Below are 121,896 nucleotides of genomic sequence, written 5' to 3'. Positions count from 1 at the left end.
TTACATGTTCGATGCCAGGGTTTACATGCTCCATGCCAGGGGGTTACATGCCCCTTCACATGGGGGGGGGGGTTGCATGCTCATTGCCATAGGAACTACATGCCTGTTGCCCAAGGGGCAAGGGGATATATGCTCATTGTCTGGGGGGGATTACATGCTCGTTACCCACATATAATGCCCCCCTTAGAATACATTATGCCCCGCATAGTGCCACATGCATAATGCCCCTGTAGTGCCACACACAATGCCCCAATAGTGCCACATACATACTGCCCCCATAGTGCCACACATATAATGGCCCTGTAGTGCCACATACTTAATGCCCCCTGTAGTTACATACACATATAATGCCCCATTGTGCTAGAGTATATATGCAGTGTCATGTATAAATGACAGAGCAGCCTGGAGCCTGTGGAGGAAGGCGAGAGCTAGCTGCCACTGCAGCAGTGTGTGGGCCGGGGACAAAGCTGCTGCTGCCAGGCAGATGAGGGGAGGGGGCGCCGGGGGAAGGAACTTGGCTGATGAGGAGGGAGCGTTGCTGCAGCCTGCAGGTGACCCCCGTGTCAGATGGTGCTCCTGGTTAGTAAGCGGGGAGGAGGACTCGTAGTGAGGAGCGCTGCCGCAGGTGACCCCCGTCTCCCTGCTTAAGGAGCCGCTGGCTGTGGGGCCGGAGCGCATAGATGCAGGTCCTGGCGCCGGAAACTGCTTCCGGCGACAGGCAGCCGCCGGGCAGCTCCACACTGCTGCTGGCAGGGGAGGACAGTGCTGCGTTCGTGCGGGGGGGGTGCCGGTCATTAGGAGGTGCCTGTGCACCCCTGGCACCCCCCGTGCGCACGCCTATGATTGTGTCCCTCCTGGAGAGGGTCCTGTTTGAATGTTCGTATTAACCCTCTTTCACTTTGCAAAATTGCCAGATTGTAAAAACTACTGTACATTGAGGACCGGGAACATGCATTGCATAAAACATCTCAGCAACCAATACTTTGGACAGATTGACATTTTAAGATTTGTAAGTAAAGCAAAAAAGCAAGTTACTTTGTGCCAGGAACAAACCATGTTGCCATGCAAAGGCTGCAAATACATACTGTATATATTTTTTCGGTGTAGGGTAAATATGTAGGCCACAAATCTTTATTTTTCCACTGCAAGTTGGATTTCAGTTTAAACACCCCACACCCAAATGTAGTTCTATGTGCCATCAGAGAACTTGCGCCGGAACATGAAAAGGATCAAGATGCCGATGCCGGAATACTGACAGCCGACATCCCGATCAGTAAGTATGCAGAGCGGGTTATGGTCAGGTTGAGATTAGCATTAGCCACTACGGGGGGGATTTAAGTTAACGCTAAAGGGGAGTTTACAGTAGGTTAGTTTAGGCAGCTGGGGGGGGGGGGGTGGTTAGGATAATGCATCAGCAAGGAGGGTTATGGGCAGGCTGAGGGGGGGGAGGTTGGGTTAGGGTGCTGGAAGAAAGGGCTGTGGGGATGGTGGGGGGTAAGTATACTTACCTAACCCCTATTCAGATTCCCTCCTTCGGGGTGCCGCTGTTGGTATTCTGGTCGCCTGCACCCTGACTGCTGGTCTTCCATATGTATTCCAGTAGTGCAGCATGAATTTGCCCAGGTGCTTCCTTTTTTGCTTTCCTGGCCAATCAGAATCAGTCCATTTATGCACAAGATAAATGGGGCATACACATCAGAACATATATAGCAATGCATTTAAAATGTAAATATCTTTACAAAATAATACTTTTTTCTAAAAGTACAGTCCTCAAGTGCAAATTCTGTTTTGATATTATTTGCAGTTATATCATGAACTAATGCTTATATTGCTTCTCAGTTGAAGGCAGCAGTGGAAATGACCCCAACCCATGGTTGGATTAGGCCTATGGGGGGCATAGAGCACGTAAGACAGAGGCCCACCTGTCTGGGCCTCCTCCCCAGGATGCTGGCGTTCAGTATACAGGGGGGGGGGGGGGGGGGATGGTGCTCACCCGATCCGGTTGGGGTAATGCGGCCGCCGCTATGCTCCATTGGCGGGGGGTTTGGTGGAGGGAGATGCGGCTGCATCTGTCTCCAGGCGGGGGTGCAATTACAGATGCGGCAATGGCCGCAGCTCCAGGGGGGTCAGTGCGGGCTCCAGGGGCAGGGGTAGCTTTCCTCCTGCTCTCCTCGGCGCCAGCGAAGTCGGGACTCTTCCTGCTGCTGCTGCTCCTCCAGGCAGCTCATTACTGCCCTCCAGTGGCCGGCGCCCTAGGCAAATGCCTAGAGCTGCCTAGTGGTGGCGCCGGCCCTGCGGAGATCTCAGCAACACCAAAAGACCTGGAAGACCACGGAAAACATCTGTGGTGTATGACAGAAGAATTACTTCCCTGGTGTAGAAAAACCCCTTCACAGTTGGCCAGATCAAGAACAGGAGGTAGGTGTATATATTTTAATCAACAATCAAGAGAAGACTTCACAAGAGTGAAAATGGAGGGTTCACCACCTCAACCATTGGTGAGCCTCAAAAACAGGAAGACCAGATTCGAGTTTGCCAAACAATATCTAAAAAAGCCTTTACAGTTCTGGAACAACATCCTATGGACAGATGAGCCAAAGATCAACTTGTACCAGAGTGATGGGAAGTGAAGATCATGGAGCAGGAAAGGAACTGCTCATGATACAAAACATACCACCTCATCAGTGAACCATGGTGGCGGTAGTGTCATGGCATGGGCATGTACTGTAAAACTGAAGGGGAGATGCCCCAAGAACAAGCAAGAACTGAAAATATGTGTAGTAGAGACCTGGCAGAGCATCAACAGGGATGAAACCCAGCGTCTGGTGATGTCTATGCGTTCCAGGCTTCAGGCTGTAATTGACTACAAAGGATTTGCAACAAAGTATTAAAAAGTGAAAGATTGATTATGATTGTTTAGTTTGTCCCTTAAAAAGTGTGAGGCACATATAGAAACAGTTATAATTCCTACACCATTGACCTGATTTGGATGTAAATACCCTCAAATTAAAGCTGAAAGTCTGCAATTAAAGCGCATCTTGTTTGGTTCATTTCAAACCCATTGTGGTGGTGTATAGAGCCCAAAATTGTGTCCCAATATTTATGGACTTGACTGTATATCCCCAATATTCCAATACACGCTATATATTTTTAGAACATAAACAGATACTGAGAGGCAGCCCAACCACTGTGTTCCCCAGAGGTATAGTGTTATGGCATAAAATTCAGGTATAAGGGGTTTGACCGCAGATCGCCAGATGCGATTCAATGTCCCAATTCGCGATTGGCGAAAAGGGGGGCATGTCCGCATAAACGCCCATGGATTGTTGATATTCGGCTGCGTTTGCGACAATTCATGTCCGAAATCGACAAAACGGGCCCGACCGCTTTTAAAGTCGGGCCCATTCTGTTGATCTCCCTCTTCAATGCTGTCGGGAAAGACAGCATTGAATAGGCGGTTGCCGCTTTTTGCCCCATCGCAAATTTTGGCCGGGATTGAATACCCCCTTAATGTTCAAACTCCGGTGAAGTAGAGAAAACGTGTTCATCCAAAAAATGTATTTGATCGTTCAGTAGGTTGATATAGGATATACAGCAGATGGTACTTGTGTATTATCACGGCGCCCACTACGGCATAGTGGGCTATTCAGGGTAGTGAAATCTGATCGCAATTCGCAACGCATTCCATTATTGTATGACATGCGATGTGATTTTCCTATGTAATGTATTCACTGCTCTCTGTCAGTGAATACATTACAAAAATCGGGTCCATGTATGGCATGCGATGCGATCAGATATCGGTACCGATTTCACATATAAAAATGGCATTTAATGTGCTACACAATTAAATGCCATATAATGTCATTTATTTAGGCCCCCCCCCTCCACTATCCACATCATCCCGAAGTGTGGCGAGCACAGCTGAACGCGTCCGCCCGACCTTTTCATACCCCCACTATCCACGTCGGCGTGGAGTTGATTTTATATGGTGTGTCGAGCGCAGCGAGCCACCGAGCCCGAAGCGTGGTGAGCGGAGCGAGTCCCGCGAGGGAACGCGTAATACATGTAACATAATACGCATCCCCTTTCGGGGCTCTCTGCGCTCACCACGCACCACACTATATAAGCTCAACTCCACGCTGACATGGATAGTGGGGGTATGAAAAGGTCGGCCGAACGCGTTCCGCCATCGCTCGCCACGCTTCGGGATGACGTGGATACTGGGGGGGGGTGCGTAAAAAAATTACATTACATGTCATTTAATGGTATAGTACATTAAATGTTATTATAAGAGGTGAAATAATGGCATGCGATGCGATTTCACTACGTTTCTGTACATTCTGTACGTAGTACAGAACATAAAAAAACAACGCATTTCATCTATACAGACTTCATCAGGGGTTTAATAATATATCTACAAATGTAGACATTGTATCAGTACAGAATATAAAATAACATTTCACATACTTCACAGTAGAACAAATTACAAAAGAAATAAAAGAAAATAAGACTAGGAGGGAAGCAGAAAAAGGAAAGATGGTGGTGAGCTGATCGTGAACAATGTGATGTAGCCTCTATCACTCCCGAAAGAGCTGCGAATGCGGGTATGTGACCGGTAAAGGGAGGGGGTGCGGGGCATGATACGGGGGCCCCACTAAATGTGAAAGACTTAGCTTCCCTTCTGGGGGCTGGGAGGGGGACCCAATTTTTTTTTTAAAGTATGAGTAAAACCATTTCTGCTTTCAGCTCACCAAACACGCCACCACTGCAATGTCTCAGCAACCTCCAACTCTATGCATTAGCAGGCTTCTTTAGTGTCCTGCTCACCTACCATACATGGGGCATATAGTCCCACAGTAGGATTGGCATAGCAACTATCAGTCTCTACCTATGACACATTGTTGCATGCAGGCTATCACAATTATAATAATCTTGCTTGCATAGTAATTGAATGTTAAACATTGCATGCCTGTAGTACAGGACAGGGTAAATGTAAGTCTTTATTTGCAGAAATATTCTAATTATAATTCTAAAGCTCAGGTATATCTCGCAGTGTTTTGAAGTAAGGTTGCATGTTGCTTAGATTATTGGTCACCAGAATATAAAAGGCATTATAGTGAAGGGAGTAATCAGTGTAACTAAAGGTCATATAAGCACACCCAAGCTCGTGTTCAAAAAAAGGCTTGTGTTGACACTCTCATATACCTTTCATATCTTTAAAGTTTAACTGGCATTGCAGTTTAAAGTTCATACAGTGAATAACACAGCGCACAACCAGGAAGCAGGATACAGCCCATTCCATCCTGACTTCACAACTACCATGGTGGTACCACACAAGAGCCTCAGTCTGTGGCAGAAGATATTGCTGGGAATCCTCTGCTTTCCACTTCTCCCAGTCTACCTGTGTGTGTACTATCTGTGTGAGTACTCCGTCCTCCCTCTGTTACATAACCCAGCTTGACAGTAGAAATGTTTTGTCTGTTTGGAAAAACAACTAGGACCCCACACAGTTCACGGTTTCAGGTCACCCAGCAGGTGCACAGGTGCATTTATTACCCATTGACTCATTTTAAAAGATCCACAGGTGGAGCTAATTATTTCATTTGCAATTCTGTGAGGAGACCTGCAAAACACGCACTGTGTGGGGTCCTGAGGACAGAGTTTGAGAACCTGTGATCTAGAGAAAAGCGTGTGGTTGTTACCTTCTTATTTTTGTTTTGGGAGAAGATTAAACTTTGGGGGTTATTCTAGTTCATTCTTTCTGACAAAATCCTTCTTAGATGGACAAAACCATGTGCACTGCGGGTGGGGCAGATGTAACTTGTGCAGAGAGAATTCGTTTTGGGTGGGGTTTTTCTTCAAAGTGAGATCTATATTGCAGTGTAAAATAAAGCAGTCAGTATTTTCCCTGCACAGAAACAAAATAACTCACCCAAATCTAATTCTATCTGCACATGTTACATCTGCCCCCCTGCAGTGCACATGGTTTTGTCCATCTAAGAAGGATTTTGTCAGAAAGAATGAACTAGAATAAACCCCTAAATTCTATTCTGTGCTAAAGGAATCTTTCCCCAGAAATCCATCATACACATCTGAATGCCCTTGACTGTTCAGGGACATTAGTGTAAAAGTGGGACGGCAGTGTACACCTGTAGTAATCCGTGCATGACTGATGTAATGGGGTTTGCTTATGTTCACTATATTGATAAACAGCTCCCCACAAGGTGATTTAACCCCTTCCCGACATTTGACGTACATTTACGTCATGGCCGGGATGTACTTCCCGACACATGGCATAAATGTACGTCATGACTTTAAACTGTCACTGCGTCTAGAGACGCAGTGACAGAGGGACGATGTCTGCTGTCCCTGACAGCAGACATGTCCCTGCATGCCCAGGGGGGGCTGCGATGCCGCCCCCCCGTCGGCGATCGCTGTGATTGGCTGTTCAGTGTGAACAGCCATTCACAGCGTTTTCCTGTGTTACCAGCGAATCAGACGCTCGGTAACACAGGTGTCAATCACCGCCGGGCGTCAGGGGGCATGAGGGGGTCATCGGTGACGACGACACCTCACCCCACCTGCCCCCAAGGCTGTGATTGGTCCGTGGGACCCACGGACCAATCACAGCCAAGGCGCGACATTTAAACTAACGGTGACTGCGCTGCAGACGCCATTCCGGTCTGGAATTGCGTGCAGAGCGGTCACCGTGCCTATCTGCCGTGATACTGACCTGATCCTTGCAAATACTTACCTGATCCTTGCAAATACCTTACCTGATCACCTGATCACTGCTTGTAGCGTGCTGGATGCTTCATGGATCTGACTTCTTGTGACTTCCTGCTGCTGCTGCAGTGTGATAGAGAGATAGAGAGTGATAGATAGTGATAGATAGTGAGAGATAGAGAGATAGAGAGATAGTGATAGAGAGTGCTATATTTTGTGTCTGCTACCCCCCCTTTTTGGGGCTGCAGGTTTTTTTTTTATATATATATAACTGTCAGTGCTGCTGCTGCAGTGTCATAGAGTGATAGATAGTGATAGATAGTGAGAGATAGAGAGATAGAGAGATAGTGATAGAGAGTGCTATATTTTGTGTCTGCTACCCCCCCTTTTTGGGGCTGCAGGTTTTTTTTTATATATATATATAACTGTCAGTGCTGCTGCTGCAGTGTCATAGAGTGATAGATAGTGATAGATAGTGAGAGATAGAGAGATAGAGAGATAGTGATAGAGAGTGCTATATTTTGTGTCTGCTACCCCCCCTTTTTGGGGTTGCAGGGTTTTTTTTTATATATATAACTGTCAGTGCTGCTGCTGCAGTGTCATAGAGTGATAGATAGTGATAGATAGTGAGAGATAGAGAGATAGAGAGATAGTGATAGAGAGTGCTATATTTTGTGTCTGCTACCCCCCCTTTTTGGGGCTGCAGGTTTTTTTTTTATATATATAACTGTCAGTGCTGCTGCTGCAGTGTCATAGAGTGATAGATAGTGAGAGATAGAGAGATAGTGATAGAGAGTGCTATATTTTGTGTCTGCTACCCCCCCTTTTTGGGGCTGCAGGGTTTTTTTTTTTATATATACCTGCCAGTTGCACTGTCAGTTGCACCAAAGGTTGTGCACCTGCTGCCCCTCACTGGTAATCAGTGTCGCATCACTGATCACCTTTTTTTTTTTTTTTGAGGGTGCTGTGGGGTCTTTTTTTAATTTTTTTTGATCAAATTTTTTTGATCAAATTCCTGTTGCCTTTGAGCGCTGTTCAGTGACGGACGTTACTGACCAACATCTGTGCTCAATTTTTGGCGCAGGACCTTTTTTTTTTTTTTTTTTTTCTGCACTACATACACACTACACACTACATACTACATTGAAATAAAGTTTGTACCCCCCCTACACTATACACGTGTTGAAACATTTCACTACCAGAAACACAAAAATAAAAATGGCATTCCAAATGTCATCCCAAATGTCATCCCAAATGTCATCCCAGTCATCCAGAAGAATGTATTCAGCGGAGGAGGCATATGCCATGCTTGCCTCTGACTCTGACACAGCCAGTGAGGCAAGCGGGGAATTTGAAGGATTCATCTTAAGCTCCTCTTCCTCCTCTAGTGATGAGGGACCCCCTCAAAGACGCCCCCGTAGAGCAGCTGAGACCCCCCCCCAATAATTGATCTCGTATGGACCCCACCACCAGACAATTTTGAGCCCCAGGTTCCTGAGTTTTTGGCCATCCCAGGAATCCAATTTGATTCCACAGGTCTCAGAGAAATTGACTTTTTCAAATTATTTTTCTCTGATGATTTTATAAATTTAATGGTGGACCAAACTAATTTATATGCCCAGCAGTTTATTGCTCAAAACCCCACGTCATCATTTGCTAGGTGGACCCCTGTAGATGCAGTAGAGATGATGACGTTTTGGGGTCTGGTGTTTCATATGGGCATAGTAAAAAAGCCAGAAATTAGGCAATATTGGAGTACAGATGTTCTGTACAGCACCCCACTTTACCGTATGGCCATGACCCGGAATCGTTTTGAGTTAATCCTTAAATTTTTGCATTACAACGATAATGCACAGTGCCCACCCAGAGATGATCCCACCTTTGACCGGCTATTCAAAGTCAGGCCGGTCATTGATCACTTCAGTGCCAAATTTGAAGAGATGTACATCCCAGATAAATTCATTTGCATAGACGAGTCCCTTATACATTTTAAAGGAAGGGTTAAATTCCGCCAGTACCTTCCCAGTAAGAGGGCAAGGTATGGCATAAAAATGTATAAGATGTGTGAAAGCACCTCAGGGTACACCCACAGGTTTAGGGTATATGAAGGGAAGGATTCAAGAATTGAACCGCCAGAATGCCCCCCCTCCCTCGTAGGTGTTAGTGGAAAAATTGTCTGGGATTTAGTGCACCCCTTCCTGGATAAAGGTTATCACCTCTATGTGGATAACTTTTACACCAGCATCCCCCTGTTTAAGGCCCTTGGTTCAAGAGGTACAGCAGCTTGCGGTACTGTGCGCAAGAACCAAAGAGGCCTCCCAAAAACGCACATTGCCCAAGTAATGAGAAGGGGTGAAAGCAGGGGAATATGCACCGAAAATATGTTGTTGGTCAAATATAAGGACAAGAGGGATGTCCTTATACTGACAACAATTCACGGAGACAGTACCACCTCCGTCCCTGTACGAGGTACCAGTACCCACACCTCAAAACCTAATTGTATCCTGGATTACAATAGGTACATGGGCGGAGTGGATCTTTCAGATCAGGTACTGAAGCCGTACAGTGCCCTGCGGAAAACAAAAATCTGGTACAAGAAGCTGGCCGTGTATATCATCCAGATGGCACTGTATAACGCTTACGTGCTATTCCGTTCTACCGGCCAGAGGGGGACATTTATGCACTTTCAAGAGGAAGTCATAAAGGGCCTAATATTTGGGAACCAGCAGGCAGAGGGCCCCAGTACTTCTAGTACTGGCCCCCGTATTGTACCAGGGCAGCATTTTCCTGATGAAATCCCCTCCACTGGAAAAAAGGGCAGGACACAAAAAAGGTGCAAAGTTTGCTATAAAAAGGGAATAAGAAAGCAAACTATTTTCCAGTGTGACACTTGCCCCGACAAACCCGGCCTATGTATAAAGGAGTGTTTTAAAATATACCACACATCTATGGATTTTTAGGTTCATCATTTCACCGTGCTTCGGGGGTCTTGCTAATGCCACATAGCACCCACCATTCATTCCACCAGAATCTGAGCCGCAAAATCCAAAAATCACTCCTTCCCTTCTGAGTCCTGCCATGCACCCAACTGGTATTTTTTGGTCACATGTGAGGCATTGCCGTACTCGGGAGAAATTGGGGCACAGATTTTGGGGTGCTTTTTCTCCTTCATACCTTATGAAAATGAAAAATTTTGAGCCAGAACTGCATTTTTGTGTAAAAAAATGTAATTTTTCATTTTCACTGCCCAGTTGTATCAAAATTGGTGAAACCCCTGGGGGTTTGAAATGTACACTATACCCCTAGATGAATTCCCTGAGGGGTGTAGTTTGCAAAATGGGGTCACTTGTGGGGGGGGTTCCACTGTATTGGTGCTTCGGGGGTCTTGCTAATGCAACATAGCACCCACCAAAATTCCACCAGAATCTGAGCTGCAAAATCCAAATATCACTCCTTTCCTTCTGAGTCCTGCCATTTTTTGGTCACACATGAAGCATTGCCGTACTCGGGAGAAATTGGGGCACAGATTTTGGGGTGCTTTTTCTCCTTCATACCTTCTGAAAATGAAAAATTTTGAGCCAGAACTGCATTTTTGTGTAAAAAATTAAATTTTTCATTTTCACTGCCCAGTTGTATCAAAATTGGTGAAACCCCTGGGGGTTTGAAATGTACATTATACCCCTATATGAATTCCCAGAGGGGTGTAGTTTGCAAAATAGGGTCACTTGTGGGGGGCTTCCACTGTATTGGTGCTTCGGGGGTCTTGCTAATGCGACATAGCACCCACCAACATTCCACCAGAATCTGAGCTGCAAAATCCAAAAATCACTCCTTCCCTTCTGAGTCCTGCCATGCACCCAACTGGTATTTTTTGGTCACATGTGAGGCATTGCCGTACTCGGGAGAAATTGGGGCACAGATTTTGGGGTGCTTTGTCTCCTTCATTCCTTGTGAAAATGACAAATTTGGAGCCAGAACTGCATTTTTGTGTAAAAAAAATAATTTTTCATTTTCACTGCCCAGTTGTACCACAATTGGTGAAACCCCTGGGGGTTTGAAATGTACACTATACCCCTAGATGAATTCCCTGAGGGGTGTAGTTTGCAAAATGGGGTCACTTGTGGGGGGGTTCCACTGTATTGGTGCTTTGGGGGTCTTGCTAATGCGACATAGCACCCACCAACATTCCACCACCAAAAATCACTCCTTCCCTTCTGAGTCCTGCCATGCACCCAACTGGTATTTTTTGGTCACATATGAGGCATTGCCATACTCGGGAGAAATTGGGGCACAGATTTTGGGGTGCTTTTTCTCCTTCATACCTTATGAAAATGAAAAATTTTGAGCCAGAACTGCATTTTTGTGTAAAAAAATGTAATTTTTCATTTTCACTGCCCAGTTGTATCAAAATTGGTGAAACCCCTGGGGGTTTGAAATGTACACTATACCCCTAGATGAATTCCCTGAGGGGTGTAGTTTGCAAAATGGGGTCACTTGTGGGGGGGTTCCACTGTATTGGTGCTTTGGGGGTCTTGCTAATGCGACATAGCACCCACCAACATTCCACCAGAATCTGAGCTGCAAAATCCAAAAATCACTCCTTCCCTTCTGAGTCCTGCCATGCACCCAACTGGTATTTTTGGTCACATGTGAGGCATTGCCATACTCGGGAGAAATTGGGGCACAGATTTTGGGGTGCTTTGTCTCCTTCATTCCTTGTGAAAATGAAAAATTTTGAGCCAGAACTGCATTTTTGTGTAAAAAATGTAATTTTTCAGTTGCACAGCCCAGTTGTATCAAAATTGGTGAAACCCCTGGGGGTTTGAAATGTACATTATACCCCTAGATGAATTCCCAGAGGGGTGTAGTTTGCAAAATGGGGTCACTTGTGGGGGGCTTCCACTGTATTGGTGCTTCGGGGGTCTTGCTAATGCGACATAGCACCCACCAACATTCCACCAGAATCTGAGCTGCAAAATCCAAAAATCACTCCTTCCCTTCTGAGTCCTGCCATGCACCCAACTGGTATTTTTTGGTCACATGTGAGGCATTGCCGTACTCGGGAGAAATTGGGGCACAGATTTTGGGGTGCTTTGTCTCCTTCATTCCTTGTTATAATGACAAATTTGGAGCCAGAACTGCATTTTTGTGTAAAAAAATGTAATTTTTCATTTTCACTGCCCAGTTGTATCAAAATTGGTGAAACCCCTGGGGGTTTGAAATGTACACTATACCCCTAGATGAATTCCCTAAGGGGTGTAGTTTGCAAAATGGGGTCACTTGTGGGGGGGTTCCACTGTATTGGTGCTTTGGGGGTCTTGCTAATGCGACATAGCACCCACCAACATTCCACCACCAAAAATCACTCCTTCCCTTCTGAGTCCTGCCATGCACCCAACTGGTATTTTTTGGTCACATATGAGGCATTGCCATACTCGGGAGAAATTGGGGCACAGATTTTGGGGTGCTTTTTCTCCTTCATACCTTATGAAAATGAAAAATTTTGAGCCAGAACTGCATTTTTGTGTAAAAAAATGTAATTTTTCATTTTCACTGCCCAGTTGTATCAAAATTGGTGAAACCCCTGGGGGTTTGAAATGTACACTATACCCCTAGATGAATTCCCTGAGGGGTGTAGTTTGCAAAATGGGGTCACTTGTGGGGGGGTTCCACTGTATTGGTGCTTTGGGGGTCTTGCTAATGCGACATAGCACCCACCAACATTCCACCAGAATCTGTGCTGCAAAATCCAAATATCACTCCTTCCCTTCTGAGTCCTGCCATGCACCCAACTGGTATTTTTTGGTCACATGTGAGGCATTGCCATACTCGGGAGAAATTGGGGCACAGATTTTGGGGTGCTATGTCACCTTCATTCCTTGTGAAAATGAAAAATTTTGAGCCAGAACTGCATTTTTGTGTAAAAAATTTAATTTTTCATTTGCACAGCCCAGTTGTATCAAAATTGGTGAAACCCCTGGGGGTTTGAAATGTACACTATACCCCTAGATGAATTCCCTGAGGGGTGTAGTTTGCAAAATGGGGTCACTTGTGGGGGGTTTCCACTGTATTGGTGCTTCGGGGGTCTTGCTAATGCGACATAGCACCCACCAACATTCCACCAGAATCTGAGCTGCAAAATCCAAAAATCACTCCTTCCCTTCTGAGTCCTGCCATGCACCCAACTGGTATTTTTTGGTCACATGTGAGGCATTGCCGTACTCGGGAGAAATTGGGGCACAGATTTTGGGGTGCTTTGTCTCCTTCATTCCTTGTTATAATGACAAATTTGGAGCCAGAACTGCATTTTTGTGTAAAAAAATTTAATTTTTCATTTTCACTGCCCAGTTGTATCAAAATTGGTGAAACCCCTGGGGGTTTGAAATGTACACTATACCCCTAGATGAATTCCCTAAGGGGTGTAGTTTGCAAAATGGGGTCACTTGTGGGGGGGTTCCACTGTATTGGTGCTTTGGGGGTCTTGCTAATGCGACATAGCACCCACCAACATTCCACCACCAAAAATCACTCCTTCCCTTCTGAGTCCTGCCATGCACCCAACTGGTATTTTTTGGTCACATATGAGGCATTGCCATACTCGGGAGAAATTGGGGCACAGATTTTGGGGTGCTTTTTCTCCTTCATACCTTATGAAAATGAAAAATTTTGAGCCAGAACTGCATTTTTGTGTAAAAAAATGTAATTTTTCATTTTCACTGCCCAGTTGTATCAAAATTGGTGAAACCCCTGGGGGTTTGAAATGTACACTATACCCCTAGATGAATTCCCTGAGGGGTGTAGTTTGCAAAATGGGGTCACTTGTGGGGGGGTTCCACTGTATTGGTGCTTTGGGGGTCTTGCTAATGCGACATAGCACCCACCAACATTCCACCAGAATCTGTGCTGCAAAATCCAAATATCACTCCTTCCCTTCTGAGTCCTGCCATGCACCCAACTGGTATTTTTTGGTCACATGTGAGGCATTGCCATACTCGGGAGAAATTGGGGCACAGATTTTGGGGTGCTATGTCACCTTCATTCCTTGTGAAAATGAAAAATTTTGAGCCAGAACTGCATTTTTGTGTAAAAAATGTAATTTTTCATTTGCACAGCCCAGTTGTATCAAAATTGGTGAAACCCCTGGGGGTTTGAAATGTACACTATACCCCTAGATGAATTCCCTGAGGGGTGTAGTTTGCAAAATGGGGTCACTTGTGGGGGGTTTCCACTGTATTGGTGCTTCGGGGGTCTTGCTAATGCGACATAGCACCCACCAACATTCCACCAGAATCTGAGCTGCAAAATCCAAAAATCACTCCTTCCCTTCTGAGTCCTGCCATGCACCCAACTGGTATTTTTTGGTCACATGTGAGGCATTGCCGTACTCGGGAGAAATTGGGGCACAGATTTTGGGGTGCTTTGTCTCCTTCATTCCTTGTGAAAATGACAAATTTGGAGCCAGAACTGCATTTTTGTGTAAAAAAATTAATTTTTCATTTTCACTGCCCAGTTGTACCACAATTGGTGAAACCCCTGGGGGTTTGAAATGTACACTATACCCCTAGATGAATTCCCTGAGGGGTGTAGTTTGCAAAATGGGGTCACTTGTGGGGGGGTTCCTAACTTTTAGCATCTTATGGTGCCTAGAAACCTACATGGTGCCTAAAAAATAATCTCATAAAAAGGAGGCTCCAAAATCAAGTAGGTGCTCCTTCTATTATGAAGCCTGTGGTTTGGTCAACGTGCAGACTAGGGCCACATATAGGATATTTATGAAAACAAAAGAATTGGGGGAATCAATTTTTAGTCACATTTCTCTAGTAAAATGTACTGTGTTCCTTAGAAAAATGTATTAAAATTGCAAATCTGCAAAAAAAATGAAATTTTGAAATTTCACCTACACTTTGTTTTAATTCCTGTGAAACACCTAAAGGGTTAACAAACTTCCAAAATGCTGTTTTGAATACTGTGAGGGGTGCAGTTTTTGAAATGGCATCATTTATGGGGGTGTCTCACATACAAGTCCCTCAAAGTCACATCAGAACTGAACTGGTCCCTAAAAAAATCAGTGTTTGAAATTTTCTTGAAAATTTGAAAATTTGCTATTCATATTGTAAGCCTCCTAGTGTCCAAAAAAATTAAAAGGAAGTTGAAATAATGATGGAAACATAAAGTAGACATATGGTCTATGTTAGTTATTAACTATTTTGAGTGGTATGATTATTTGTCTCACAAGCAGAAAATTTAACATTTTGCAAATTGCTAAATTTTCCATTTTTTTCCGACATTTTGGTATTTTTCACAAAAAAACACAGACTGTATCGATGAAAATTTACCACTAACTTGAAGTACAATGTGTCACGAAAAAACAATCTCAAAATCACTGGGATAAGTAAAAGCAAAAAAAAGTTATCCCCACTTAAGTGATACATGTCAGATTTGAAAAAAAGGGCTCTGTCAGGAAGGCAAAAACATGCTGTGTCAGGAAGGGGTTAAGTGCACGTCTGTAAAGTCATACATGTACTTCAGTAGAGTATGTACGTATTTGCAGACCAAAACAAATATGATGGTGTAAGTGTATGTTGTTGGACTCTGCTTTGGCACTGCTAATTACTACCTATTTATGTAATACTAGTTAAAAGCCCGTCAAAATGACAGCTCAGTCCCTATCTGCTCCTCCCTCCAATCCCTGTTTTCACAGCTCCCTCTCTCCATATCCAGCCAGTTTGAAACAGATAATTTTTCTTTCACTTTCTGTTACGGAGTAATTTGTTCCATCGATAGGCCTCTAGTGGTCACTGGCGGTATTTCGCCTCAAAAAGGTGAGGAGTAGTTAGGCTTTTATATATGTAAATTTGCTCCCTCCATTAACGGAGCCTTCTCTTTGTATAAAAAGGCACTCTGCCTGCGTCCTTAAGGTGCATACACACTGGGAACTTGTATGGACAGAGATGATGATGAAAATCTCTTGGCTGAATATTGCTCAGTGCATACACTGAGCAATTACACAGCAGGACGCTATAGAAAGCCATCCACTCGCCTGGTAATACCAGCAGATGGACAGCGATGATGCATACAGCTGAAAGCAGCTCATGACACCAAAAGTGAGCTGTTTTCAGCTCAAAATTGCCCAGTGTGTATGGGCCTTTCGACTTAGGGCTGTTTTATCACCATCTGCAATGGTAACATTGCCACAATCCGCAATGCAATAACTGATTAGATCACATGGACACAGCTGGCCCTAACCAATTTTATGCCCTAGGCAAGATTTTGGCTGGTGCTTCCTTGTACCCAGTGGCGGAAGTCCCGGATGCAATGGAGTCATTTGCCACTCCAGCCCCTGCGTACCAGCAAGAATACTTTATGATGAGAGCAGTGCTGCAGTGATTAGCAGCGCTGCTCCAGGAGCTCAGTGAGAGGAGGAGACGGGACTTCCCGTCACATGCAGAGCCCCTGTCTCCTCCTGACAGCCCTGCAGCCCGTCCAGCTCTCCACTTCCTACGATCTTCTGGCTAATGAAATAGATAGATGCCTCTTTAAGAGGTGAGAGGGGGCAGTTGTAGTGTGTGTTTATCTATATAGGGCTGTGTTTATATACATGTGTTGCTTTGTGTGCATGTTAGGGCTGATTGTGCATATGTGGCTGTGTTTACAGAGGTGTGTGTATATATACATGTGGATGTATGTGCATATGTAGTTGTGTGTATACATATGTGTATGTTGCTGTGTGTATACATGTGGGTGTATGTGCATGCATATGTAGCTGTGTTTATACATGTGTGTGTTGTTGTGTGTGTATACATATGTGTATGATGCTGTGTGTAATGTGTATACATGTGGGTGTATGTGCATATGTAGCTGTGTGTATACATGTGTTTGTGTGTGTATAATTGTGGGTGTATGTGCATATGTAGCTACTGTATGTGCATACATGTGTGTATGTGGCAGTGTGTATACATGTGGGTGTATGTGCATATGTAGCTGTGTGTATACATGTTTTTGTGTGTGCAAGTGGCAGTTTATAATTGTGGGTGTATGTGCATATGTAGCTACTGTTATGTGTATACATGTGATGTATGTGGCAGTGTGTATACATGTGGCTTTATGTGTGTGTGTGTGTGTGGCTGTGTGTGTGTGCCTATGTGGCATAGTCTTATAGTCTTAAGAAATACTGGGTTTTTCGTGTGTGTGTGTGTGTGTGGGGGGGGGGGGGGAGGCAACATCACACTTTCGCCTCCGGGCCTCTGTTATAAACTTACGCCACTGCTTGTACCACTGATTGTTCCGCCTCTGAGCCATCACCCAGCAGTACAAATCAGCAGCAGCCAGCAAATCCGCTCAACCATAACAATCCACACTTTGGTGCCCTATGTCAGCGAGAGCATTGGTGCCCCTACCCAAAATAGGGATTCTGTGTGCCGAAGGCACGTGGGCCGAGAAGGGGCTTGCTTTTGCTGGGAAGGGGCAGGGCCGGCGCCACCACTAGGCAAATCTAGGCATTTGCCTAGGGCGCCGGCCACTGGAGGGCGGCATTTCGCCCCCCCCTTCCCCTTCTGTGCCGTGGGGGTACCTGTCCTGCGGCTGTGTATATAAAGCTTGCGGCGGCAGCGGGGGGGTCCCTGCAGTCAAGAAATAAGCGTGCGCCGTGTGCAGTGTTTTCACAACAGAAGCGCTTCCGCGTAGCCAGGCGGATAGCGCTCGTTATTTCTTGACTGCAGGGACCCCCCGCTTCCGCCGCAAGCTTTATATACACAGCCGCAGGACAGGTACACCCCCCCCCCCCGGCACCGGGGCGCCCCCACCCCGACTCGCCTGGGGTGCTCCGGTGCCTTGCACCGGCCCTGGGAAGGGGTGTGGCCACACAATAGTACCCACAATTCAAATTACACCACACACTAATGTAACGTTCTTCACATTATATCACACGTCAGTGTCCGTCATTCATGTTATGTCACACTGTATTGCTCCTTGGTAACATTATATGCCTCAGTAGTGCCCTTTATACACGGTATGCCACACTATAATAATGCCCTTACACATAACACACATTAATGGCCCTTATATATGTAGCCCATATTAGTAATACCCTCATACACATAATGCGGTACTTGTTTAGTTTCACGGCGGCAGATGCGATATCGCATGCGGTGCAATTTGGTACCTGTCCATAACCCCACTATCCACTACGCATGGAGTTGATTTTATATAGTGTGGCCAGCCCCGCGAGGGGCCGCGGATTCCTTTACATGTATTCCGTATCCCCTTGCGGGGCTCGCTGCGCTCGCCGCGGAATACATGTAAAGTAATCCACGTCCGCTCGCCAAGCTTCGGGCTCGGTGGCTCGCTGCGCTCACCACACTATATAAAATCAACTCGTGTGTAGTGCGTAGTGCGTACTGGGGTTATGGACAGGTACCAAATCGCATCGAATCGCATGCAATTGCATGCAACATCTGCCGCCGTGAAACTAAACAATTACCCATAATACCACACAATAATACACAATACACATATGCCCCACATTAGTAATGCCCCCACACATAATAACACACAATAGTAGTGCCTCTATCAGTATCACCTTCTTCTGTGTACCCTTTTTTGACTCTGTGCCACATTCTGCCTCTTTCTGTACCCAGCTGCTTCTCTGTGCCTCAACATTTCTGCCATTTTTACCTTTCTATTATTATTACATTTTATTTATAGGGTGGTACAAGTGGTTCGCAGTGCTGTACATAGTGGTTTGCAGCGCTGAAATATGCTCTTAATAATTTCACTACCTCTGTTTTCTCTCCCAGCCATCGTTTCATATTCCGGTGTTCTCTCCCAGGGCGGGATGTATTAATATACATCGCCGCCCTTCGCATGGCAGCCGCCGCGATGCTGCCGCATATGTACTAACATATGTGGCCAGCATCGGGTTGCGGTGACGGAGACCCCCGCGATACCTGTGATGTGGGCTGCGAGGGTCTCCGTCACCTCCCGGCGGCTGCCAGCATCCCCCTACGTCTCCTCCTCCCCCCTGAAGCCGGATGTCCTCCCGGCTGTGACACCAGGAGGAGATCAAGGAGGACGGAAGGGGGGAGGGCGCGCGCGGACGGCGGGCGGCGAAAGAAGCCCATAGGCTTCTATAGGGTATCGCCACCCAGAGGGTGGCGATACCCTGCCTTGCGAAAACGGGGCGGACAGGTATTGATACATAGGAAAATGCGGTAAAACGGGGGTTTTACCGCATTTTCCCTTTAGTACATCTCGCCCCCAGTCACTGTGTCACCCCCCCTACCCATGTTCTCTCCCAGTTACTGTGCTGCCGCCCCCTCCCAGTCACTGTGTCATACCCTCATGTTCTCTCACAGCCATCTGTGCTGAGTCATGGATATTCGTAAAACCTGGAACGCTAGGGTGCCTTGAGGACAGAGTTTGGATACATGCTCGCTGGGCTCCGAGCACTAGCAGCCCAGAAAGCAGGTATGAATTGGGGGCCTATGTCCCCATCTGTATAAGTAAAAAACCAAATCGATGTTGGGTTTCGGGGGCTAAAACACACATTTTATAAATGGTAAAAATTTATATTAAAAAACAAATCATGTTTTAGTAATCGTGCCCCTGACAGCCAACATGGATTTAGATACATTTTCATCAATTTGAAATAGATAAAAATCAATAGCAATAGACCTTTAGTAAACAAAACACCTGATGTAAAATGTGGACTGATGAAGAGGCTGATCAGCGACTTGTTCTATAGGGCTGATTGCATCTTAATCCTTTCAATGTAAGCTAAAACTACAGTACAGTTATGTGATTTCAGCCATTAGTATTATTACAGTGATATTTGCTATCGGTCCTTAACCCTTTGAGTGCCAAGTGAATTTGTCAAAATAGGTGTCAAAATTGGCAAGCAAAAATTTGTATTCGTCATAATGACCTGTAATGTTTACCTTATATAGGAAATATGATCTTTTTTACACAACATTTTTTTTTTAATTTATATAACAAATGTGAGGGACACCAGCATTTGTAGCGGTATTTTGAACACACAGAGGTGATGGCATTGAAAGGGTTAATAAAAAAGCGGACGTCCATTTGATGCTTTTAAAGAGGAAGGTGTGTATGCTGATTTCGAAATTAGTGTTTTCATTTTTGTTTAAAGTATGTGTCTAACAACCAGAGATGTATGCAGTCCCAGAGGCATCCCTTACCCCTGTAATTACACTATGGCCCTTATTCACATTGGCGCGTACGCATGCGAATTCGCACGTGCATGTGCAATCTAATAAAAAAGTACTCGCAAGCAAACTTTCGCGTAGATTTCTCCGTGCGAACGAGTGCATAGGTAGTAGGCGTGCAGTGGGCGTTAGCATGGGCGCGACCATTATAATGAGCAAAACTGGGCGTACACATGGGCGTACACATGGGCGTTCACTATAAGTGGTGGGTGTGCTTTCGCATGAGTGCAAGAGGGATTGTTCCCCTCAAACGCAAAACTTTTCGCAAGCTCAAAGCAGGTTTTTAGTTTCGCACACCTTGCTTCTTGTAATGTGCTCATTCGTACGGAGCAAACACACGCACGAAATGGATAAATCAATGGGTAAATCAATGGCACCTGCACACTATTGACACCAATACATGGTTGATTTCATGAGACAATTAACTCAGCACAACTTCTGATTGCATACCACCAGCAATCAAGTGTTAGCAGATACAAACTTCTTCTGTTGCTAAAGTTATTTTGACCAAACCAATGCGCCACAACCAAACAAATCCCACCGTTAGCAGACTGAGGTGAGTGTGCGTACGAAAATGTGTGGGTACGAGCGACCAGTTACACGTACGCGCAATGATAGTCCACCCCCCTTTTAAGTATGGTTGCGTGCGAATGATTTTGCAAGCACTATAGGCGTGCCTTCGCCCGATGCGTGCGTGTGGGTTTTTTTGTAAGAGTGCTTGCGAATGTGCATGCGAGCGCATGAACCTGAATGAGGCCCAATGTGCGGTTATGAGTGATGTATACATGAACCAAATGCGTGTGCTAAGAATAAGGGGCGTGGCTTCGTGGGAGGCAATGTGGATTTGTGGGAAGGGGCGTGGCCTTGTGGTATTAACCCCTGTTTTCAGAATCCTGGGGGCTTGGTAGATGTTGTCTGTCATTGGAGTGCTTTGGCTACAATGCTGGCTCCTGTCACTGAGCAGGAGCTGGCATTATGGTGCCACCTCTCAGCAAGGGTCACACCCTCAATGGGTCACACCTGAGTGTGGATTGCACCCCCCTGTTATGCCACTCTCTTGTTTTGCACACATACCTAAATGAAGTCCTTCATGCAGAGCTCCACAGAGAATAAATATGTTTAACATTTGCCTTAACCCACACTAGACGATAAATCAAACAATAATATTTAGAAGGGTCTTTCGAGCGATATCTTTTAAGAAAACGTTGAGTGTGTGCACTCAATATCATTAACAATGCACACTGCTGGTAAACGATATTGTTAAGTGACATCACCGGAACTCGTTAAACATTCAGGTCAACTAATAAGTCAATGACCCGCATGTTCAGCGGGTCCCGGTGATGTCACTAAACAATATTGTTTACTGATTCTGTTCAGTGTGTACACTCAATTTCTTTTGACCAGCAGCACTTCCAATATCAGCTAACTATATCGCCAGTCATCTAGTGCGGTGGTTCCCAACCCTGGTCCTCAAGTACCCCCAACAGTGCATGTTTTGCAGGTCTCCACACAGAATCACAAGTGCTGTAATTAGCTCCACTTGTGGATCTTTTCAAATGTGCCTGAATAATGAGTGCACCTGCCGGGTTACCTGGATAACGTGCACTGTTGGGGGTACTTGAGGACCAGGGTTGGGAACCACTGAGCTAGTGTGTACAGTATGGGGCTTTAGATTCCAAAACACAGGTCTTGCTCCAGACATTAATCCAATCTAAACAACGAATGTCTTTGAAATGAAAATTGGATGCACTTGCAGCGGTTTTATCATTATATTCCCCACTGTAAATCTCTGCCTCATAACAGCGGGCTATGCAAACGAGTTATTTATTGCACCCTTAAAAGAGTTAGGTGTAAATCATGAGAGATAAAGAGTTATTTATAACCACTGTTAGACATCACAGGTCACGGGCTGAGGCAGCACTGTGCCCATAGGGAAGTGCTCTACTCCAGTGTGTAAATAAGGTGACTTTAATACAAATAAGCATTGTTTGCACATGGGACAGATATGTGTTCCTGTTCAGTTGTTACAATCTTAGTTCGCTCAATTCACAGTACAGAATAACATCATCATTTTTTTATAATTTAGGCCATACTTGCCTACTTTTAATTTCACCTCTCCGGGAGAAGCCCGGAGAGGCAACACGTCAGGGGTTGCGGGAGCAAGTCTGACATCATTTGGCCACGCCCCCCATGCCAGAAATCACCATGATTCACGGGCCGCGGAGAGGGGGTGGGGCTTAAATGACGCAAAATTACGCGATTACATCATTTTAGCCCCGCCCCCCTTCGCGGACATGCGATTTCAGGTAATTAAACCAGCGGGCAAGGGGGGAACGGGGGCAATTAGCAGAATGCGGGAGATTTGCCCACCTTCCCAGGGGGCCGGGGTAAGGACCCGATTTCCGGGAGGGTCCCGGCCATTCCGGGAGGGTAGGCAAGCCTGATTTAGGCTATTTATAATATTTAACTACTTTTAGTCTCTGGGAGATATAGAATATGGCGCATCATTGGCCCCAACCCCATTGTAAAATGCTGCATTTTGTGTCAACAGCAAAAAGGGCCTTGATGATAGTACTTACTGCACATGAACTTTCGTTTGCCACTAAACTACTGAGAGGAGGGGGTACAATCAGAGCCTGCACACGGGCCACCTCCTCTCTTAAAGCAACTCTGGACACAATAGTGTCCTTTATCCATGTTACGTCACACAGTAGTGTCCGTTATTTACATTACACCACATTATATTGCCCCTTTTTAGACTATACCAGCACCAAGTCTGTCTCTTTATATGCTCACAAAGGTTCCCATACATGGTGCAATGAACTCCGTGCTTTTAGTACTAGATTGCATAGCATCTAGTACGAAAGCATACAATGTGCTACAGCACCATGCTTTTTGTACTAGATATGATGCAATCTAGTACTAAGAGCACGGGCTGCGCAGACTTTATGTGCTATGGGAATATGTACGGGAGCGCGCATCCATCGCACTGCCCTGTTGCACCGTGTATGGGCACTTTTACACAGGCAGTTCAGGCACTATAATGGAATAACAGATAAGTTTTATATACTGCACGTGTTTCATAACTACCAACATTTAGGGGTAGCACAATATATACCCAGAGGATTCTCATTTGGATAAAATAAATCAACATTATCCACAGTCACAATCTCATAAAGTTCCTACAATCCTATAAATAGATCTAACTAAATGTAACAAGGGCCAAATCATTTTGAAAGGGGTTTTCTAGGAAATACAAAGTATCCAAAAACTTCTGAAATGGATAATTTCATTGAGACCTAATGGTTGCGCAGTTTACAATTATCTCTTTCAAAAGTTTTTTTTCATCCCCATGAGAATCCTGTTTGTCAAAATTTGTGACATAAATTCACCACGATTTTCACTATTGATACTATTTGGTTTTCTTGGGGAGGAACGGAAGTGACCTTGTATGGCAATCGCTTCCTGTTGTGTGATTTAATTGAGAGGGGTATTTAATCTGGCCCGGTGAGGTTCTAGTTCATTCCTGATTTGATCACCATCCTGATGTATTTTAATTGAGCTGTTCCGTCCTGATGATCGTCCCTTGTGGATCGAAACGTCGACCTATATGGATGTATATTGTTAATTAAAAATACCCTCTCTGGCTTTTATTGCAAAATTTCGGTGAGTGGCCATTCATTTCTTCATTGGATTTTTGGATGTACCCAATCTTTAGTGGCGCACCACACAGGGCATGCGTGTGTGTAGATCAACAACAGTTGGAGGGCCAAAGGTTTGTCATCCCTGAAGTAGAGGCACAATTTACTCAAGTAGAGGCACAGTTCGTACAAGGTTTTGGTCCCCATATGGACTTTTGCAGCTTGCATTCCACAATGGGGTGAATGATCTTTTAGATGCTCCTGATATGGACACTACAGATTGGCCACTCTTATCTGAGCAACTTCCATTATGTCATCTACCAGTCCACCACCCTCCGCCTCATTCTTGGCAATGGACGCGCAATAGTGTGAGACACCTGCAGATGGTGCACCGGTGGCCAAAATAAGTGTGTATATACTGCTACTTTAATTATGGGTGCACCCATGGGTGGCACCCACAGACCACTTAGCACAGTGGCGTAACTACAAATGTTGTTGCCAAGGATTTCTTGCTCATTGCCAGGGATTACATGTTCTATGCCAGGGGTTACATGTTCATTGCCACGAGTTACATGCTCTTTGTTAGCGGTTACATGCCAGGTGCCAGTGTTCCAGTGCACTCCTCTGACAGATGCTAGAGGTCCAGTAGTGGCATCGTTAGGTCACTGACTTGGTGTATAAGTAAGTGACAGGGGTCATTCTCTACTTATATTAAAAAAGTTACATGGGGTGTCTGAAATGTCCATTGAACTACAGTAATTATGCCTTTACTTGATTAAACCTTCATATTTTGTGCTCAAATCTAGTGAGTATATATATATATATATATATATATAATATATATATATATATATATATTCAGTCACACACACTTGTGTAAATACATGTAACAATCCTGCATTTGTCCTTATGGGGTCTACATACGGGGTGATTTCAGGGCATTTTCTAAGTGATCTGACTTACAGTAATTTGACTAGATCGCTTAGAAATTGCCCCGACATCACTCTGTGTGTAGGGGCCATAGCCTGCAATAAACATCTAGCATGCAGGATAAATCTAGTTAGATCGATGGTCAGGGCCAGTGTTCTCAGCGGAGAACACTGGACCTGGCAGATCGCTCAGAACACAGTGCTGGCACATCGTTGTGCGCAGAGCTGGCCCTTGCCTAAATGATGCCCTAGGCAAGATTTTGGCTGGTGCCACCTAGCACCGCCACTGGTTCTGCCTCTGACTCTGCTCCCCTTTCCCAGCACCATCAACCCTCATCATAGCAGTCATCATTTTGGTGCTCCTACCTGCAATATTTTAAATAGAAACAGTGCACACATTCGGTGCGCAGCCCAAACAGGGGTGTGTTCTTGCTGGGAAGGGGCATGGCCACACAATAGTACCCCCAATTCACATTATGCCACACAATAGTGCAACTTTAGTCACATTATATCACGCGATGGTGTCCCTTATTTACGTTACATCACACAGTAGTTCCACTTTACCTTATATACATAACTCCTTACATTATTCACATTATTATACCATACCTCCCAACTGTCACGATTACAGCGGGACAGTCCCGATTTTCGGGTCCTGTCCCGCTGTCCCACCCGCGGCAGGCATTGTCCCGCTGCGGGGGGTGGCAGTTGGGAGACCCCCCAATCTAATAGAATAGACGCTGTGCGCATGCACACAGCGTCTATTCTCGTATGAAAATGAGGTTGCGGCTAATTAGCATAAGCCGAGCCCTCATTTGCATACATTCCGCCCCCTTTTTCGGGCGCTCGCGAAAGTTGGGAGGTGTGTTATACCCTTAGAAAAAAATCCTGAGAAAATATTGTATTTTAAGCACCTCCATGGCCACACTGCAACCCAGCACAAAGCAGTGTGTGCTGGGCAGAGGAGAAGAGCTGCAGCTGCTGCTGTCACTTAATACAACTTACCGTATTTGCCGGCGTATAAGACGACTGGGCGTATAAGACGACCCCCCAACATTTCCACTCAAAATATAGAGTTTGTTATATAAGTGCACCCGGCGTATAAGACGACCCTCCCACTTGGAGGCATGTTTTTCAGGGGAAAAAAGTAGTCTTATACGCCAGCAAATACAGTACTTTTTATAAATTGCTTCTGGCACTTTGCTGTGTGTGCCTTTGGTCCACCCCTGCACTTGCTACTGCTTTGTAGTGGAGGTAGGAGGGTGGTGGCTTGCAGACTACCAGGAGTCAGACTACTCTGTGAAGGCCAATGGAAGGTGTAGCTGCTGCTGCTGGGCATAAGCAGCAGCCCTCCTCCTGGACCAATGGCCATATTTGTTAGTCCCAGGCCAGGCAGTCTCTCCTATTCCAGCAGTGCCATAACCAAACTTCTGACTGCTGCCGGGTACGCCCAGTTGTGCAAGTGCAAAGACACCATTGGGTGCCCTACAAACCACCACATTTAAATCTTGGCTGGCCCTTAGTCATTGCAAATGTCCAAGGCAATTGCATAGTTTGCCTATGCCTAGGGCCAGCTCTGCACATAGAAATATGGGGTGAGATTTAATAGGATGAGAGATTCAGAAAGTGAGAAATTTGGGAAGAAATCTCCAGGTTTTTTTTTAAAGCGGCAATCATTTACACTGCAAAACCAGTTTGATTTTGCAGTGTAAATGATTGCCGCTTTAAAAAAACTGTAGATTTTTTCCCAAATCTCTTACTTTCTGAAGTTCTCATCCTATTAAATTTCACCCGTGCTTTCCTATGCCAGACACGTTTGGGATGAAAGCTGTCAATGTATTGGATGGATCGCTACTACAGGTTGAGTATCCCGTATCCCAATATCCGTTATCCGAATTATTCCGAAAACCATACATTCCAGAAAGTGGAAAAAAAATATTTATTTTTGCTAAAAACTCACTGGGGATATTTGTAACAGCACTACTGAGGACATGTTATGTAACTGGCACTACTAGGGATATTTGTAACAGCACTACTGAGGACATGATATGTAACTGGCACTATTGGGGACATCTGTAACAGCACTGCTGAGGACATGATATGTAACTGGCACTACTGGGGACATCTGTAACAGCACTACTGAGGACATGATATGTAACTGGCACTACTGGGGACATCTGTAACAGCACTACTGAGGACATGATATGTAACTGGCACTACTGGGGACATCTGTAACAGCACTACTGAGGACATGATATGTAACTGGCACTACTGGGGACATCTGTAACAGCACTACTGAGGACATGATATGTAACAGCACTACTGAGGACATGATATGTAACTGGCACTACTGGGGACATCTGTAACAGCACTACTGAGGACATGATATGTAACAGCACTACTGAGGACATGATATGTAACTGGCACTACTGGGGACATCTGTAACAGCACTACTGAGGACATGATATGTAACTGGCACTACTGGGGACATGTAACAGCACTACTGAGGACATGATATGTAACAGCACTACTGAGGACATTATATGTAACTGGCACTACTGGGGACATCTGTAACAGCACTACTGAGGACATGATATGTAACTGGCACTATGGGCGAAATGTAATAGGGTGCGATTTTTTAGACTAAAAAAAAATCGCACCAAATCGCACCTTTAAAAATCGAATTTTTTGCCGCGAATTCGCATATGTAATGAGATGCGAATTTGCGGCAAAAAATGCGATTTGCAGCGATTTCGGGCGATTTTTAGTCATGAAAATGTGCGCATTTTCAGTCATGAAAATGTGCGCATTTTCATAAATGCGATTTTGTGCAAAAAAAAAAAAAGTTTGAAAAAAAACGGCGTGGGGTCCCCCCTCCTAAGCATAACCAGCCCCGGGCTCATTGAGCCGGACCTGGTTCCAAAAATACGGGGGGACAAAAAGCATAGGGGTCCCCCGTATTTCTGAAACCAGCCCCGGACTCTTGGACCGGTCCTGGTTCCAAAAATACGGGGGACAAAAAATCTGGGGGTCCCCCGTATTTTGAAACCAGCACCGGGCTCCAACAGCCCGCGGTGTCATGCCACAGCCGGGGGACACTTTTTATACAAGGTCTCACCGGCCAAAACATGAGCACCGTGGCTGGTCAGCCTTGGACGGGGTACCTGGAGGAGTGGGGACCCCCCCCCCCATTACTTTATACCGGAGAACTACAAGTGCCAGCAGACCTCCCCAGCATGCTGGGACTTGGAGAACCACAAGTCCCAGCATGCGGGGCATTAATGGGCCCGCTGGGACTTGTAGTCCACCTGTAAAAAGAATGTTTATAAAAAACACACACACAGAGAAGTAAAAGTTTATTACACACACACCTCACTTTTACACCAGCGTTACTTACCATTCCTGGATCCAGCGCTGGTCTGGCTGCTTCACAGCCGGCTCCCCCCGCACTGACAGGCAGCGGGGAGAACCGGCTTTCTCCGTTGCCTCTAACAGCTTCTGTAGCGCTGTCCCAGTGCTACAGAGGCTGAGAGCGCGATTGGCTGAGCTATGCGTCTCCATGGAGACGCATAGCTCAGCCAATCAGGACTGAGCTATGCGTCTCCATGGAGACGTATCGGCCAATCGCCCTCTCAGCCTCTGTAGCGCTGGAACAGCGCTACAGAAGCTGTTAGAGGCAACGGAGAAAGCCGGTTCTCCCCGCTGCCTGTCAGTGCGGGGGGAGCCGGCTGTGAAGCAGCCAGACCAGCGCTGGATCCAGGAATGGTAAGTAACGCTGGTGTAAAAGTGAGGTGTGTGTGTGTAATAAACTTTTACTTCTCTGTGTGTGTGTTTTTTATAAACATTCTTTTTACAGGTGGACTACAAGTCCCAGCGGGCCCATTAATGCCCTGCATGCTGGGACTTGTGGTTCTCCAAGTCCCAGCATGCGGGGGAGGTCTGCTGGCACTTGTAGTTCTCCGGTATAAAGCAATGTAACGTATGATCGATTTAACCCTATCAGGCCGGCGTCCACTGGCCACGGATGCCGGTGACAGCCCCGGGCTTCAGCCCTGGACGGGTGAAGCCTGGGGGGGACCCCTTTATTGGGGGGGTCCCCACTCCTCCAGGTACCCCGTCCAAGGCTGACCAGCCACGGTGCTCATGTTTTGGCCGGGGGACCTTGTATAAAAAGTGTCCCCCCGGCTGTGGCATGACACCGCGGGCTGTTGGAGCCCGGTGCTGGTTTCAAAATACGGGGGACCCCCAGATTTTTTGTCCCCCGTATTTTTGGAACCAGGACCGGTCCAAGAGTCCGGGGCTGGTTTCAGAAATACGGGGGACCCTATGCTTTTTGTCCCCCCGTATTTTTGGAACCAGGTCCGGCTCAATGAGCCCGGGGCTGGTTATGCTTAGGAGGGGGGGATCCCACAACGTTTTTTTTTTTATAAAAACACTTTTACACATTTTTATTAACAGGACCACTTCTAAAAGTGCGATTTTGCGGTAAAAAGTGCAATTTTTTACCGCGATTTTCAACCTATTAAATGTGCGATTTTCGGAAAATGTGCGATTTCGGTCGTTTTTGACCAAAAATCGGACATGTCTAAAAATCGCACCCTATTACATTTCGCCCTATATATGTACAAGACAATGATTGCTTGGCATTCAAATTCAATATCTGAGATAGTACACAAATTTTGTTTCATGTTTTGAAACCTTGTTTTTTGAACAAATAAAATATATGTGTGTACATTTCATGTGTTTGATGTGTTTATACAGCATAAATGCAAGATAATTCAAAATACATCATTGAAATATTAAAATATTCCGAAATATGGAATAATCCGTTATCCAAAAATCTCCTGGTCCCGAGCATTTTGGATACGGGATACTCAACCTGCACCAGCTCCTCTAGATCAACTAGTCAGGGCCAGATGTACTAAGCTTGAAAAGTGATAAAATGAAGATAGATGAACCACCAGCCCTACCTGCCACATTACAAGCTGTGTTTGAAAATTGACAGGAAGGAGCTGATTGGCTGGTGGTTTATCACTCTCCATTTTATCACTTATCAAGCTTAGTACATCTGGCCCTGAATATGGAATAATATATCTTCCTCCCCCAGTACAGAATTCCAATAACATGTTATCCGACTCCCCAGTACTATGCAACAAATATTTCTCATCATAAGGAATATATTAAATAAGGCAATAATTTAGGTGTTCTTACTTCTTATGAGACTATAATACAGACATGTGCACCTCTGTTTGCCGTTACTATTTGGTCTGTATCACGTCATCAATATTTTGTGTCAACTATTTCCAGGTCTTAAAAATGCTAAAGAAGAAAAAGAAACAGAGAGAAATAATGAAGACGTAGGTAAGGCAGCTTTTCTCATATGTACTGTACAAGATGTGGCCATCCAAATCACTGGACACATTTACTGCAGGTACACACCACGCGCACAACGATGACCTGCAATCAGGGCCAGCTGTACCATTAGGCTGCTGTCTAGAGGCTCCGGAATCTAGAGGGAAAACAGGGGCAAAAGGTCGACATGGGAAAAGGTCCACATGATCAACATGATCAAAGAGTAGACATATGAAAAGGTCGACATATATTTTTGAAACATTTTTGTGTCAATGTCGATACCTTTCAACATGGACCCCCAATTAGAGTAACGCGTACCCATGCTTCAGGCCTGGTGCCTCGCTTCGCTCGGCACACTTTACCATTCTCAATTGTAGTCCACGTGGTTCTTGTCAACCTTTTGATGTTGAACTATTGATTCTCTCATCTAGACACTGTAGATTAGTGGTAGCCAACTCCAGTCCTCGAGAGCTACCAACAGTTCACATTTTCCAGACAACCTAGCTGCTGCACATTTTCAAAGATCCACAGGCGAAGCTAATTACTTCACTTGTGATTCTGTGAGGAGATCTGGAAAACATGCACTGTTGGTAGCCCTCGAGGACTGGAGTTGGCTACCCCAGCTGTAGATCTATCGAAACCATTCCTGTGACATGCCCTCTCTGAACATAAGTATGCCAAATTAACACCCAGTTACTCCTCTTTGTGTACAGCTCAGCACCCCCTTACTTGGGTACACTTGGATTCAGAGTATGGGCAGGATACGTCTGCACCACTGACTTGTGTCCCGCACTGCATCAGCCCCTCAGTTACTATATAGGACCTTATCATACTTACTGAAAATAGGTGAAGCCTGTATTGAAGATCACATTGCTACATCATGTTCAGGGTATACTGGTAAAAATAGCTCAACATTCCAGTCATTCCACTGCTGACAAGTTGTAAAGGTTAAGAAGAAGAGGGTGTGTGTCAATAACATTTACTAAGTAAAAATGTTTCTAGATTAATTACTACAACCTTGTGTACACTCCAGTGGGAGGTACGTAAAGAACAAAGAAGTGATATCCAGTGTACTTCTGTAGGGATGCGGTCAATTTACCTACAATCAAAATCCTGTCGGTCAAAATACCGACAACCAGTGACCGACGGTCAAAATACAGACATGGTAAAAATACAGACAAGGTCAAAATACCGACTTGTACATACTTTACCATCCCAGTGGACATGGAGGGGGAATATAATAGTGTGCCGAGCACAGCACGGGGTTCATGTCGACCTATGTCAACATACAGACCCCAAAAAATATGAAAAACATGTGTCTCATTTTTGACCTATATTTTAAATGTAGGTATTTTGACCATGTCGGTATTTTGACCATGTCAGTATTTTGACCGTCGGTCAATTGCTGTCGGTATTTTGACCGTCAGGATTTTTATTGTAGGTAATTCATATCGAACCCCTTCTGTACATATAGGACCTTATTCAGGTCCGTTCGCAAAGGGCGTTCGTTGGCACGGGTACCGATGTTTTGTTACTGCGCATGTGCATACACAGGGTGCGTGCACCCATTGAAAATAGTCGGATCGAACCCAAGACAGCAGGCGGGGGGGGGGGGGGGGCAGAGAGGGGCATGGGGTGGCGTGCGGCCCTATTAGCATATGTGAGCACCCAGCATTATATGGGCGTACCCTTGGGTAGGTTAGCCAGATATCAGCTGCCCGCCCACTTCCTTCTGAACGTGCACACACATACCTCCCAACTTTACCCTATCAAGAATAGGGGGCATGGCTTATGTAAATGAGGGTGTGGCATATGCAAATGAGGGCAATGCCCCCGTTTTCAGATTGAGGGGGACTCCCAACTGCAAAATCCCCCCCACCCAGTGGGACACCGCCGGCCGTGGGAGGGATGCGGGCACTTCCCCTAAAACCAGGACATTCCCACGTTTAACGGGACAGTTGGGAGGTATGCACGCATATGTAAGGGTTCCACAGAGCACCCCTACATATGTGTGCACATTCCACATCATTGGATGGTCGCAGCGGCAACATGGTCGTCGTTAACAAGGACCTCTCTCATCTGTACAGGACAAGGGAGGGGGCCTTTAACGATGCGTGGGAGAGCGCATCAATGAACGATATTGCATGTACACACTATGGGCTAGATATATGAAGAAGTGATAAGGGAGGAAAAGTGAGCCAGAGGAGAAGTGGCCCATAGCAACCGATCAGCTGCTCTGTATAATTTACATTATGCAAATTAGGTGTTACTTCAATGCCGATTGGTTGCCATGGGGCGCTTCTCCCCTCTGGCTCACTTCTCCTCCCTTATCACTGCTTTGTAGATCTACCCCTAGATGAGATAGTAAGTGATATCGCTCAGGAGGGCCCTTCTGAGCGATTTTACTATCTCATCTAGTGTGTATAGGGCTCAACACTTGCTCAGCTAGCGTGTTACCTTAGGGTGGTTTGGCTGTTTTTTTTTGGGGGGGGGGGGGGGTGTGGCCCACTACCTAGACTTGAACCGTAAGAATGCTAGGGACTTACCCGATGTGGTTTCCTGGATTTGGTGGCTAACCCTATAACCCTGGCCAAGATTATGCAAAAAATACTTATTGCAAGAACTATTACAATTCTAATTAGTAATGTTTAATTAGTGCACCTGCATCTTTTTCTCTTTATATAGGGTGCACAGTCAAAAGCGTCTCCCTATATACATGTTGCACAGTCAAAAGCGTCTCCCTACATACATGTTACACTGCATTTGAATAATGATAGTTAGTAGCTGGTTGGTTGGTTGTCTCCTCTATATTGTATCACTCTTCACGGCTTAGTACATCTGGCCCAGTTTCACTTAGGGATATTCTTATCATTTCGGCAGTTGGGCCCTGAAAATTGTAACTAGCAATGACCAACATGGTGATAATGATAAATAGCCTCCCCAAGGGCCAGATGTATCAAGCTTCAAAAAGTGATAAAACAGAGAGTGATAAACAGCCAGCCAATCAGCTCCTACCTATTATGTTACAGTCTGGGTTTAAAAAATAACAGGTAGGAGCTGATTGACTGGTTGTTTATCACTTTCCATTTTATCACTTTTGAAGCTTGATACATCTGTAATTTGTTAACACTTTGCTGTTGATTATGACACTGCTTTCTTGTTACACATTACACCAGAGCTCTATCAAAATATAGGAAAATATGACATTACTTTTATCAATGTCATTCATTTGGGAAATTGCTTTTGGTATTAATTGTGCATGATGATTCTGTTCTTTTTCCAGTTAATATAGAGGATGAAATGTCCCCTGCCAACCCAGAGAGACAGAAGATACAGGATAATGCAGCCTTGGACATCAGTAAGAGATTTACTTGCGCTACTCTTAGCACCTGGCAGGGCCGGATTAGGGATTGGGGGGGGGGGGGGGGGGGGGGTACATAAGGTATAGGGGGGTGTGGGGAAAGGAGGGTATATTAGGTTGTGAGCAGCGTAACTCCCAACATGGCCAATTCCAGTAGTGATAAATGCTCTCCACTTCTCTCTATGATTGTGTTGAACTATTTAATTGATAATAAAGAAGTTTAGCTGATTGCAATCATACATTAAGAGGGAAGTCCTGGAATAGGTCATGTTGGGAGTATATTAGATTGTCCCATGAAAACATTAGCAGCAGACTCTGTATTTACACTGGGATAGGAATTAGGAGAGCTAGGGGTAAAATGTACAAAGATTGGAGTTCCACTGAAAATGGGATGTTGCCCATAGCAACCAATCAGATCTTATCTGTTATCTTCTAGGAGGTGCTAAATAAAGAAGTAGTAGTATCTGATTGGTTGCTGTGGAAAACATCCCATGTTACTTGTTTCTTAGCACTGCGCCAGCGATTTAAATTGTAGGCATCGGGTCGGAAAAATCGGGTCGATCGCACCGCATGCAACCAAATCGCATGCGATGAGATCGACCCGACCGACCCGATTTTTTACATTGGAACCAATGTTAAATGGTCCCTGAGACCCGATTTTACATTGGCCCGAATGTTAAATGCCCCCCAGACCCCAATTTTCACTGTATACCCACCCTGATGGACCCAATTTTACATAGGAATTTAACATTGAATACAATGCTTACAATGTAAAATCGGGCCGGTCGCGTCGGTCGCATCGCATGCCATTATAATGGCATGCGATGGACCCGATTTTACATTTGTCGGGAAAGCTTGAAAAAAGCCCGAAATCGGGTCGGTCGGGTCCCATCGCATACCTTAAGTTAAGGTATGCGATGGGACCCGATGGGCGCCGTGCTAGGAAACAAGTACCCATCCCATCTTCACTAGAACTTCCATCTTAGTAAATGTGCCCCCTAGCATCACTGTGCTGCTCTGGCCAGGGGGCCCCCTGACAGAGGTGGGGCTGGGGTACAGTATCCCCTGTGTCCACAACATAATCTGGCTGTGGCACCTGGTCTCTTTGCACTCGATGACCTGTTGTCATCAGTAAGGGCCAACGTTTATTGGCTTGCTAAGGAGCGGACGACTGCTGCTTAGCGAGCCTTGCTGAATCCGGAACCAGATGCAATGTGATCTAGTACAAAACGTACTGCCTGCACACACTTTTTGACTTGTGATATGAAATACGTGGGAGCAGGGCAGACGACAGGGGGGGGGGGGGGGTCAAGGGGGACAAGTGGGGTGGGCCCCAGCGATATTAAGGGCCCCTGGGCTTCCATGTCCTAGCAGGCCTGTCAGTGACCCTCGTGGGCCGGCCGTCTACTGTGCACCATCTGTGTGTGGCTGAATCTGACTGTGCCACTGCTGCCTACTGTGTGTGCACTCTGCCTCTTGGTGCTCAGAGCTATCTACTCTGTGTGTGTGCATGGCCTGGGGCTGCAGGCGCACAGCCATATCTGCCGCTGGCGCTGTGGCCTTAGGGGATTATTCTGATTCACTCGGAAAGGCACAATCACTCTCTAATGGACAAAACCATGTGCACTGCAGGTGGGGCTGATGTAACATGTGCAGAGAGAGTTAGATTTGGGTGTTACATTGTTTCTGTGCAGGATAAATACTGGCTGCTTTATTTTTACACTGCAATATAGATTTCAGTGTGAAGTACAAACCCCACCCAAATCTAACTCTCTCTGCACAAGTTACATTAGAGAGTGATTGTGCCTTTCCGAGTGAATCAGAATAACCCCCTTGGTCTGTGGCTCTTGTACTTTTACTGCGCATGCGTGGGCCGTCTGTTCTGCGATCTGCGCTCTTTTGTAAAAGTGACAGGCCAGCAGCAGCCGGGAAGCAGCAGCTAGGAGCCAGGCCAGCTGAAAGAGAGAAGTCCACACCTGATGGATTTAAGATTAGGTGGGGGGCCTCAGAAATATCATTGTACAGGGCCCCAAGATTTCTGTTGCAAGCCAAAATAAACACGGTGTAGTATGATCTAAATGCAATGCATATTCAACTAAAAAGTTCCAAACGCATCTGAGTATCTCAGAACAACCAACCCCCCCCGCCGCCGCAGAAGCCAGGAGGGGAGCCGGCTGTGGGTCCATGGGACTGAAGGACAGTGGAAAGTAAGGCACGGGGGCATGGGCGGCGGGAGGGGGGGGGGTGTTTGTTTGGCATTACGATAGCCCCGCAGACCCCGGCGCACGCACTTACACAGCGCCCCCCCCCCCCCCGTGACTGCGGGGTCTGTGGAGCTATTGTTACGCCACTGTCTGAGCCTCTCAGGCCCTCAGAAGGTTGGGACTGTCACTGGGGCCTGGCTGGGTTGTGGCCTGACAGTCAATATCCCGACATCGGGATCCCGATTGGTCAGACCCAGACAGCATGGTGAGCGCAACTAAGCCCCTTGCGGGCACGGTGCCACCTATTCTATTCACCCTCTATGGGGGTCGTGCACCCCCACGAGGGAAAATAGCAGGTGGCCGCCGGGAACCCGGCTGTCGGTGTTTTGACAGTCGGAATCCCGACGTCGGGTGAATGCCTGTCGGGATCCCGACTGTAGGGACCCCGTCCGGCACCCACTCAGAATTAGGCCATTACTGTATACATTATAGGTTTTTAGTTCATATATTAATGAAAAGCTTAATAAATTGTTTATAAAGAAAACTTCCCCTTATGCCTGTAACCATTCCTCAGCTTCTCATTTTGTTACATTTATGCCACTTTTTCTTTAATAGGAAAGGAAAGTCTTCATAGGGATAAGGAGAAAAAGACAAGTAATTCCAGCCTTGGTAAGTAATCCTGAAAATAAACCACCTCCAGCTAATCAAACTGTTTCTGTTGTCTGAGCATCCACTAGAGATTTCAGTATAAGAGAAAAGATTAAAAAGTTGCAGGCATTACACATCATATTATAGGTAATTTACATAGAACACTGCAAAACACCCAAGTCATGCCTGAAAAAGAAGCAGAGCCTCTATGGAGGGGCGTGGTCCAGCTGCACCCCCATTTGTATCGCTCTGTGGGCTTGTTTCCCCCAATGCGCCCCCCTTAGAGTGAGAATGGCAGACAGTCCTAGGAAAACAGGACTGTCTGGCACAAAGGTTTACAGTCGGGAGGTATAGAGTTGGTAAGTACATCTTTAAATCTTTTACCTAAAAATGTGATACCTCAATCACCTCAAAGCATAGGGGCGAAGCGTATATATTAGGCCTGGCAAAGTGATAAGGTGATAATGCACCAGCCAATCCACTCCTAACTGTCCTTTTTAAAACTCAGCTGATTGACTACTCCGGAGGTTGGACAGTACATAATTCATATAGGGGAGAAACACCAACTGCCAGTGAGTCACTTTCGAATGGCAGTTGGTGGTGCTCATAGTCAGGGGTTTCATGATCATAACAGGTTTTTTATTTATTGCCAGTGGTTTTTTGCTGGTTTCCAGTGGGTTATATGCTCATTGCCAGGGGGGTACATGCCCAATACCAGGGGGTTACATGTACCCAGGGGGCCTGTACAATGTCGCTTCCTGCTATGTATCTGGCTACAGACATTCGGCCACTCATTTACAGCTTTGCCTCACTGGGTCAAACCTAGCTACAGAATCAGCTTTACCTCACTGGGTCCAGCCCAATGCCTGAACCCACTTGTTCTTACACGGAGTTAAGTCCAGTTACCACCAGGCCTAGTTGTGCCACAGTACCATATTGGTCTTGCTTTACAACATCATCATCAGCTGCCATTACTGATGCACGAGGAAGACTTACATTAGACCGACACCACCGTGAGACATCTCCTCTGCAGCAAGCTCAGAAGATCCTTCTGTGAAAATTGGCTGGGGCAATATATATATATATATATATATATATATATATATAACAGTGAGTAATGCCTATAGCTGTGCAACTCTCTTGCACAGTTAATGGATAGAAGTGGGCGTTTCATGACTGGATTCCTGGTTAGAATCCTATGTCTATGTCTAGGTAGACAGTGAATAGGTCAACACCAAATGGTCGACATGCACAAAGTCAACATAAACAATATATTATAAAGGAATCATACAAATGCCAGTATACCATTAAATAAACATTTTAAACACCAATATTCTGTCTGTATTTGTGCAGATGTCTTACAGAAGAATGAGAATGTTCAGCCAATGGAACAGCGAGAAGCCAAACTTGCCTCAACATTTGGTGAGTGTTAGAATAGTCCCACAGTCCAGTGGTTAATAGTCCCACAGTCCAGTGGTTAATAGTCCCACAGTCCGGTGGTGAATAGCCCCACAGCCCAGTGGTGAATAGTCCCACAGTCCAGTGGTGAATAGTCGAACAGTCCAGTGGTGAATGGCCCCACAGTCCAGTGGTGAATAGTCGAACAGTCCAGTGGTGAATAGTCCCACAGTCCAGTGGTGAATAGTCCCACAGTCCAGTGGTGAATAGTCCCACAGTCCAGTGGTGAATAGTCCCACAGTCCAGTGGTGAATAGTCTCACAGTTCAGTGGTGAATAGCCCCACAGCCCAGTGGTGAATAGTCAAACAGTCCAGTGGTTAATAGTCCCACAGTCCAGTGATTAATAGTCCTACAGTCCAGTGGTTAATAGTCCCACAGTCCAGTGGTTAATAGTCCCACAGTCCAGTGGTGAATAGTCCCACAGTCCAGTGGTGAATAGTCCCACAGTCCAGTGGTGCATAGTCCCACAGTCCAATGGTGAATAGTCCCATAGTCCAGTGTTGAATAGTCCCACAGTCCAGTAGTGAATAGCCCCACAGTCCAATGGTGAATAGTCACCTTAGATGTAGCAATACACACCCGCACTTATAGATGTTACTTTCACAATGTCTTTGAAAGGCTTTTTTAGAAGTAGGCAAGTATGTGCTGACCATCCTATCTTACACTATAGCTTACCCCTGGGACAGAAGGAACCTAAAATCTCTGAAAATAAACGTGAACTCATTTCAGAACTTGGATCTCCATGCAGCAAAGGTATAAATTCTTCTTTACCAAGAATATTCTGTTTTAATTTTAATAATAAACTGATGTCAAGCCTGATATTTATGTTGTGAAATACTACTATTCTAAGTTAGGCCCAAAATGAAAATTGTTTCATGAAATTTTCGGATATTTGCGAAATATTGATATTTGCAAAATATTCGTACAATTGTGCGTTTCAAAGAATTCTGTAATCCAATTAAAAATGTCCACTTGTGGTATTTGCAGCGGAGGATTGTGAATTGTCAGCCATGTTTGATGTTAAGTCCATGAAAAAGTGTTAGTTGTCAAAAGGAAAACACTGCACCACCATTCACGCTTATGAAAAGGTGTCCAATGGCTGAATTGTACATTTTTGTGAAAAAAATTATCAAAAGCAAACTGTTTTCATTTACTTTCATATGAAAAAATGGTCGCTCCCCATCGATTGATTTCTCCTGCCTTCCTTAAGGAAAGTCAACCTTGACTGGCATTTCTAGCACCCGCTGTCCTCCAAATTCGGTGCTGGCCATCAGCTCCAAGCAGTCATTGTCTATTAAATTTGTTGTGCATAAAGCAATGAAAAAGTTGATTTTGGGGGTAATTTAAGGCCTTTTTTTTTTTTTTTTTTAATCCCCAAACAAAGCCATGTAATTATAGGACTAATCCAACTAATAAGAAACTTTCAATTAATTAAGTAGTCATTGTTTTTTTGTTTTGTTTTTTGATTAGTGCAGTCTCCATGTCCCAGCGGTCAGAACTGGTACGGTCAATGTTTCTCCAGGACATGTTATAGTCTTTTGTATGGACTATTACTTGAGTAACTCGGAAAGTTATTGTTTTGTGCATCCAAGTAACTCTTGGCTCTGTAAGACACGGGGAAACAATAAATAATTCAAACTGCAAGCAGCGCATCTCGGGCTGTAATTCATTCTGAATAGCTAAAAAAATGGGCATAAGATGATAAATAAAATAATTTCAAATAAACAAAGCCTAAGGGAGTTAATTAGATTCAGAAGACGGCCTTCACAGCTGTTTTAATTAGAGGCAATTCTTCCTTTCTTGCTTCTCTTCTCCACACAAGCTGAATACCAATGACACCTTGGAGCAGCTAGTAAAAGATCTTGTGCGGGATGCTAAGACTAGCCTGGAGAAAATCAGAGCGATCTGGATATGGATCTGTTATCACATAGGTATGTGCATTTAAAATGTCTCCAATTATCTTAGGGAACAATTGCTACCGCAGTGCAACGCGTTCTGTGATTCCATGCACAGAGGTTTATGTCCGTTGTAGTGGAAGCTCATGGGTGTATTTTGGAGTCAGGGGTATCTTTGGACAGGAGAGAGGAAGGCAGATTGTACCTGTGCTTTACATTGCACCCATTCCTCCAATGAAAGAAGCCAGTTTCAATCATAAGAATATACTGTACAGTACTCCTCCAAAAACTCAGTTTCAACTAATTGCCCATTTACGTTATTGGAACTTTTTGCAACAGGCCGGTGGGGCCAATATATTTTATGTACAGTATTTATTTTAGTTTTTCTTTTTAAATTACTATTACCCATTTATTTATTTACATTGGATGGCAGACTGGACTGATTGGTGCCAGCCCTGGCTTATTAGTGACTAGTCTTGACATTGGTCTGTTTTATCTTGTGGCTAGGTTGATCCATTCCTCCAAATCGTGCCATCAGTGTTGTGTACTGTATGTTTGCTATGTATGTTTTCTATATAATATGCACTGTATGCTGTACAGGGAGCACACAGGTGCTCTCTGTATGGTATGTAACGGTATCCTGTTCTTGCTTATCTTAGAATATGACACAACACTTCTACGGACCAAAAATATGGTATCATCTGATCCAGATACTGTATTGCGTACAAGGAAAGGTGTGTCGTCTGGATACTGCTCACTGTTTGATCGAATGTGCAGGTGAATGTCTACTGATAGTATGCACCAATCATCTGTCAAAGACAAACCATGTTCACACTTTCCCCACGATTACCTGGACACAGTAAACTCTACCAGCACAGTTGTCCGTGATGAAAAACTCAGACAAATATTAGGGGTCTATAGGTTGGATCTATTTTCTGGACCTTGGAGAGAGATAAAGTGGATGGAGATACTCAGCATCTGTCATTTTTCAAAAACAGCCTGTAGAAAGGTAGTTATGGGCTGTTTGGCTGGTACTTTATCTCCATCTACTTTATCTCTCTCCAGGCTTAGTACATTGACCCCATAGTTTCCTCCTTTGGATGAAAGGAATATCAAAGAGATTTGGAGAACAGATTGTGAAGTTTTCCACCTTGGCTTTTTCATTCCACACCGCATTTCCATATGTGAATTGCATTGATATTGTAGTCCATGTTCTAGTCTCGGACAGAACTGGGACAACAATTTTCAATTCATTCCGCTGAGTAGTTTGATTGAGGTGGCATTGGCAAAAGCAAACCATAAGCAAAACATTAGCTTCTAAAATCAAATGTCAGCCTCCTCCCTTTGCTAGACACTGGCATCGGCAGGTAACGTTCTTTTAAGCTGGTTTATAGTAACGTTCTGTACTTGTCTTCTTAAATACTAGTTAGGCTTATTGCATGCTTACACCAGATCTGTATGACAGAAGCAACAACAAATGTGGTGATTTTAGTTGATCTTTGGACTTAAGATAAGCTTGTGAATCATCTAAATTAACTATTGATAACAAAAAAGAAAGTGAACAATTGTAATCAGTCTAAGATAAAAAATGTAATTGTGAAAATAATTATAATAAATATTTAAATATATGTTTCTACAGATGGAACAGCTCTCATTAGAGCTGCTCCGGTCGGTTCTGACGGAGCCCGCCGCCTCCCTCCACCGCCTCTCCCTTCAGCTGCCCGCAACCCCCCCTCCCTGACCCTGCCCGTCTCCCTGAAGCGGAGATGTGCAGGGATTCCGCTCCCCACCGCCGCCGCTCGTGCATCCCCGTCAGATGTATCGCCTCTCTGCCAGCGTTCGCCAGCTCAGAGAATCTGGCGATTCCCTTAGCTGGTTGAGAGGCCCTCCATCTGTATCTGTACTAAGCAAACACCTATGGTATATAGTATATAGTATGCGATATCTGTTTAAACAATAAAAGGATTGCACTAACTTCTACTAGAAAGGGCAGAATGTATCAAGCATCGTATTTTGAATAAGATACATCCTGCCACTTGCTGCACGTGTGATCTTCAGAGGACACTATTGGATCCGCACTGGGATCAATATGGAATGAACCCCATAAGATTTTATTAAGCATTGCTTGTTGCCTGTTGGGTACAAGAATTCCAGAGCTTGATACTTATGGAGAATGAGGTCAAACCACCAAAACTCTTATTGCTGCATAGCATGACAGTAAGGATACCGTATTACTTCTAATGCATTCATAAAAATCACTGATACATTGGCTCTGATAACATGCCTTCCTTGATGATTAGGGTAAGTAAAATGATTACATATGCAATCATTCTCTTTTGGGTTCAGACACAGACGAGATTCTGCAAGTGTGTTGTTTTCCATTTATACCCCTTTTGCACTGAAACTCCGGGTTGCACCTGGGTTTTTGGCCTTAGCTTCAACCCGGGTGTGGCCTGTTGTTTGTTGCCTTTTATACTGGCCGTTACCCCGGAAAACTTCCCCAGTGCCCCCCCTCCCCCCCCCTGAGAGGAGGAGTTTCCTAAAATGCCGCTTGAAGATGACATAATCTCAGAGCGCTGGGAAATCCACCAGCCGGAACCCTTGCAACGTCATCGTCGCGCTGGGGGCAAGCCCAGCCCCATGGTAAGCTGCTGGGCTGCCCCCAGTCTCCCTGCACCCCCTAGCCCCCCAAAGGTGAATGGATGCCACACACAGGTATCCATTCACCTCCTCCGTGCCTCCGCCCAACCTCCATACTGTTGGGCTTCCCCCATTGATGTAAACGGGAGCTGGGTCGGATGACCCGGCGTACCCGTTTACACTGCCCTCTACCCAGGTCCTGCCCGTGTTCTACCCTGGTCAGGACCTGGGTAGAAGCCCCATGTAAAGGGACACGGCTTAACCCTTTTACACTGCCGCTGACCCGGGTCTACAAGGGAAATACCCGGGTTTTTTGCAGCGGTGTAAAAGGGGTATTAGAAAGATGCCCAATACACAATGGGATCACCTCTAGTCCACTTTGCAGATCTTGTTAAGCTTCGTCACCATAGGGGAAATGACTGCAGCAAAGGCTGGCAGGCAGAAAGCATTCTGCCAACAGAAACAGCAGTAAGTCCATATTTGGGGGCAAAATGAATACACATGAAAAAATAGAAATTCATTTTATTTGATATAAAACTAGTTAAAAGCCCATAAAAATGACAGTTTATCTGCTGCTACCTTCAATCCCTGACTTCACAGCTCCTTCTCCCCATATCCAGCAAGTTTCAAACGGGTCATATTGCTTTCACTTTCTGTTAAGGAGTAATTTGGTCACTGGCGGTACTTCACCTCAGATGTGAGGAGTATTTAGCCTTTTATATATAGAGATATTACTTTAAAAGTGTGTATATTTCTTCCACAGCTTTTCTGGCATTCAGTGCCAGTCAGTCAGTGGTTACTGTAAGGGACCAGCTTACAAGCCCGGACAGCCAATATCAGAGGACATGGAACATACATGGAACATGGTATATTTGGAAGGAGGTTGGCACTTGCTGGACTGCACATGGGGAGCTGGACATGTTGAAGAAAACATAAGCAAATTTACCTCCCAGTGAGTAATGAATTAATGAACTGCAACACCCCCCCCCCCCCCCCCTAGAAAAAAAACAATGAATTTTTTTTGTATATCATTATTATTTTATAACATAAGCATTTTGCATACTGTTTATTGACAATTTTTCTCTGAACCTATTTAAAATCAATACTCAATATCCAATGAGACAAAACCGTTATGGCATAAGGGCCTCTATCACCTCTTTATTGTGTTCCAATGTTATGTCTCCTCCTGCCTCTTCAAGGTACAATGAATTCTATTTCCTGACCCATCCTGCACTCTTCATTGGAGATCACTACCCGCAGCAAGCCGATTGTCAGTTACTGGAGACGAGAGTGTCTCCAACGCAATTTGAACAAAACGTTCACCACAGAAGCCACTTTTACAATCTAGGACTGATTGCGTCTCATCCAGATACAGCTATTGTTGTAACAGGTAAAGAGAAAAATATTACTTATCATTTTAATGATGTTCTAGGTAGGTATCCTTACTAAAGGGTGGTTTTGCTGGAGATAGGACATCTCACTGTCTTCCAAAGCTCCTGATGGAGGCCATAGTCAGATGTCCACAGCAATAGTGTTCCTCATGTATCTGATGAAGACATACTGTAGGGCCTGATTCAGAGGCGGACAGGGTTTCATTCACAACTGAGCTTTCACAAGCAGCGGATCTGCAAATATTAGCAGCTGCCGTTATTCATACATAACCACTTACCGGCAACGTCCCTGAACCGCTACTTGTGCACAAAGATGCACCATCAGATGCACATTGGGTGCACTATCAGACTTCTGTGCAACCCTATGGTTTCTCAGAAAAAGCTTTATTGAAATAAAAAAATCACCAAGAGTCCTCCACTCCGAGTTTAGCTATACTTTTTTAGTGTACTTAAACTTTGCCAATTTACCTTGACATTTGTAATTTAGATTAGATTGAAAAAAAAAAAAAACAACAACAACACTGGTTGCATATTTTTGAAACTAAGGGGGGGGGGGGGTTATGCTGGTTGATTATCAAGGATGCAAATTTACAGCCTGGCAAGTCCACCAAATCCCGCCTGGTGGATGTGGGCCGCCCCCCCCCTTCCAGCGTGTGTTCCCACGCGCAGGCTCCGAATGGATGTTTAAATAAACATCCATTCACATGCTGCAGGGAACACTCACATCGAAAGATTTGAAAGGTGCACACATATTAAAGTGACTTTCAAGTCACTTACATATGCGTGCACGCTGGGACAGAAATGGGCGGGCAGCTGACATCCGGTGATGTCAGCTGCCCACCCCCCGCACCCGCGTCATGACCTCATTACCATGAGAATATTCAGCGTTCTCATGGTAACGCCCATGAAACGCTGGGCATTCCCATATGGTGATGGCGCTGCCCGGTGCTCCTCCCCCCACCCGCTATGTCGGGTGCATGCACCCGGAAAACAGAATGTTCACCGTGGGTACACGCACCCTGCGTATGCACATGTGCAGAAATGCACACACGCAGAACAAAAACTTCAGCCCCCATGCGAAGGCAGACTAGCTGGGAATGGACCTGTATATTTTTATACATATTCAGTACTGTATGAAATAATTATAGCTTGTTATTATAAGTCCATCCGCACATTAATAACTTTATATTTTATGTTCTACCTAGAAACGGGAAACCTCTCCATTACCATCGAGAGCGAGCACAACATGCTATTCATCTTTAGCCTAAATGAAACGGAAGATACAGGTCTGTTAATGCTGACTGAGCATAAAGCCAAGCTTGATATATATCCCACAAAGATTGGGCAACAGATTTTACAGATTTATGCAAAAAGACACAGTGGGATAGACGCCTACCAGATGGTGGTGAATTACAAAATAGATTGCAAAGCTGTTGACAGAACAATGAAAGTTCCAAAGTGTCTTAGTAACCCTGTTGGTCCAAGCTGGCTATCAGAGAGGTCCGGGCTTCTTCAGCCCTCACACCAAGATCCAATCGTTACTACGAAGGATGGATGTTGTACTCTAAGCTTCACCATAAAAAAAGATCTGAAACTTACGGCCAACCTGAAATCTGATGAAATAAGAACCATTCACAATCATGTAATGCAAAGACGACAAGGAGATAAAATAGATTTTATTGTCCATCTCCCGCAAGCTGGTCATTATGTTTTCCAGATATTTGATGGTACCGTTGGATATATCTGCAACTACCTAATAATATGTTCAAACCCCAAGGTAAAGAGACTACCTTTCCCTGCTTTTCTACATAACCCAGTTGGTCCAAACCCTGAGACCGAGAAGGCAGGTCTTCTCCAGCCTTCCCACCCGGAACCGGTTATTCATACACAAGATGGATGTTGTACTATCAGCTTCAAACTCAACAGGGAGCTACAACTTTCCAGCAGCCTGAAATCTGATAAAATGCAGACAATACCGAATCATGTTATACAGAGAACTCAGACGCATAAAGTTGAGTTTAATGTCCGACTTCCACAGTTTGGTTCCTACATCTTCAAAATATTTGATGATAATAATAGTTTAATCTGCAATTACCTAATACAATGTTCAAACCTCAAAGTGAAGTGGCCATCATTTCCAAGTCTACTCCAAAACCCAGTTGGTCCAAACCCAGATACAGAAAAGGCTGGACTTCTACAGCCTTCACATCCAGGCCCAATTATCCATACTGAGGATGGAAGCTTCAGCATTAATTTTACCACAGACCGGGTGGTAAACCTTAACGTCAGCTTAAAATCTGAGGATGTACAGATCATGCCTAATGTTATGCATGTTTTACAGAGTATGCAAAAGGATAAATTAGAGCTTAGAGTTCTCCTCCCCAGGCCGGGATCTTACGTTCTTCAGATATTTGATGGCTTCGCTCTACACATCTGCAACTATCTAGTAACCTGCTCAAATCCTAAGGTAGGATGGCCACCTTTCCCGTCCAGCCTACATAACCCTGTTGGACCAAATCCAGAGACAGAGAAGGCCGGACTTGTTCAGCCATCACATCCAGATCCTGTGATTCATACGGAGAACGGATGTTTCACTGTTAGCTTTGCACTGATGCGGGACTTGAGCATTTTCTCCACATTACACTCTGACGAAATCCAAATGACCCCAGAGATGGAGCGCAGGCATGTCTTCCAGACACAAACGGAAGGCAAAGTGCATATAAAGGTCCGTCTTCCCCAGCCTGGAACATATGTGTTGCATGTGAACATTAAACCCCAAAAAAGTAATGTGTACAAACATCAATGTAACTATCTCATTACTTGTACCAAGGCCACTTTTAAATGGCCAGTGTTTCCGCTGCCCTACACAGACTGGACAGAAACATTTGATCTGGTGCAACCACTAGAGGGCATTCTACCGATGAACAGCACAGTGTCCTTCAAGCTCAAGATTCCTGATGCAGCTGGAGTGTGCATAAAGGGCAAAGAATCCTTCCCTTTGACCCTCAATGAGAGCGGTTACTGGGAAGGTACATGCAGTACAGCCGACTGCAAGTACATGTACGTCACTGTCACTTCTAAAGATGAGCCCAAGACTTGGAAGTATATTTTACAATATCACATAAGACAGTAATTCCTACAGAGCATGGAACAAAACTATGTGAAATTGAAATGCCTTTGTTTACAGTACTTCATTAATTTAATATTTTAATATTTGTATAACCTTTTTTTACATAAAAACATATTTTATCAAAATAGGCTGCAGGAGTTATTTAATAATGAACTATAAAATATGGCAATACTTACATTGGGTTGGCATTCTGCATACGGTAATAGAACGACACAGGCCATTTAAGTTTTTGTGCATCATGATCAGCAATGCGGTCCATCTAGAGATGAGCAATGTAGTGCCAGGATTTTGGGCAAACTGAATTTAGCGACAGGGCAGTTCATGTAGCTGAAGAGGCAAGTTGTGGCAACACAGCTGGCAGTTCGGTTATCGATTTGCCCACAGGTTCTCAAAGTCGGTGCTCGGGACCCCACACAGTGCATGTTTTGCAGGTCTCCTCACCGAAGCAAGTGAAATAATTAGCCCCACCTGTGGATCTTTTAAAATGTGCCAGTCACTAATGAGTGCTCCTGTCGGGTGATCTGGAAAACGTGAACGGTGTAGGACTGAGTTTGAGAACCACTGCATATATCTACTGTATATCACCAAGATCCACAGCCTGGTGTGATTTATTTTCTAAAGTCCTGTGAGTGCCCCCATCTACAGCTTACAATACAACAGGTATACTATATATACCTAGGAAGGCACCTGGGCAAGCAAACCTTCTCAAGTCAAAGGGGAGGGGAGTAGAGGTGCCCCCCTTGGGAGCAGGAGCCCGGCGGTAGATGACTCCATTGCCTCCCAGAGTTTTGCCTCTGCTGCACATGTTACATCTGCCCCACCTGCAGTGCACATGGTTTTGTCCATTAAAGAAGGAGTTTGCTTTTGCAAACCAACCTGAATCACCCATATTGCTTCCCCAGCACCCTGAATGATACCAGTGACAAGATATTAATATTATATGGTAACAGAATTCAGAGATCTTGGTTACATATATTTGTGCAAAGGCTTCTCTGTGTATTCGGGGTCCATAGCGCTATATCTAGGTGCAGGGTGCGGCACCCCAAAAAATCAGCATAACCCGGAAAGCCCAGGGTAGCACACCAGTGAATACTATAGTGTTACTAAATATTAGTGTTAAAATGCCAAAGCTAGCTAGAGAAAGTGAAACAAAGATAATGAAATGTAATTTAAATATCAAAGAAATTGTGTTAGTGAAGAAATTAGTAAGTGCTAAGTGTTAATAGAATGCCATCCAGCCACATCAATCCAAAGGGACCGCACCCTACACCTCCGTTACCCTAATCTGGGTCTACGATTAACCAGCAAAGAGCCACATGATAATGGCTCCTTACTTAAATATATCTAAACTATGTGGCATGTTGAGATTCTGATCATTGGGATGCCACTCCTGCTTTTCGGATGGACTGCCAGCATACTGACAGCTGGACATCCATTTGTATTACACTGTAAATTATAGAAATATCTTTCGGAAAAACAGTATGATCATTTCTGCTGCTAAGTACCTCTCCCATAAAAACAAGATGTCCAAATAATGTGTTATATCATATGTCCCATTATGGACCCAGAACAACTGTTTTAGGACATTTACAATTAATTGTACAGAGCCACAGTTTGAAAAAAGGAGTCATGATGGAATTTTGCTGCCATCTTGTGGGGAATTTAGTTAATGTCAGTCACGTTGGGATTATAGTAAAGTATGCATTTAAAGTATAAATATTAAAATTTAGGTTAAGATTCAGTCCTACATATACAAACTTCTAAAATATAGAATATTCCGAAATATGGAATTTTTTGAGCATGACTGAGATAGTGACAATTTAATATGTTTTTTTCTTAATAGGAATAGAGTGTGGTGAGCATCTGCTATAAAACCTAATCATAATTGCAGTATGCATGCACCCAGGGACAGATTGGGTCTTGATTTTGGCCCGAGGCGGGCAGGATGTAACGCGCACGGGTGGGAAGGGGGGGTGCGGTGGTATGTAATGCGCGTTGGAGGAGGGGTGGCAGTATGTAATGTGCACAGTGGGGGGGGGCTCACCTGCTGCTGCTTGTTTCTGGGAGGTGCTGTGCCGCTTGAAGGCCCTGGGAGGTGCCGTGCGTGCATGCGCAGCAGCCTCCCACGGCCATTTTGGATTTGGGCAAAGTGCTGCGGCCGCTACCCGCGGCCCATCCAGCCCAGGGGGGATCGCGGGCGGCCCCTTTTTAAAGAGTTTTGGGCCGGCCCACCGTGAAATGGCCCTGTGTGCCAATCCGCCCCTGCATGCACCTATCACACCCAGGGCCAGTGTCACCACTATGCAGCTGGCCGCGGGAGGGCTGCATTGTGGAGCAGCTCCCTTGGATCCAGGTAAGCATCGCCACCCTCCCCCCGGTCCGGCGGCAGCCGCATTCCCTAAACCCCACCACCCCGCCAGGTTCGGCGGCGGCCGCAGCACCAACCAGACTCGGAGGCGGTCACCCTCCTCCTCCTCCCGGACTTGGCGGCAACCACTTCAAGCCCCCCCCCCGGGCACATCACTCACCCCCCGTGCGCAGGTAAGCAGGGGGAGGGGGGGGGCGCACCGGCCCTGATCACACCTTATCTGTAAGGGGCCTCATTCAGACATGATCGCTGCTCTGCGATATTGCAGAGGTCTGCAATCAGTTAGCCACCACCCCGCCAGAAAGAAATCCTGCCCCTTTCAAGTCTGCAAATGGCTTGCTAATCAATTGTTGTTCTGCAAATCAATTCGCAACTCACTCATCATCGAATGGTTTCCTGTCTATGCAAGTGTGCGGAACTCTGACCCTTCCACAAGTCCAGGCGTGCCTTGATAAACCTATGTGAAACGATCCTTGACATACCTTATAATATGAGATTGTGATCATAGGCGAATCTAGGGGGTGGTCCGGGGGTGCACAGGACCACCCATTAGCCCATTTTGTAGCTGAGGGGTGGGGCTTTCCAACGAGCCCAGCCCCGTGTCTCTAGCCCCCTGGGAACCGGAGATACGGCCAAGCAAACCTGGAACGTTTTCCCTATAGGATAACATGGGACCCGCTAATTCCGACCCCCACCCAGTTCAATGGCTGCCAGTTCCCCCTTCGGCATCACTGAAGCTCGAGGTTGATCTCAGTCGAACCCAAATCGCTGGGACTTCAATCTGATACCAGGCTGGATCCATATGGGTTAATTGGTTCCAGGGATATTGAGGTTATGACTGTTTATGTTCTTTGAGGGCAGATTTCTCTGGAACCAAACAGCCCAGTTTCACGGGACCAAAATCATTCGAAGCCATCTCAAAAGTTCTTCAATATGATACTGGTCTCATGTAAATGGGTCAGTTGGTTCCGAAGATATAGCTGGTTGGTTAAAGGGGGGTAGGGAGAGGGGAGTGGTTGTCTCTCCCCCTCACACCAGAAAATGCAGGGACTAGGCTGGTGTATAAGGGGTCAGCCTGGGAATGTCCCTGCATGATCCTGGGACCATATTCCCGGGTAAATCCCTGCATTTTCTGTTGTGAAAGGGGTATTATTTCAAATAGCCGTGACCTGCAGTGCTCTGAATACAGCCGGGTAGCCCCCTGCTCTCTGCCCAGCTGTCAATGACTGTCACCCCTGCAGCTTTCGTTCCAATTCTTCTCCCCGCTTTCACCTCAGCCTGCCCCCCCTTTAATCATGTGGTGCCGGCGCCCGGCGTGCTCCCCCGACGTCACGCACAACAACAGCGCGCACAATATTTTAAATGTCCACTTGGCTAGAGGGGACACCAGGAGGGGAGTGGGAGCGTGCTCTGCGCTCTGCTCCCCTCCCCATAGAAGCAGCTGCACCACTCTCCATCTCTCCCTGCAGCAGCAGCGAAGGCTCATATAAAAATTTACAGTAAGTGGCACTTTTGGGGGCATTGCTTAAGGGACGCTACAAGTGGCAGTATGTGGGGGCATTACGCATAATGTGTGGCTTAATGTGTAAGGGGCATTATGGTATGCAGCATCATGTGTAAGGGGCATTATGTGTGCAGCATCATGTGTAATGGATACTATGGTGCGCGGCATCATGTGTAATGGATACTATGGTGCGCATCCAGGGCCGGCAACAGAAATCTTGGGGCCCTGTACAATGATATTTCTGGGGCCCCCACCTAATCCCAAATCCATAAAACCCTCTTCTGCATGAGCCTCATTGAACCTTTCACTGCTCCAGAGCCTGCATTCAGGTGCGGACTACACGGCTGTGCGTCTGCGGCCCCAGGCCGTGCGCACACACAGAGTAGATGGCTCTGAGCGCCAAGTGGCAGGGCGCACACACAGTAGATGGCAGTGGCACACAGTGAGTCAGTCACACTCAGCCACACACAGATGGTGCACAGTAGACGGCTGGGCCGCAAGGGTCACTGACAGGCCAGCTAGTACAGGCAGTGATCATGCCAGGGCATGGAAGATCTGGGGCCCTTCAGATCACTGGGGCCCATCACACTTGTCCCCCTTGACCCCCCCTGTCGCCGGCCCTGGCAGCATCATGTGTAATGGGTACTATGGTGCCATCAAGCAAGAACCCCCTAGCAATGAGCACGTAGGTAAGCAGCACTTATGTGGCAAATATGTAATGGTCATTACGGTTTGTTATATAGTATGTAATGGGCATCATGATGTGTGGCACAATGTGTAATGGGCATAATGGTGTGTGGCCTTATGTGTAATTGGCATTACGGCGTGTGGCTTTATGTGTAATGGGTATTACGGAGTTTGCTAAAATGTGTAATGGGCATTACTGTGTATGGTCTAAAGTGTAATACCACACCCCTTTTGTGATGCCACGCCTCCTTCCCATGAGGCCACGCCCCCTTTGCCATGTGGCTACGCCGCGCAAAGGTCCCCCTACTATCGTGTCTAGATCTGGGACCACCCATTACCATAATTCTAGATTCGCCTATGATTGTGATATTTATATCTGATTGTATTAGGGGCCAGTGCAGTGTCACTCCGGTTACAGACAGGCTGCACGAGCATGTCTCAGCCTTTCAGAGCTTATCAGCGGTAGCCGGGAGACTAGTATGAGGCAGTGGAGACAGCAATTTATATATATATAACAGCAGCAAGCCATGCCCAGGGCAGCCGAGAGGAATGCCGGGCCCCGGTAAAATTTTGGGGGCGTGGCCTAAGTGTGTGTGTTGTGGGAACCTCCCACACTCAGGCCACGCCCCCAAAATGTTTAGAAGAGGGTGAAAGAAAACTCTAAAAACTGTAATCTCAGAAGTAGCACACATCTACAGCATGTGCTGTGCTGACTGCAGGCTCAGCATGACCTCTCACGCTGTCAATGAGACACTCATGCTGAGCCTGCTGTCAGCACAGCACATGCTGTAGAAGTGTGTGCTACTGTTGCTACCCGGGAGGGATGGAGGGGGAAGGGAGGGGTCAGACCAGGGCCCCTGCGGGGCCCCTTCAGCAAGCGTGGGCCCGGGTAATTAGTACCCGCTCCCCCCCTCTCTCGGCTCCCCTGGCCATGCCAAAGCGCTGATGCTCTCTACCTTTACACCAGACACTGCATAAAGCTGGTCAGCAGGAAGAATATCAATATTGAAGGGGCAAATAGTTGGAGCAGAGGCAGCGCTGAATACACCCGGCATCACAGGCGATGCGCTGAGAGCCTCTGCCCCAGTCACATAGTAGAGCTCACTTTGTGACAGGAGCATTCAATGGGGGAATACTGACAGAATATAGCAGACTGTGCGGCAGTTAACATAGCCCATGCGCTGCTACTCTCTGCCCCCTTATCAAAGGCAACCGCAGGCGGCAGTCTGCAGGTTACCATGGCCCATAATAATGTGTAATGGGCATAAAGATTGTGTCTTATTCTATAATGGGCGTTATGGTGTGTGTGTGTCATAATGTGTAATGGGCATAGCGGATTGCATCATATTCTGTATTGGGCATTACTGTGTGTTCCATAATGTGTAAAGGGCATTACGGGGTATTCCTTTTTCTGATGCCACACCTCCTTTCCATGAGACCACGCCCCCTTTTCGAAAAGATAATGGTACGTAAAACAAACATAGTCATTGGGCATATGTTAGGCAAATGCATGGTAGGGCAGCAAAGTTACACAGTCAGCCAGAAACAATAAAATAAAATCTCTTGGTACAATAGAGTATACAACATATATCATTATGAAAATATAAACCCAATATGAAAGCTTAAGTAGTCCCTCTGAGCAAGTGTTGCACAGGTGAATTCAAAAGGGTGGGGGGGGGGGGTGTCCCAGTTCTAGTGTAGTCATATTATACCAAGTAGAAAGCTTAAAAAACTGTCTAATACGGTCTTTTGCAAGATCAGTAAGGGAAAGAAAATATGGCATCCAGACTTTAAAAAATTTCGATGCCCTTGATTTTATGTCAACTGAACATTCGATTCAGTCCATCTGAAATAGAAACTGCAATCGTGGGAGCATAAGTTGCAAAGGTAGTGTATCGGTGTGTATCCATTTTGAAAGTATAGTTTTTTTTAGCAACTGCTGCAACCAAGGGCGTAACTACCATAGGTGCAGGGGCTGCAGCTGCTATGGGGCCCAGAGTTGAAGGGGATCTTTACAGTCTAAGTTATATGTGCTATATACATTTATTACAATCAGTTTCTAAATAGGGGGCCCTTACATAATTTTGAGATGGGGCTCACGAATGTCTAGTTACGCCTCTGGCTGCAACCTTAGCTAATAGACCTCTCGTTGCTTGAGGTGGCTTAGTAGAAGAATTAGGGGGGTAAATATTCCAAAATGCCCAAGAATCTGTTACAGTGAAAGGAATGCACAATGTGTGGTTGATGTAGTGTTGTATTTGCAACCAAAAGGATTGTACTATAGCACAATACCACAAACAGTGATACATGTCGGCCTCTGGGAGGGAGCATTTGAAACAATTAGTATTATCTGATACACCCATTATGAAGCGGAGTTTTGGTGTATAGTAGGCTCTATGCAGTATTTTAAATCGCATCTCCATGAAGGAGGTGGAGATTAATTGCTTATTTAGTGAGACCGATGACTTAATAATGGATTTTAGTTGTGAGGTCTGGAAAGGTTTCAGACCAGCGAGTCAACCCTGTGGTAACCCAGGAGAGGTCAATCTTTGACAAAGAGGTGGGCATATGGCCTCCCTTACGATTAATCACCATAGTATCAAATGTTTTATCAGACTCCGCTGTTGAGAGTTTGGGGATGAGTTTTGTAATATATCTTCGGGATTAAAAAAATATGCAAAAAGAGGTGTGGTAGTTTGAGGGTGTTGTTCCCTCAGACGGGACAAGCCAAGAACCGTAGAATAGTCCTCCTCAAAAAATTGGTGTATCGAGTGGAGTCCCTGAAAAATAGTAAATGGAGTCCCATCTAGTAAAATAGTAGATGATGTCCCATCTAGTAAAATAGTAAATGGAGTCCCATCTAGTAAAATAGTAGATGGAGTCCCATCTAGTAAAAATAGTATCAGGGTTCCCTCCCTGAAAACCAATATTGTGAACCACCCATCCCTTTTTATAATTATACAATGTACCACTCACCAGCATTTCTAGTATTTACTTATCAATATCTTAATGATGTGTCTACTATACCTTTAGGACCATGCAAATATACAAAACATGGATTAATTCGTATTTAGACCAAGTTGTATCACTAAGAAAGCATCTGATTCCTGTTGGATCAACTACATGTTAATCATGAGGGTGAGAATTTCCATTGGACTTCTCAAACAATGGCCCTTCTTCAGATCTGATCGCAATATAAATTTGTTCTCAAAATTGGCAAAAACATGTGCATTGCAGGTGGGGCAGATGTAACATGTGCAGAGAGAGTTACATTTGGGTGAGGTGTGTTTAAACTGAAATCTTCTGAAAATTGCAGTGTAAAAATAATGCAGTCAGTAATTACTCTGCACAGAAAAAAAACAAAATAATTCACACAAATCTAACTTTCTCTATACATGTTACATCTGCCCCACCTGCAGTGCACATGGTTTTGCCCATTTTGAGAACAAATTTGTACTACGATCAGATCAGAATAAGGGCCAATAAGAGCAGGGACCAGAAACAGAAGTCTTACACACTTTCTCTCTCTTTGAGAAAGCGCATCGCAAAATATATGTTAGAAACAAACAAGACACGAAGTGCAATATACAATGAAAGTACAGGTCGGGTATCCCGTATCCGGGCATCCCGTATCCGAATTATTCCAAAAACCGTGGTTTTTTGGAATAATTTTAAAAAAAAAATTGTTTCCCCCCCCCCAACCCTCTTTTAATACTTACCAAGTCCTCCGGCGTCCATAGCAGGCCTTCAGCATCCTCTCCAGCGTCTCCAGCGGTCCCAGGAGTGCTTTGCGTCACCGGCGCGCCTGGGAACTTGCGCAAAGCACTCCTGGGACCGCTGGAGACGCCGGAGACGGTGCTGGTGGCCTGCCGTGGACGCCGGAGGACTCCATGGACGCCGAGGGACCATCGGGGACCCACCAGGGGCAGGTAAGTATGGCTAAAAAAAAAATATTCCAAAAACGGAATATTCCCTTATCCGGAATGCTCGTGGTCCCGAACATTTCGGATAAGGGATACTCAACCTGTATAATTTAATACCACTACAGGCGCTAGAAAGCAGATAGAATCTATTGAATCACTGGAAGTGTCACCTGACTTCCTAAACCAATGAAAGGGGGCTAGTGTTCCAAAGAATAAGCGCTTACATAGAATAGTAGCTTACCTGTTACTGGACAGTTTACAGAGGGCAAATTGACAGGTTACTCTTCTGGGTGGGTCCCCAAACATCATATATGTAAAACAATAAAATAATATACCAATGTGTAGTAGGTTCTACAATTCATATAATGAAAATAAACAGTTCCCAGGTATTCTTCCTATAGGCGAGGAGGTGTTGATTGATGGGCCTTCACCGTTAGGGTTGGAAGTGATGGGTCAAATGTTATAAATAGGGACATACAAGGTGACTTTCTCGTTGTAGAGTGCAATCTCTTGCATACCCAGACTCACTAACATGTATGGACAGGCACATCAAGGTATCTTTATAATCCTTAATAAACTTAACCTCACTCACAGGTAGAAAGGTAGTAAAAGGTGTGTAAAGGTTTCTTTATTTCCCATCATCATAAGGAGTAAAGAAGTACTCACGTTCAATAGTGCTTGTTGAAAGCTCATAAAGTATATTTTTTCCTCTTAGGTTAAAAAGGTGTGCAGTTTCACAGAATTGTAGTATAAAAAGTTTCATTCCCCAAAAAAACTTTAAAATATATATTAAAAAACTGCCCGTATCCGTAACTTCTCTTACCCATTACACACGGCTAGACGTGGTGACAGAATCACCGCTGTTTATCATCCGCTAGCCCCTGTGGCTTTCTTCCGGAAAATACACTCGGACTGACGCAGGCCTTTGCCCATCAGAGGGGCAACCATTAACCCTGTCTGTTGAACCCTCCACCAGTATAATCTACCAATCAGGAGAGTATCAAGGTACTAGGTAACATGGACACCACTGGAAATACCTCCTCCATAGATTCTTTGAGTAGAGGTTGCCCTGGGTCCTAATGAAGGTGATATGATGGACAATAGCCTTTAACCCTTTGATTGCCATCTTTTCTGTGAGCTATCCTCAAAATATCTGCTAAAAATGCCTCCCTCTTACTTATCTATTTTTAAGGTGTAGTACTGCACTGACCAACAACCGGTGTTATCTCTGCACTGTATACTAAAGCACCAGATGTCCAAGCCAGTCTGTTGCCTGTTAACCCCACTCTCTCGTTCCCCATCCACTATTAATTTGATACGATGGGTGAACAGCAGAAGTGACATACACACGATGCACAGGCTCTCTAGTTTCCATAAGATTAATATTGATGTGTTGTTGAATGCAATATTGCCAATTTTAGCATTACACCATTAAAGGTTTGGGCATACACACACCACACAATTATTACGCCTGACATCAGTGTACAGTTACATTATCTCCAGGCCCTGCCTTAGCAACGTGGCTTAGCAGCGATGGTGACCAATGATTGAAACCTACATGTATCCTAATTATTGGACACAAAACTACAAGTTACATGAGGGTCAATTACACAACCCTGCCTCCAGACAGTACATTTAACATCGCTAGAATCCTATCATGAGGCAGTTGGGATATATCAGCAAGTCTGACAATATCAAATTAATATTTTCACTATGCTTACCATAATCTACATGCAAGGGCTGCTATATCTATTTTAAGTATATCAATAAAAGTTACTTTTTAGCAATTAGCATTTGAGCATCTTTTATCAATGACAGTGGTTCTCGAACTCTGTCTTCAGGATCCCACACAGCACGTTCCAATGCACACAATCCCGACATCCCGGTGGTATGTATTTGAACCCTTCCCAACTACCCCCCTTAACCCTAACCCTAGACTTTTAATAAAGTATTTTGGTACTTATATAGTATCTGGGCGCCCGATTTAGAAATCGGGTCGGATCGGGCACATCGCATCGCATCGCATGCGACCAAATCGTATGCGATGCGATGGTCCCGATTTTTCCATAGGATTCAATGTTAAAATGGTCTGAGTCCATTTTTAAAAAATCTGCGTTCGCTCGCCACGCTTCGGGCTCGGTGGCTCGCTACGCTCGCCACAGTTTTATATCCGACTCCATGCCCACTTGGCCAGTGGGGAAATGAACAGGACCTTGTTAACATTGAACCCTATGCAAAATTGCATCAAATCACATTGCATCGCATGCGATATCGGATGCGATTTGATACGATTTTGCCGAAAATCGCGTCAAATCGCATCTGATTGTATGCCTTAAGGTAAGGCATACAATCAGAAAATTGGGCGCCCAGATACTTCATAAGTACCAGTATTTTTTTAAAATTAAGAATAAAGTATTACAAACTGATCCAAAGGAGACATAGACATATCAAATAACATTGCATATACATATCAATTATACAAAATATCAAAACATATTACCATAGCATAAACAGGGCATGACGGCATTAAATAATCCTCTATCATGCCCCAAGCACACTAGGCGATATTGTTCACAATATTTTCTAGAGTTTACACTCAATATCATTAACGATGCACGCTCCTGCGCATCGTAAACGACCCCTCCCTTGTCCTGCATGTTCAGACGAGGGGGGTCCGTGTTCCTTCCCCACCAGTAGCGGTGAGTCTTTATACACTTTCCTATGCCGGCACCCTGGCGGGTCCCTGTTGCTGCCAATATCGGTGTCGGCGGGGAGTCAGCTAGTGTGTAGGGGGCTTTACAGACATGTAACTGTATACTGCAGTAAACAAATGTAAAATGAAATAAAATCCTAATTCTTGAAATATGAAACCTGTTTCAGACTGAGGGGCAGATTTATTAAGCTTGGAGAAGAGATAAACTGGAGATAAAGCGGAGAAAAGGTAAAAGGAGATAAAGCACAGCCAATCAGCTGTGTTTGAAAAAGACAGTTGGGAGATGATTGGCTGGTGCTTTATCTCCTTTTACCTTTTCTCCGCTTTATCTCCAGTTTAGCTCTTCTCCAAGCTTAATAAATCTGCCCCACAGTCATTCATTATAGTTAATTGTTACATTTTGCATTCTGTAATATTTGCTTTGTGTACGTGACACTACATAGTAAATGTGTGTCTGCTAACTACTGTTAAACGTTGTCTTGTGATATTACAAGCAAAATTTTAGACTTCAGGCTTTAGTAGAGCTTCCTGGTAACATTTCCATTTCCGGATGGGTCACGTCAGGTGTATAGCTATAAGCTTACAAAGTATAATCAGTAAGCAGAATACATGTCCCTCAGTTCTCGGTGACATACATGATGGCTCCACACCAGCATCTCAGTCTATGGCAGAAGATATTGCTGGGAATCCTCTGCTTCCCACTGCTCCCAGTCTACCTGTGTGTGTTCTACCTGTGTGAGTACTACATCCTCATAGCATCTCCTTCTATGTTTTATTTTTTATATGGGCCTGTTTCTGTGGTGGGAGCAAAGCAAAATCAAGTAACTTTGTATCTGGCGCAAACCATATTGCAATGCAAGTGGTGAAAATGTATTTTTCGCATGCAGGATACATACCAGCTGTTTCTGCATGTAGCCCATGAATGCTGAACAGCCTTAATATTTACACTGCAACTTAGATTTAAGTTTGGACACTCACCTCTTAACTCTAAGGTATGTATTCAATGCTGTGGGCGAGTGGTGACAGCGAGCAGGGCTTCCTGCTCGCTGTCACCACTCACCCTGACAGTATTCAACACTGCATCCGCCAATTCCCCCTCGCTCCGTTTTTTGAGCGAGGGGGAATTGGCGGATGCGGCTCCAGAATCAGCGAGACCCGCGGCTAAAAACTGCGAGTTTTCTGCAGCAGCCGCAGGTCTCGCTGTTTTGGGGAATTCTCGCCGTCCTGTGGCGGCGAGGATTTCCCCACAACGTTGAATAGAGCGAGCGGCCGGCGCGGGGGTTAAACAGCGAGGATCACTGGTTTTCAGCAATCCTCGCTGTTTAACCCCCTCGCCGGCCGCTTGCTGCGGCATTGAATACATGCATAAGGAGCAGAATTAATTGGCTGCATTAATTATTATAAGCCGCTATCATTTCAGTAGGATTTAATCTTTTCCTCAAAGCTTCAGAGCAGGTACAATAATAATTACACCCCTTACAGCAGATTGACATTACCTAAGGCTTTTTCACATCAAGAGCAGATTATCCTGACCTGAGCATTCACCAACCTGTTCACTGTTGATTACATACAGAAGAGTAGGGCAGCAGAAGCATGATTTATCCCAATTCAACCTTGTATCTTTTTTTCCTGTCTAATAAGGTTAATTATTAACCCTTAGACTTCTGTGGCACCTATTTTGATGTGAAAACTGCTCTCTTACGATTTTCATGAGACTGATTAAAGTTATGTGGTTCCTTATAGTGTTTGTGTGTGTGTGTGTGTGTGTGTATGTTATGTGTATGTATGTATATATATATATATATATATATATATATATATATTAACAAATGCAATGATCAATTCATGAACTAAATCTCCACTATTTATTAATACAGTTAATTTAGTGTGTGCAGAGCCCCTACAATTTCTGTTTAAACAATGTGGTCACAAGCCATAGGGCACCCCAAAACTAGGAAAGGTGAGTGCCGATGTTTAGTGTATATTGTTTATTAGATTCATTTTTTTAATAGTTTTATTTTGGTCATATTCTCTCATGCACCCTGTTATAACCTATACTTCATAGCTTATTTTAACCATTTTCCTAGATCTGGGGTAGCCAACTCCAGTTCTCGAGAGCTACCAACAGTGCATGTTTTCCATGGCTCCACACAGAATCACAAGTGAAGTAATTAGCTCCACATGTGGATCTTTTAAAATGTGTCAGTCAGTAATGAGTGCACCTGTGCAGCAGCTAGGTTGTCTGGAAAATATGAACTGTTGGTAGCTCTCGAGGACTGGAGTTTGCTACTGCTCACCTTTAAAAGCATAGTCTGCTGTGAACTTTAGACCAGATAGCATGCCCGGAACCAAACATGAATGTGATAGCTATGTATATTGTAGTCGTTTTCTTCCTAAAGGGCCACTCGGTGGGCGATTACCATCATCTGTTTCCGAAAACTGAAAGTCACTATCACTACTCTTAAAGTGTTCTTCATCCGCACCCTGGCCTCTCCTCTGATGCCAGGGCCTTCGGCGTCTACCCTGAGATCTGCCAGATCCAGTCATATCCGAGCCACCATACAACCAATTGTAGACTTTGTTCTCCTCATAATCATTATCGACAGTTGTTTTTTGTTCCTTTTGAACCGCATTAATTCATTGCGGTATTGGTCGCACTAAGTTTCTAATTTAGTAAGCCATTCATTGCTAGTGTCTTCCTCCAACGTTTTGGAGTACTCCTTTTGCAGATTGGCAATTTTATTGCGGGTATAGCCTAATTCCCTGTTCGCTTCCTCTACTACCAAAATCATTAAGTCAAAACCGCACTTCATCTTTATCTACAGAGTAAGGGTCTATGCTCTTCACTAAGCACAAGTGTGATATATACAATCAAATTAAAGAAAAATAATGTGAACAAAAATACCTTGTGAATTAATGACTTGTTAACTAATAAAGTCTGTGTTTGTTCCTAGAAGAATCCAATTGTATTGAATTGCTAAAGATCCTTGTTTGTAAAACACATCAGCTCCTTATATCTGAATAATAATGACACAAAGGGAACCTCCTGGTGTAATAACATAAAAACAATACCATATGTGAGAATAAGGGCTGTATGTGAACCCGTATCATGTGTAAAAAATATATATCAGCTTATCTCATGTCTTTTATGAAGATCCTCGAAAGGTCACTGACAGCAGTTCAAAGATTTAATGGGAATTTAACGTACATAAAAACTTAAAAATAGACATACAGTACAGTACATAGTATAAAACAGTTTACAATCTCAGGGCTTAACACAAGCGAATGTTCGTACATTAGAGAAAATATAAAACAGCTTATCTGTGAGTCAGCTTACAGCAATACCCAATGCGTTCTGTACTGGTGGAAGTATGATCTTTCTTCTAGACTTCCTCAGGGGTAATGACAGACCTAGTACCAGCTAGGTGTTATATAGGGCTAACAATCAATATCATTAATCAAATAAAGATGACCAAAACAGGATATCCTGTATTATGAATGAAATTCATGTTGCTCTAACAATGTATAGTGTCCAATTTCTTATCCTGATGTACCATAAAAATATCCTCATTACATCTAAACACTATATAGTATATTTGTGTGAATAAAATAGTACTTTTTTAGAAAAAAAAAATAATATACACAAATCTGGAAATACCACAGCATTCACCAGAACCAGATTTACAGTATATATTCCCCTTCATGTCAGTTAACATATAGACCAAACCAAAAACATTTCCGCCATGCCGGAAGTAGCCCACCGAGCAACATTATCGGAGGTGTCACACTCGACACATCAATTCTACAGTTACATATTAGCACACCTGACCGGAAGTAACCCTCTAGGTGCGAGGTGACTGAAAACTGTATAAACTAATGACACCAATTTATACAGGGAAACTGAAATCGGAAAGTTTAGATTGCTCCAACTACTGTGCCACTGGACATACTATGCCCTTTAATCTAATATCAAATTGCATTGCATGGCAGACCTTTTGTTCACACTTATATTCTATAAAAAAACAACTGAAGTCTCAAATGTAAAACTTCATGAGTGCAATCTATTTTTACGAGTTTTAAGAGTTTAGAACAGTTTTTACCTTGTCTGGCAATGTAATTACAGACAATGCATTTATCTTTCTTTCAGGGATTTTGCTACGCTTACGATTTCTTTCAAATTCTGTGTTCTTCTAAAAATCATTTCTGGTAATATATCTTTTAAAACAGGGTCCAATAGTAAAATGTTCCACTGTGTTCTCAAGACACTTTTAATTATCTCTCATGACTATAAAATCTGGTGATAAAAAGCAGAGATTAACTTCCTTTCAGATTTGTCTTCATTCCACTTTTATCGCAATACTGTAGGTCCTACCTGTTTGAATTCAAAGTTTCCTTTATTTTCTTGTTCCACCAGTGTTTTAGGATAACCCTGTTCTAGAATGTCTTTATTAGCCTCACTGCAATTGAATTCTATGAAATTCAGATTTGGTTACATTAGATTTCTAACATTTTGAATGACCACTATTATAGTGCACATACTGTACAGTAGCTATTAGTGTCCACTGTTTAATAAAACAGCATGTCTCAACTTTGTTTTTCTGTGTTAACTTTCAATATAAGGTCCAGGACTGGACTCTGTGTATATGAAGTAAAAATCAAATTCTCCTGTAGGTATAACTATGAAATCTTTAAAAGAATAACAAGGTTCGGTACTTGTGTACTTTCACGGCTCCCATCGCATGCCATCGCATGCCATATGTAGTGGCATGCGATGGGATGCGATTTTTTGCTATGCGATGGACATCGTGGGAGCCGTGATTGTACACAAGTACCCAAGGTTCATCCCATATCATAAAAATATCATCAATATACAGTACCACTTAAAACATGTTTTATGTGTTTTTGAAAGTGTTATTATTGTATATCACCTTCTTTTTCCCATACGCAAATAAAGAGATTACCAAAACTGGTGGCCATAAGGGTACCCATTGCCATTCCACAAAGTGGAAGTTAAAAATCCTCTAAAAATTTTAAATTATTTTTTTCCAATGTGAAATTTATATACTTGCCAATACAATCACTTCAGCCTTTTTCTATATTTGGGTCAACACCTTTTGACAGAATCAACAACTCTCTTGTGTTCAATCAAGGTATACAGTGCTTAAACATCTACGGTGACATTTAAAATTGGACTCCCAAATTTTCTTGTAAACAAAATCAGCATTGCTGTAGAGTCCTTAATATAAAAGGGCAGATCTTGTACATACTTATTTACAGAAATTTCTAAATATTCAGATACAGGGGTAGTAATAGAATCTATGCTCTATACAACAGTTGGCCAGGTGGATTATAGAGGCTCTTACTGTATGTATTTTTGATAGGAAATGGGAATTTTTGGGATTGTACATACTTATACCCTTTTCCCACAGAAGCAGTTCCACCTGGGAATTTCTTGAAATATACCTTTTTCTTTGTGAAAGGGTTGATCCGGATTTTAAACTCTGGGTCTCTGACCCTGGTCATTTGCAGGGTCGAAGAACCGGAGCTTAAGATCTGGGATGACCCTTTCATACAGGCGAAAAACCTGTGTATTAGAGCAAATCTCTGGATCCAAATTTTAAACCTGGAGCTTTGCTCTCCTGTGTGAAGGGGGTCTGACAGCAGACAGCCGAATAACTCGGTGCTTCAAACGCTGGGTAATTGCCTGTAATTGCTGGGTTGTTTGTCCACCACTGTGTAAAAGCAGTATAAGTAATATAATCAATTTTTTTCTTCATTTAATGACCACCTAAAGAGCTATATCATATCCCTCAGTTGGGTCTCTAGTTATCTTCCTATATGACTTTACATCACTGAGTAATCTTTGGGCTTCCTCAATATAGGCCTGTCTATACATGATGACCACTAAGCCCCAACTAAGCCCACTGTATCAGCCTATTTAATAATGATATAATTCTCCTTAAGGTCTTTATTTTCTGCATGTCTACAATTTTATATATTTTGGGGGAAATTTACTAAAGGAAATTTGTAAAAAATAGGTGTATTTGTATCCAGAAATACATTTATTTTTGACATTTACAATCCCGAAAATACGGCTATTCGTATTGATAGCACATCAATACGAATATGAATTGCCGTATTTTCGGGATAGTAAATGTCAAAAATAAGTATTTCTGGATACAAATACACCATTTTTTTTTTTTACTAATTTTCTTTAGTAAATTTCCCCCTTTCAGTCAAGAAGATATTTCTTAACTGCCTCTTAGAACATCCCTAAATAATTGCCCTTAAACTCAAAGGGATAAAATATAGATTTTTTTTTTAACCTGATTTAGACATATCTGAATAATTACTCATAATGGCTATATTCTGACATATAAAATGTATTCTAAAGGTTGCCTTCCTAATTAATTTATAAAGGACTAAATAAAACTCAAATTCATTTGGAGATTTTAGTGGTGCATATGATAGACCTTTCATAAGGACAGAAGTTTCAAGGTATGTGGTCGGCAGGTCGACACAAATACATTGACAGGGAAAAGGACGACATGAAAAAAGGTCGACATGAGTTTTTCTCGTTTTCTTTCGAGAACAGGTGTTTTTTCACACTTAACCGTCCACGTGAACATAGAATGAGCAAATGTGCCTGCGGTACACTTATACAGAGTCCATGCTGAGGTAAGTTGACATAGACACCCAAAAACGTGAAAACCTCATTATGTCCTTTTTCATGTCGACCTTTTTCCTGTCAACCTATTGCTTGTGTTGACCTTTTGACCATGTCAGCCTTTTTGCTTTGTCGATATATGGCCTGTCGACTAATTGGTGTCGGCCCATTGACTGTCAACCTTATTTGGGTCAACCCTATTACCCATACCGGGTTTCATTAGGTGTAGAATGTATTTCACAATATTAAAAATTGTGTTTTCAGGGGAAACTGAATTTTGATTTTTTGGGACGTATAGATAAAACATTGCCTCTTCGTCCCCTTTGTCTCTATACTTTCTTTTTAAAGGAGAGTCGTCATCGTTGGTTTCTCTGAATCCAAATCTGCCCTTGTTGTGTTTGTCTGGTCAAAAACAAAGCGCTCTCACTTTCCACATGTTTCACTATTTCAAATTTAAAATCTATTTCTCAAAAGGAGATAAGACTGTTGTTCTCTTTCTTTCCTGTGACCGGGGTCCACCTTCTATTATTAGTATTATTAGTATTACGATGATTGCATCTTACAAAATATCTACTTCTAGACCTAAACCAGAGTGTGTTGTTGGAAATTTGGGATTTACACCAGTCTTTCACCATGTTATTATTATTCTAATCCTTTTTATCTTTAAACATACAATATTGTAATAGTGTATTGACTATACTGTATGTCCTATTCATTTTGCAACCCATTTGATAAATAAAAGTCAGTTTTCATGTAAAGCATGAAATTGTCTGGGTGACCCCAAACTTTTGAATGGTAGTGTGTATATATGATGCCACAGGTAGTGTATATATGTAACGCCACCTGTGGTAGGGTCATTGACCACATGGTAAAAATGTGCAGTAAACATTTTTTTTAAAGGTGCAGTAAATTACCTGTTATCGGGTGCTAACACATGGGATCTGGGTTCCTGTAACCATGTGTTTTCGGCCAAATAAGTGTGTTGATGAATTGGATCATGACCTTGGTGCTGCGAGGCAGTAGTGCAAACCATTACACCATCCATACTGGCACTTGTTAGCTCCGCCTCTTCTGTAAAAACAACTAATTGTGAGCACTTCACTGGATCCGGGATGCAGTTACAATCCCGGCCGAGCGTAGCGAGGCACCGGGCCCACTGCGTGGCGAGCGCAGCGAGCCCGCAAGGGGGGGCGATCCACGTCCCCCCCTTGTCGGCATTTCGGCTGTCGGGATTCCGGCGTCGGGATTCTGAACGCCGGGATCCCGACCGCCGGGATTCAATACTGAATCCCTGGATCCATGTTATTTGTGTACCAAGAATCTTAATAACCTAGGTTCCACAGTATTTATACAAGTTATATTCCTTATTTTACAATTTTACATATGAACTTACGTCATACTTTTATAATCTCTACTCTAGGAGCAGCATGTAGATAGAAGAGATGCATGCGAAGGGTGCATAGGTTGCGATATTTGTGCTATTAGGCCCATCCCATCATGTAAAATGCAGAAAATGTTGAAAATATTAAATGGGGACGGAGCTAAATGATGCTATTATAATAGAATTGCATCACCAGACCTTGCCCCCTCTTCACAGCTATTATTTTATTTATTTACAGTTTCTTATATAGCAAAGCTATCCGCTATATCCTTCTTACTTCTCCAGGAGGCGGGTGGGAGGCGGGAGGAGTACCCAAATTATTGGGAGTCTCCAGCAGGTTCTGGGAGCAGGGCCGTCGACAGGGGGGTGCCAGGGGTACAGCTGTCCCAGGCCCCGGCCTCTGGAGGGGCCCTAGCACCTGCCCACAGTGGCAAGGCACCACCCCCCGCAACCACACAATGCATCCCCCACCCGGCACCGGCGGCCAGGCACCCACAATACACAGTGCAGCCTTCAGAGCGCCGAGCCTAGGATACAGAGGGGCTCGGCGCTCTGCAGGCTGCACTGTGCAGTGAGTGCTCCGAGTCCCGACTCCCGACATGAAGGAGGGAGAAGATGCTGCCGCTGCTTGAGCCTGGGAGATGTTGCGCCGCCGCCACTGCTGGTAAGTAATAGTAATTGGAGGGAGGGGGGGTAGTGGTAGGCGGGGTGCTGGTCTGCGAGGGGGGGTGCCAGTGCACACTAGGGGGGGAGGGTGTGTGCCGCTGGAGGCCCGGGCTGAAGGTCAGTCCCGGGCCCCAACATTACTAGTGGTGGCCCTGTCCGGGAGAGAAGGGAAGTAAGACTTAGGACCTTGTTCTCTGCTTTGCATGTGGACCAAAATCAAGGCCCTTAGCTTCAGGATGCAAATTGACAAGAAGAAGAATTGTAAGTTACCTGTAAGTGTACTAATAGGTTTCTGACATCATCTACAGGGAGAACACTGGATGGAGACGTCACTCACTACACTGTCAACAAAATATTAAAAAACAAAGGTAAGGAGAAAGTTACTGACACTTTGCTATAAAGGTTTTATTTAGAATATAGTTTTATAATGAAAAGGGGCTCCTAAAAGGGATGCAGTCAATTTACCTACAGTCCAAATCCCGACGGTCAAAAATACCTACCAGACATTGACTGTTAGTCAAAATACAGACATTCATTATGCCGACATGGCCAAAAAACTGTCATTTTAATGTCAACTGGTCAAAAAGTCGACATGTTTTTCATATTTTTTTCTTTATAAATTACTTATTCATGCTTTACCTTCCCAGTGGACATGGAGGGGAAATATAATATTGAGGCACTGTACCCGAAGCATGGCGAAGGGAAACCCCCAGTGGGCCCCACTGCCTGCTCCCCCCTTCCTCCCCCCTATAAGGATCAGGTTCCAGACTGTGCACTTGAATAACACATTATATAGTGTATTTAGCTGCTTAACAAGCCTTCTAATGCCACCCACCGGGTGTGTGAATGCCTGCCCCCCCTGCCACCCAGCGAATATCCCCACTGAATGATTTCTACCCTGCTCCCAAATCTAAATCATTCTGGACTGGCTTAGACTTGCGGCATTTGGGTCCAAGAACTGAGTGGGTGGCTGATGTCCTATGAGGACGCCCAGAATTTCCCTGGGTGTACCCTGCGTTTTTTCTTGGGTACGCCCAGGAAATGCAGGGCGTTCAAATGCGAGCGCCCCCTTCCCGCCTCAACCTCGCGCCCCCCCCCCCATGTAAGTGCCACACTGACTATGCAAGTCGGTGGAGGCGTCTACACAGAAGTCCTGCACATGTGCATATGAGAATATCATGCTCAGAACGTAAACAATGGACCCCCGGGCGACCACGCAGGGGACTGAGGCAATCAGAATCAGGGCCAATAATTATGTTTGTGATATATGGGGAGTTGGGGAAAGGGATTGGAGGTTCGCACACACTTTAAATTTGATCCCTTCTGAAATGGTTTGGGATGTAGTTATTTTAAGAGACGCCTTTTTAAAGGTATAATTTGGCGGGGGGTGCTATCCGGGCAAGATAAGGGTAAGACAATGGTTAAAGAGAGGAAGAATTGCACGATGGATGCACACCAAAGAGAAATAACGAAAATATTCTTAGGAGTAGAATATTTAGCTTCAATTTTTTTTAAATGTAACTTTTATTAGTTTTATTCAAGTAAAAAAGAAGAGAGGACCTTCCTGTGTGGATTTTTTAATATATAGAATCCCACAGGGTGGCCTCCTTCTATGGGATTCTGAAAAATATCAGAGGTTAAAAACTTTCAGAACATACATACACATAACATATACTGTAACGTACCAGTGCACGAAAGAGAGAAATGGTGTTTATAGGGATTAAAATGGTTTCCCTTCTGCTTGTTACACTTCAGTGATGCTGTTTATGGATATAGTTTATCTGTGAGGAAGAAAAGAGAGAATTACGATTTCACAAGATTTATTCTTTTAATGATCTCCGCTCAGGCACGTGTGTGCTTATTAGATAGCACACGGATGATTTATTGGTATCTGGGGGAGTCCAATATTTTATGTCTCCTGTACCCAGTACTTGTCTAATGGGTGTTGGTCATCAAACATATAGACATGCCTGTGTTAAGCTATGCTGGGATGCTGCTCTATTGGTTTTTAAGTGTACCTGATATATTCCGGTGATTTTACTCTCAATAAATATGTTACCTTATACTACACAGGACTATGGTGTATTGCTGTTATTTATCTATTACATTATCATGCATTTACTATTTATAGTCTCATTGTTAAGGTCCATACACACTGGGCGATTTTCGCCCGTTTTAGCGATTTTCCCTGGGGTGGACGACTTTGCATAGCAGGACACTATGGAAAGCTATCCACTTCGTTGTTCATCTGCTGGTTATACCAGCAGATGGGCGGCCGGGCCAGCGATGATGCGGAAGCATGCATTAGCGCTCACTGATCATTGCTGCCCCATATTTACTGGGTGGCTTTCGAGCTGAAAGGGGATAGGATCACTAGGTCGAAAAGCATTAGGTCAATCACTTCATGCATGAAGATCAACATGACTGAAGGTCAACATGCATGAAGGTCGACATGGATGAAGGTTGACAGGGACATTAGGTCGACACACGCAATAGGTCGACATGGGGAAGGTCAACAGTCAAAAGGTCGATTTTTTTTTAGCCGACATGTGCCGACAGGTGGAATTTCAAGCCCTACTATCCACTATGGTGTGGTGGGAGAATAAAACGGTGCCCATACCAAGGGGACGCGGGCAATTTTTTTAGTGTCCATGTCGACTGTGACTGTCGACCTTCCCCATGTCGACCTAATGCATGTGTCGACCCAATGGCCCTATCGACCTAACCCATGTTAACCTTCAGTCATGTTGACCTTCAGTGGTCTAACTAATGCTTGTAGACCTAGTGTCTTTGTAGCCTATGATCCATACCCGCTGAAAGTCACCCAGTGTGTATGCAACTTTTGCCAAACCTCTGTTGCAGCTAGCCACACCTCCTCTGAAAATTGGCCACATACCTACACATGGGCCCCTATCATTGCATCACCGGAGGGCCCTTCAAGTCCCAGTCCGACACGGATTGCAGCTTTAGATTAATTCCACAGCAAACTTGGAACCTATTACACGTGCCCCTCTATTACATAATCACTGGAATCCGGTAACTTTTACTAAATCAGGCGTTAATTCATCACTGCTTTCTTTTTATTCATGTCCATTAACCAATTATCCCTCCTTCCAATGCAGACTATCCCTGGGACCAAAAAAATCTGAAATCTCTTGAGATTGATTTGAAGGAATTTGAAAACTTGGACAATTATGCAGCAAAGGTAATAACGTCTCATTCTCATGTATGTAGTATTTATTGTGCAAACACATACGTACTGACAAAAACATAGTGACGTCCTAATAATTCTGCTTGGTGCGGTGAAATGTACGTACTTTCCGTTTCACCGTACGTTTCCCGTTCGCGGACGGTGAGCGTAAGTCCGCCCACAAAACATCCGCATACGGACGGTCACAAACACGACAAAGGGGAGTGGCGTACACTTGAGCGTACGCCACCGTACATGGACGGATCTCCTCTTAGCCACCGATAACTGGCGTACAAAAGAGCGTACGCCACCGTATACGGACGGGTCTTGTCCGTTTTCCCACCGACATCTTGCGTATTTCTGAGCGTACGCCACAGTGCACGTAGAAATTGAGTCCAAAAACATCCTTGTTGCTCTTAGATGTGGTTTATGTGTCTTTTTCTTAATAAAAAACTGGTATGTTTGTGTTACAGTGAAAAAGTTGACACACGTCGACTTCTGTGAATTGAGTGTCCTGCTTTTTAAACTATACAGAAACACTTTCTGAATGGGTGTAGATGGTTATAAAATAAATACCTTGACATATATAAGCAGGTCTTAGAATGAATCTTACCTACAATTAAACCAACCTTTACATCAGGCATGTCCAACGTTGGCCCTCCAGATGTTTTGAAATTACACATCCCAGCATACTTTGCAATAGTTTTAGAATTCTCTAATAGCAAAACTGTGGCAAAGCATGCTGGGATGTGTAGTTTCACAACATCTGGAGGGCCAACGTTGGTCATGCCTGCTTTACATGTAGAGAAGTGTAGAAAGATATGCTTCCAATGTGTTTGAGGGCTGTGTGTGGCTTCCAGGTAGTGAAATCATGGTTTTCACTTAATAGTCTGCAGCATTGCTTATTACATTCAGGTGTTTAAGTAATTAGCAGACCCAGGCATCCGCTCTCATGCGGTATCTCTAGGGGTGATCTGGAACTATCTTTGGCGTCCGCCTGTTTTGGGCCCAAAATGCATGGTGCGTTCGCTGATAAAGCAGTTGTAGCACCGTACATTTTTAGTGCACACCCCTGTGTACGCCCATGTTTACAGCCAGTTTTCCTCATTATTCTGGCCGCTCCCCTAAAAACGCCCCCATGCCGCCCACAATGACCGCAATCTTGCGGACAGGTTTTTTCGCACGCAGAGACCCGTCCGTGAGAAAAGGTCAAATGAGATAAAGCGCCAGCCAATCAACTCCCAACTGTCTTTTTCAAACACAGGTGATTGGCTGGTGCTTTATCTCCTTTTACCTTTTCTCCGCTTTATCTCCAGTTTATCTCTTCTCCAAGCTTAATAAATCTGCCCCTCAGTTACCTGCAGCTTGTAGCTTCTGTGTTATGTGCCTGGGGCTATTCGGGTACAGTCCATTGTAAGCCAGAAAATGCACCTTCTGTTTGCACCCTAAGGGGGAAATTTACTAAGATCGCATTGGTACGAATGCACCCCTTCATACCCATTCAATCTAAAATACGTCAGGATCAGACAGTTTTACGAACAACAGCTTCAGCCGAATTTAGCTGTACGAATGAGTACACCATCGATAGAACTCGGCTGTATATGGCCATGCGTTCTATGGTGATCGGCTCACTTAATAAATTTGTACTGCTGAATTCGGCTACAAATATATTTATTTATTTACAGTTTCTTATATAGCGCACACATATTTCACAGCACTTTACAGAGTATAGTTCAACATTCACATCAGTCCCTGCTCCAGTGGAGCTTACAATCTATATTCCCTACCACATGTACACTCACACACAGACATTCTAGGGTTAAGTTTGTTGGAAGCCAATTGACCTACGAGTATATTTTTGAAATGTGGGAGGAAACCGGAGTACCCGGAGGAAACCTACACAAGTACCGGGAGAATATACAGACTCTACAAAATTAGGGCCATGGTGGGAATCAAACCCATGACCTGTGAGGCAGTAATGATAACCATTACACCATCCGTGATGCCCATGTATACATAGGACCTTCGCTGGGCATATACTGTATGAGTAAAAGTAAGCGCATGTATACTGGTGTTTTATACTTCTAATGTGCATTATTGACTATTACTGATTCTGTTATAGACAGAGAGTATTGGTCCAGCACCACACTACAAAATTTATATAATTAGTTTTCTCTCAATTATATCATTATTGTACAGATGGAGCCAACCTTTTCAATTTCGTACCCGGTACGCCAATTGCCGTGGTGCGCTGGGAATTCTGGCACACATGCGTCTCCGATTCTCGCACGTCCCATTGACGGCAATGGCCGTGTGAGTATACAAGACGCTGGCACGTCCATGTGCACTGGCGCCCCACCTGCACGATCAGAGTGGCTGGCGCACCAGCGGCAATGACGGGGCTGGCATCATCTGTATGATTTGGTTTCTATCAGGAAACTGTAGAGATCTGTATACATTGGCAAATTTAGGGGTCAGGTTGCCCCTATGCACAACATATTGGTTGTCCCCATCATGTCACTGCCCCACACTGTTCCAGAGTCTTGGCTCTCTAGAGCACATGTGCCATCTTCCCAAATATCACTGTGAAGATGGCACCGGCATAGTAGTAGGGACCTGCTTCCCGCAAGCAAGGTAGGAAGTGGATACCCCTCAAGGCTTCCCCTCCTTCCCCGCCTCCACAATAGAATAATACCCTCTGTGCAATTATACATTTTGTACAAAAAAATTATTCTTGGGATCCCTGTTCATCTCCAGGGCCCACCATGGCTGTCTACACCCCTGGGCAGGGGAAGCATTATATTCCAGTATACTCCAAAGTTTTGACTATAAAAATAATGACAAATAAGATATTTATAACTTGTAAGTATAATCTTTGCATTAGTATAATCATTTTTATATTAAATAAACCCAGTACAAATATATATGTGTGTGTAAATCTGGCTCTGATACCAGTCAGTGCCTCCAGAGCATTTGACCTCACAGCACCTCACTGGTTTCACACCCCATTCCCCTTTCATCTAATTTTTCTGTACATTAGCTGGAACCTAAAGAATCTCTTCAACATTTTACAAAGGATCTTCTGTGCAACGCTCAGACAGACTTACAAAGAATGCGGGCTATATGGATTTGGATATGTCATCACATAGGTAAAGCTAATTATTTACCTGATCTATTTCACAGTGTTGTTATTTGTCCCTGTCATTTCAAAGTTGAAAAATCTTTAAATTCATTTTTAGCATATGTATTATATCACATAAAATTTATAGCAAAACATATAAACAGAAGTTGTTTAAATGGGATGCGGTCAGGATCCCGTCAGTTGGGGTCCCTAAAGCTGGGTACACATATGTACAATTTCATTTTTCTTGCGACCGTTCGATCGACCGAATACACGTTCGGCCGTCCGAAACATACGACCGATCTGCGCGTACACATATGTACAATTTTACTTGCGACGTCCGATGTACACCCGTCCAAACAATCGCAAGAAAAAGATTGTACCACCGTACACACTCTCCCGTTCTGGCTATTCGCACGATAAAAATGTACACAACATTATCATAATGGGCTGGATTTAAAAGAGCATACCAAAACGAGGCGTGATCACGGAACAAAGAATCGTTCGTGTAGTACAGTGAATAGAGCCGTGACTATTCAGATCCATTGCTAGCTGTACAGGATATACGTACGTTCGTTCGTCTATCGGTGCATTTGGGCCTTTTTAATTATGAGCTTAAGGAGAAGGAAGGCTTGTGCGTGCATTTTGGCTGCTATGGCCATTAGATTGCAGGCTATTAAAAAAAGAAAAAGGACCAAGAATCGGAGCTGCTGGACCAGAGACTGGCTTCTGAGGAGAGACACCTTCTCCCACATGCCATTGCTACAGGAGATACGGGAGAACAATCCTGATGATTTCAGGAATTATCTCCGTATGGATGACGCTACCTTCATGGAGCTGCTGACACTGGTTACCCCTTTAATAGAGAGAGAGGACACCTATTTCAGGAGGCCTATTTCTGCAGAGCAGAGACTGGTGGCAACGCTGCGTTACCTGGCAACAGGCAGGACCCTTGCCGACCTGAGATTCACCACCGCAATATCATCTCAAGCGCTGGGGTTGATAATACCAGACACCTGTGATGCCATCGTCCAAGTTCTACAGGACAAATACATGAAGGTAAATATGGAAATTACATACATGTCCCCCATATGTATAGCTGTGCACATACCTGTACCCTATATGTATATCTTTACAATGCCTGTTAACTTAATCTTTTACACCAGTGGGTGGGGGGTCATTTTGATAAGGCGGGTAATAGCTTTGAGGCTGCAATGGGGGAGGGCTGATGGGTCTAAAATCAACCCAACAGATTATTAATACGCATATACTTTTATATTGCAGTTTCCATCGACCAAGGAGGAGTGGCAAAATATTGCACGTGATTTCCGTGATCTTTGGAATTTCCCTAATTGTGGTGGAGCTATCGATGGCAAACACGTCAGAATCATGCCCCCTGCAAAGAGTGGCTCTTTTTATTATAACTATAAGGGGTTCTTCAGCATTGTTCTAATGGCCATTGCTAATGCTCGATACGAGTTTGTATTTGTGGACATTGGGAAAAATGGTAGAGTTTCAGATGGAGGAGCCCTGGAGAATACATTTTTCCATGACAAACTGAAAATAAATGAACTGAATCTGCCAGAGCGGACTGAAAATGAGCACGGTTTGAACTTTGTTTTTGTGGCGGATGAGGCCTTTGCATTGCACCCTAATGTCCTTAAACCCTACCCACAAAGGGCACTGAACAGGGAACGACGCATTTTTAACTATCGCCTGTCACGTGCCAGGCGAGTGGTTGAAAATGCGTTTGGGATTCTGAGTAATAAATTCAGAATTTTTCACAGTGCCATCAATCTGCGCCTAGATAAGATTGACAAAGTGGTGCTGGCCTGTTGTGTGCTGCACAACTACATGCGCAGAAAAGCGGTGCACACACAACAACTGGGGGCTACAGTGGACGACAGCCAAGTTGTTGACGAGCCTATTGGTCTGACAGCTTTGGCAAATAATTTAAACACCAGAAATGCATCAACGCAAGCAAAGTTGTCAAGAGACGAGTACTTGAATTATTTCAATGGTGTTGGGGCTGTGGAGTGGCAGAATGACATGATTGCTTGAAAATATACGTTTTTGTCATTGTAAATATATTGTTTTTTGGTGTGTACTAATCAATATTTTGCCAATAAAATTTGTATACTCACAGTTCCGCACAAGTTGTCCTCTGCGTCTTCTTGCAGCAAGGAGGGGGAGGTGGAGGCCGAATCACGGCAAGTGAGTGGTAGTACTCAGGTGCCAGGCATTCCTGGAGGGCACAATGCCACGACACCGGGAGTGCAGACTGTACCCAGTACTGGTGTTTATGTACTAGCAAGTAGTTGCTCCACCACACCTATTTCTATGCCAATTTCTCCTGGTACTTTTGTACAGTCTCCAGGAGCAATACATGAAGGTAAATATTGAAACAATATGCATGTACCCCATATGTATATCTGTGCCCTATAGTCACCCTGCATGGTAAATGATATTTTCACACGGACACCAACTAGATTAGAGAATTTTTAATTTTTATATAAATTATTAACTTATAAACTTATAACAAATATAACATAAATAACAAGTAAATAAATAATAAAGAAATACTTAAACATAAAAATATTTAAACTATATTATTAAAACAATAATGCACTTAAATAAACTATATAAAATATTTACATATGGTGGTAAACTTGTCCCACCCCATAATCCCCTGTATCCATCGGTGGTTGGGAGGGAGATGGACTTTCCACTAAACTCTGGAAGGGGCCACCAGGTGGACCTGGTGGGAGCGTATTAGCCGACGTTGCCGGTTGGTGCTGCCTTTGTCCAGTTGGTGGCTGGAAATGTTGGTACTGGGGATATTGCACCGGGTGAAATACCGCTTGTTGGGGTATAGGAGCTGGGCTGATGGGTTGAAATTCAACCCTAGGCAGAGGGGTCTCATCGGTGAGCCGTGTGTGCCGGGACAGAGTCCCCACACGGGCCCGGTACAGCGTCTCATAAAATATGCGCTCTACCTCCACCCTTGTAGCCGGGTCCAACTTTCGCAAATTGTCAGCCAATACACTCCCCACCCGGTCCGCATCATCCTCCTCCATGGTCATCAATCTGTTGGCAGACTCCAGGATCTTGGTGGTTGCCACGTCCGCAGCATCTGGAGTCTGCCTCGGCCTTTTGCGCCCTCTTCTTGATGGTGCTTCTGCTGTAGTTTGAGCGCTTGCTAGAGGTTCAGCGCTGGTCGTGGCGGTTGGTGTGGGGGTGGAGCAGAGGGCCGGTGAAGGCAGCTGTGATGCCACCTCCAGCGATGCCGAAGATTCCTCCTCGGCAAATAGCGATGGCTGTAACAAAACAAGATGATGTATCACTATCGATTTTTAAGACTTCCATATATTTTTATATCTACGCAGAAGAACGCAGCCCACACACCACCATGTTGCTGCCATGGATGAAAGTGAGGTAGTTTAAGAGGCGTTATGACTGGCATCTCTGGAAACTAATTATTTAGATACCAGACATACCAAATACTAATTTAAATACCAGAAATGCATCTATGCGTGCTAAATTAACCAGGGATGAATACATGCAGTATTTTATTGGTGTTGGCGCTGTGGATTGGCAGAATGATATTATTTCGTTAATTTTAGACAACAAAAAAATATTACAATAATCCGCGCCAGAAAGACTACAACAGTGTAGATACCAGGGATTACCAATGCCAACCAAAAGTTCCAAATACAAAAAATGTGGTAAATGTACTTGTGATGTCTGAATATTGATCACTGTGTTCTCAGGCGGATAACAGTATACCTCCACCACTGAGAAGAACCAGAATTAGGGCCACAGAGAAGGTCAAATTGACGATGTATAACCAAAAGGGGGGGTATCGCCCCCTGCAACTGACCTCTCTGTTGTGCCCAACAGAGAGGTCAGTTGCAGGGGGCGATACCCCCCCTTTTCATTTTACATGTTCACAATTTTTATACTGTACTTGCTGTTATATTTATCTGGTTTAAAAAAAAAAATTTAAAATAAAATCCGTCTACTTACTGTGCCGCAAATGGTGTCATCAGAAACCTCTTGGTTGCACGCGGAGGTGGAGGGGGCAGGCTGGTTCCTTGTAGTGTTGCTGACCGAATCCCTGGGCAGCTCCTGGTCCACCGTGAAGGCCAGCAGGTCGTAGTACCACAGCCTGGGCACATAGACTTGGTCTGCCCCTGCCCCAGACCGCTTTGAGGACTCCACCTTATTTAGTTCCTTTTTAAATACGGTCCTCATATTAGCGATCCGAGTCCGGACCCACTCTACATTTGCTGTGGGGTAGTAGGTCTGGCTCACCCTCACCAGCTCCTCCAGAGCAGATAGCCTCTTCTGCCGATTCGAATGGTCTTTGGATTTGGTATTCCAGAGACAATTCTGATCCCTGTAGGCCTCAATGAAGTCCTTCATAAATTCGACATTTTTTTCTGCCATGGTTGAATTTCTGTTCCAAAAAATAAAATAAAAAGGCATATTATTTTCTTGATACACAAAGCACACCATAAACCATTTAATGTACAGGTGTTCAGTCTGTGGGCCACTAGATATACTGTAGCTATAGTACAGGAGTTGAAACTCTGTGGGACATAGGATCAGTGGCGGATTCAGGGGGGGGGCACCTGGGCACGTGCCCCCCCTGTCATTCGTTTTGTAGATGAGGACCAGAGCTTTCCAACGAGCCCAGCCCCATGTCTCTAGCCCCCCGGGAACCGGAGATATCGCCTGGCAAAGCTGTAACATTTTTTCCCCATAGGATAATATGGGACCCGTCAATTCCGACCCCCACTGGTTCCGACGGCTGCCCGTTCCCCCCCTGGCATCACAGGACCTTGTGGTTGAAGTCATTCAATTCCAAATCGCTGGGCCTTCAATATGATACCAGGATGGTCCATATCGGTCAATCGGTTCCAGAGATATAGCATGTAAATCGATTTATTTTTTATTTTTGAAATGTCATTTCATGGCTGTTCATGTTCTTTGAGGGCAGATTACTCTGGAACCAAACGTTCCAGTTTCACTGGACCAAAATCATTCAAAGCCCACTTAAAAGTTCTTCAATATGATACTTGTCTCATGTAAATGGGTCAGTTAGTTCCGAAGATATAGCCGGTTAAATGAGATAACTGGTTAAAGGGGGGGAGGGTGGTTTTCTCTCCCCCTCACACCAGAAAATGCAGGGACTAGGCTGGTGTAAAAGGGGCCAACCTGGGAACGCATTTTCTGGTGTGAAATGGGTATTATTTCAAATAGCTGGGACCTGCAGTGCTCGGAATACAGCCAGGCTCTGCCACTGTCAGTGGCTATCACTTCTGCCTGGCGGCGGCTGTCCCCCATTTACCACGAGCATGTATTCCCCGTTGGCAATGAGCATGTAATCCCACATGGCAACGAGCATGGAACCTCTGGCAATGAGCATGGAACCCTTGGCAATGAGCATGTAGATAAGCAGCACTTACTGTATGTAGTATAATTTTTAATAGGCATTATGGTGTTTGGCATAATACATAATGGACATCATGCCGTGTAACGTGCAATGGACATTATGGTGTAAATGTTTAATGCGCGCCTTTGGTGGACAATGTCCCTGTTTATGAAGCGTATTGTGAATTTCGTCTTAATCTGTGTGGCATTATGTGAATTCTGGCTCAATCCATGTGGCATTATGTGAATTTTGTCTCAATCCGTGTGGCATTATGTGAATTTTGGCTCAATCCGTGTGGCATAATGTGAATTTTGGCTCAATCCATGTGGCATTATGTGAATTTTGGCTCAATCCATATGGCATCTCATGAATTTGGCTCAATCCGTGTGGCATTATGTGAATTTTTACACAATCCATGTGGCATTATGTGAATTTTGGCTCAATCCATTTGGCATTATGTGAATTTTGGCTCAATCCATTTGGCATTATGTGAATTTTGGCTCAATCCGTGTGTTATTATGTAAATTTTGGCTCAATCCATGTGGCATTATGTGAATTTTGACACAATCCATGTGGCATTGTTTGAATTTTGGCTCATTCCATTTGGCATCATGTGTAAGGGGCAAGTGTAATGGGGTCTAGTATTTTGTTGCATAATGTGTAGAAGTTGTATATGGTGTTGTACACTACACTCAAGTGTTGTACACTACACTGTTGAGTGGACACACCCCCTTTTCCAGAGCGCGCCTTCGGCGCGCGCACAACTACATCCTTCACTTTTGTTGCCATGGTGGGCCTGTGCACTTTAAATGCCAGGGCCTATTTTTAATCCCATTGCCACCCTCTCCATGCCGCTCTCTTAGCATGTACACTGGCACCACTAACACTGGCCCTCCCCCACCTAAACCCTCTTTTATCATGGTGCCCCCCCTGTCATTTTATCCTGGATCCGCCCCTGCATAGGATACACGGTCACTACAAGCCCCAGCATACCCATGGCCCACAGATTGAAGTCCCTGTCATAGAAAACTACACATTTTGTTTTAATACTCACCGAAAGAAATGTCGATAAATAGTCCGGAAAATTCGCAGCGCAGCTCCGATCACTCGAACAGCAACGACGGAATATTCTTTCGTGCTGAACGTGGCTTGAAACACAGTGATTGGATGAGCGCAGGAATCTCCGCCCCACTCACGTGCTTCGCGTCACACAGACACGGTACATCGAGGAGCCATGTCGGAGGGTCTGGCGCCACCGCATATGGGGGAGGCCAGTACAGCACCTTTGTTTTCCAATTCAGCACTGATAACAACAGATAAAGAAATCGCTGAGAGACAGGACAACAAGGAGAAAAAAGTGACGCGCGCCTCCGCCATGTCATCTGCAGAGGTGGAACTGATGGTCAAAATGCTGGATAGAAGGGACTACGATTGTTCGCGAAAAACATACCCCAAGACAAATTATAGAAAAGAAATTATTATGCAGCGTGTATGCAAGGAGATAAAGGAGAAGTTTGGGAAAAGAAGGTCCAAATACCAGCTACAAAAACGGTGGTCGGACCTGAAGCACAAGGAGCAGGCCAAGCTCAAGAAAATTCGTGGAATTATTAAAAGAAGTGAGTACAATGCCCTAGGTGGCTTTATTAATATACTGTCTTGATCCATTACATTTTGTGTGTTTTGCTGACATGTTGCTTGTTTTTACTCAGAGGAAATCCAATCCAGGAGAAGACATGAGGAAGGCAGAGACAGGGCCTCCAACCTGAAAATAAAGAAGGAGAGTACAACAGGTAAGGTTTTGTACCAGCACACCAACAGAACAACACATGTATACAAAACAAGGGCCCTTATTCTGATTGATGCGTACTTTTCAGCATACTTTCGGCTAGCGTCTTTACGACGTCTGCGCATGCGTGGAGAACGCAACGTGCATGTGCCACGCATTGACTCCGTACCTGTTCGGCCAAATCCCGTACAAAACTGTGCACCGCAATCAGTCTGGAAATATGGGCGTATTATGGGCGTCATGCGGAATGACACATGGGCGTAGTTTCAAAGTGGGCAAAACTGGGAGGAAACATGGGCGGACACGGGGGAGTACACTTATGTTGGGGGGCGTGCATTCGGATAGCACTCCGAATGCACGCGAACCAAACCGATAGAAATGTGCGGTGTCCATAAGTCAAGTATTGCTTTGCGGAAACCACTCGGTCTTGCGGTAGGCGAACGGAACGCTTAATGACTACAAGCATTAACACCTGAACCCAATACAATCGACTCCTTTACTCATTACTCACTAATGGGACGCTTGTCAGTGCTTTAATTGAAACCATTGCTGCTTCAAGGAACCTTTACTAAACACACACATATGCTGTACTTGTCCCACACTTTTAAACTGCTAAGAATGGACATCACTGAATATTAATACTATCAATACACATGTGTATTCTACATGTACTAATTAAACCACACAATTTTGGTTAAGTCAAGAAATTTATTTAAATACATTTCACAGACAATGAGACTGTGAAGCAATATAAAAAAAAAAAAAAATAATAACAAAAACCATGGCAGGAATGTACCGAAATTAATGATAATACCAATTAAATATTATTGCACACATTCATAGCCACAGCAGAATCATTTGGAACACAAAGGGACTTAGCAACATCACTTCAAGTACAGCTGACAGTAATGGCAGGCAAAAGAGGCCAACAGGGGAACCAAAAATGACATATGAAGCAAGGGCTCATCTGGTTACCCTCAGCACGTGATTGGACACAAGAAGCTGACACACACAGCACAATGAAAGATTTGGGACCACATAACGGTGGAGATTAATGCAGCCACAAGTTCATTTGCGAGCACGTTTGCCCTTGGTAGGCTCCTTGGCCTGTGCAGCAGCTCTTCGGCCACGGCCAGATGCTGGGGCAGGTGGAGCAGATGCTGGTGAGGGGGTGGATGGTCTACCCCTCCTGGCAGCAGGGAGTGTTGCTGGTGGTAATGCACCAGAAACGGATGACATTAGGACCCTATTGCTGTTAACTAGCTCCACCATAAGCTCATTATGGTGGAGGAGGAGATCATTTTGACGCGTGGCTTGCTCGGCCAGCACCTGAACACTTGCAGCCATGGCCTGATGCGCCTCAGCCATGGCCTGCATGCTCCCAGCGATGGACTGCTGGGTGCTGACCAAGCTCGCCATGACCTCCTCGGTCCTACGCATCCGTTCTGATGCCAACTCTCCCTGCTGGTTAATGTCCCCAAGCATCTGGGCCAAGCTGGCATAATCGGCTTGGACCGATGCCTGCTGCTGCACAAGCCTACCACTGGGGCCAGGTGGCACGGACTCCTCCACCTCCTGAGAAGACTCTTCACCAAGCAGTGGGGTGTCTGTTGAAAATGATAAACACAATTAGGACACATTCTAAGATAATTACTTGCACAAGCTTATGGCATGACAAATATTTACCTTCCAGAAAAGACGCAAACACTTCAGCTGGGGCCTCGCCATCCATTGTGCTCACCCCCCTGACCTCCTCAACTGCTACACAGCACTCGGCCATCAACTCCAGGGGGGTGAACTCTAGCCCTGATGGCATGGGCCCGGCCCCAGATCTCTGGCTGTGTTCCCACCGCTTGGTCATCTTCCTCTTCAGGTTGGTTTTGAAGTCGTGCCACCTGCAATGTAAGTTGACATATTAATACAAGTCACTCCAGATGTTTGCTGTTGCAGCCATTGCTCTGTGCTACATATTACGACATGTGCTTAATGTCAAAAAGATAACATTACATTCAACTATGATATCAACCGTTACAATACACATTCACACTCACCCTACTCTAACTATCAACTAAATAACATGGCAATAATGTCTGTGTATCGTACCAACCTCACTGGCCATTTGCCAAATCCATCTAAGCATGAATTCAAACATTACTTGTCTATTACTGGGCACATGTATCACAAAACAACTTGCCTCTTCTTGACGTGCTCCGTCTCACGAACTTGTGGCGCCACTTCATTAATCTCTGCCGTTATGTCTTCCCAAATCTTCCATCTGCGTGTGTGTGTCAGCTTCTCCGGTGGACACTCAATCCAATCACGTGCTCGCGGAACCAGGATGGCAAGCTCCTGTGCTTCATATGCCTTATTTCTGGAACTTGGTTCCTCTGTTGGCCTCTTTTTCCCCTTGCCACGTCCATGGCCACGCCCACTGGCACGTGTCGCTGTACTTGAAGTGCTGGCCATGGTAGTATCTTGTGAAGTCCCCGGTTGTGTTCCAAATGATTCTGCTGAGGCTGCATATGAGGCAGCTGCAGGTTGCCCTGCTGTAGAAGGGCCAGGTGCAGGTTGCCCTGCTGTAGAAGGGCCAGGTGCAGGTTGCCCTGCTGTAGAAGGGCCAGGTGCAGGTTGCCCTGCTGTAGAAGGGCCAGCAGCCTCATCATTTCCCACTGGCTGCCTGTGCAGTGGCACATAGGAGGTGCTGGAGTCCATCCTGGCAAACAGTAGCTGCAACTCCTGGTCCACCTCTGATTGCGATCCAGACATGTTAGCAGCAACTTTGTCACAGTCTAATACACCTTTATATACTGTTTGTGTATCCTGTTTGGCGTCCATCAGCGGCAGCTGCGTTCCGTGCGCGAGCGTAACGGCCGCCTGCGTACGGGGCGTTTTTTTTAAGTTGCGGAAATGCCATTGTGTAAAACCTGGCGAAACTTTTACATGAAATATTGGTCACCAATTCGAACATTGCATAGAATATTCTGATACACCTGTGACTATCGCACAATATACATGCTATTTGGTAGCATGACATGACATTTGGTTCATGACTACTGTGGTATTGTTGAGTTTGATTGCAATCTAAAAGTAGCCCAATCCCTTAGAAAATCCAGGCCACAAGTCATGAAATACTCATCACTACTGTTATAGACAACACATGTGAGAGGCCTATAAATAGTGAATTGCTGCTAGAATCATTTGTCTCCAGATCTGTAGTTGACAGGGTCTAAGGTAAGCTCTTCCATGGTCCTTGTAGATATGATATACATTACCAATTTAAGTGTATGAATGTATGCACCATTGCCTCACTGACTAGAGATTGTTGGGCCAGCAAAGGGTTTGTAGCATTATTGCAACATGTCACATGTTCACTATTTCACTCACAGGTCTTAAACCTGTGTGTGTCCATCTATTGCAGGACAACATGTCCCAGCAATAGGTGAAATGTCTCATAGTACATGATGTCGGCAACAAATGCAGACACCTTTAATACTCAAGTAGTGTTTAGTAGTTAGATGTTGTAAGCATCTGTGTGTTTACGACGGTGTGTATTGATTTCATATTATTGTTACATCATTATAGAGTCAAATGGATATTCGTGATTTCACGGGGCGGCCATCTATTGTACGTATTGAAGCCTACAAATCTATTTGTTGTCGGATATGGCCATTATGTGCATAGGTGCATCATTATTTATGTTCATTTATTTATAGGTTGCAGAAGCAATGATGGCATTTATGGCAAGGAGGCTAAGGGCACTTGTGGCTCTCCCCACTCGTCGCCCAAGGAGGCCAGGACGTGCTAGAATCTATCGCACACGGGTGACTCTGTTTGGTATGCCCGATGATGAGGTACTTACTAGGTACCGGTTACCGCCACATGTCATTCTGGATCTGCTCTCGTTAATTGAGAGTGATCTGGAACCTCTTCACGGGATCACGACAGCAATTCCGCCTCACACACAGCTGCTGGCGGTGTTGCATTTCTGCGCCTCAGGATCATTCCAACAAGTAGTGGCAGTACTTGCTGGAATATCTCAGCCGGCCTTCTGCCGAATCCTGAGGCGTGTGACGTCGGCCATGTTTAGGCGCAAGGGGCACTTCATGGCCATGACATTTGCCACTGAGACCCTGCGCATAAGCCAGCAGGCCTTCCATCAAATTGCTGGCTTCCCTAATGTGATAGGGGCTGTGGATGGCACCCATGTACCATTTGTGCCTCCATCTCGAAGTGAGAAGATATATAGGAACCGCAAATTGTTCCACTCACTGAACGTGATGGTGGTATGTGGCCCATCCATGGAAATTCTCACCTTCAACTTGAAGTTTCCCGGAAGTGCCCATGACTCGCATGTTATCCGACAAACCGGGATTTGGCAAAGACTACAAGAGCTGGAAGGCCGTGATGCGTGGGTTCTGGGTGACTCCGGTTACCCATGTACGCCCTGGCTACTTACGCCGTACATCTACCCAGCACCGGGCCCACAGGAGGCATTCAATCGGGCGCATGTTGCCACCAGGCAAGTGGTGGAGCGCTCAATTGGCCTTTTAAAGGGTCGATTTAGAGTGCTCCACCGCACTGGTGGTGACTTACAGTATGCGCCTGAAATGGTGTCGAGGATCGTGGGCCTGTGTGTATTTTTCCATAACATTGCTGTGCGGCGTGAGATACCCTTTGATGAGTGGGAGGTTCCATCTGAGCCGCAAGATCCGCCCATGCGCCCATCCCGCGCCCCTGAATGCCGGAGGGGATACCAGCTGCGGGACTCTGTGGTGCAAAGATTCTTCAGGTACATTTTATATAGTTGACCAGAACACACCAATTGTTGTGAAAATCACCCCTTCAAATAAGTACAGTGTGTTAGTTGTCAGTCTTACAAAACGACAATTAGCCAGCCTGCCCTCCTAATGGCAACGAAATAAGAGATATTTATCATATGTGCTTAGTTTTGGTTGAAGTACAATATAGGTGGCCATTATTATACCTTGTGCAAGGGATCTTATGTGTTTGTTATATCTTCATTATTGTAGTTGATACTATCACTGATGTCTGGTGAGTACATTGATTTATTCTCTAATGTGGTGGTGACTTTTTTCTGTGTTGATGTATGATTTGTTTGCATATATATATATATATATATATATATATATATATATATATATGATATTTGAATGTATTAACATGTTTAGCAATTTCAAGGAGCAGCCAGGCAGGCAGGCAGGCAGGCAGGCAGCGCTGGTGTATAATGGTGGACTCAGGATACCTGCAAGTATGTGTATGTGTCTTTTAAACATAAATGTACACATACACATAGATGCATAGAGTAAGTAATGCGAAGTCCAGCTATGCGTTGCCAAGCTATAGCACGCGTTGCTTGGCGGTGCCATGCGTTATTCGATTTGCAAAGTGCATACACACTGTGTTTTATATATATCAGATTTGTTCATTGCCATACATCAGCACTACCGTTTTTAAGGCATGCGAATTTTTCGCCATTTGTGTGGGCGCAGAGACGCTGTTCATGTAAAGATGAACAATAAAGTTATTAACACAAATAACTGTGATAAACCAATGCCAGCACATGATTGGTTGATTGATGCCAGTGCTAACATGGCGGAGACACGCAGAGCACAGCCATTTGCACCTGCGGAACTTAGGGCTCTGGTCTCCGTCATGGAGGCAAGGCTGGGCCGTGCAGGGCCCTTTATTACAAATGGCCAGAAGCGGCGGGCCTATGCTGCGGCAGGGCGCCGTATTTACGCCCGCACCCGGGTGCGGAGGAGCATTGGCCAGTTAGAGAGGCGCTGGTCAGACCTCCGCAGGCGCCAGCCAGAGCTACTCCAGGAGCTTAGGAGGCAAATAGCTGATTGTGAGTATTTTAGCTATGAAATTTCGCACTTACATCATAGCATATATAAACAATAAAAATTGTCTAATGATAACTGGGTGTCCATGGGTTTAAAAGTCCATAGACTGTTATGTGTGCTTCTTCCTGGTTAACATGCAGTCATGTGGCTTTTATATGTAATGACATAGCATTCTTGATTCTGATGCATACAATGTGCCAGATCTAATATGTGTTAAACATTGATAAATGCAAGGGTTGTCATGATTGAACAAATTACTAACAATCACATAATAACTTATATGTCACATTTTGGAGTCCATTAACAGTAAGGAGCAACTTTCAAGCATCGTTTTCAATCATTATCACCCTTCCATGTATCTCTTGTTATGGATTAATACATGTGCCCCAATGACCCTACATTGACAATGATGTTTGTTTTCTACCACACAGCACGAGCCCGAGCACGACAGGCACGGGAAGAGGCCGAGGCAGCCCAGGCCGAGGAGGAGGTGCCTGAGGAGAGGGAACAGCCTGAGGAGGAGGAGCAAGTGGAGGAGGAGGAGCAAGTGGTGGAGGAGGTGGAGGAGGAGGAGCAAGTGGTGGAGGAGGTGGAGGAGGAGGAGCAAGTGGTGGAGGAGATGGTGGAGGAGGAGGAGCAAGTGGTGGAGGAGATGGTGGAGGAGGAGTATGTGGTGGAGGAGGTGGTGGAGGAGGAGGAGGTGCCTGAGGAGGTGGTGGTGGAGGATGTGGAGGAGGTGTTGGTGGCGGAGGAGGATGTGGAGGTGTTGGTGGCGGAGGAGGTGGCTGAGGAGCCCAGGATTGTCCCGGAGTCGGCAGAATCAGAGGGGGAGGAGGCGTGTGAGGCGGTGGAGGCCGAACAGATCGGTATGTATACATAATGCATCATTCATGAATTAGTTGTACTGGTATTTGTTATGTAGCACTGGTGAGGATAAATTTTGTTACAATACTAATAATACATAACCCAAAGTGGGTAGCTACAGATACAGGTACGGGTTAGATGGGGTGTCCAAGGCATCCCTTTCATCCAGGACACCTCTTAATTACACAGGTTTGTGGGATGGCTTGGAGCTCCATTTTGACTGCCACATAACCGTTGTAGTTAAACAGGATCCTGGAGTAAAGGGATGAGTGTATCATTTGTGGATTAAATTAACCTGCTGCAAGCGTAGATTCGGTCCCATCATATAGCGGAATATATGTTTTAGGTGAATGTTATTTATAAACTATATGATGTATGCTATAAATGGAGTAGGGGCCGGCCTACCTTGGAATGGAGTCACAAGTTGACAGTGTCCCTGGAGCCTCCTCTACCGAAACACCCCCTGTAGTTGAGATTGTTTTTTTCCCCTCACAGAATTGTAGGTTGGTTTAGACTGAATTATGATTTTGAGGATGTGTACTGTGCATTCCTGACATTTGCATAACTCCCATGCCACGAACCATCACTGAACTTATACTGAGGAGATTGTGACAAGTTGATATTGACGGAGGACATGACATGCTTGTCATTGGTTAGTCATGGGTGGGTTGTGAATCAGAAGAAACACTATGACTGTTATGTCTTGTGCAGAGTAAAGGGTAGAGGGCCAAAAACACAGTATTTATTAAAAAAGTTTGCATGTATGTAGATATGTATGTGTCATATCTATTTATCTATGTGTGTCTCTATCTCCCTACACACATATATATATATATATACACATGTCACCTAGCATTTCTGCAATTTATGTAGCAGTATGTGAAATGTATGCATGAATATCATGACTAATTTTTGCCCCTTTGACATGCCCACAGATGCCACAACACCACCAGATGAGGGTGTCCGTGGGGCCATCATGCGGATGGACCACCATTTGCGGCTTGTCCTTGCTGATCTGCAGGACCTCCGGGACTTGCTCCTTTAAAAATTTTTGTTTCATCCGTTAGATTTAAATTTGTGATTTTTAAAAAAATAAATATTTTATGCAAGTTCGAAGTTGTTGGTTTTCTTTGCACATTAAACAGTATATGTGTAGATTGTTTATAATATTTTACACAGGGACAAATACAAACCATTGCACTTCAATTGCTGTAAGGGTTAATGTGTGCAATGCATGTGTTAGGCATGGTTGTAAGGATATATTGGGATGTAATTGATTCCAATTCCAAAGAAACATTTTTTTATGAGGATAGGTAATTGAATAAGTGGGTCATGTGATGTATTGCAGAATAGACATAATAGTGGGTAGTTTTGCGTAAATACACCGCTTCCATGCGGATGCACCGCTTGCCATCCATTCGGATGCGGTATCACCGTGCATACTCTGTAATACCGTGCAGAATCTGAGTGTTTCCCCCGCACACGCATGGTTTGTATGTCGTCCGTAAACACGCCCTGTTTTTAAAGAGTGAGTCCGTCCGAATGCGGAGGACACGTGGGCGTTTCTACGGACGATGGCCGTACGCGGCCACACTGACTGGCGTGCGGACCGCACCGTAAGAATTCGGAAATATCCGCACCGATCAGAATAAGGGCCAAGGGGTAGTAATATGTCACTTTACCTTGTCACTATAGATGATATCCAGGCTGCGCAGCCGATGGAAGGGACCACAGAGGGCCACCAAGTGATTGCGATCACCAGCAGTGTAGATGGTGAGTGTATACTGCAAATCATCTTTATGGGATAGTGACGTATCATTTGTGGAAAGGTAAACATTTCTTTATCTGTACTTATTATAGATATCATCGAGATTTCAGATGTCAGTGCAGAGGGGGAGAAGAACACACCATCACCTGACACGTCCAGCGACGAAAGCACAATTCAAGAAAACATGACACAAGTCCATAAATGTCTACAAGAACTAAGCGGAAAAGTCCATACCGTAGCCCAAAAAATTACGAAAATCCAAAAAGGCGTAGCAGTAGTACACTCTTTATATGAAAAAATTTATAACGGTTTGCATTATAAAGTCAAAAAATAGTTTGTGTACTTTATTTTACTTTTTTCTCCTTCTTGTTTATTTGGAGGCCAGCAGCATGCACCTTAAAATGGTGCATGTCATGGCAAGCAGTCCCACGGCAGCAATGCATCACATGTGAGCAGGCCGGGATGTTCCCATGTGATGCGTTGCTGCCGTGGGACCGCTTTCCACTACATACACCACCATGTTCAAATGTGTTTTTATGTTTTTTGGGTGGGTGGGCGTTCCTGCTACACCTTCACACGTGGCACTTATGTCATGGCAAGCAGTCCCACGGCAGCAATGCATCACATGTGAGCAGGCCGGGATGTTCCCATGTGATGCGTTGCTGCCGTGGGACCGCTTTCCACTACATACACCACCATCTTCAAATGTGTTTTATGTTTTTTGGGTGGGTGGGCGTTCCTGCTACACCTTCACACGTGGCACTTATGTCATGGCAAGCAGTCCCACGGCAGCAATGCATCACATGTGAGCAGGCCGGGATGTTCCCATGTGATGCGTTGCTGCCGTGGGACCGCTTTCCACTACATACACCACCATCTTCAAATGTGTTTTATGTTTTTTGGGTGGGCGTTCCTGCTACACCTTCACACGTGGCACTTATGTCATGGCAAGCAGTCCCACGGCAGCAATGCATCACATGTGAGCAGGCCGGGATCGGAAGAACGGCCCGACGATTGTACATATGTGTACCCAGCTTAAGTCGGAAGACAGACAACAGGATTCCGACAGTCACAATTCAGATGCATTCTGGCAGAAAGTACTTGGGCTGGGGTTAGGCACTAGGGGGAGGGTTAAGGTGCCCATACACGTTACAATTATTGTATACAATATCGCATCTCATCGCATCTCGGTATTGCGATGAGATCTAGTACAAAAAGTATGTGCAGCACATACTTTTTGTTCTAGATCTCATCTCATCTCATCGCAAAACCGAGATGAGATGAGATGAGATCTAGAACAAAAAGTATGTGCAGCACATACTTTTTGTTCTAGATCTCATCTCATCTCATCGCAAAACCGAGATGCGATGAGATGCGATATTGTATACAATAATTGTAACGTTTATGGGCACCTTTAGGCTGTGGCAGTTGTGGTTGTGGTGGGGTTATGCTGTGGGGGTGAGGTGGGGTTTGGCTGGGAGGGCGGTTACAGTTAGGGCTAGGCTGCTGCAGGAGGAGACAGTTAGGTTTAGGCTGCATGAGGGGTGGGTTAGGATTAAAGGTTTGGTTAAAATACTTACTGAAATGCATTGGGATGCCACTTTAGGATCCTGTCTGCCGGGACAATGTTAAAGATTTCTACTTACAAACAAATGATCTTTTAATGGTCAGCGCCCTTTAGTTTGACTATATATTGGGGGAAATTTACTAATATGAATTTGTGGAAAAAAATCGTATTTTCCTAGGAAAGTACGAAATTTTTGGGTGTATTCATATTTTTGGTATTTACTATGCCAAAAATACAAATATTCGTATTCATATTGATGGGACATTCATATCTGTATTTACAAATACGATTGCATACACCATCGTTAGAATACGACAGGAATCGCCATTCAAAAGAATGGTGACTCCTGATTTACTAAGCAGCCGTATTACGGCTGCTAATTGGCGTAAAACGGCCAGCCAAATACGGCAGAAAAATACACTTTATTTTCCTGTTGTATTTGGCTTTAGCCTGCACGGATCAGTCAGATCTGTGCAGGCTTTAGTGATTAAAAAATATACAATTAAATAAATAAATGAAAAAAAATCAGCGTGGGGTCCCCCCACAGCACCAGGCTGAAGCAGCCGGGGCCGGTAATAAAAAAATCAGGATACCCGGCAAGTAGGGGTTCCCCAATTTTTTACAACCAGCCCCAGGCTCCAGATCCGGGGCTGGTTCCCAAAAATGACTAGGGGTCCCCCATATTTTAAGAACCAGCCCCAGGCCAAACCAGCCAGCAGGGTAATGTCACAGCCGGGGGACACTTATTATATAAATTCCCACGGCAAAAACATTCATCCCTACCGATCAGTCAGCCTGGCCAGGGGTCCTGGGGGAGTGGGGACCCCCCCAATGAAGGGGTCCCCCCCTCCAGGACTTACCTGACCAGGCTGAAGCCTGGTGCTGTCCTCAATGCCCCTGGGCATCGAGCTGATAGTGGTGTAAAAAAATTTAATAAAAAACTATTGTTTTTTACTGTGGAACTATGAGTCCCAGCAAGCCTCCCCCGCAAGCTGGGACTTGGAGAACCACAAGTCCCAGCCTGTGGGGCATTAAAGGGCCCGCTGGCACTTGTAGTTCCACAGTAAAAAAAAATAGTCAAATAAACACACTGACACACAATAAAAATAAAACATTAATACATCCAAAGCCCATACATACTGATACTTACCTATCTTGAGCCCGTAGGTAAGTCTCTGGGTCTTGGTCCGGTGCCTTGTCCTGGTCCGGATCCATGTCGGCATTCGGGTCCATGTCGATGCGTCCATCCGGGTCTGAAGAAATCCATGGGGGACCTGTGGAAGGAAATCCAACTCACCCAGGTCCTCCTGTGAAGATCTGTCATCTTGATCCGACGTAGTCCTGGTCTTCTGTCACCTTCTGTGACCTGCCGGCGACTCCAGCAGCTCCCCACTTCGGACTGTGAGAGGCGCAGAGATGTTTTATCTTCCGCGCCTCTCCATAGAATGATTCGATTGGCCTCCTAGCGGCCAATCAGGAGCTAAGAAAGTCGGCAAGTATACGTAGCCTAGCAAAGAGGTCTGAATCAGGCCCTTAATTACTAAAATGAATGCTCAGAGATTTAATGGAATAAGGTAAACTTTTATTAAATAATCTTTACTTAAATGATGGTGAATACAGATCAGCCACCTCTACGGTCAAAGTCCTCACCATAACCTAATTGCCATGAGCTATGGCATAGGGAATGCCAGCCAACCTACATAACCTAAATTAAATATCCAAACATGCCTTCCAATGACACAAAAGGGGAGGGGGTGAAGGAATTTTTTATGAAGATAAAGGTCCAGATTCACTAAGCTTCAAAAGTGATAAAATGGAGAGAGGTAAACAACCAACCAATCAGCTCCTACCTGCTATGTCACAGGCTGTGTTTGAAAAATGTCAGGCAGGAGCTGATTGGTTGGTTGTTTATCACTCTCCATTTTATTACTTTTGAAGCTTAGTGCATCTGGCCCAAAGAGGCCTCAGACCGGCAAAATCAAAGTTATACAGGTCTCCCAAACCCTGAACACCAACTTCCATTATGTAATTGACTAAGCACTATATACTGTATACTGTATCTGAGGAAAACTATCCCTCATAATTTGAATAAAGCTTTGGAATACAGATTAAGGGGGATATTCAATGTTTCCTGTTTTTTTTTTCTTAAATAATAATGGGATTTGAATATTCCATCCCATCTGTTTTCGCCAGGGAAATGGCTGGGATCCGTGGCTGCAGATCCGAATCTACGAAAAGCCAAATCTGCCATAGAAAAAAAGACATGGATTCATGTCTTTTACAATTTTTGGATTGTTTACAAAAATCGGAGAACAATGAAAACATTGGATAGAATGCGAATTCCATCTATTCTTTGCAAAAACAGATGCTATTTCGCCATTTTGCTGCAGATTGGCAACATTGAATACCCCCTTGAATCTGCCTCAAGGTTAAAACCCCACCAGCCTTATAAATGCCCTTACCAGGCTTCTAAAATGCTATTTTATTCTAATCTCTCATTTTAAAAAGTTAAAAACAAATGCCCCCAAAATATTATTTTGTTATCAATGCTTGATAAATTCTGGACCCCTCTGATGCCTACTGGTGAACCTATGCCTGCAGTAAAGTAAAAAAGGTGAAACATTCATGCTGGCACATAATGAAATGCCAATTCCAGTATTAAAGCCATTTTCATATTAAAATAAAAGGCATGGGAAATATTTATCACAAAACAACAAAACTACAAATAGAGTTATCACAACAAAATAATAATTTTCATTAATTATATCATGAAAATATATAATTCTACTATTGTACAAGTATACATTGGTTCTTGCTGTAAACATTTATACTCCTATACTATATTTTCTTTATAAACTAACAGGATATATATTTTATTTTAGAGTATTATGCAACTGGAGTCAGAAGTGTTATGAAACCTGAGGAAATCTTCCGTACCAGAAAAGGTGTCTGTATCGATTATTCTGTATTGTTCCAGGAGATGTGCAGGTAAAATAGTTGTAAGATATGTGCATACTTAGGGGGTTATTCTGCTTGGTGTGGTGGGACCATACGCGGTCGGTTCAGGTTTTTTTTTCATCTGCGCATGCGTAGCTTTCGCTATGCGCATGAGCGGCGACCTCACACCGCTCACGGACGGGTCTCTCCGTGCGAAAAAAACCTGTCCGCAAGAGTAGGCGGCATGTGGGCGGCATGTGGGCGTTTTTATGGGAGCGGCTGGAATAATGAGGAAAACTGGGCGTATACATGGGCGTACATGGGGGTGTGCACACAAAATGCACGGTGCCACAACCGCCTCGATTGGCAAACGCACCATGCATTTTGGGCCAAAAACAGGCGGACGCCAAAGAGTGCTCCTGACCACTCTTAGAGCTACCGCATGAGAGCGGACGCCTGGGTCTGCTAATTAATGCCGAATACAAGTAAATTACATACACCTGAATGCAACAAAAACACTTTCTGAATGGGTGTGATGGGCATTGCTATAACCATCACACCCATTCAGAAAGTGTTTTTGTATACTTTAAAAAGCAGGACACTCAAGTCACAGAAGTCGACATGTGTGAACTTTTTCACTGTAACACAAACATACCAGTTTTTTATTAGGAAAAAGACACATAAACCACATCTAAGAGCAACAAGGATGTTTTTGGACTCAATTTCTACTTGCACTGTGGCGTACGCTCAGATATACGGAAGGTGTCGGTGTGAAAACGGACGAGACCCGTCCGTATACGGTGGCGTACACTCTGATGTACGCCAGGTATCGGTGGCTAAGAGGGAGATCCCTTCATGCACGGTGGCGTACGCTCAAGTGTATGCCACTCCCCATTGTCGGTGTTCGTGGCCTCATAATGTCAATCAGATAGATTCATTATTTAAATAAACCACCCTAAATATTGTATTTCCCTATATACTAGTGGCCTACAGTGAGGTGAGGCACATGAGTTTTGACTGTATAAAGTATTTGAAAAATACAAAGCATATATTAGAAATCTCTTCTTTGCATTATTCTAAATATTTTTATAGTCAAAACGCTAAACGTTGAAAGTCTATGGCAGGTGAGGCAGTGCCTCCTCGTCTACATGTTCTGCACACCTCTGATCACAAATACAACATATGTCCAGCAGTATATACTGCTGCATCCGGAAATGCCCACATGAACCCTTGGCAGTGGCATAACAATCGCCTGCAGGTCTGGGATGCTGCCAAGCCCACAGGTATCCGCAGGAGCTGACTGCTTAAGCAGCAGAGAAAGTCATCAGCCGTGCACCTCCTTCCCTCCCTCCCAGCTTGTGCGCCTTCTCTCATACGTGGAACAGTTTCTTTGAGTATAACCTCAGCTATCCTTAACAGCCATGTAAGTTCTCTGACCCTCACTCTTACTACAAATATTCCTAACCCATTGACTACCACAAATCATCCTAACTCTATTATGGGGACTGCTATTGTGTCCTGCTCACTGATCCTTCAGGGTGAGGTATAACACCCCCACAGTCAGGATTCTGACAGTAAATCCCAGGCAGTCGGAATCCCCACTGCCTGGGGGGTTAGTGCAACGAAGCCACAGGAGAATACATGCTGCCCGTGTGTTGGGCTTTTAACAGTCAGGATTCCGACATCGGGGTAATGACTGCCGGTGAGTACTCCAGCACCCGATCCTTCACTGCTCTTTGATACTGAACTCCATTGCATCTATCTGTGATAGATAATCATCATCAATTAACATAGCATGCCTAAGTGCACTTATAGTTGGTACTTGTGAGTTATCCGGGCGCCCGATGTGGTCATCGCATGCCATTATAATAAGGCATACGATGCGATGCGACGCGTTTTGCCATCGCGTCGCATCGTATGCCTTATTGTATGGTATGAGATGCGACGCGACGCGATGTTAACACTTCCCGCCCATTTTTAAACCCGCCCTCTGGCACATCTGGCAGAAAAACAGTGTGAGGTAGTTTCCAGAGGAGAGAGCAAGTGATTTACAGAGAGAGATAGTGTTTTACAGCGTTGGTGTATATTTGTGAGGTGAATTTTTGGACATTTGCCCCAATATTGCCCCATTTGGCCCCTTACACCTGCCCCATTTTGGCCCTTACACCATTATTCCCAAAATGGCTTTGGTTGATGGCATCTTCAGCCTCCCAAAAACTGAGGAAGAGACAGTCGTATTCCTGCAGGAGAAAGGGCTGCTCCCATTGACTGCCACATTCCCAAATGGCCACCCTATGCGCCTGTCCCTGAAAGAGCGCAAATGGCGCTGCTACATTAAAAGTTGCAGCAAAAAACAGAGTCTGCGGGCCTCCCTATTCTATCCTGGGTGCAGGCTCCCATTCATGACTATCCTGCGCTTCATCTATTGCTGGTGCGATGAACTGACGTCAATAGAGTTCTGTGCTAAGAATTTAAAGCTATGCAACAAAAGCACCATTTTTTATAACGCCTTGATGCGGGAGGCATGCCAATGTGACTTGATGGCACAGCCTCAACGGCAGATTGGAGGCCCAGGGCAAATGGTGGAGGTTGACGAAACACTGTTTGTGAAGCGCAAAGCCAATGTTGGCAGAGTACTCCCACAGCAGTGGGTGTTCGGAGGAGTGTGCCGGGAGACAGGGGACTGTTTCATGGTCGCAGTTGCCAAGCGAGATGCACCCACTCTCCTCGGTGCAATTGTGGAGCACGTGGCACCTGGCAGCACCATCGTCAGTGATTGCTGGCGCGCCTACCAAACTACTGAACTGGAGCGGGCTGGTTACAGCCACTTGCGGGTCAATCATCGGTTTAATTTTGTAGACCCAGAGACTGGTGCACACACCCAGAACATTGAGAGACTGTGGGGTTGTGCAAAATGGCGCAACAAACGCCAGCGGGGCACAGCCCGCCATCATCTTGATTCCTACATGCAGGAGTTCGTGTGGCGAAAGTGCCTGGCGGGAGACAGCGCATTTGAGCGCATTCTGCATGCACTCACGTTACTTGATAAATAATGATGTTATTGTTGATTGATTATTGTGTGCTTTGTGATTGTTTGTTATTCTAATTTATTTCATTAATATGTTAATTACACAGTTATTCCCTTTAATTCAGTTGTCCTTAATTTGTCAGATATGCATGATATTGATGAATGATATTGGATGCTCACAGCCACTCCACTATCAACTATCCATGGCGACGTGGACACCTGGGAAGCCCGCGAAGGGACGAGCTTACCTGTGAAGGTATCCGTGTCCCCTCGCGGGGCTCGGTGCGCTCGCCACGCTTCGGGCTCGGTGGCTCGCTGCGCTCGCCACACTATTCTATTCTCACTCCACGCCCTAGTGGATAGTAGGGCATGAAAAGGTCGGAGGACGCGTACCGCCGCCCCTCGCGGGCTCGCTGCGCTCGCCACGCTTCGGGTTCACGTTGATAGTGGAGTGGCGTTAACAATGGGGATGGGACTGACATTGTGTCACTTTTTGGGACACTTTCTTGGGGGTTTTACACTGCTAAAATCGGGTGGTATCGCATCGCATCGCATCGCATGCCATGTGGTTAACATGCGATGCGACGTGATCACTTTACATGGTACCCGATGTAAAATCGGGTTCGGGTGGTCATCTCGTCGCGTCGCATCGCATGCCATTTGGTTAACATACGATGCGACGCGATGCGAAATCGGGTTCGAGTGGTCATCTCGTCGCGTCGCATCGCATGCCATTTGGTTAACATACGATGCCATGCGATGCGACGCGATGCGTATACGACCAAAAATCGGGCGCCCGGATAACTCACAAGTACCTTATAGTTTGCCAAAGGATCTCCCCATGGACTGTAATGGGCCCCACACACAGCACAATTTTCAGGCATTTTCTGAGCTATTTTACTAAATCACTCAGAAAATGCCTGAAAATGCATGTAAATCGCTGTGTGTATAGCCCACACAGCGATTTGCATGCGCGCCCCCGCCGTTCTGAATCTGCACAAGATTCAGAACGGACCTGCCCGTCAATCAAGAGCAGTCGCTCAGAAGCTCCTGCTCATATGTGGCCTCGGATGAGCAGGGCCTTCTGAGCGACGCCCTGATGTCCCACAACGCCGCCCCCCTTGCCACGCCGGACGCCGCCCCCCCTGCTCGCCGCACGTAAGCACAGTAAAGACCCGCCGCCCCACCGCCTCCCCCTGCTCCCTCCCCCCTCCCCCTGCTCGCCGCACGGAGACGGAGCAGGGGGAAAACACTCCACAAATCTGCTGCCTACCCGCAGCAACTCCCGGTCCCCCTGTCACCTGTCCTCCTCGGGCGGCGATATACTTCAAGCCGCCTGTCCGCTCAGACGTCCCCCTGCTGCTGCAGCTCCACTGCCACCAATGACCCCTATTTATTTCTATATAATAAAACCACTGCCGCCAATGAGAAGGCTTCCCTAATTATATATATATATATATATATATAACCACTGCCACCAATAACAAGCCTTCCCTATATATATATATATATATATATATATAGAGAGAGAGAGAGAAAAGGGGTTTTCAGGGTGCGCTAGGACCTTTCAATTATTTAAGACAGTATGGTTTAAAATAGGAAAAATTTAATAAACATTTGCTCACAGAGCATAGCAGTATAAACAAAGGTCGAATTGATACACTACAATGTATAAAATGACATAAACACAATTCAGGTCAACAGTCGAAATGCGCCCAATAGGCCCAACGCGTTTCGTCGTGAACACGACTTCCTCAGGGGCACAATACAACAGTAGGCAACGATGGTCACACAGTCAATGGTTTAGGGTTTGGACACCAACCAAATATAGAAATTTCACAAAGAGGAGATGTCCTTAGGTGATTATAACATAATGTCCACCAGCTTGTTTACAGATGGATAAACAAATAGAGAAACCATTCAAAGTTATACGGCTATAATGACCACTTTCAATTGTAGATAGATAAGGGGAATTAGTAGCCCAATGGAAAGATGTGTACTGCTCAGCTCCAAAAGTGATGTGTACTGCTCAGCTCACTTTTGGAGCTGAGCAGTACACATCTTTCCATTGGGCTACTAATTCCCCTTATCTATCTACAATTGAAAGTGGTCATTATAGCCGTATAACTTTGAATGGTTTCTCTATTTGTTTATCCATCTGTAAACAAGCTGGTGGACATTATGTTATAATCACCTAAGGACATCTCCTCTTTGTGAAATTTCTATATTTGGTTGGTGTCCAAACCCTAAACCATTGACTGTGTGACCATCGTTGCCTACTGTTGTATTGTGCCCCTGAGGAAGTCGTGTTCACGACGAAACGCGTTGGGCCTATTGGGCGCATTTCGACTGTTGACCTGAATTGTGTTTATGTCATTTTATACATTGTAGTGTATCAATTCGACCTTTGTTTATACTGCTATGCTCTGTGAGCAAATGTTTATTAAATTTTTCCTATTTTAAACCATACTGTCTTAAATAATTGAAAGGTCCTAGCGCACCCTGAAAACCCCTTTTCTCTCTATTTCTATACTGGGTCCTATCTAACAGGGGACCCCCTCAGGGTTGCTGCTTAACTAAATTCACTGAGCGCATTGTGTGGCCTTCTTTTTCTCGATATATATATATATATAACCACTGCCACCAATAACAAGCCTTCCCTATATATATATATATATATATATATATATATATATATATATATATATATATACTGTATATATATATATATATATATATAAATAACCACTGCCACCAATAACAAGCCTTCCATATATATATATATATATATATATATATATATATATATATATATATATATATATATATAAAACCACTGCCACCAATATAGATAGATATATAATGGAGATGATCCGGCTCTCCCTGTGTGGTGCCCGCTCCAAGTGAATGTGCGCTGGGCCACCAGCGCACATTGATTTGCGCCTATACTGCATTTTATAGGGGAAGCGGTCATCTATTAGAATGAACTTAGGTCTACAGTCATTAGGTCGACCCCACTAGGTCGACTGGCAGGAAGGTCGACCTGACTTAAGGTCGAATTTGCATAAAGGTCGACATGAGGAAGGTCGACTGGTCATAAGGTCGACATGGGTTTTTCACTGTTTTTTGAGCCGACATGTGCCGACAGGCGATGCGAGGGTCCGATTCTCATTGCCAACTGTGTCCATGTCGACTGTGTCGACATTCGGACAAAAAAACAGTGAAAAACCCATGTCGACCTTATGACCAGTCGACCTTCCTCATGTCGACCTTTATGCAAATTCGACCTTAAGTCCTGACGACCTTGGCCCATGTCGACATTAAATCAGGTCGACCTTCCTGCCACTGTAGACCTAAGTTCATTCTGACAGATGTACCGATTCCGTATATATATATATATATATATATATATATATATATAATATAAATAAATAAATAATGACAAAGAAGGTGACACTCCCCCAGGCTTTAGTTCAACCCCTTTATTAAAATTTTGAATACTTTTTTTATTTCCCTGAAGTTTCTGTGAGAGATTTGAAATCTCTCATGCTGAATCTGCCATTATGAATCTCTGGCACAAATCTGTGTGTGTGTGTCTCATTATCTGAAAATTCCGTTTTTAGGGAAATCTCTTGTGCTGAATCTCCCGTTATGTATCTCTGGCACACATCTCTGCGTATGTAGGGCCCTTAAGTTGGTGTGCTCCTTAAAATATTTTAAATTGTATATGGACACCCACCAAAATCTAAGTATAGCATAAAGATTCTGATGCATCATACATCTTTCCCTGTGATTAAATTGATCTGAAGAAAAACTTGGTATAAAAGTCTAGAACTGTACTAAGACTGTGTTCTACTTTAACTTCTCATTTAGACTTGCTGGTGTGAAATGTAAGACAGTCACTGGCTATTGTAAGGGGGCAGGATACACAGTAGGACAGAAAATGTCTGATAATCGTATCCACGCCTGGAACATGGTCTACCTGGAAGGATGCTGGCATTTGCTGGACAGCACATGGGCAGCCGGATATTTCAGTAAAAGTAAATGCAAGTTCATATTCATGTAAGTATCGTGTAGTGCTACATGGATGCTGAAGCTTAATAGGGGCGTTAGCAAACCATCTAAAGAGGCCAGGTGGAAAACGTGCATGTAGCAGCCAGCCAATCAGCTTCTACCTACTGTTTTATAAAATGCACTTGATAAATTGCAGCTTGAGGGTATTGGTTTCCTTTGTGCAACTTTTCTGCTCGTTCTCTTTAAAGGATTTGATACATCACTCCCGACATAAGGTGGCCGTCCAGCAGGCATAATTGTCCAAAAGCTGGAAAACCACAGGAACTTAATTTCATATCCCTATTGTATAGCAGCTGTGCTTTTCCTAAATTGATAGCACTTAATTTAAAGTGCTGAGATCTTCAAGGGGGCTGCAATCAATATCTTAGCGCTCTCCGTTTGAGGTTCAGAATAATGATGGTAATAATCGCAATGGATCTCCATGTCTAGGGTGGTTTCTAGACAATTTGGCACCAAGTGCTAACACAAAATATTACCCACTCCCATAGACATTGTAAAACTAAAACAAAATGGGTTGTAGCCTCCTTGTAGAGGGTGTGGCCTGACTGCAATGGGTGACGCCTTGCAGGAAGAGAGTATCTTACGCCAACACAACAGTGCAGCTTTCACCATATTATGCCACAAACTAATGCCCCATGCACGAAACTATGCCCCACAGACTAATTCCCAACACCATATTATCATGTTTTGCCACACAGTAATTGCTTTGCTTCTTATTATGCCCACCACAGTAATGCCCTTTGCACCTTATTATGCCACACACAGTAGTGCCCCTTGCATCAAATATTGTCACACACAGTAAAGCCCCATGCACTGCAATTGCATCATGTTGCATTCTTCAGAAGTGTCTCCTCTGTGGAAGTGGCCATTTGGTAAGGAAACTTTTGGTACTTGTTTCCTAGCACGGCGCCACCGATTCTAATTGTATGCTGTCGGGTCTGTAAAATCGGTCGCATCGCATGCCATTAAAATGGATGCGATGGACCCGATTTTTACATTGGAACCAATGTGAAATGGTCCCTGAGACCCGATTTTACATTGGCCCCCCCAGACCCCATTTTTTATTGTATGCCCCCCCATTGTTAACGCCACCCCAGTATCAACGCAAACCCGAAGCGTGGAGAGCGCAGCGAGCCCGCAAGGGGCGTCGGTACACGTCCTCCGACCTTTTCATACCCCCACTATCCACGTCGGCGTGGAGTTGATCTTATATAGTGTGGCGAGCGCAGCGAGCCACCGAGCCCGAAGCGTGGCAAGCGCAGCGAGCCCTGCGAGGGGACGCGCATTACTTCACAAGTAATCACAAGTAATGCACGTGGATAGTGGGGGTATAAAAAGGTCAGAGGACCTCGCAGGCTCGCTGCACTCGCCACGCTTCGGGTTCACGTTGATCGCGGTGTTGCGTTAACAATGGGGGGCCATTTGACATAATTAACCTTCAGGGTGGGTTTAAAATAAAAAATCGGGTCTGGGGGGGCATTTAACATTAAGTACAATGTAAAATCGGGTCTCAGGGACCCTTTTTACATTGGTTCCAATGTAAAAATCGGGTCCATCGCATCGGTCGCATCACATGCCATTATAATGGCATGCGATGCGACCGATTTTCAAAGTGCTTCAAAGACGTCTTTAACCCCTTCCCGACATTTGACGTACATTTACGTCATGGCCGGGATGTACTTCCCGACACATGGCGTAAATGTACGTCATGGCTTTAAACTGTTACCGCGTCTATAGACGCGGTGACAGTTTAAACATGTCTGCTGTCCCTGACAGCAGACATGTCCCTGCATGCCCAGGGGGGGCTGCGATGCCGCCCCCCCCGTCGGCGATCGCTGTGATTGGCTGTTCGGTGTGAACAGCCAATTACAGCGTTTTCTGTGTCACCGGCGAATAACGTTCGCCGGTGACACAGGGATCGGTGGTGATTGGTGCTGTAAAGTACAGCACCAATCACCACGGGGTGTAAGGGTGACACTGGTGTCACCCCACCTCACCCCACCCGCCCCCAAAGGCCGTGATTGGTTCGTCGGACCGACGAACCAATCACAGCCATGGAGGGTGATTTAAACTAACGGTGACTGCACTGCAGACGCCATTCCGGTCTGGAATTGCGTGCAGTGCGGTCACCGTGCCTATCTGTAGTGTCTGCAGCACTGGTCACTATAGTTACTCCCCTGGTAACTGAATTTACGGTTTGAGATAATAGTGATAAGTGACTTTGGGCCTTATTTTGGTTCACTCTTTCTGACAAAATCCTTCTTAGATGGACAAAACCATGTGCACTGCAGGGGGGCAGATGTAAAATGTGCAGAAAGAATTAGATTTTGGTGAGTTATTTTGTTTCTGTGAAGGGAAAGTACTGGCTGCTTTATTTTTACACTGCAATATAGATCTCACTTTGAAGTAAAACCCCACCCAAATCTAATTATATCTGCACAAGTTACATCTGCCCTACCTGCAGTGCACATGGTTTTGCCCATCTAAGAAGGATTTTGTCAGAAAGAGTGAACTAAAATAAGGCCCCTTGTGCACTGACACCCTCCCAGCATACACCGTGACCATTAGGTAGACAATCACCTTATTTACTTACACCCACTAAAAGTCAATTTAAGTATAAAAGTTTACTCTCCTTATCTTACGTTTCTTCACCTCATCAGAGGCTCTCCATTAATGTAAGTACGATGGAGACATGTAAAACAATGAGAATCCAAAAATAGTGTAATATTGCAAAGGTAACAAATTTATTCAAAACATTGAAATAGGGAAAAAAGGAAAACATTTTTTTTCAAAATACAGTATAAAATCAGATAAAAGACCACTATAATGTGTCTCAATTTAGGATGGAGGTTTACCAGATTTTGGAGAAAAAAGAGCCTGTAGAGAGATCTTTTCCTCATATAAGGGACACTGGTTTTCCGGATAAACCAGGCCTTCAGGCGTCTCTGAAGTCCGCAACACTGGATTCCTCCCACCTAAATTCCAGCTTTCTGGAACGCATGTCGGAACTTCCTTGTTCCTTCCTCAGGCAGTATCCTGAGGGACTCCAATTATTCCTATGAGCAGGTGAATAATTGTTTGAAATAATGAGATCAGTAATATCATGCTAGTAACACACCAAAGCTCATCTCTACGACCAATGAGATTTTAATCAATTTCACCATAATTGTTAAAAAAAACAACCTGTTGTGGTTTCATACTGCAGTATCTTTCTTACTCCAGGTATAATGAATTCTATTTCCTGACCCACCCTGCTCTCTTCATTGCAAACCACTATCCAGAGCAGACAGAATGGCAATTGCTGAAACCTACAGTGTCTCAAAAGCATTTTGAAGAGGTTGTGGTCCGTAGACCCTATTTTTACAACTTAGGACTTCTGTCCTGCCAGCCAGAAACAGCTATTATAAAAACAGGTAAGTAGTCGCTGGGTTTTATATAGTCTTGATATGTTTACTGTTTGAGTGAAGCCATAACCCAAACCCCTTGGATATATAAAACATTAATGGAATCATAAATAAAATGAAGTCAAATAAAAAGAATAATTTTTTCAGCAACTGCAACAGGTAAGTAAAATAATCAATCTTTCAAGAGAATTCAATTTCTGATCCAACATCTGAATGACTTCAAATCATAAACTCATCTTGGTTCCCAGATTGGACAGACAGATGATTTCTATCTCCGGATTTTGCCGCTGGGTACAAGCTATCTGGAGGATTTCTCCTAAACCTGAGTTTATACCAATGTTCTGGTATTAGAAGCATTTGTATCTATTTTATGGCATCATAGGCCACACATTGCTCTTAAAGACCTACATTCTTCATCCCTGATTTTGAGAAAAACTTTCTCCTTGAATTTGAGAAAAATCATCTCTTTCATGTTATCTGAATAGATCCCATCACCCCTGATAAAGTCTGCTCTGGACGAAACGCGTAGGGTTTATGATTTGAAGTCATTTTATGATGTTGGATCAAAAATTTAATTCTCCTGAAAAACGTATTATTTTACTTACCTGTTGCAGTTGCTGAATACATTTTTATTTTATTCGACTACATTTTATTTATGATTCCATTAATGTTCACTTCGGTTATTTGGTGAATATATAGAGCGCACCTCTATATCTGTATCTTTTCTATCTATCTGCTTGATCCTCAATAACAGCGGGGTTCCATAGAAGTGCTGCCATTTCTATAGCGCAACACGAAGGGTCACATTCTTTGTGTCATATATATATATATATATATATATATAAATGGAGGACTCAACACTCACCATAGCAAACTCACATTAGACAAATAATCAAATAAATAATGTTGGTTTTACTTCATGAATTGATCAATGCACATAAGCTTGCAGGCCATCGCCATGGTAACCCATTTTACTGCAAGTCCTACTCTAAAGCTATGTACACACAGATCAACTGATCAGCAGATATATTTACAGCCGGATCGGGCATACACACTGCCTTATCCATTGTGATTGACAACCCATTGAGCTGTCAATCACCAGCGGCTCCTGCAACGGCTGTATGGGGGGTTGGTGTATTGCCAGTACACACAGAGCAATATTCCGATTTATCTTTAGATATATCGGGCATCGGCTGTGTTGCACAACTGATGCAATATATCTGTGGCCGATGGTCTGACAATATATTTCGGCCATTCAATTGAATGGCTGCTATATTGACCAGTATGTACCCACCTTAACACCCAGACTCTTTAAGAATCTGCCAGCTGCTGTAAAATTATTGCTTAACTGAATATATGCTTGTTTCCTGTTTATGTAGAGCTCACCCGCCAACTATCTCATGGCTTTAAAGGTGAGCCAATCACCAATACAACTCCTGAATTACCACTAAGGAAACAGCTTTCACATGTTTAAGATAATGAGCTTACCTGGGGTGCATGAGACAGCAGTGATCACAGAATGGGAAATTAACCCAAATATACACATACAAGATACTACCACATTCTCAAATAAATAACCTTAATACACAAATAATCAAATAAATATTATATATATGTATATATTCATAGTTCCACAGTATGTCGGCACTCCGCATAAATCCATACCTGTCCTGGTGCATTTCTAAAGTAGAAGTAATTACCAGTCATTAGTTTGATTTGCGCTGTACTAGTGTTTGTATGCATGTTCTATGCATACATGATGTACTCATATGCACACATACACAGGTACAGAGCAAAATACACACTTTTAATAACTTTAATATAAATTAAAGTACACAAAATGATACTCTTTATAAAGATCTACACACAAATATTCTTAAAATTAAATAAACTTCCATGCACCTCTCTGGTACAATGCATACCTTCCTTCAGCTGCATCACAATGAGTGACTCACTGAAGTCCGGGCATGCTCACTGCAGAGAATTGCTTCTGGGCTGCACAGGCAGCAGCCCATGGAAGCACTGTAGCTCTGGTGATTTGCACAGAATGGCTTCCTGTTAGAAGCTATTGCTGTCATCACTCCATGTACTGGCAGCCCAAGAGGGGGAAGAGTTTCCAGCTCTTTGTATGATGAGCAGTAGCAGCTTCCAATAGGAATCTACTACATGCTGAACTCCTCCCCACAGGGTCGGGCTGTTGCTGTGTCTGTCCTGCTGCTTCATGGAGCCTGGTGAGAGGAGGTTACCAGTGTATCAGAGACACAGCCAGCCAGCACCAGAGCTGCGGAGGTAAGGGGGGGGGGGGGGGGGGGAGGAGGGGGCACTGGAGCTCTGGTGTTTTCTGTCTGTGTCTCTGGTGTTCTGATTTTAACTGGAAGGGCTGCAGTCCTGCAGCCCTATAGCAGGCGCCGCCACTGGTAATTACAGAATCCAAGTATAAGTTGGTTTCACAAATATATGTTTATCTTCTTTAACCCGTGGAGTGCAGTTGTTTGTTCACGTGGAGGGAGGCACCCACAACTGCTGCTGATTTTTGATTTCCAGACTGAATCCAGACCGAATCTCTACATATATATATATATATATATATATATATATATATATATATATATATACGGTTATAGAGCGCAATATCAGTACCACCACCTTTCACTTTAACACCTCATATGAAATAGAGGGAAAGAAAGTGCTGCTTCAAGACACTGCACACCGTGTGCAGTGCGAAAGGTACTGACTCGGAAATATCCCAGGTCGACACTGCAGTGTAAATGAGATGAACCCTCAGTCTGACCTGGATTGAAACCATGTGGATTACAGTGTAAAAGCAGTATCATTGGGGTTCAAGTACTGTAGTTTTGTAGAATGGAGAGTTTGGATATGATTGTAGTGATGTTCTCCTTTAGCAATTCTAAACAAAATTACTTTGCATATAAATTTAAAACAAGCTATATGTGTGTATATATATATATATATATATATATATATATATATATATATACGTGGGGGTTTGACCCTGAATGCGTTTCCAATACTAGATAGCGGCCAACCTCTACAAAATCCCCCCTGTTAGTGGGAGATGAAGGACAAGACACGAGAAAAAGATGTAGAGGGCGCTGTAGGAATTCCCACCACCTTATTGTGTGCTCAAGTTTCAAGCAGATAGGTAGAGTAATAATTCAATCACATTTATTAAAAATACAAATGTATGACATTTACAAATTCATATTCTTGTGAACCGCAAGGAAACGACCCGACGCGTTTCGTCTCCGAAGAGACTTCCTCAGGGGTACACGGTAGAATGCGGTATGTTGTAAAAATAATGTTTTAAAATTATTTGTAAGAATCAAACAGAGTTCGGAAAGGACTTTGTAAAAAATTCCAATGTAGACAGGCCTTCAATAAGGGCCCTTTTGGCAGAATAGGGCGCTGGAAAAAAGGGGGAGGAGTGTACCAGAATTTGGTGAGCACAACTGAACTCTCCTGCACCTTTTCCAGAAACTTCCCCTGAGGAAGTCTCTTCGGAGACGAAACGCGTCGGGTCGTTTCCTTGCGGTTCACAAGAATATGAATTTGTAAATGTCATACATTTGTATTTTTAATATATGTGATTGAATTATTACTCTACCTATCTGCTTGAAACTTGAGCACACTATAAGGTGGTGGGAATTCCTACAGCGCCCTCTACATCTTTTTCTCATATATATATATATATATATATATATATATATATAGACACAGGAACACCCGGCACTCGACTTGTGAAAAGTATACCTTGCTGCGGTGCCATCCAAACGAACTCCGCAGAATCCTATTATATGTCGACAGGATGAAGGCGGCACTCACACAGACTTCTTGATAAAGTAAAAATCCTTTATTACACGGTCCTACGCCGTTACGGAGTCACCTCCGTCATCAGGGACACAAATCATGTACAAATACACAGGCAATAAATACCATACAATCCAACATTAACCCGCCCCCCAAGTCCACCCCGATTGGCTGATCCCTTACCCTCCCAGGTGCAGAGCGCGCCACACACACCTGTATTCGCAAGACCATATCAGACGCAGGACACCCGGCACACAGCGGGGCAGCGCACAAGCCTCTCACACTGACCTGCGCTTCCGCCCACGTGACCGGACAATCCCGCCGTCGGATTGGCTTGACAAGGCGCGTGTCATCACCCCGCATCAGGAAGTCGGGGCCTCAAGCCAAACGGTTTCTATGGAAACATAACAACAATAATAAAATATCGTAATACACATATAAAAACATCTAAAATGGTTTGAATGGAAAGCACAGCATCACAATAACATAATTAGTTCATGAAAATATAATTTGGTATCCAATATTGGATTATACCTTTATGTCAGTAACTGCATAATACGATCTCTGCAATCAGAGAATTGGAATTGTGCCCCAAATAACTCATAAGGCATATGACATGGAAAAAAATTATTATAACAAGACCAAAATTTTAACTCTGCTGGTACCATAAACAATATACATGTAAAGGAAAAATTAAGCTGAAAAGATGTTCAATTAATTGGGGAAAACCATGTAAACTCCCGGAGAGTCAAAGAAAACACTGGAGCCCCAGCGTTTCATTTAGGCCCCCCGGGGACATAGTACCCAATTATGCAGTTACTGACATAAAGGTATAATCCAATATTGGATACCAAATTATATTTCCATGAACTAATTATGTTATTGTGATGCTGTGCTTTCCATTCAAACCATTTTAGATGTTTTTATATAAGTGTATTACGATATTTTATTATTGTTGTTATGTTTCCATAGAAACCGTTTGGCTTGAGGCCCCGACTTCCTGATGCGGGGTGATGACACGCGCCTTGTCAAGCCAATCCGACGGCGGGATTGTCCGGTCACGTGGGCGGAAGCGCAGGTCAGTGTGAGAGGCTTGTGCGCTGCCCCGCTGTGTGCCGGGTGTCCTGCGTCTGATATGGTCTTGCGAATACAGGTGTGTGTGGCGCGCTCTGCACCTGGGAGGGTAAGGGATCAGCCAATCGGGGTGGACTTGGGGGGCGGGTTAATGTTGGATTGTATGGTATTTATTGCCTGTGTATTTGTACATGATTTGTGTCCCTGATGACGGAGGTGACTCCGTAACGGCGTAGGACCGTGTAATAAAGGATTTTTACTTTATCAAGAAGTCTGTGTGAGTGGCGCCTTCATCCTGTCGATATATATATATATATATATATATATATATATATATATATATATATATATACGTATCCTCTGTATGCCGGCACTCCCAGACAATTCCTTAACGGCTTAGGTGCACTCCAATGAAAAAATACAAAAAGTCCAATAACGGAGACACACAGGAAGTAAATAGAAATCACATGTATTAGCAGATGATCAAGCGCTTTCGGGGCTCTCCCCCTTCCACAGGATCACAGCCCTTACAGTGCAATCAAGTTCACTTGATGATCTGCTAATTCATGTGATTTCTATTTACTTCCTGTGTGCCTCCGTTATTGGACTTTTTATATATATATATATATATATATATATATCTATATCCGTGGGGAGGACCAGCACTCTGTCCTAACTGTCTGCTGCAGCTGCGGTGCCTTCCAATACAACTTGATATATCTGGGCACAAATGGCGGCACTCAATTGTAAAAAAAAGTTATTTTATATAATCATTAAAGTGCAAACATTCCGACGTTTCGGGCGCATATCGGGGGCGAGTCCCATTTTCAAGGTGCAGGAGTGACCCTTCAAGGTCACTCCTGCACCTTGGAAACGGGGCTCGCCCCCGAAACGTCGGAGTGTATTGCACTTTAATGATTATATAAAAGAACTTTGTTTTACAAGCCTGTGAGTGCTGATATATATATATATATATATATATATATATATATATATATATATATATATACAGCAAAAAAGTACCAGTGCGCAAATAGTTCAGAAAGCCAGTGTCCAATTTAGACAATATACCCTTTGGAGGATCTCCTCTCCAAATGTCTTTTAGTATTGCACTCAGGTTTTAATTCCCGGCAGCTCAAACTCTCTGCCTCCACAGAGGCAATCCTGGATCCACAGGTGATTTATCTAAAAGAAAAATGAGGAGAGCAAGCGCTCATAGTGCATGAATCTGTTTTAAAAGTTTTATTAAACACAGGGTAAAAGGTTGGTGGTACAGAAAGCAGGGATCACGTACCGGATCAGGCGGTACAAACACCGCTGTAATTGCACATATGATAGCTGACACCGCAGCACAAATGATGGAGAGGTTACACTCTATCATTGGTAATCTGATAGAGTGTAACCTCTCCAACATTTGTGCTGCGGTGTCAGCTATCATATGTGCAATTACAGCGGTGTTTGTACCGCCTGATCCGGTACGTGATCCCTGCTTTCTGTACCACCAACCTTTTACCCTGTGTTTAATAAAACTTTTAAAACAGATTCATGCACTATGAGCGCTTGCTCTCCTCATTTTTCTTTTAGATATATATATATATATATATATATATATATATATATATATATATAGGAAGATAGAAGACCGGCACCCACGATTGCGCCGCAGCGCTAAATGAAGCTGTGCTTGGCTGGGTGCCCTCACTGGGATAGTAGACAAGGCGGTGGGGTGGTGCGGCACTCTCAGCAAAAGAGACTCGGTACACTTGTATCAGGTGCAACGTTTCAATGCCTTTTATTTAGGCATTTTCGTCAGGCTTGTAAGAAACACATTTCATACAGGTATATATACACCCCCGTGTGAACGCGATCCAGCGTGTCTCATGACGCTGGAATGTGACGTCAGTCCCTAGAGACTGCGTGCTACCATCACCATAGTTACAGACAGATACAAAAAATACGTACAAAACAACAGTACATTTAAAACAATGCGCACCAGTAGCAGTGAGACTATGCTAAGTCAATTCAACTAATACAGTTATGTAGATTACACTTTAGTTCCTACTGGGTCAACTGGAAATGTCCTGTAGGAAACAGAACCAATAGGTATATTACATTAATTTCAAAGTTTATATGAAAAGTTAACAATACACAATGCATCAAGCTAAATGAACTTTTATAGCAATTAAGCATCATATGTTCAGAAATCTAATAAATCGCACGGATAATCAAGCATAATGAAAACATGAAAAAATGAAAAAAATATGAAAAAAATGAAAAAATAAATATAAAGCATAATGAGAGAATGAAGAATTGTATAACGGTCATTATACATTTATGGGTACACAATCCATGGAAGACCAGAGCTATCTACTTTTTGGACAAACAGCTGATACCTAGGTGCTCATTGAGACCTCTAGGAGAAATCGTATCAAGCTTGTATATCCAGCGTGTCTCACATTTCAATAATTGTAAACCCCTATTGCCACCCCGTAGATTCGGGGGGATATGGTCGATCATACGGTATTTCAATGAAGGCAAAGTGTGTTTCATAGCCAGAAAGTGCTTAGGTACAGATTGGTCACATTTCCCCCCAGCTAGAGCTGCTCGGATGGTGGACCTATGGGTAGTAATTCGCTCTTTGAATGATCTCTCGGTCTTACCTATGTACGATAAGCCGCACGGGCAAATTAGCTGGTAAACCACGTACTTAGATTCACAACTGAGGTTGTGTTTAATGAAATATTTCGTACCTCGATGGGGATGATAGAAAACAGGACCAGGGATCATATAACTGCACACTGTACATGTACAGCGAATACACCCTTTCGGGGGCGGTTTCTTCTGTTCATTGAATGATGTTATATCAGATTTTACAAGCATATCGCGGAGGTTGGGTGCTCTTTGATAGCATGGCATTAGCCTAGATTTAGGGATGTTAATATCTCGATCTGTGGAGATAATTGGCCAGAGTTTTTTTGATACCCTGTTGACGATAGGGCTGGCACTCGAATATTTAGTGACCCATGGAATTATTTCTTCAGTCTCGATGTTAGATACCTGTTTAGGAAGAAGGAGCTGTTCACGAGACAATAAAGAGGGCTGCTTTAAGATCAATCAGTTTGTAACCCCTGACTAGGAATTTGTCGATTAATGCATTAATATGTGTTTCAGCTTCAAGGGGGTCAGAAATGATACGCTTAATGCGAATCATTTGGGAGTAAGGTAACCCTTTAATGAGGCTTCTCGGGTGAGCACTTGAGCCATGTAACAGATTATTCCGATCGGTCTTTTTTTGGAATAAACCCGTTGAGATTTGACCATGTTGAAGGTGGATGGCAACATCTAAGAAATGTATGGATTTTAAATCATAAACCATGGTAAGTTTCACCGGGCTTGAGCTCACATTGTGCATTTCAATAAGGTTGACAAAATCACAAATGGGCCCAGCCCAAAACACAAGTAGGTCGTTGATAAATCGACGATATAAGAGCATTCTGGCTGCAACAGCTGGATTATCGAAAAAATGTTTTTGCTCTACGGAGAACATAAAAATGTTCGCGTAGGCTGGTGCTGCGTTAGAACCCATAGAGCATCCATTGGTCTGCAGCCAGAATGCTCCATCATGTATGAAATAATATTTTGTTAGTACAAAATGCATCAAAGACAGTAAAAAATTGATGTCAGGCCCATCATAATCAATCTGTGCATGTAAAAAAGAATCAATAGCCTCCATACCAGCGCTGTGCGGTATTATGGTGTAAAGGCTCTTTACATCTAGTGTTATAAGCCATACCTCATCCGTCATGATGGGAAGCGCTTGTAGAAGTCGGACAAGAGTGGAAGTGTCCAACAAGTATCTCGGATGGCGAACAATATAGGGCTGCAGGATAGAGTCTATGAACACAGATGTGCACTGGGATAACGACTGTCTTGCCGCAATAATTGGCCTCCCAGGCGGGTTATCCAGGCATTTGTGTATCTTGGGGATACTGTATATCACTGGAACCACAGGGTACTGGGGTATGAGGGCGTCCATAAGGCTTTGTGCAATAATCCCCTCGCGGACAGCAAACTTCAAGAGGTTGGTTAGAAAATTCTTGTACTCCACAGTGGGGTCACGTGTCAATCTTTGGTATGTCGACCTGTCAGACAATTGGGTATCGAGCTCGAACTTATATTTCTCATAGTCCATTATGACCAGGGCTCCGCCCTTATCTGCTGGTCTAAATATTAATTGGCGGTTATTCGACAAGGATTTCAAAGTGTCCCGTTCGGAAGCGGATAAATTAGAGTGGAAAATAGGTTTCTGTGTGAGTTGTTCATCAACCTGTACATCCAAGAGTCTCATATAAGTCATAATCGAGGGGTTCGGGGATTGAGGGTCAAATGTCGACCGCGGTTGTAGTTTTTTCAATTGTAGAGGGATATTAGTGGCAGGAGGCGACGAATTCGGCACTTTTGTGGACTTGGCAAAGAATTCTTTTAGTTTTAATTGCCTATGTAAGGTATGTTTTTCCACCTTCCATGTAAGAGGGTCCATCTTAGATGTCGGCACAAATGAAAGGCCTCTGGAAAGTATGTTTAATTCTGCCTCTGTTAGGATATGGGATGAGAGGTTCACCACTAGATTCTCCCTGTCGGAGGAGGCTTTTTTCCAGTTGCTCTGCCATTGTTGGCCTCTTCGGTTGTGGCGCCGGTGCCTTCTCGGAGGTGGGTCGTCACCCCTAAAGGGCCAGTTGGCTGTCTCCTACCTCTTCCACGTCCCCGTTTGGGACCCCTTTTAGACTCACTGTTGGATGACTGGTTGTCGGTAGATTGGTCAGACGTCACATATCCCCTATATCTATTCTGGCGAAAGAAGGGGCGTCATTCGTTTTTAGTCGAGGAAGTCCACTGATAGACAGTGTTTGCCTCGTAATCGGCGACGACTTTCTCGCGTTTTTCTTTTTTTAAACGGGTCAACTCACGTTTGTAATTTATCAACTGTGCAGACAATTTCTCGTACCAATTATTGGCAGTGTCCTCAGTTAGTGTGGGTTTGTACATGGTCTCAAACTGATCGATTTTCCCTTTAAGTACCGCACACTCTTTGGTAGTGAATTCAATTATTAAAAGCATTAGGTCAAACGAACACTTGTTCAGTGTGGCGACCCAGCACCGGCAGAAGGTGGGATCTTTTTTGCCCAGGGTGGGGGAGTTTCTCACCCGGAGTCCCCGGGGGATCTTCCTCGCCCGGTAGTAGTCGCTCAAGGTTAAACCGTGAAACATTAAATCAATCTCTTTCTTCTTATGCTTGAGCAAGTCACGGTAGAGTGTTTCTGTGGATGGAGGTTCAAGCAGGTTAGCCATCTCTGGATTATATAGGATGGCTTGTGCATCTGTGTCGGAAAAGCTGTTGATGTCGCCCACAGGGTATGTTTGGTGGACATAGCCGGTGGCTGCATTGTCCGGTTCTGGTTCCATGAGGATCTCTGCAGTGGATTCAATGTAGATAAATACCAGGACTGCACAGTGCTCAGATGAAGTAAACATACGTTGCTCACAAATAAGGAAAAACTAGCGACTGTTCTTCACACGGATAAGATGTATATTCAGTTAGCAGGTAGTTGGGTGCCCTGACGGGGCCGCAGGTGATAAGGCTGCAGTCCAATGGTACAGGAAGATAGAAGACCGGCACTCACGATTGCGCCGCAGCGCTAAATGAAGCTGTGCTTGGCTGGGTGCCCTCACTGGGATAGTAGACAAGGCGGTGGGGTGGTGCGGCACTCTCAGCAAAAGAAAGACTCGGTACACTTGTATCAGGTGCAACGTTTATTGTCTCGTGAACAGCTCCTTCTTCCTAAACAGGTATCTAACATCGAGACTGAAGAAATAATTCCATGGGTCACTAAATATTCGAGTGCCAGCCCTATCGTCAACAGGGTATCAAAAAAACTCTGGCCAATTATCTCCACAGATCGAGATATTAACATCCCTAAATCTAGGCTAATGCCATGCTATCAAAGAGCACCCAACCTCCGCGATATGCTTGTAAAAACTGATATAACATCATTCAATGAACAGAAGAAACCGCCCCCGAAAGGGTGTATTCGCTGTACATGTACAGTGTGCAGTTATATGATCCCTGGTCCTGTTTTCTATCATCCCCATCGAGGTACGAAATATTTCATTAAACACACCCTCAGTTGTGAATCTAAGTACGTGGTTTACCAGCTAATTTGCCCGTGCGGCTTATCGTACATAGGTAAGACCGAGAGATCATTCAAAGAGCGAATTACTACCCATAGGTCCACCATCCGAGCAGCTCTAGCTGGGGGGAAATGTGACCTATCTGTACCTAAGCACTTTCTGGCTATGAAACACACTTTGCCTTCATTGAAATACCGTATGATCGACCATATCCCCCCGAATCTACGGGGTGGCAATAGGGGTTTACAATTATTGAAATGTGAGACACGCTGGATATACAAGCTTGATACGATTTCTCCTAGAGGTCTCAATGAGCACCTAGGTATCAGCTGTTTGTCCAAAAAGTAGATAGCTCTGGTCTTCCATGGATTGTGTACCCATAAATGTATAATGACCGTTATACAATTCTTCATTCTCTCATTATGCTTTATATTTATTTTTTCATTTTTTTCATATTTTTTTCATTTTTTCATGTTTTCATTATGCTTGATTATCCGTGCGATTTATTAGATTTCTGAACATATGATGCTTAATTGCTATAAAAGTTCATTTAGCTTGATGCATTGTGTATTGTTAACTTTTCATATAAACTTTGAAATTAATGTAATATACCTATTGGTTCTGTTTCCTACAGGACATTTCCAGTTGACCCAGTAGGAACTAAAGTGTAATCTACATAACTGTATTAGTTGAATTGACTTAGCATAGTCTCACTGCTACTGGTGCGCATTGTTTTAAATGTACTGTTGTTTTGTACGTATTTTTTGTATCTGTCTGTAACTATGGTGATGGTAGCACGCAGTCTCTAGGGACTGACGTCACATTCCAGCGTCATGAGACACGCTGGATCGCGTTCACACGGGGGTGTATATATACCTGTATGAAATGTGTTTCTTACAAGCCTGATGAAAATGCCTAAATAAAAGGCATTGAAACGTTGCACCTGATACAAGTGTACCGAGTCTTTCTTTTGCTGAGAGTGCCGCACCACCCCACCGCCTTATATATATATATATATATATATATATATATATATATATATATATATATGAATTATATACAATATTTTTATTTTATCCTTTTCGATTGCACATATAGTACATGGTTGATTTAACTTCATGTTCTTCTGTCTAGTTCACGGAAAAGCCTCAATTGCTATTAAAAGTGACCATAATTTGAAATTCAAATTTGACCTCAATCAATCCAAGAAATCAGGAGTATTGCAGTTGCTACACTGTGGGATGAAGCTTGATGTTTACCCTGACAAGACTGGAGCAGATGTCTTAAACATTTATGCAAAGGATCAACGATCTGGAACTCAATATCATAAGGTTTTGAGCTACAAAATAATCTGCCATTCTGTTGACCCCAGTATCAAGACTCCCACATGTCTTAATAACCCTGTTGGGCCAAGCTGGATTTCAGAAGAGGCTGGGTTAGTTCAGCCCTCCCATCCTGACCCAATCATCCATGCAGAGAATGGATGCTGCATCATTAGATTTGTAGTGAAAAAGGACTTAGATTTTTTATGTACCCTGCACTCCGATGAAGTAGGAATGACATCGGAGATGGAGAACAGGCATGTCTTCCTTGTACAGATAGAGGACAAAGTGGAAATGAAGGTCCGCCTACCACAATCAGGAACATTCGTATTATGTGTTAATATTAAGCCCAGACAAAGCAAATTTACTTATTATACCTATTTATGTAACTATATAATTATTAGTACTGACACCACTGTGAGGTGGCCAGTATTTCCTTTAGCATACTCCATCTGGGCCAAACATTATGAACTGGTGCATCCTCTAGAGGGTGTTCTACCTGAGACCACCGATCTTTCCTTCAAGATTCGTATCCCTGGTGTGGCTGGAGTGTGTGTAGAAGGAGAAAGTCACATCCCCCTGGCTCTTGCTCACAGTGGTTATTGGGAAGGGACATGCAGCACCGTTAATAGAAATGAGCTCACTATCATGATCAAATATGCAAATGAGCCAAATACCTGGCACCGCCTCCTACAATATAAGGTAGATGTGGTTCCTCTTACTGTGGTGTCAGTTTTGTGAATAAATAATTTAATGTTTTATGTTTTAAGTTAAATGTCTTTATTTTTTCAGGATTATAGATATAGGGCCTAACTCAAAGTAATTGCACCACCACCAAATCTCTGACTACGAGAACATCTGTCATGATCATCATAGCCAGATTAAGGTCTAAATGGGCCTGGAGCTGAAAATGATCAAGGGCCTAATATGCGCAATAATGGGGGTTGCGGCCAGCACCTAATAATGTGGGGGGGCGTGACCAGTGTTCTGGTTGGGTGGTCTGCTCATGGGTGTGTCTCTATTTGTGTAAATACTTTCAACTAATTATATATGCCTGGAAAAGGCAGGGGGCTGGAATAAGAAAAATGCAGGGAGATATATTGGCGGGTGCCCTCAAAAGGTGCACCCGCAGGACGCCAATGTCCTAAGATACTTGCGGGGTGAGGCGGCACTCCAGTCATAAAAAGAATAGTGAAAGCTGAAACTTGGTAGACAATATGTCAGCACCTTTTATGTGGTAACCTAAGTTTACCACACCATATACCCCTTATACAAATTATGCAACACAATAGTAACCCCCTTATACTGTACTTGCTTCTTACACATTATGCCACATGGAATGAGACAAAATTCACACTGATTGAGCCAAAATTCACACTATGGCACACAGATTGAGTCAAAATTCACGTTATGCCACACAGATTAAGGCAAAATTCACATTTTGCCACATGGATTGAACCAAAATACACACTATACCAGGCATGTTCAAAAATTGGCCCTCCAGCTGTTGTGAAACTACACGTCCCAGCATGCCTTGACATAGTTTTAGCATTCCCTAATTGAACAACTGTGGCAATGCATGATGGGACTTGTAGTTTCACAGCTGGAGGACCATAGTTTGGACATGCCTGCACTATACCAAACAGATTGAGCAATAATGCACAATATGCTTCATAAATAGGGGCATTGCGCGCCAAAGGCGCACATTAAAAATTTACACCATAATGCCCATTACATGTTAAGCCTCACACCATAATCTCCATTATGTATTATGCCAAACACCATAATGCCTATTAAAAATTATGCTACATAAGTGTTGCTTACCTACATGTTCATTGCCAGGGGTTCGATGTTCATTGCCAGGGGTTCCATGCTCATTGCCAGGGGTTCCAAGCTCATTGGCAAGGGGGAATACATGCTCGCAGTAACTGGGGGACAGTCGCCGCCGGCCAGAAATTACAGCCATTAACAGCCGGGCAGAGAGCAGGAGGCTGCCCGGCTGTATTCAGAGCACTGCATGTCCTGGCTATTTGAAATAATACCCCTTTCATACCAGAAAATGCAGGGAATATAGTCCCAGGATCATCCAGGGACATTCTCGGTCTGGCTCCTTTTACACCAGCCTAGTCCCTGCATTTTCTGGTGTGAGGGGGAACGAAAACCACCCCAGTCCCCCTTTGTGTGTTTGTTAACTGTGTTATATGTTTTTTAATATTATGACAGATGTCGGTATGGAGAGTGATGAGTTGGCCCCGGGTATTTGAATAAATAAATATATGATTAATATGAAGTAAAGTTTCTCCACTGGCGCTCTCATTTGACATAAGGACAGGAGGAAGCTGCATTAATAAACATTGAATAAATATGGCTGTGCATTCCACTGATCAGAGTGTGTGGAATGCAAACCAGGAAACAGGTGAGAGCGGAAGTTCCGGCTCAATGAACCGCACGGCGGAGTCACTTCCGCCGCAATGGAACGCACGCCAGACTTGCTGTGCTTGTTCTCGTGTTTACAGAGGCGAGCTGCGTTTGTGTCCTTTATGGTGACAGTAAGTGTGATTTGTAATGAACAGTGATGTCCGTCCTAGTTGTCTATGTTGAGCGCTATCGGAGCATTTAGGGTTTTTTTCCTGATAGGTTGTTTCCCAAGGGGAGGGGCTGGTGTGCTCTTAAATACCGACGCTTGTCAATAGGGATTTGTCTGTGTGTCCTGTTGGAGGAGGTCATGATTAAGGCCACGTTCTGTGGCCGAAACATCGACCTGACCATTTATCTGTGATTGAGATGCTATAAGTATGGAATAAAATCCTGCTGAAAATACTGAAAGATTGAAGCCCTGGTGAGTGCCATTTATTTTGGACTTTATTGTATTTGTGGCCTTTTTGCAAGGAGAACCACTGATGTGCGACCCCAGGCGGATGCTGGATTTAAAGTGAGTGCCAACCGTATCCACGATTCATATATATATATATATATATATATATATATATATATATATATATATATATATATACAAAGAGGGGGTGTCCAGAGTGCGCTCGTTGTAACGAATATGTGTGATCCAACAACCACTTGTATTCACTCCGAAGAGATTTCATAAGCTTGAAAATATCACCGAAGACCTCGATCATAAAAGCAATTCTTTATTAGAAGCCCGACGCGTTTCGTCTACACGACTTCATCAGGGGCATGGCTAAAAAGTGGTACAGAAAAAAGGTATTGGCACAAACTATATACAGAATTGAGTCAATATACAAAAAAGTAAACAGGAGTGTACATACCATGGCCAAACTAGGCCTGATATCCATATAATAACAGTAACGATAATAGACAATCTTCCTTGAAACGTACAATCAGTTAAAATCTGCAAAAATGCATTCAAATATCAGATCGAAAATCGACTCTATCATTCATAAAATAATAATATAAAAACGGAGGACATATGAGCAAGCAACAGATGATGAAGCAAAGTGGACACATACCAGTATGAGTAAAGATGGAGGATTATGCCAATATTATAAAATCAAGATATGTTTCCTTCAGAGATGGACGAAAAGGAACATATAGCCTATAAGTGATAAGTGTACCCAATATTAAATTACAAACAAATCATTAGAAAGGTAGAATAGAATAAGTAAATCACTCCCTCAAATAAGAAGGAAGGGATAGAAGTACTGCGTCCGCACTCTTGTACTCTAACCCTCGATTCTCCTCACAGGTCCCTGTAAGGAGACAAACACCAGACCTGTGCAGAGCCTAACGAAACCTAAATGTGGCACGACTACATAACTACAATAACTATAACTATAACTACAACACCAAGAACTGACTAAGTGTATGTGGTGCAACACAACTACGAAAATCTAAACAACTTTGCTATGCACGGACAACAACATACAATACAGTACAAGACCTTACCAACCAACTGCTCCTTTAACCTCTGCCTGTATTCAGATGTACTCCCTTCCTGACTAGAGCTGGCCAGCGTATGCTCACTCTAAACAGTACCAGTTAGCTACTTGGTGAACCACGAGGGGACTGCCGCGGAGCACGTCCACCTCCTAATCCCAACTACCCACAGGAAACCACAATCTGGGCTTAGAGCCCTTCCCTACTCACCTGCAGGCCTAGGGGCCTGGATGCTGCTTGCAGGCCTAGCTCAGGCCTAGTGCCTGTTGGTGGCCGCAGGCCTAATGCCTGAATGGGGCACAGGCCTAGAGGGCCTGACTAACTGAGCCCCTGGGCCTAGTGCCCAGCTATGGGGGCCTCGGGCCTAGCGCCCAGTTAATTGGGGGGGAAAAAGAAGCCCTAGGGCCAGGAGGGCCCAGCTAAATACCAAGGGCCAGGAGGGCCCAGCAATCATTAACCCATGGGCCAAAAGGGCCCGACTATAATGCCAACAGGCCAGAAGGGCCTGACAGTGCCCACGGGCCTAGTGCCCGACACCCGGTGGTCTAGGGAGGGGTAGGTGGCCTGGGGCCCCTACCTGGGGTTGGGAGAGGCCGCGGGGGGGAGCTTCCTTCAGCTCCGATGCTTTCCACCCCCGCTGGCCTCTCCGTGGGTGGTATCCATTTTCTTTCTTCTGCCACTGGCCAGTCCTGGCCAGCGGCAGCACCGCTTGCTTTCTTCTTCCAGGAGGCGCCGGAGAGTTTCTGGCTTGGTCCCGGCGTCTTCTGGCCTCTTCACCGGCCGCCGGAACTCTTCTCTCCTCCGCCGCTGTCTCCGTCTCCAGTCGTCTTCTGTCTTCAGCCGGGGCGCTCCGGCCGCGTGGGATCCTTCTCCTCCTTCGCCTCCTGGCGGCATCTGACGTCAGACGCCGGGGGCGGGCTTGGGGACGGCGCGGCGAACGCTGATTGGCTGGCCAGCGGGGGTGGAAAGCATCAGAGCTGAAGGAAGCCCCCCCCCCCCGCGGCCGTCTGCCATTGGCTGCCGATTCGGGAGCCATGATTGGCTCCGAACGGCGGGAGATTTAAACTGCCGCTAGCGGCGCTTCGCCGTCCGCACCGTCAGCGCTGGGATCGGTGTCTTGATCCCAGCGCTGTCTGGAGCTTGGTCCCACTGGGGACTCAGCTCCCTCTCCCCCTCACACTGTGGCTCCGGCGCTGGGAGCAGGAGAGCGCTCCCAGCACCGGGGCTCATCTTTACATTTCCCCCCCTTTTTCCTTTGTAGTCCCTACAAAGTTCTCACTCACCGATATCCGGGGGTCAGGGCATTCCGAGGTTCTCTCAGGGAAGTAGTCTTCGGGAGCCCAGCCTGGACCAACTGTGACCCCACTTTCTTCCACTGGCTCCGGACTAATCTCCATCCCTCCTGACACTACTCTCCGGATCCTCTGGGGAAGTGGCTGCTTGTTATGGCCATTCACCATAGGCCACCAGGGAGAATCCTCTTCAATGGGTGCAGCGTCCACCCATACTTCTTACTCCACCTGGTCTGGGTCGTCATCGCGGGCTCCATGGCTGACCACCAACCTACGGCGAATTCCTCCGGGGCATCTCTTTCCTCCCAGGCAATCATCACCATCAGACAAGCTTCTTCATGGGGCACTTCCAACGGTTCCATATCTCTGGGAACGGTGCCTCCCATGGCATCACCATCCTCTCCTTCCCCTTCCTCCATCCAAGTCCGTTCTGCCAGCAGGGGTCTTGCTCCAGGATCTTCTCTCCCTCTTCTCCGAGGGCGATCGACTGCGAACACTGCTCCACATCCTGCAAATCCGGTTCTTCAGGCATGGCTAACACTTCAGAGTCTGGACTCTTCTCCACAGTCTCTGGCGCCAGGTGCCGACTTTCTTCCTCAGCGTACTCCCTCTGTTCCGCTGGCACTTCGAGATACCCAGGGCATTCCTGTTCTAACTGTCCAGGTTGAGGACTCTGCCAACCTCGGGAACTTCTGGGCTTCCTTGCCGCTGGGTCTTCACGCTCTTCCTCA

The 121,896-nt window shown here is 44.5% G+C and overlaps 1 protein-coding gene across 1 annotated transcript; it reads left to right on the top strand.

The window, feature by feature from the left end:
* Window positions 1–5,314: 5,314 nt before the first annotated feature.
* Window positions 5,315–46,615, top strand: LOC146063022 (uncharacterized). Its single transcript, XM_083175031.1, has 11 exons — window positions 5,315–5,420; window positions 29,827–29,880; window positions 33,155–33,229; window positions 36,052–36,105; window positions 37,438–37,506; window positions 38,214–38,296; window positions 39,366–39,474; window positions 40,098–40,215; window positions 42,842–43,030; window positions 43,278–43,468; window positions 44,675–46,615. The coding sequence occupies exons 1-11, from the start codon at window positions 5,321–5,323 to the stop codon at window positions 46,600–46,602; spliced, it is 2,970 nt and encodes a 989-aa protein (XP_083031157.1). The 5' UTR covers window positions 5,315–5,320; the 3' UTR covers window positions 46,603–46,615.
* Window positions 46,616–121,896: the final 75,281 nt, after the last annotated feature.

Source organism: Crinia signifera, chromosome 3 (assembly GCF_055691185.1).
Source record: "Crinia signifera chromosome 3, ASM5569118v1, whole genome shotgun sequence".
NCBI classification, from domain to species: Eukaryota; Metazoa; Chordata; class Amphibia; order Anura; family Myobatrachidae; genus Crinia; species Crinia signifera.
The sequence above is the reverse complement of the archived record's forward strand: the minus strand, read 5'-3'. Positions and strand labels throughout refer to the sequence as shown.

What these genes read in the sequence shown, in the direction of transcription:
- LOC146063022 (XM_083175031.1), top strand. Translation starts at nt 5,321, where the DNA reads ATGGTGGTACCACACAAGAGCCTCAGTCTGTGGCAGAAGATATTGCTG. An exon ending in CCTGTGTGTGTACTATCTGT is followed by an intron (nt 5,421 to 29,826) that starts GTGAGTACTCCG and finishes AACTATTTCCAG; the next exon opens with GTCTTAAAAATGCTAAAGAA. An exon ending in CAAACTTGCCTCAACATTTG is followed by an intron (nt 37,507 to 38,213) that starts GTGAGTGTTAGA and finishes CTTACACTATAG; the next exon opens with CTTACCCCTGGGACAGAAGG.